Source organism: Centruroides vittatus, unplaced genomic scaffold (genome assembly GCF_030686945.1).
Source record: "Centruroides vittatus isolate TY-2023 unplaced genomic scaffold, ASM3068694v2 contig_882, whole genome shotgun sequence".
In the NCBI taxonomy this organism is placed as follows: Eukaryota; Metazoa; Arthropoda; class Arachnida; order Scorpiones; family Buthidae; genus Centruroides; species Centruroides vittatus.
This window is the reverse complement of record NW_027122574.1, coordinates 1,391,202-1,535,380: the sequence shown is the minus strand read 5'-3', so window position 1 is coordinate 1,535,380 and position 144,179 is coordinate 1,391,202. Positions and strand designations below refer to the sequence as shown.

At 32.2% G+C, this 144,179-nt stretch overlaps 3 protein-coding genes across 5 annotated transcripts in view; 2 read left to right on the top strand and 1 right to left on the bottom strand.

Moving 5' to 3' along the window:
- LOC136983433 (very long chain fatty acid elongase 6-like) overlaps window positions 1-3,745 on the bottom strand; it is a 23,251-nt gene extending 19,506 nt beyond the window's left edge. Inside the window, exon 1 of the mRNA XM_067280170.1 lies at window positions 3,450-3,745. The gene's annotated coding sequence lies outside the window, so the exon portion shown is untranslated. The remainder of the gene's footprint in view (window positions 1-3,449) is intronic.
- A 7,279-nt stretch (window positions 3,746-11,024) lies between these two features.
- nmd (no mitochondrial derivative) lies at window positions 11,025-30,344 on the top strand. The gene is made up of 10 exons (XM_067280129.1): window positions 11,025-11,238; window positions 14,705-14,746; window positions 20,634-20,811; window positions 20,880-20,948; window positions 24,474-24,562; window positions 27,222-27,264; window positions 27,341-27,537; window positions 27,608-27,658; window positions 27,733-27,866; window positions 29,505-30,344. Exons 1-10 carry the CDS (start codon window positions 11,068-11,070, stop codon window positions 29,635-29,637), a joined length of 1,107 nt encoding a protein of 368 aa, XP_067136230.1. The 5' UTR covers window positions 11,025-11,067; the 3' UTR covers window positions 29,638-30,344.
- Window positions 30,345-52,592: 22,248 nt separating this feature from the next.
- LOC136983408 (phosphatidylinositol 3,4,5-trisphosphate 3-phosphatase and dual-specificity protein phosphatase PTEN-like) lies at window positions 52,593-141,509 on the top strand. Of its 3 annotated transcripts, none has more exons than XM_067280127.1 (12): window positions 52,593-53,271; window positions 107,152-107,255; window positions 110,886-110,970; window positions 116,394-116,438; window positions 116,555-116,729; window positions 116,989-117,096; window positions 122,928-123,063; window positions 123,307-123,470; window positions 127,933-128,147; window positions 132,819-132,915; window positions 138,627-138,804; window positions 141,196-141,509. In XM_067280127.1, the coding sequence occupies exons 1-12, from the start codon at window positions 53,261-53,263 to the stop codon at window positions 141,213-141,215; spliced, it is 1,338 nt and encodes a 445-aa protein (XP_067136228.1). In that variant the 5' UTR covers window positions 52,593-53,260; the 3' UTR covers window positions 141,216-141,509. The 3 variants fall into 3 exon arrangements, with proteins under 3 accessions (XP_067136228.1, XP_067136229.1, XP_067136227.1); XM_067280128.1 differs by adding an exon at window positions 93,263-93,329 and having other exon boundaries at window positions 138,627-141,509; XM_067280126.1 differs by having other exon boundaries at window positions 138,627-141,509.
- The last annotated feature ends 2,670 nt before the right edge of the window (window positions 141,510-144,179 follow it).

Genomic DNA, 144,179 nt, shown 5'->3' with positions numbered 1-144,179 from the left:
AAAGGAAATAAAATTAAAATCAAATGGCATTTTAAAAAAGGCAAATTTATTTGAAATATGTTAAATTGTGTAATAAAAGAACTGAATTTCTTTTCCAGACAGTTTTAAAAATCATATAAAAAAATTCATGTACAGAATAGAATTGGGTGTATTATGAAAAATTAAATAAAAAATAAAAGTGCCACAAAATGTCTTTTTAAAGTTCCTCATTACTTTCCTGGCTATTATATACATAATAGACGAAAAGTATAGCAATTGGTCAAAAAATAATTCCCCAGATTTTTACATTTTTGGACTCAGGGTATCTTGAAACACCGATAAATGCAAAAAAAATTTGAGGGGTTTTTTCTGTATGTATGAATGTTTGTGTGTGTGTTTGTGGGGGACACAATTTTGTTTACACTCTTTGAAGCTTAATAACTTCTGTGCTTTTTGTCAAAAATTTCTGAAATTTTGCAGGAAGGTTTGTTTATTAGTGGAATTGATGATATTAAATTTTGGTGATTACAGCTTGAAAAGGTAGGGAGATATAGGAGGTGCATCTCCAGTAGAATCACACTTAATGACTGTTTTACTCATTATTAGCATTTACAATTTTTTATAAAACCCATCCCTACCCTCAAAATTAAGCTTTTTGCCATTTTATAATAGTTAAAAATATAAAATGCTTTTTAATAACATATGATAACAGATGGCACCACCAAATGTTGCAGGGAAAGTTAAGCAACTCATTGCGGTATTTTTTTATTTTTGAAACTAAACAAAGATAATCATCAAAATACACACATACACAAACTTAAATCTTGATGTATGCAGTTAATTGGATCCACGAGTATACCTCACATATCAAAGTTAACAAAATGGAAAATGAATTAATTCATGAGTTAGATTGTTAAGAATTTGTCTGAAATTGTAATTTCTTTACATTTATATTTACTTGAGCTTTCATTTTCCATGTTTGTGTAAAACATGGAAAATGAAGAAATAAAATTTTTAAAAAATATTGAAGAATTATTAATTAAACATTGTAGACAAAATAACATGCTGTTAAAATTAAAAATACTAAACCTATAAATCAGCAAATTTTTATAGTAAATGCAAACATCTGCACAAACATACTGTTGCAGAAAAAAATATTAAAATGAATTACAGAAAACAGCATTAAAGATTGATTATAGCGAGTTTAAACTAATCACTAAAGTAGCCCCATAATAGAGAGTAAAAAGTTTGAAAAATCAACTAAAATTTTTTTCTTCTTTTAACTCTTTCTGCCCTATGGACACTAAGATGGCTTTTTTAGTGAGCCCATTAAAGGTTCAACCAGGCTCACAACAGAGTGGCTAGGTAGCAAGAGATGAAGTCTAATATATTCAGATGGACCACCCTCAAAAAAAATTCCTGAGGTTTTTTGACCCATTTGGATTCAATCTCCCAGAGAGATATGTAGACACCTTAACCACCTGACCATCCAGTCAACTAAAATATTTATCAGGCATGACCTATACAGTTGATGCCTTCTATTTTTTCTTTGTAGTATTCTCTGCAAAAGTTGAAGAATTAAAGCAGAAATGTCTGCAGAACTTATAATAAGTGTAAAAATAGAAATTAAACTAGGACATCGCAATTGAACATAGCAAGGATTACCTGTAAATAATCTTTTTTATGTATGATTTTAAATTCATGCAAAGAAATTTTTTCTAAGAAAAAGCCAGAAAATTTGCATAACTCGAATGTTAGCTTCGAAATTAATTGTAACATATACAAACAACTGTGAGTGATCAGTACGGTTATGTCTAATTAATCAATTGGTTTGGAAACAATGTTCAGACAGATGGCAATGCATCTGCACAATAAGCAGGAATTGCAGTTAAGTCCCACTTCAGGGTAATCTTTTCTTCCAGAATATTTTAAATTAAATTTAATAATTAGAAATAATTTAATTTAACACAAAATCATGACTTAACTGTCATCTTACCTATAGCCAAATTACTTAATTCCTTAATAATTTATTAGTCTTAATGTAGCCCAATAAGAGCCAGCTGTTTGAATAATTAAATGTTTAACAGAGTTCTAAATCTTGGAATAGTGTAAAATATAAACACAAATTATTCATTATCCAAACAGATGCTTCAGGGCTTACAAGTAGAAATCAGTATAACAAGAAATTCTATATAATTGTCATTTAGACAGTTCTATAAAAATTTTTAAAACTATAACACTTTCATATGGGTAACATTAAAATAAAATATTTATAACTTTCTATTAAACTATATTATTTTTAGAATTGCATTACTGTATGAAAATAGAATATAAAAATGATTGTTTAAATTTAAAATAATAATTTTATTGCTAATAACCAAGGAATAAATAGCACATATAATAATCCAAAATAATTTTAGCATTTTAATTCAAAATATAGAAATATTTGATCAATAAATAATGCAAACCACATTGAATCAAAATAAAATTAATGATATTAGGTTAGTCTTTCATTATTTCTTTTATCTAAAAAGTAAATTCCTATTTTAAAAAGTTTATATAAAAATTTTAATAAGAAAATAACTGTTATCAAGAATTAAATGGCTGGAAAACAGGTTATAACCCATTTAGAAATAATTTCATCATAATAGACACAGTCCAGTTCAAAATTGTCTGGTATGTAGTTTAACATTTATAATTTATTCAAATTTTTTTTAAAAAAAACAGGATCAAGTTTATATTTTTCTTAAAATGTATTTATTTATTTACTTTTTTTGGCAACTCAAAGTTAAGAGAGAGTCATTTAATAACACAGTACAAGCTGCATAACATTAAATTAATTTTACATATTAGTTGATAAATCACAGTAATATATATAAAAAAAACTGATCAACATTTAATATATAATTTATGTTTTAATTATTCAGAAATATTTTTCTCTTCTTATTTCAACATATTAAACTAGATAATTGTTTCTGGTAAATTATCTAATAAACAAATAAGCAACAACTACATTAAAACAATTGCCTTAAGTGGATATAAAAATAATAACAAAACGACTTATAATTATAATTAAGTAAAATGCTTTTCTTCCAGTTAAAAAATGTAAACTAATCATCAGAATTCATCCTAATTTTAAAATCTATTAATTTTATCCGATGAAGAGGAGATTAATTGGGTTAGAATAATGCCGGAGACTTTGATGTGAGGATGAAGTGAAGCGTAAGCACCGCACCCAGACCTAACCTGAGAGTCAATCAATGAAATTTCGAATTTAACACGGATTCAAATTTGATCCACGACCGAAGATCACTGATCAGGATCGGTTCGTAAGCAGACCCGACATAACCAAACGGTAGAAAAGAGAGAAAAACGTTCTTGATCCATACAAAAAATGAATCCAGAACGGATCAAGATGAGAAAGTGAATGGGGTGAGTCAGAAAGTATTCTGCAGGTGGAAAATACTTACGTAGGGTCGGAAGCCGGGTGTGCCGATGAGCTGCGGAACGTTCGATCTTCGATCTTTTCGCGAAATCGTATACTCTTGATCGATTAAGAAACTTGTTTACGTCGAAAGTGGATAACAGCCGCTAAATAAATACTCGGAATCACATCAAAAACACCTGTAACCTCAAGTAAAATATCGTCAGAACGATTTCCATCGGTACACGTGCGAACAACCCATTCGTGACGAACCAATCGGAAGTGGAAGCCGGTATTACGTCATCAGAAATCCGCATCTACTTCCAATCCGGCTGCGCAAGCGTCGAGATAGGAAAAGACGTCTGACGAGGATAATAAGAAAAAAATTAATTCTCCATTTTTTTCCCTTAAGAAAAACAATAATTTCATTAAATTAATAATTTCATTAAATTAATAATGACAGTGAAGCGGAAAGAATTATCAGTGAATTTATATATTAAAAGTTAAAAAATTACATATATTTAATTTTTAATCCTAATTAATTTCTTATTTACAATCCACAAGAGATCTAGAATAAAAAATTAACTAATTTTATTCTAATTACGTGAATACTTTTAAATTAATTTTCGATTCAGAATTAAAAATAAATATTTAACTGTTATGTTGTGACTCCACCGGTTGGCCGGATGGTCGTGCGGTTAAGGTGAGAGTCTACCGCTCTGGGCACTCGGGATCGAATCCGGACGGTCGAAAAACTCCATAAATATTTTAGGGGTGGTCGGGCCCTGTCTCTCACTATCAAGCCGCTTCATTATGAGCCTGGCCGAAACTATAATGGGCCTGCTAAAAAGCCCTCTTAGTGGCCACAGTTAAAAAATATCTCCCTGATTTTAAAAACAATTCCACACGGCATTGCTATAGCGACTAGTTTCGACGTGTCAAATATTTGCCGTTCCCTCTAAAACTATGTTTTTGATAGCTAATATATGATGATGACGGTATAATTTTTTCCTATTTAAAAGCGTGACAGTCCATCTGATTGGTTCCTTTGCTTAGTGGCAGATGCCATTGCTTTCAGTAAAATGGAGTTTTTGTCTTTGCCTCTGAGCGTTCGCTGCTACTGCTTGCCACTGCCACTGGAAATATGCAAGTTGAATATAGACTTTCCTCTATAATAAACAGTGTTAATTTGCATTGAATTGAAAAATACGTTTATTACTCGAGGAAAAAGATAACAAAAACATGATATTACTCGATTAGATAAGGTTAATAACACAGCAAGCGAATCTGGTAGATTAGAATATAATGTAGGTATGTCATAAAAGGAAATTATAAATAATACAAAAAATATCCTTTGCGGGATATTGTTTTCGAAATCAATAAGAAGGAAACATCTTACAAGCAAGGAAAGTCGCCTTTCAAAAATTTCCTCTTTACAAATGAAGCTTTATACAGATGGTTTTAAAGAGGAACTAAAAAAAGGAACTATACGCTGTTAACTGCTTACTACAAGTTAAAAATATCGATAATCTATATTAAGTAGGACAATGCTACCTATATCGACCTCTTTCGAAATTTTAATTATTAAGAATTTCTGTTTCTACGCTTTATGAGATGTGCGTAATACGATGATAATATTCCTTATTCACGCTCGTTACTAGCTGAAAATTTATTTATAAAGATCATTGAGATATAGAAATGACATGAATGCTTTCCTTGTGTATATATATTTATATATATGTTTCACGATGCACTTTGTGCTCTAGTAAAAGAATATGAATTGCTTCAAATCAAATTGAATAAACTAAGGAGATCATCACATAGGTGATCTGCCAAAAGATGTCTCCTGAGAGAACTTTATTTTTCGACCTTCCGCGATCTAATCCGGACCGGTCGAAAAATTTCAAGAATTTTTCGGGTGTGATCCGTCCGGATTATATCCGGGCATGGTCTCTCACCATCCAGCCACCCCATTGTGGATCTGGCCGAATTCATAACGGGCTTGCTAAAAACGGCTTTCTTAGCGAAAGAGTTTTTAAAAAAGCATGTGGTAATATATTTTTAGAGTTTACATTCGTTTAACCGCATCATCCACTCGAATATCTCGAAAAAGATCATTTTTAGAAACTAAAATATATTTTAGACTTAGTAATAATTTAAGTGAATGTTTGAAAGCGTTTATGTTTATGTCGTCAGAAAATAATATTTTGAAGAGAATATAAAGCAGTTATGGATGAAATGAGCAAAAATAGTAATTTATTAAGACGTGTGTTAATGTAGTATGTTTTAATTAATCTATATATATAATCGAGACGAGTTGATAATAATAATAATGATGATGATAATAATAATAATAATAATCAGTGCAGAGCCCAAACGGTAAGGAGTTGAAAGTTGAAATTTGGTACACAGTTAGGGTACGTCACGAGGACGCACACTAAAAACGGATTTTTCGAAATTCCTCCCCACGGGGGAGAGGGACAGGATTAAGTCTTAACACTTCCATCAACAATGGAAGTGTTAAGTAACAATGGAATTTTCAACAATGGAATTGTTAACAGAAAGCGACGTGCAAGACGCAGATGCAGTTTTTTTCGTTTTTTCAGGAAATCAAACATATTTTTAGACCCATCTAAAAATTTTCTAATTAGTCCGGAAACAGGGGGACCCAATTCTTGCATTCTGTGAAAACAGGTAAGGTTGACTATAACGTAATAATCTTAATCTTCGCTATCGTTACTTTTGCCTGAGCAACGCCGGGCCTACCTGCTAGTTAATTTTATATTTATATCTTATATGTATTGTATAATGCAATAAGTACTAAAGTTTTAAAATTGTTTTAATGGCTGTGGACCTCAGTGGCGTGCCGTGACATTTGATGATAGGGAAGCTGTGTTTCTGTAAGAAGCCGACTTCCAGGGGCAATCAGTTAATTGCGCGTCAGTAATGGTCTAGGCAGTGGCGTAACGTAGTGAGGGGCGGCCCACCCGGGCGGCACTTTTAGGGGGCGGCAAAATTTCACAATAAATAATAATATCTTGTAAAAATTTTTGTAATAAATGTGATTATTATATTGCAAAACATATATACATGACTTTTTTATTTGTAACATGTACAGTACAATACACAATAATGATGATTGTTCTTGCCGAAAAGTTCTTTAGAATTACTGTATATTTTAGTCTTTTAAATTGAGATACCTAAATAAGGGAGTGGCGAAATTTTCCTCCGTCCTGGGCGGCTGACTCCCACGCAACGCCACTGGGTCTAGGGTCCATTCGTACATGGGTGGTGGCTGTAGAGACAAAGACGACAAGTATCTGACAAAAACCGTTTATTTTAACATAAAATAAACATATACTATGTACAAAATAGTTTGCTTTAGGACAATCAGCCGTTCGGACGTCTTGGGCGTCGATGTGGTTCTTTGATGGTCGATCGAAGCCCCGGGACAGTGGCGTGGCCCCGGGACAGTGACGTTGACAAGTCTGTAAGGCACGGGGAGACTTCGTCCGTTGGAGTCGGGGACACAGTCTAAGTCCGAAGTGGCACGGGTTACAGGTTGGCACAATAGACGAGAAATTGTTTTTTGTTTTTTTTTTGTGCGTTGACACACGGCGTTTTGGTTATTCGGAACGTTAACCGAGTGCCAGGTGTCCTCGATTGTCGGAGATTATATCAATCTCCGTTCTTTCTTTCATCCATTTTGATTGGTCGTTCTCCCTCAATCACGCTTCCCGAGTGGTTGGTCCCTGGTTACTAAACGTAACGAGACTCTTACCTGGAGAGTGAGAAAAGTCAAAATCGAAGATGAATTCGATCTTCCACCGATCATAGGACGACTTCCTTCCGCGATTTATGGTTTCTGCCTGGCAGTTTGATATAAACAATGGGTGTCCGACTACAAACGACTTTTACCTATGTTTTTTTAAACTAATAAATTTTTCTCTAAATTAACCGTTTTTTCGCGTCTTTCGTGACGGGTCAGACCTGTCCGGTACATGACATTTCCATAAAAGTTTTAAACAAATACTGGAAATGACAAAAATAAACAATTTATGTATTTTAGTTCTAAAATACAAATAATACATACATAATACAAATTGATATGATACAATGATAGTGATAGTGTGCGAAAGAAATGGCGTACCAGGGGTGTTGCCAATAAGAAAGGGGATGATAGAGAGGGTGAGAGAAGGATGGGGGAAGGGAATGGAGTGGGGGAGAAAAAAGGGGGGAAAGAAGAGAACAGTAGAACGATACGCACGGACAAATTGGATGAGATCCTGAAAATAAAGAGTGATGCGAGCAGTACAAATAAGCGTGTAGTAGACAGAGAAGAGTACGGTCTGAAAAGTAACAGTTGTACAGTAAAAACAGATGTCCGCCCACTAAAAAACAGGATTGATAAGCTGGGGCAGATTGGAGTAGGACAAAAAAAGGCTAGCCCTTATAATGTAAGCAGTAATAAGTCCGACAACTAGGATGATACAATGATAGAAAAACTTGTTTTTTAATTTTTTATAAACTAATTTTATTCGGCGATTTTTTCCATAAAGTCGTTAATTACTACATCATAAAAGTCGCTGGGTCGTGGACTCTATCAACGTATTTAAAAGAACTTTTTCTATCGAAAGCAACGCTAGCGACGACAATTTTTCCTCCGACCGAGTTTCCTGGCCAATGTATGAATTCGCTCTGTGGTCGAAAAACTGCGCTCAACAGACCCACCGGTAGATGGTACCGTAAAAATTAATGATATTAAATCATATAATTCTTTGTTCGGATCGACATTAATTATAATATGTTTTATGTTTAAGAGTTACTTGTCAATATAGCCCGGACACGAATATAAATATTGCGATTCACTACGTAATTTAGATAAACCAAAAAAATTTACTTAAATTAAAGAATTAAAACACGCTTGGAAAAATTGTTAATAATTTTAATATTATGAAAAACATCTAAAAGTGATAAAAATTCTAAAGATTTATGTCTGAAAATCTGTCAATATAATTATAATTTTCTTTTAATTATACTGTAATTAAATATAACTTTGCAAAAAAACGTACATAAAAATAACATTGAATACTCTTTACTTTTTAAATCTTAAACAATTCACTTAGTCAGGGAGCTCCCTACCAGTGGCTAAGGGATAGAATCGTTGGAAGCGTTACACGTGTGTAGTTTCCACCAGCTAAACCGGCTGAGGTTGGTGCTCTGTAAGGCGCATGCGCCAATGCCCTCTGGCTGCTTTACAACATTCAGTTATTCTCGCCATGAAAGCTGTCTCGGAAGCGCTTCCATTTCGCCACTGACATTCGAATATACTATAGCAATCTTATCGTTTTTTCACACGTAGTATAAAATTTTTTAATAGGATACATAATGCAGTTATAATAAAATATTAATTTTAATTCATTTAAAGTACGTTAAAATATGAAAATTTATATTTTAGAAAATACAAGGGAAGATCATTGGAAGGCGGATGCGGCGCTTCCACCGCTTCCAATGACGGCACGCCACTGGTGGACCTATATTCTAGTTTTACCTAAATTTTAATTATCTGTTCATTTCACTACCTGGACCCGATCCCCTCAGAGCGGTCGGCTAACGCTTTAATGCTTCGGCTATCCGACCGTTCTATTCGAGATCAATATGACCCCAGATGATTATTTATTTTTTTATTTTTTAGAAAAGTTATTTCTGATTGTGTGAGAAGTTGCAACAAAAGCATTCTGTAATTTTGTTTTTCCTAATGTGAAAATTTTTAAATTCTAAAAGTGCTTTTTGTTAGATTTTATTAAATTTATTGTTATATAGGCCTACAACAGTGTTTCTCAAACTTTTTGGTCGGCGACCCCCTTTTTGCACTTAAAAATTTCAAAGGACCCTGAAGAATGAGTGTGTAGAAAAACATCCCGGAGGAAAGGAGTTCAATCCTTAAGACAGTGGTTTCCAACCTTTTTGTACCTGAGCCCCCCTTTAAAAAAAAAAAATTCTTGCGCCCCCTTAATTTTTCTAACAATCTAATTTCATAAATACTCAAAGCGCGCTCGGCTCCAAACGCGAAAGCGAGATGTTCTCGTTCCAGCAAGAGTATGGATGGATGTTTTAGCATTTGTACCCGAAAAATTCGCGGCGAGGATTGTGGATTACGTATACCTATTTTGCTGATTTATTTTTTTGACACCTATTCGACTTTTTTGGTTTGTATTCGAAAATGATATTTTGGAAACAGCTGCATGCCCCCCTTGCAACAGTCTCGGGCCCCCCTAGGGGGGCGCGCCCCACAGGTTGGAAACCACTGCCTTAAGACCTTAGCCCGAGTTATCTCGGGCAAGTTACATAGCGTTACAAACAATCCCGTCCTTTGTTAAAGCAGTCTGCTTTTGTTTGTAGTGTAAATTAGATTTATATCAAAAATAAACGGTTTTGTGAGGACATGTGCCATCCTTGCCTCTTACTCCACCATCCACAAACTTTTCCTGACGCGCAATTAACTTATTGCTCCTAAAAGTCGGCAAGCTTACAGCTTACGATCTTATCTGCAAAGCAATTTGGCAAGGACCAGCCAAAAGGCCGGCCTGCTACAATTTGTTCAAGAAATTCAAGGATGGAGATTTTTCGCTTCAAGATGAATCCCATCCAGGCAGCGATTTCACCATTTATAATGATGTTCTTCTGTAATTGACAAACGGTAATCCACGATAAACCATCAGAGAATCAGTATAACTTGAGTTTTCGAAGATTGAAGAAGTTTGTCTGATAACGCGTTAGCACACAGAGCAAAGATAACTGCTATGTATTGCAGCGCCATCTCTGGCAATTCTTATGTGTTATGTTGTAGCGCGCCTGCGCACCACAAGTCAGTTCTGTACCGCTTCTTGTTCAATAAAGACGTGCTTGTTACTTGTTCATAAGAATCCGTCTCCATCCTTCTTAATCTAATTCCGACCACCATGCATACCAATAACGGTAGAGAAACTAACCAATCTGGGCTGGAAGATTCTGCCTTTTTCGCCTTATGTTAGAGGGTTTGCCTTATTTTTTATTTATTATAGATACGAAGAAAAGATGTAACTCTGTTCTCTCACAGCACTAAACTAAGAAAAGATGAAAAATGTACATACCAATCTTCAGCAAACAAAAAATTTATTAATATCTATTAATACACATCACAAAAGCAGTTGTTACGTTTCAGATCGCACGGAAGAAGAAAACAATGCATGGGATTTTTCCGTTTTTAGTCACGGCAAAAACAGTTTTGCACTTTTCTAGCGCGCATTTTTCGTTGAAGAGTTGAACGAGGTCTAAACGAAGGTTTAGGTTTAGGTTTAGACCTCGTTCAAGATTTTTAACAAAATTGATATTAAAAGTTTAACCGATGTATTTATTTTTTATAATATTTTTATTTCCCGAACGAATTTAAACGACTTTTGTTTTTTGTTTTTTATTCATAAACATTTTTTTTAAAAAATTTTTAAAGCATGTAAATTTTATAATAAATATTTTAAATTATTTTATTGTAATTACGATTAATCAACACATTTTAAGAATTTTTAAATATAAAATATAAAAATCGATAAGGCCGTCGCCATCGATTTTTAATAACCAGATGGAGCCCTTGTGAATCGTCACGTGTCTGAGAGAGTTCCATTATAATGAACAATTTGAAAATGCTGATGAAACATCCTTCTCAACCATCCAGAAATGAAATAATTGGTTTAGTATTTCGAGTTACGTTATTCGGTGCTCTAACGTATTTCGGTATCAAATGGATAGTAAATGCCCTCGACCCCACAAGAAAACAGAAATTAGAGTCGAAGAAAAGGGTAAGTTTCGTTTTCTAACACGTTTATATTCTTATTCATCTCATGTTTTAACTTATTATTCACCTTAATTAAGCATAATTTTAATAAAAATTAACTAGATTTCTATATTTGACCTCGTTACCTTTGCCCTTTCTATTAATCGATTGAATTCGCCATCGTTACCATCTTATTTATTTATTTATTTTTTATGTTCAAGCTTTCTTTAATGATTTCAATTGGATTTAAATAGTGTTGATGGTTAAAGTGTGTGTTGATCTTACCTTGCTTAAATCTAATAAAGTAATATGGATCTACAAAATTGAGCAAATTAAAAATGGAGCTAAAACAAGGAAGTGATACACTCCATTTATCATTCCATTTATATATACAGTATATATATATATATATTAGAGTGTTGCCACCTGTCCAGGTTAATAATTAATTTTGTCTGGAATTTCGTAGCAACTTGTTGACTTTTTTTTCTTGCTTCTCAGCTCTTTAAAGCTAAGTTATTTCACTTCTTAATTTAAGTTGCTTTTACACAAGTCCGTTCTGGTTTTAGAACGGTGTGCACGTTATTCTTCGTATGGTAAAATAACATTATGCATGCGTCGGGCTTCTGTTTGAGCAAATCTGACCAGCTGTCCGGGACAGCAATTTTGAAAAGGTGGCAACACTAATATATATACATAATACAGATTTTTAGTTGACTCAAACAAATTACACCATCTTGGCTTAAAATCAAACAACCAACAAACTTACATTTGACATTTAACTTAAATATTTATATTATATTTAAATGTCAAATGCAACTTTAAGTACAATTGATACTTTAAACTGGTAGAATTATGTAAATTAAATGGCTTTTTCTTGACAGTTTAGTTGTGTTTAACAGAATAAAATGAATGAAAAAAGTATATATGATTTTTTTTTATTAAATGAAAAGCATATAAATACCAAAATAGCAAACACTAGTAACTATGAGCAAAGTATAATGAAGGGGTTGGCAGTCTTTCGGCGGTGTTGTGCCGAATGTCAGTTATAGTGTTATTCTGGAGTGCCGACACGATTCTACCAAGTTTATTATATATGTTATTAAAATTAGTCTAGTTATAACTGATTTCAAAAATGTATAAGTTGAAGTTAAGTTTGAAGTTTGTTGTTTTGTTGAACTTTTTGAAGTTAAGTTGTTAATCAAATTATGTTCTTACGTGTAAAGCACTTGCATAACACAAATGGAGACATGGGGCGTAAACATGTGCACTGTAATAGAAATATACAAACAAGAGATTCATTTTTAATATATCATGGTTTCGCTGAACTATGACGTCCATTTAAATGTGTAATTAATAATTAAAATATAGTTTTTGCTACATTTCTATTCGATCAGAGTGCCGCTGAAAATTGTCCCACGTGCCATAGGTTACCAACCTCTGGTATTATGGATATCAGTTATGATGATAATTCATGTTGAAATGTAAAAATTATTATAAGCAATAAGTATTTAATTATGAGTATTGATAAAATAATTATTTAATATTAAGTATTGTCTCTGAAACTAATCTGTAATGACTACTTAACACTGTCGTATCTTGATTACTAAATGTTTAAAATTCATAAGCTATAATTTTTTTTTTTTTAAATTATCTTTGTTATAAACTTCTTGGTCTAATTGAATCCTGATCAATAAAATTTTTGTTTGTATACACTTATGCTAAAAGAATTAAACAAGAGAGTAATAAACTGAATCCTGAAAATCTCATTTTACACTATCTCCCCACTCATTTTCTATGAAGAAAGCAAGTCGTTTACATATAATGTTAAGAAACAACACAGAATACTCAAACCCAATGAAGAGAGTATTGAAGAGGAAATAAATACCTTATGTATTCCATTTCCTTGTTACACAAAGAAGCATTGGTCAGAGAATTAAAGAGCATTAGGAATCATTACAGCAGGCAGAAATAGTACTACTACAGTGGCATGTGGTGACATTTGATGATAGGGAGCTGTATTTCCATAAAAATTTTAAACAAATACTGGAAATGACAAAAATAAATACTTTATTTATTTTAATTCTAAAATTGATAATTGATATGAAACAAAGATATAAGAACTTGTTTTTATTATTTTGTATAAACTAACTATTCGGCAATTTTTTTCGCAAAGTCATTAATTACTTTATCATAAAAATTGCTTGTCGTTGAATTCATCAAAGTATTTAAAAGCTCTTTTTCTATTGAAAGCAACGCTAGTAATGACAATTTTTTCTCTGACTGAGTGTACCTTGTAAATGTAGGGATTCGCTTCATGGTTGAAAAACTGCACTCAACAGATGCACTCGTAGATGGTACCATATAAATTAATGATATTAAATCGTATAATTCTTTTAGTACATCTTTGTTCAGATTGTCATTAATTATAATATTTTTTATGTCTAAGAGTGACTTGCCAATATAATCTGGACACAAATACAAATATAAATCAAAAAATTCTCCATAAAATTTACTTAAAGAATTAAAACTTGGAAATTTGTTTTTCATAATATTTAAAACTATTAACATCTGAAAGTGATAAAAATTCTAAAGATTTTGTCTGAAAATCTGTCAATATAATTATAATTAAAAGGAAATTAAAATTATATATTGCTTTGTAAAGAAATGTACATAAAAATAATAAAATATTCTTTACTTTTTAAATCTTAAAACGATCCATTTAGTCAAATAGCTCTTTATGAATGGCTAATAGATGGAGTCGTAGGAAGTATAATACAATATTTTGGTGTGTGGCATCCACAAGCAAAACTGCCAGAGGTTGGTGCTCTGTAAACCACATGCATGAATGTCTGTAATCTGGCTACTTTACATGATTCAAATATTTTTGCCATGGAAGCTGTCCCGTATTCGACAATACAATGCTTTCGTTGGGAATATGCATATACGAATTTATATCTGAATATATAATAGCAATCTTATCATTGTTTTTCACGTGTATAGAAATCTGTAATAAAATACATAATGCGGTTATAATAAAATATTAATCTTAAGTAATTCAAAGTATGTTAAAATGTGAAAATAATCGCACAATATCTATTTACATTTTAGAAAATAGAACGAAAGCGGCACTTCCACAGCTTCCACGAACCACACGCCACTGTACAGCTATATAGTCCTAAAAGCTCTTGATAGAAATTATATGGAACAAAACCCAAATTTTAGAACTTGAGACCAAATTACAATTACAAAACAGCAGAATTAGTTTAGATTTTTGGAAGAAGTCAGAAAAATTGTGTTAACTATAGAGAATCAGATTTACTCCAACCTTGAAAATGATTCATTTGTAAGAAAATTCTCTCCTAGTTCTCTCTGGAAATATGAACTATTTGTATTACTTCTCAAGGATAAAGATTAACACATTCAAAAATTTTCTAAAAACTTTTTAAATTTTATTTTTATTTCTTATTCATATTACTTATTAATTTTTATAGGCTGAAAGTATTTTAAGTAAAATAGGAGTGCAGAATGTAAAAGTAAGTACATAAATATATTTGTTTTTTGATTCAAAAATTTTTAATTTTAATTAAATAAAAAGGATTTAGAATTATTAAACTTCACATTAGTGCTGCTCATTCTAGGTGGTCTAACCTTCTGGGAGGCAGTGAGACCAGTCAGAGCCCAACATTTTAATATGCTAGTTATGTTCATGTGAATAATCTGCATATATATAAAACAAGATTTAATGAAAAAATAAGCCATTATTTGGGAAATTTATTGCAATCAGGGATAGGGAATTATGGAGACAAAATAAATTGCCAAAAGAGAAAAAATTGTTTTGAGGAAGAATTAATAAAAAGTAAGGGTTGTCAGAATTCTAACTCATGTGCTTTATAGGAGTATAAAAAACTATGAAGATCTGTATGGTAGTTTATTAGATCCAAGAAGCCTTACAGACATCGTTATATATGTGATATTAAACAATTTTCTGTTTTTTGTTTTTTAATTCATTCATTTTGCTTGACACTAAAAAGTTGAAGCATTAATAAACAATAGTTTACTGTTTTCATTCATCATTATAAAGTACTTCTCTCGGTTATTTTAATTGTCAGTAGATACTAAATTAATGCAAATCATACACAGTATTTGTGTTAACAGAATGTTTAAGTATAAACACGTTATTCATAAACTAAAATTATACCAAAGTCATTCAGCAAAAACCTGGACGACATATTTCACTTCAGACATGGAATTACAAAGTGTTTTGTCCAACTTCATCTGAAATTTTGTGGCTCTGGTTGGTCTTAAATCCAAATCATTATAGGATTAGCAAAAGAAGGGAAAAGCAATGATGCCACAAAATGACTCATGATGATTTTGATTTTTGTATTTGATGTAGAAATTTTCTACTATGAAAAATATATGAAGTATTTTAACAAGAATATTTATAAACAGATAATAGAATAAAAGCAATGATATTGCTTTAATTCTATTATTTGTTTTTATGAATATAGTTTGATATGAATATACTAATTTATAGTATAAGTAATTTAAATTAAATCCGTTGAAATTCTGTGGTGGATCACTTCCATGGAAAAATTTATTTATGGTCTCATGTCATAAAATAATTATTTTTTGACTTATATTATATAGTATGGCAGATAATTTAAATATTTTTACATTAATTATTACAAAAGAAAATATTAAATAATTTATTTTGGAATTATTGTAGAATAAACAGCACTAACTACAATATTGCAATACAAGTTAATAAATGCGTATTGATCTGTAAAGTAATATTTCCAAACATATCACAATATAAGTCAGAAGTAACACACTGCTTTCTAAATCTGTAACTTTGTTGAAATAAGAGTTTTAATAATAATAGTAATGTTCAAAATAACCACTCAGTCGGTTTGACGAAAACACAAATTTTATATTTACAGTAATGTACAAAATAATCCACTTTAGAGTTACAATTAAATATGCACAACACTAATTCCAACAACAACCGACTATTCCCGTACAAATTCGTCGAAAGAACTCCTTACGAACAAACAGACTTGTAATTAACAAAACCTCCGAGTCAGGAACAAGTTCATACACAAACACGTAACTTCCCACGAGAGAGTTAGTTAGCACCTCGATAACGACGATCTCCCTTGATCCGATCCGATCCGATCACCTCCGATACGATCACACCCGATCCGAACTCCCGATACGAGCTCGATCCGAGCTTAAATAGTCGACGGCGTTCGAACCCTGCTCCAATCAAATTTGAATGTTCCCGCAACGGCCGCCAACGGTCACTTCCCGCCGGCCAATCGTCCGATGGTTGACGATTCGAAACTTAACGGTTCTTCCCACGGAAGTTCCTAACGGTCGTTTCCAACGGCCGATCCTAACGACTTTTCCGTTATGACAGTTCGTTATAACAAACAGGTGGGAATCGCGCGTCTTGGCGATTCCATACCTTACACCTCCGCGGCCAAGGATCAAACTGAGCTTAGCCCAAGCCTGTTTGATCCAACAACACTCAGCAATTTTACAAATGTCCGTTCGTGCGGACTGACCCTTACCTCCGGTACAACCGGGCAAACTCGCTATCACCCGCGCACAGAGATGCCTCGCGATAGTGTAGGACCCCTTGGATCCCCGAGACCTATCCGCGCGGGTCCCCCTACGAGGAGGTCGTCCCCGTCGCCTTCGGCGCGTCATCCGGTTTTGTTGGTCACCAGATGTCGCTCGGCCCTTCTCACGGAATTTGGGTTTCTTACCGCGAGCTCGGTTGTGCCCGTTGTCCGTCGTTTTCCGGACCGGCGATATGCCTCCCTCCGGACTTAGCACGTGTGTGGGTAGTTCCGATTGGCCACTGGCCGCGCCCGCCGTGGCCCGAGACCTCCGGGTCTCTTCACCTCTGTGTTTTCTTTGAACCCGAGTGACGGTCGCCAAGATCACGTTCGCCTGTTGCCCAATCAATCCGGCCAAGTCGTCCACGGAATGACACTCCTTCGTAGCATCCAGGGGCTTATCCCGTGTCGCATTCGGTAACCCTAGCAGCGGTTCGCTAGTTTCCCCGATCGCTCGTCTTTGGTCATCGGCGTGTTGCGCCAACTGAGTCGCGCGTTCCCGGCCGATATCTCCCAAGTCGATTATTTCCCCGACGCCACAATTTTGACCCTGAGGCGTCCCAGCTACCCCATTCTTTACTGCTCTGACTCCCGGCCTCCCTTCATCAGCGTCCTCGCCCTCCAGTTTCCTGTTCGCGGCGGGTCGTTCGCTTCGGCTATCCGATTCGCTACCGGAATATCTCCTCGCAATAGGAGTCACGTCCCCTGCTTTATTTTGCTCAGACTGCGCCCTCCGCTCACACTGGGCCGTGCGCTGCCGCCCTTGTGTCTGGTCCAGCGGTCCTATGACCATCCCCCGGTTTTTGTCGTCGGGCGGCTCTCGTTTAACCCCCTCGCTCGCTTCCACGAACATCCCCGCTACCGCACTTAAAATACTCTGCTCCTCAGCTAATTCCCTTTTTCTTGCCTCGGAATCCGCTTTCTCTCTCGCTTCTACCAGCGCTCGGGAGTCCCTTTCCGTTAAGAGGGCGTCTGTCGCTTTCCCTAACTTGTTGGTGATCGCACACGTCACCCGTGCCGATCCTGGCGTTTCTTCGCGTCCTTCCTCCCACAATCCAAGCGGCACTGACGCTACGCCTGCCTCTACCTGGTGACCGAAGGCTCCAACGAGTTGGCTTTTCTCCTTCGTTCCCGTCACCGCTTTAGGGACCCATGACTCCCTTAACCCCGACGCTTCCGTTCCCGAAACGTTCTTAACTGGGGGACCATTTCTGCCGCTTACTGTCTCAGCTTCCTTCAGCGACCTCCCGACTTCGGGTTGGATATTATGCACTGCCTCCTCTCGTCTTGCCGCGACTCCACTAGGCTCCCTAATGTCCCGGTCTACCTGTGAGCTGAGCCTACTTTCTACTCTTAGCATGGGGACTTTGGCCACCCTGACCCCAGCGGTTCCCGTCCTCGATCCGGCTACGTACGTGGGCCTCCCTTCTCCCCGCATTGCCTTGACCCGATCCTTTGCTTCCCCGCTCCCCGGTGGGCAAGAGAGTTTGGACGCTCTCACCTCCACCACCACGCGGTCCGCTGCCTTGGGTCGCATGCGTTCGGCCTCGTCGTCTACCCGCCTATCAGGACACCCTCTTTTCTGCCGGTCAGTTTCCCTTGGCCTATCCCATTCTACCCGCGGCCTGTTTCCCGACGAGCTTGTTCCATCCCCGAAGTCGCGGTTCCCCTCGACTTTAAGTCCTTCGGATCGTGTTTGCTGTTCCTGCCGCTTCGTATCGTCTAATTTTCCGGTGATCCCCAGCCGTAACTTAAGTTGTTCTAACTCTATCTCTTCCCTTCTCACCTCTGCCTCGATTTCCGCTCTTCTCGTCACTGCTGCCTCTGCTTTGGCCCTGAATTTCGCGATCCTCTCCTTGCTCGCCGCCTTGATTTTCGCGATCTCGGCCCGTAACTTACGTGCTTCGAGTTCACGACTCGACCTGTCTGTCCTACGCGCCGTTCCCTGCTCGTCATCCTCCCAGTCCCTAGCATCTAGCTGCCGCGGTTTCGCGCGTCTAGGCATCTCTGTGTGCTAGCGAGAAACAAATAATTTACCTGGGTCTAATTGCTGGTGATGCTCTGTATGTACGTCTGCTTCTCTGTCGTAGCTCAGTTCTTCCGATTCTTTGGAGTATAATCCAGGATAATCCAACGTAATCCAAAGTATCCAAAATATCCTGTCGAGACTGCGCCAGTAATGTTCAAAATAACCACTCAGTCGGTTTGACGAAAACACAAATTTTATATTTACAGTAATGTACAAAATAATCCACTTTAGAGTTACAATTAAATATGCACAACCACTAATTCCAACAACAACCGACTATTCCCGTACAAATTCGTCGAAAGAACTCCTTACGAACAAACAGACTTGTAATTAACAAAACCTCCGAGTCAGGAACAAGTTCATACACCAACACGTAACTTCCCACGAGAGAGTTAGTTAGCACCTCGATAACGACGATCTCCCTTGATCCGATCCGATCCGATCACCTCCGATACGATCACACCCCGATCCGAACTCCCGATACGAGCTCGATCCGAGCTTAAATAGTCGACGGCGTTCGAACCCTGCTCCAATCAAATTTGAATGTTCCCGCAACGGCCGCCAACGGTCACTTCCCGCCGGCCAATCGTCCGATGGTTGACGATTCGAAACTTAACGGTTCTTCCCACGGAAGTTCCTAACGGTCGTTTCCAACGGCCGATCCTAACGACTTTTCCGTTATGACAGTTCGTTATAACAAACAGGTGGGAATCGCGCGTCTTGGCGATTCCATACCTTACAATAATGTTTACTTTTGTACTAAGGTTAGAAACTAGTTTTGTTAGTCAAAATGAACAGTTTTTATACTATCGGCAAAATGTGCAATTTGATTAACTTCTAAATTTTGTTTTTGCTTTAGTTTTTATCATTATTTTGTCATTTTAAAAATATCTGAAGCCAAAATTATGCAAGAAAGTACTTAAATTATCTGCAATTTTTTTTTATATATATGTGTGTATAAATAATAATTTAAAAGAAATTCTAAAATTTGTTTTGTTTAAAACTTCCAAAATGTTTAAATGTATTTTTACATTTTACAAAGTTCAAAATTATGTACTTTGTTAATAAAGACAAAAGTGAATGTATGTGGTTTTTTTTTTTTTCACTTACACACACCCTTTGTCAGAAAAGTTCCAGGACAAAAGCTCATAAAAAAAAAAATAGAAAATTGCAATTACCAAGTAATGATCCTAGCTCCTGGCAAAGTAGTCCCCTCAGTTATCTATACACAATTCCAATGCTTCTGGAGGTCTTGGAAGCAAGCAGAGAAAGCTTCAAATGTGATGCTTGTTAGCTCATTTGTTACAGTCTGTTGGATGTCTGCGATATCTTGACGAAACATTCCTTTCAGTTGCAACCCTTTGTCAGAAAAGTGCAATTTTTCTTCTTTCTGTGAGTGAAAAAGCAACTGACGATTCATCAAGATATCGCAGACATCCAACAGACTGTAACAAATGAGCTAACAAGCATCACATTTGAAGCTTTCTCTGCTTGCTTCCAAGACCTCCAGAAACGTTGGAATTTGTATATAGATAACTGAGGGGACTACTTTGCCAGGAGCTAGGATCATTACTTGGTAATTGCAATTTTCTATTTTTTACAAGATTTGTCCTGTAACTTTTCTGACAAAGGGTGTACAATAATTTAAAACATTTAAGAAATAATTTGAACAAGACCTGATTAACTAATTATTAAAAGAACTATATACAATATTTTATTGTTTTTAATAAGTATTACTTCATTTTCATATCTGCTTGTTTGTAGCTATCAGAATATGAACTGTCCATAGCAGCACAGTTAGTTGATCCGATGGACATAGATATCTCATGGGATGACATTGCTGGTTTAGATACCATCATTCAAGAAATTAAGGAAACAGTTATTTTACCCATTCAGAAGAGAGAATTGTTTGTTGGGTCAAAATTAATACAACCTCCAAAAGGTTTCAAATAAGTTTTTCATTTGTAAAGTAATTATCATAATGCTTAATAATTATGTATTATTTCTAAGGTGTGTTACTTCATGGTCCTCCCGGTTGTGGTAAAACTTTAATAGCAAAAGCTACAGCCAGAGAAGCTGGTAAGTTGTAATTACTTTTGAAGTTCTATATACTAAACTTAAACTCTTAATCAAATCCACTTTACTTTTTAAGGAAACAACTAATCTACTTATATATGGGCAATTATTTATTGTGACATCATCACAATGCTGGGCTGCAATTTTTAATTAATTTAATTTAAAATATATGCTCTTCACATCAAATTGGTAGTGGCTTGCCTCTGTACATCATACTTTTCTGTTAACTATAGAATTCTGTTGGCCATCTAACAGGAGAAAATTTTTGAATTGAAATAATGTGACTTGGTTTGAATCAGAAGTTTGTATATAGTTAATTGGGACCTCCTGACCCTAAGGTTTCCATATCTGGTTTTGTCTTTCATATATCTAACTCTGTTCTCAAGATTAAGGAAAGACTGTCAGAAGACAGTGGGAATTTGTAGGTCTACAATTTTTTCAAATTGCAGCTCAATTTGATAACAAGATGGTATATATATATATATATATATCATTTTGAGTGAAGAAAGTTTGGTTTTTTATATCTTCTACATACTATAAGAATTTTTTCAAAACATTTTAATTAATCAAATATTACTTCCATATTATTATTTCAGGTATAAAATGCTTACTCAGGCAACCAACTATTTCAATCAATTTCAAAGAAGCTGAAGCTGTCCTAAAGCAGGATGAAAACATTCCTTCATGAAAAATTGAAATAGTTTGCTACCTGAAAATTAGAATTTTATAACTGAAATCATTTTTTAATTATTATTTTTGTAAAAAGTTGTATACAAAGTAAGGTCTTTAAAGAATTGCATTGATTTTTCCAGCAATGGTAATATATTTTTGTCAGAAATAAATTATCAGTTATTATAAATTTATTGCAATTTTTTCCAATAAATTGACTGAACTTGTAACTTTCTATATGCAATCAATAAAAATGCCTCTTTTTTAACAACAGCTGGACAAATTTATTTGAATGTTTTTAATAAAAAATGCAGTGGAACCTCGCTTAACGAGTACCTCACGTAATGAGCAAATCAAATTTTTTTTTAAAATGACTTGCTTAATAAGCGAAGTTTTGAGTGACAAGAAGAGGGGAAGTCCCAAGTTGTGTGCATTCTCCATCATGCTATTATCTGTTTTTTTTTTTTTGTTTTTGTTTTTTTTTTTTTTTCTGCAAATTGAATTTGCATTCCAGGTTGGTTCATTCCATGCTAGAAGAAAAGATGATGATGATTCACACGCCTTAACAATGTATATTGTATAATTTTCTTTGAATAAACGTAATATGTAAAATACCGTATTTACTCACGTATAAGACAATCTTGCATATAGGATGATGTGTGACTTTAAAGATTAAAATAAAGAAAATTAGATTTATTAATACAATTCTAATTTTATTTTGTTTAATCAAAAATAATTATTATCAAATGCACATATTAAGGCAAACAACCATGTTTTTTTGATGCTATCACATTTTGTCTACTTGGACTCACCCTCCGAAGCTTCGTTACAATTCTCCTCTTTTTCACTCTTACTCCACAATGCATCATCCTCTGATCCGTTGAGTGAATTTAAAATGCAGTGTTTCCTGAATGACTGCTATCAGCTTTTGAAGAATGCTTTTTCTCGCACCTGATACCCACGTAGCAAAACCAAAAGATTATAATGCACGTGACAGGAAAAAGTTTATTTTTAATGATTCAGAATGTACAAATATTCATTAAAAATACCAATTTAACAAATATGAAATAACTACATTTATAATCATTACTAAGCGACCAACTATTTTCGAATCATCTCTTTAAAAGCGACATTCACCTTGACCTGGATAGCACTCTGCTATAATGGCAGCATGAACTATGCATGGTTCACAAAAATTATTGCAAAAACACAAAGGATCCTTCGCTCACGCGCCTAGGTTTTTGAAGCAGTGAAAGATGAATAAAAACCTCGTCTTATACGCAAGTAAATACGGTATTTGAGTATTCTTTTCGGCATGGGACGCATTATCATATTTTACATTAATTTCTATGAAAAAAATTGTTTTGCATTACGAGTAAGGTTCTGGAATGAATTATGCTCGTTAAGCGAGGTTCCACTGTACCAGGATTAGTATATTTTTAAAAAATTCACAAAAGTTAGAAGAAACACTAAAATTAAGTGTCTTTACATTTTATCCTTTTTTACACCTCTAACAATTCACTAGTCTTACATCAGAGATTTTAAGATGTTTAGCATATTAAGGGAAATGAATCTCAAGATAAGTCTTATTTCAAAATTAATTTTTATGTTCTCAAGATATAAAAAAGGGCAAACTGTGAAGATAGTTTTATTTTAGTGTTTCTTATAATTAATTTCTATTTTGTTTATTTGAATGTTGTTTGACATCTGTCTTGTAGTAAATATGGTAAGTAATATATGTTTATAAAAATTAAAATTATTTTGAGTATGAATTATAATAAGTAATTAGATTCTTTGTTAGGATGGCAAATCTTTTGAATTTGTGCACCAAAGTAGGCATCCTTAAAAAAAATTTGTATTAATACTTTACAATTCAAAAACTATTTAAGGAAAAGAAGTCACTATAAGTTAATTATAGCAAAGTTAAAAAAACAGATTGTGAATAGGATGATTTTAAACTCAAGTGAATATGAAATCGGTATTAAATGTGAAATTAAGGTAAATTGAAAGTATACAATAAGAAATAAATGTATGTTGCATGCCAAATGAATTCTTTCAACATGTCACTTTAGACATGTGATTCTGAAGTTCAATATCCCTGCCCTATATTATTGAATAAAAGTAATAAAATTCAACTTTGTTTTAAAGGAAAATTTTTTTTCAAATTGATACTCTATAAGATTTTACAATTAATATAATTAATTTACTATAGTTTTATATTTGCCAATAACTAATGATGATAGTGCATATGTTGAAACATTTTCTTGAATTTCCTTAAAAATTAGATGATATTTTTGTCATTTACGCATAAAACTGATCAATTTATGTCAAAATTTACTGTTGTTAAAAGTTTTTAAACTCTGCAATAAAGTAAATTTTTTCAAATATATGTTTTACTGGATCTTAACATCAAGCATACTGTAGTTCAGATCTTCCAAGTACTTTAAGGTTCATATTTGAGATTATATACTGTAATTCCTTGATTAAGAATAACAATCATATATATTCTGCTGATTTTTAAAATTAATTTACAATATATTTTAAGCATGAATCACTTTTCTTTGTTTATTATGATAATACTATTTTATTTCTTTTTTGTGGAAAATTGTACAAGTCAGTATAGAATATATAAGATGGCTCAAAAGAACAGTTGAAAGTTTGAGAACTTACGCATACTGTTGTTTGTGATTCAGTTGCTTTCAATGAAGTAATCACAATATTTCTCAATTAACCGACTTTTGAGTTATCCTATATTTTGTTAATTCAAGTTTTTATAATTGAAAATGTTAGAGCTTGTAATGATGAATTGTTTATTTTTTATATTTAATTTAAAATTTATAATTTCTATACTTTTCACAGGTGCTCGATTTATCAATTTAGAAGTATCTGCACTTACTGATAAATGGTATGGTGAATCTCAGAAATTAGCTGCTTCAGTATTCACTTTAGTAAGTAAACTAATATAATAACTATTTGAAAATGGGAAAGGTATGAATATTATTCTATTGTTTTTCAAATTGCAATCAATCAATTTGTATTGCCAAATAAACAATAATTTTTAAATTAAATTATAAATTCATAAATAGTGAGAAGTGTTTTAAACAAAGCTACAAACTTTTTAAAACTTATGTATTTCAGCTTTTTCCTCTCATAATATAGTTGTAAGCTGAATGAAACTATATATTATATTGAATTAATATCATGCTATTTGTCTCTTTTCACTTTTAACTATATGTTATACTTTTTAAGATATAGATAAAGAAGGCAAGACTTCTAAAATTTTCACAGAATTTTTTTAATTATAAAATTGTACAAAAGAAATATAATAAATAGCATTTGACATTATAGATGTGTCAACATCATTTTAAGCATTTATAATACTGCTAAAACACTAGATATATTGGTATATAAATGATTGATGACAATTCACAAATTAGTTCTGGAGATCTAAATTTAAATTTATAGTCATTCATAAAAATATTTCTTCAAGTATATGAACTTCTTGTAAAATTCTATTTATGAGTGATAAACAGATTCAAATAATTTTAATTAAAGACTGCTGTCGTTTTATACTGGTGATGAATTCTTTGAGGAAGTGGCTTAGATAAAATTGGCACAAAATAAATCCATTTGTTGTGGGATAAATAGAGATGTGTTTCATCATTTAAGAATGAATATAAAGTAAGACCCCACTTAATGCGGGGATGCATTCCTAGATGACAAAGCACTAAACAAAAAAATGCGTTAAACAAGGTCATTTTAACATAGCGTAAATAGGGAAAGGAGAACACGCAACCAAAAATAAATAGATTTTACTGTAATTTTTTAAGTCATTTTTATATTAATTTGCATCGTACTACATGTTAAATAACACAAACATATGCAAACAGAAATGTAAAGTTCATTTTTTGTGACAAAGGTCCTGACTTTTCTGAAATTCTTGTTTTTTGCAATAAAGTCATGTGGTTTCATTTGTCACTTTTGTTTTTCCTTAAGCAAATGTTGCATCCAAAATTCCTCATTTTGCTTTTGCACTCCTTTCAAAATCTGGATCATTCACTACAATTTGATCAATGATTTCAATTATCATTACCAAACTTTTACTAAGGAAATCTGTAGAGAAATTCTTTGGGTTCTTCATTTTAAGAATCTCTATTTTCTAGTTTTACATGAATTCCTTGTTTTATTTTAAATGTTCTAAGAACATTTAAAATAAAATAACATGACAAAAAAAACTAATTGAGAAGTATGAAGAAAAATCATTTTTGAATATTAAGTGTAATGTAGTGCACTTGCTAATCTAAACTGATTATTGTCCAGGATTTTTGGATTAGTAAGGTTACATGGTGTAAAAAACATAAAATCAAAAGTGACTAGAGAAAAATACAGGATAAAATATTTTTAAATATGCATTTGTTGTGTGGTGTGTGTGTGTGTTGTGTAGTGTGGTAGTGTGTGGTGTGTATATATGTAATATATATATATATATATGTAGTACAGTGGGTGATCAGTTAATGAACATAATCCATACGAAGACAATGTTTGCTACCTGAATTGTTCATTTTATGGGAATTAGATTAATTTGTTCTGGAGATCCCAAAAATAAATAAAAAATTATATAATTTCTTATCACGTTTGCTTTTAGTTTGACACACAAATAATCTCTCCAGTTTTTCGTGGATGGTACATCATTGTGTTCCAGATGTGATTTTCGTTACTCCATTATCTGCTTGAGTCTTTTTGATTATATCTTTCTTAACTAATAGTATGCTTACTGTAGACCTATTGAAGCCATGCTACTTAGCAACATCAGACATTTGCCCACTCTCTACCTTGGCTACTATCTCTTGCTTAGTTTCTATAGTGAACACAGTTCTTCACATTCCACTCTTTTTAGGCCCCATAATATTATTAGTTTTCTTAAATAAAAAGTACAGAAAAGCACTTACAAAAATTCAGAGAACAGAAATCAACTAGTGTAAAAAAAGTTATGCATACAACTGTGACAGTCTTGTTCCATAAACCATTCATACGTGCCAGTAAAATATAGTTTTACAAATCTTAAACGTTCCACGACAAACACGAGGAAGCAACACAACGTTGCTGTTCAGTGGGTGTTTATTATCTGAACTTGCTGTGTTGTCTGAACTTGCTGTGTTTATTATCTGAACTTGTTGTGTTGCTTCCTCGTGTTTGTCGTGGGTGTTTATTATCTCATAAACACCCACTGAACATGTTTTTGTTGTCCAAACATAAAAATCTTTTGCGAAAGTGTTTGTTGTCCAATTTGTTTGCAGTTCAAACTGTTCATTAACTGATCATCCAATATATAAATTTTCACGAATTTTTTTTAATAAACTGATTTCTTTTTGCTGTTGATTGGAAAACATTTAGAAAAAATGAACAAAATTAGTCTGGATTAACAAGAGTGAATTATGTTTATTATATAATAATTTTTCAATAAATTTAAAAATACATGCTCTATAACATCTGGAAATTTTTTGAAATGATCAATGTAATTTTCTGTTTTTTTTAATAACCTTTTTGGACTTGATGTAATTAAAAATTAAATATATTTTAATTGGATGACAAATATTTTCTTTTTAGGCTGTAAAAATACAACCATGTATCATATTCATTGATGAAATAGGTATGTTGTTTGTTACAATAAATTGTAATCATATGAAATTATAATTCAAATTAACTGTTATATGTTTAAACCCTAGATTCCTTTTTAAGATCTCGCGATCGCAATGATCACGAAGCCACCGCAATGATGAAAGCACAATTCATGAGTCTTTGGGACGGACTCATAACTACTCCCCACTGTCAAGTTGTGATAATGGGAGCAACCAATCGGCCTGAGGACGTAGACAGAGCAATTCTCCGTCGCATGCCTGCCATGTTCCATATCGGTTTACCTGTGCGTTATTTCAGTTTCATTGTTGAATATGAATTTCTGAAATAAAGTTTTGGTTTATAATTTTATATAGAATATGCTTCAAAGAAGAGAAATTTTGCATTTGATATTGGAAAATGAAGTGGTAAATTTTTTTTTTACTGGTTAAGGAAATTATTGTAGTCTATTCTCATATTAATATTTAAAATTTAAATTTAGATATCAGATGATGTAAATACAGAATATCTTGGTAAATTGACCGAAGGCTATTCTGGAAGTGATCTCAGGGAACTTTGCCGAACAGCTGCATTATATAGAATACGAGAGTATCTGAGAGATGAACCAACTGATCGGTAAGATTATTTTAATAATAATTTTTTTCAAGTGATATATGTTAAAAAAAGATTTCATGATTAACTTAGACAAAAACTTATGAGCAATAGGAAGAATAAATTTTTGGCACACCACAAGGTAAAATTGGAAAGTTTCAGAACTGAACACCCAAACAGAATTTTACAGTAAAACTATGATAGCATTTCACATTATGTACTGCTCTATTACAGTATTTCTCACTTTATTAGAATTATTGTAAATTTTTATGTATGTATGTGTGCATGTGTCTGATTATATCATTAACATGAAGTGAGCAAATTAATACAGTACATTCAAGAATTGTACTTTGAGAACAACAGTAAAGCATTGGCTCTAATTCACCATTCTTGTATAGCATTGCATGCAGATTCATCATGAAAGAACTTATGAAAAATGTGTTTTTATGCAAGCAGTATGCATTACAGTATTTTTTTTTTTTTTTTGTGTTTGTTTCTAATCACTAAATAATCATACATGCATATAGTTTCTTTACTTTTCTTAAAGGATAGCCAACTTTTTATTAAAATAAATTTATGCCCCAAGTTAAAAATTGGGTTAACATCATTTTAAATCTCTTACTACTGATTTTTTTTTTAAATTTAATTATAAATTCTCTTATCTATATTATGCTGGCAGTGACTGCATTATAGTGAAAGTGCAACTTCATTTAGATTAGAAAAGTACTACTATATATTACTGTACTACTATGTTGATAGGACAAATGTATTCTTATAGTAAGAGCCTGTGTTGAAAAATAAACAAGATTGATGTTTGGCTTTATTTTATTACAGTTGACACACATAACGTTAACTTAAATGCAGATGAATCTTCATCTGCATTTAAGTTGTTTTTCAAAGTACAGGTTTACTTTTGAATTTTTCTCTCTACACCTAATAGTCTAATCACCTCTTAATCCAGATGGCATAGAATACATTCATGTGAATTTTCTTAACTGTAGTAGTTTACAATTCTTTTATTCTGTGAGAATTTTAGCTCATATTATTTACTTTTAATTCTGTTATTCAGAAAAGATAAATTCCAGTGGTATCAAGAATGAACAGTAGTATATTTAATATATACATAATTTAAGTGATCCAGAATGTGCTGTTATGTGACCTCAATTGATCTATGATTAAACATAGATCAATTGAGATCCTTTTTGGATTAAATGTTTTGAAACAGAGTTTGACAGAAAATTGATGATTGATCTTTATATAAAAAAACCAAACACCTGTTTTCAGATATCTTTTTGCTGATTGTAAGTTTGCCATTATGATTGTCACTTCTGTTGGATTTGGCTATAGGGTAACAAACATGCTTGTTTAGTGGTAGATCAAATGAAGGCAAATTTTTATATTAATGCAGATTGTAGGTATTTATGCTTTTATAACTTAACTAGTAAATATTTTTCACCAAATTAAATAATTATTAAATTTATATTCAAAATTATTTTATTTAGACAATGATATTAAGTCAGTTAAATTTGCATATGTAAATTATCTTTGTATTGAGAAACATAACCAAATTTAAATTTAATGTTCCTATCTATAATAATTTAAGTATAATTATACAGTTTGATTGTATATTTTTTGATAACTAATGCAAAAATTTTATTTCAGTAATGAGGAAGAAGCATATCATGATGCTCTTCGTCCCATTTGCATGGAAGACTTCACCAAGGCATTAAACAAAATGAAAGATTCTAAAATTACTGCTAGGTTAATGAAGCCTTTGCCCGTAGATCTAGATTAAATTAAAAATCTTTTCTGCAATGAAAACCATTGATTAGATTTTTTAATACTAAGATGATGTGTATGTGAGATTCTGTTTGGTTTTCTAGATTATACAGGTGTTGCCACTTTGTATCTGAGAACAATTTTAGATGCTAAAGGCAGGCTGTTGCCAGTTGACAATTAGAAATAATTTATGCACTCGTGTGTTGCATGGTCTTGTAGAAAAAAATCTTCCATCTGTAAAAATGGTGAGGTTTTTATCAAAATTAATTACATACGAATTTTTTAAATTTATTAATTTTAACAAACTTATTGATAATGGAAATTTTTCCATTCCAAACTTGGAAATAAAACAGGAAAGATTAGAAAAGGGAACAATTTTATTATCCACCATGCATTGAGAGAGTGCATTTAAATGTTGTTACTCTCTGTTGGATTACATGTTACATACAGTATATGAGTGCAAGGTGTAACAGTTTCTTTTTTTAGTATAGACTACTACTACAGACAATTTATTAATACAAAAATTTATCTTCAAAAAGATTTATTTGCAGTCATGTTTTCAGGATTAAGGATTGGTTCAATCAGGGAGTGCAGTTTCAGCTGATGTGAGCAAATGTTAGACCTGCTTAAAGTGAAATTTGATTTCTTCCACATTAAGTAAATGTGTTTATTAGTAATAGTAATGCCAACATGCTAAGAAATTTAATAAAATATTAATTTTTATGTTTTGATTTCTATTTATTTTTGAAATTCAGTGTTTATTTTACAAAAATTAATTTATTTTTGTTATAAAATATTGTTATATATAGATATATAAAAATACTTTGTGTGTAAATTAGGGTTTTGTAACTCTGTTACTATTTTTACAAAATAAATATGCATAATTTTATTATTTTTGGGGAATTTTCAGAATTGTAAGTATCAATATTCTGAGTCAGCATCTAGATACAGTTGAACCTGCATCTCAAAATTTATTTTTTCTCCTGCATTTTCAGCCTAAATTCAATATATTTTCCATGTTTAAAATAATTTTCTCCCAAAACATATATTATGAACTGATGTGTCAATTACAAATTCAAAGCTCAACTACATTTTGATAGAATAAATTGTAATTGAGAAACATCTCTTGCAATACAGTGCATAATTGCAATTAATTCACTGTATCTCTTGCTATGAGTTAGGCTTTTATCTTATTGAAAAGCCAGGCATCAGAAACTATTGACAAACTATTTGTTAAAGTATGTCAAAAATTTTTTACTTATACTTAATATACATATGTACTGTACTGTATATTCTATTTTATTAATATAATATCACACCTTCAATCAAACCTATTACTGTTTGGTGTGTAAGAACCTCTATATCTTGAAACTCGTCTACCTTGAATTTTTTTCTCGTTCCTCTGAAATTCAAGATACAGGTTCAACCGTATTTAATTTCTTGTGCTGAATTTCAAATGAACTTTTTCCTTGTAATATTTTATAATTAGTAGATTGTCTTGTGTCAGTATGTGGTATAATTATAGAAATTTAAGGTAGAAAAATCAAGTCTCTAGAATGGTAAAATAACTTTCTTGCAACATAGATTTTCAATATTAACTTTGCGTGGATTGAAATGGTTTGCTCTGCTGATTGATTAAAGAAAGCAGATGGAGACAATCAGTTGTTAGAGAAAGAGATACATTGTTTAAGAATACTACAATTGATTGCATTGTGAGATGTATGTCCATCAATCATGCTTATCAATTGTTTACTTATTTAATCAATCAGCAAATCAGATATTTCAAAGGATTCTAGTTTATAGTGTACAACCACAAAATTTTTATACTTAAGCTATCTTTAATCAGTTAATCAAATCAATTGTCCGGTGCAATTTGTTAGTCTCATTTTCTTGTACACAACTTGGAAGCCAAGTTTCATTCCAGTGAACCTTGCTTGGCTTCCAGTTTGTAGTCTATGCAACTTATATAAGATAACGTATGATAATACCTGTTTGTACTACCCAAAAGTAAGACCTAACTGAGTTTGAACGCACTGCTATTCGAGCATTCCTTTTTCGGGTTTTTGAAATATCTTTCTCATAAAGCAAGGGATTTAATTAATAATACTGTACAAATCTTTTAAACAAAAGTGAAAGAATAAGATATTTTATGTATCACTCCTCACAATATTTTTAGCTTTTACATAGTGATGTAACTGCTCCTAGATTCTAATAGATCTGTATGATGTGAAACTTTATTTAGATCTACAGAAAACTAGATTCCAGTTGTTGTATCCATTTTTTTTAATAAGGTTTTTGAATTGAAATCTTTTGTCTTGAATTAGAAGTGTGTGTTATCTTCAAGTTTATGTAATAGTATTATGTAAACCTTTAAAAAGTTTACACCAGTTGTGAACTAAATGGTACCGTTTTTTCCATATTTATAGTTTCACGAAAATGATATTTATAACTGGTTTCATTGATCGGATATTATAGAGAGATAAATAAATTGTACATATAACATAAGCAAAATTAAAAGATTTCTTTTAATAATTTTAGTGTGTATAAAACATAGTTGCATTTTATATTTTAAACACAGTTTTCTGCTTCACATTATTATTTTTCATATTCTTTGATAGGATGGCCACGTAAAAAACAGCGCCATGCCATTTTGGGGTCAAATTTCCCGATTCCATCGTTTAACATCGCAACTTAACCCGCCATTAGTCTAGACACGGGTCATCAATCGATGTACAAGCATCCAAAAATTGTGTAGAAAGGCTATTACAGCTATTTAAATACCGTGGGATCCACAAACACGGATTTTCGAAACGTTGACAAATACTGTTCTGTAATTAGTTAGCTAAAATTATCTGTGAACTAAATTGAACTAGAATATACGTAAATCAATCAGTCTGTTCTAAGTAGTGCCAATGACGTCAATTGAAAAGCTATTTAAAATTCGCGTAAAAATTTGCAAAATGTGCAGGTTTCCTACGTGGCCAACGCGTTGATTTTTACATTGCAAAAAAAAAAAAAAATTGGGTGTTGTGCGTGTTCAATACATTCTATCGAGGAATATTCCTAGATTTGTTTAGACGGTTCGACGTTCTTTAAACTTGGATTCTTCCCAAAGAAAATAGATTGTTCCTATTCTTGATCGGAATTTGTCCCTTCCGTTGTTGTTTGGTATAACAGGTGAAATGAAACATCCAGGATGCATCCCGCAAGAGTATGATTAGATGAATTCGAATATGATTAATTTATTAAAAATTTGGAAAAATACGCTTCAATTTAGATTCAAATCTTGAACAAGTGAAAATGGTACATTAAGTTTTCGTGAACGAAACTTATACAAACTTTATCAATATTAAAAGAAGTCATTAAACATTCAGAACGGCGGTTAATTTGTTATAAAAATGACATCAAACCACGTTAGAAGTTAAATTAATAAGTTATCTTTATTTAATAGTTGATATCATGTTACTTGATTAGGGGTTTTCATAAATCCAATAATTAATTATAGAATTACAATTTATGTCACTAATACACATGCCAGGTGATTCAAAAACTACGATTTGTTGAGGAAACATTTTTATAAGATGATTTATATTATCCCTATCATATCGCAATTTTAATAAAAATAAATGGACACAACAACGGATCCGAAGGGGTAGCTAATTTAACAGTTGCAAAGACGGTTGTATTTTGGGTGATTCTATAAACCGCATCTGCCATCGTAAATGTTTTTAAAATTACGTTTTAAGTTCGAACAAATAAATTGTTTTGTTGATGGGGACAGCTTCAACTCCTAGCGCTTCCATTAAATCTGCTCATGAATGGACATCACGCTCAAAGTTCAGATTAAAGCAAATGTAAAAATTAAAACTGATCTAGAATACATCATCTCAATATGTACAATATGTTTTTATATTTAATTCGTACTAAAATACACATCAAAAAATTTTACAGTATACATTTAAAAATTATAGAGAAGATATATATATATCTTCTCTATAATTTTTAAATGTTATATATATCGGTGGCGTGCCGTGACATTTGATGATAGGGAAGCTGTGTTTCTATAAGAAGCCGACTTTCAGAGGCAATCAATTAATTGCGCGTCAGGGCCCGTTCGTATTCGTTTGTTCGATAAGCCAGTAAAAACCGTATACTTTAAATGTATTTTTAATAGATTATCCGACGTACTTAATAAATAAAAAAGTTCAATATAATTACCTCCGTTATTAGATTCAATGAAATTCCCTACGCCCTCTAAATGCCAATTCTCGCTTCGAGAAAAAACATATAACATAAATTAATAGATGTTATATCTATTAATCGTAATTATCTCGTTATAATTTTCAATATTTATTTTATATTGTCTACCAATGTTAAATTCTATTCCGCTTTGATTTCCAAATTGCTTCAATTTTACGAAAGAATCGTCATTCGTCATAAATTTTATCGTCAAAATGTCGAAATTTTTTTGTCCACGTATTTATATTTAATTTAGGCATTGGTCTTTCTCTTTTAATAACGTTTTCTTTTTCATTATACGGTCTCGAGCCAAAACTTTTTTAAAATAAATTTTTGAATCACTAGCCACGATATAAGGGCTAAAATTAAAATTATAAAAAAACTTACTTGGTAAAACAAAATGTGTGACGAATATACATACCTAGTACAAAAAATTCTTCAATTGTACGAATATACTTTTAATGAAACTTATAATTAAATATAACTTTGTGAAGAAACGTACATAAAAATAACAAAATATTCTTTACTTTTTAAATCTTAAAACAATCCACTTAGTGAAATAGCTCCCTACGAGTGGCTAACGAATGGAATCGGAGACAGTTCAGGTGAGTGTGTTTGTGCCAAATCCCGAGGGTGCCGATACCGGTCAATGTCGAATGCCTCTTTTGTCGCATCACTAGTACGCGACAGGGTTGTTGTAGATTTTAAACGTTTCTCACCATTGCTGTAAAAATCTAAATATGTTAAACTTAACAGATTGTCCGTCGTTCGTTTTCTAACTAATTCGTTTTAGGATCGAGTGTTGAAATTTCCAAAATTCACAACTTTTCGGTCACTCTCATTGAACTGGAGAAATTTCTGTCTTTATTACATCTAATATTACGAAGAGATCAGACCCCACTGTACTCGGCAAGAAATTGGTTCGGTTAAGCTTCTGTTTAAGTAAACTTTCGGCTCTTTCATCGGGGTTTTATTTATGTTTCTAATTCCATAATCGCTTAATTATTTAACTACTTAAATAGAAATAAGTCGAAACCGGTTACTTTGTACACAAATATCTGTAGTCTTGGGAAAGAAGTGGAAAGAAATTTTTATGACAACCGATACATAAATCGTAAATTTAAGGAAAATAAATTCTAGAGCTTTTTTTGTACCATTGTACGTCTCATTCATTAAATTTGGTTGTAAATGATCCAACCAAAGTAACAGTTAATTTTTTATCACTGTACTAGAATTGTACACGTTTTTTCCTGCATCCCCTTACAGATGGGACGTACTAAATCGTAATATCATCGGTTTAACATCGAAATCCGTAAGTAATATAAGATGGGAGAGCAGAATAAACGCGGAATAAATATATCAAATATTTTAATGGTTTTTTTTAAACTTCTGTCAACTATAAAGAACTATCAAAAACGTGCCAGTAAACTCCTATCGGTTGGGTTAAGTTATAAATCTAGTCTAGGATGGGCAACCTTTTTTATAATGTGGGCCAGAATAAATTTTACGTTTTTTCGCGGGCCGTAGTAGTTAATTGACGCCTTGTTGCGACTCGTAATTTTTTTAGTCTGCAAATATGAAATAAATAAATAAATAAGTTAATTACTACATTTATTTCTCTTATCGTTTTCGAAAATTACAAAGAATTGGAAAAATAACTAATTAAATTGGAAAAATAACTATTAATTAGTTATTTTTCCAATTTAATAATATATTAAAGATCTCGCGGGCCGGATAGAAACTTTTCGCGAGCCGTAGCTGGCCCGCGGGCCAGCTACGGTTGTATGTATCTCTACAATGTATCTCTTTCTCTAACAACTGAGGCGAGGGCGGCCGAACATCTAGTAGGCAGGCGGCTAACAGCGCAGAACCGCTCCGGGATATAAAATTGGACGCGTTGTTGCTTCTACCAGCTAAACCGGGTGAGGTTGGTGCTCTGTAAACCGCATGTGACAATGCCTAATAATCTGGCTGATTGGAAATTGACTCGGTTTCGACACTCCTTCCCGCCACTGAATTATTCGAATATACAATAGCAATCTTATCGTTTTTTTCCCACATGTAGTATAGAAATGTGTAAAAGATACATAATGCAGTTATAATAAAATATTAATTTTAATTAATGCGAAGTACGTTAAAATATGAAAATTTATATTTTATAAAATACAAGGGAAGGTCATTGGAAGGTGGAATCGGCGCTTCCATCGCTTCCAATGACGGCACGCCACTGATGAGCAATTTACAAGTTCCGGCTTGATGCGTACGTGCTCTTTGTAATTTAATCCATGTACGGTGAAAATTTTAAATGAAAAACAAATGCAACGATCACGTTAATTTCTTTTCTTTACATGTGTACTTATTGTAAGTAAAACGTTTATAAGTTTATAATAAATGATTTTTTTTCATAAAATGATTTCATTATTGTTTCGCCACCCCCCTTTAATATCATCTCGACCCCCAGGTTGAGAAACACTGATCTAAGGAAAATCATTTAGCGAGTTGTCAATCAATGTTATTTCTTTAGATCAATTTGCTAGATTATTTTGCAAGCTGGAGCTGTGAGTTTAGCCGACGGGAGAGAAAGAAAGTTACGGCGGTCGAGCGGTCAGACTGACTTGTGGGAATGGACTGACATCACTGAGACAGGTTACCATCTAAAACCGTTTAATAACCATAAAAATGGAGCTTACAAAAATGCTTTTTGTTCGGCGTAACACCAATCCAACGGGCGGATCAGTCCGTGTAACAGTTCAATAGTCCCGTCGATCTTTCAAACTTCCGATGAAGGTGAGGAGGGTGGTGTCGGCCCCGGGGCACTCTGCACGACTTGAGGTGACGCTTTCGGCGGCGGCGATGTACCTGGGCGCCTTTCGTTGAGAGCTGAGGTCGGAGATCAGGTCGAAGCGACGATCCAGATTTCGTTGTAAAACTTTATCCGGAACCCAGTAGCGGAGCAACCTGCACCAAAGACCAAGAACTCCGAATGTCCTTGAAACGACGATTTTATAATCTTTCTCCCCCAAATCGCCTCTCCATTGGTCTCTCATTGTCACCTGGTGCCAATTCGAAACCCGATGGAGGGCGCGGGAGAGGTCATCGTCGCGACAGAACTTGATTCCTCTCTCGTCGCGTGTTTCTCGAATTCGTTCTTTTCCTTTGTTTTAAATAAACAGAAAAAACTTCCATTAAACAATGGAAAGCTCCAATTTCGTCCCCTTTTTAGTCGAACCCCGTTCGGGTCCTCACAGGGCACCCCCCTTTCGTTTAAAATGTCGCCACCGAATGCGGCATTTTAACAATTGGCTTCGCGAACGGGTTCCCGTTGAAATGCCCCAGTAGTCGATCGACACGGAACTGGAAGCTCTCGCGTGTCTATCGAGTTGTAGGAGGTGTCGCGTAACATTGAATAAAAGTTCGGTTTCCTATTGAAACAGCATTTTTTTTTCTAACCGGAACTCCCGATTTTTTTTTTTAATTGTTTTTAAACATTTTTGTTTTTCTCTGTAGATTGAGCGATTTATATAAATCTTAAAATCCGATTCTAAATCTCCTAAAAAGCCAAAAAGAGGCAAATTCCGACTGCATTCGTGTTCCTGTCCAAATCTGCCGTTTAGGACCACGAACAGTGATTCAATAGATGATTTGTCTCATCTGTCACAACAAGAAGCTGAGCGCAAAAGCTGTTACCTGTGCTTCCGGTATGCTTTCGTACCGGCGTACTTGCAAACCATGTTCGGAAGTCACAAACATCTCTCTGCAGCTACGTCTCTAGCTCCCTTTTTTTTTTGTCCGTCTTCTGATTTCGGCGACATTGTCCTGTCATCGACTTTTTTTCGATGCAGAACATCACAATTCCAAATCACCGTCAGAGACAATTGTATTTTTCGTTGTTTCTGTCTAAAGGAGCTTTTGTAGATAACTATGAAGCAATGACGACAATTTCGGTTTTCCTCCTATTATCGTTCATCATCTCCCCTCGTTGTTTTCTGTGCGTCAGAATTTTTTTCTGTGGCAGATGTGATCATCAAGCACATGCATTTTGGGGGAAATTTTTTTTTCTTTAAATTGGATTATATGAACCACTCAATCTTTGACAAATTCATCAGTGTTCCGTTCGTGACAATTTTTTTTTTTTTTTTTGACAATTCTTGGTTTTCCGACAATTTGGAATTTGAAAAACGCGTTTCGTCATTGAACTTTCAGGATCTACAATGAGTATTTTACACAGATGTAAATTCGTTCGCGACAATTCTGTTCACCAGGGCGATTGTTTTTCACATTTTTTTTTTTTTTGTTTTTGGTATGGTGGCCTCTTCCCTACGGAGAGCTCACCATTTACATCGCGTAAATAGGCCGATAGGCGTAGGCGGCGGCAGGCGCTCGCGACCCTGAATTTGTGACGTTGACGCGCCCCCTTCTCCTTCGCTTCTGCGGAGAGGTTCCACCGTTTGCCCGTGCCTATGGGTTCGTGGCAACACCCAAGGATACTCGTCCGCGGGTCCTTGACTCCGCAAAGCGTATCGGTGTGTCGGTTGTGCCACGGTGGTTGGCTGACTACTCTCTATCGCTGCCGCGGGCTCTGCCTGATCTGGCTGTATTGACGTTAGGATAAATTCATCCCAGGGGTCTACTGTTTCGGAAGCTTGTGGTTCCGAAGCCGAAGTCTCGCCTTGAATCGTTTCTGACCTTTGTTCGCTGGTGCATAAAGACGCAAATTCCATTCTCGCGATAGCAGGTTTCAGACGATTTGCGTGAACGTGTAACTTCTTACCCGTTTGGATATGTTGGACAACAAAGTCCACAGGACTAGTCTCCGCTATAATCCTATACGGTCCCTGCCATCTAGGTGCCAGTTTCTTTCTCAACCCAGTAGGGACTACTACTTCCGTCACAAAGACTCGGTCTCCAACTAAAAACTTATGGGGTTTATTTTTGCGCTGCTGGTATTCCTTCCTGTCCAGCGCGGCCTTTTCCGCGTGCTCTTGAGCTAATTGGTGAGCCAAAGCCAACCTCAACCTTAGCTCGCTCGCATAGTTCTCACTAACATCATAGCTTGGTCTGCTAGGTTCAGTGACCACGTCGAACGGATAAACCGGATCTCTCCCATATACTAAATAGAATGGGGTTTCATTCGTGCTGGAATGCACGGCGGTGTTGTATGCGAAAAGCGCAAACGGGACCATCTCGTCCCAGTTGCGTTGGTCTGTATCGGTGTAGTGTGTCAATATATCTACTAACGTTTTATTCAAACGCTCTACCATTCCATTGCATTGGGGGTGGTAGGCGGTAGTAAGCAATCTTTCTATTCGCAAAAGCTCACAAACCTCGCGCATCATTCTCGAGGTGAAATTTGCGCCTCTATCGGTTAGTAGCTGTTTCGGAACCGAATGTCTTAGGATTATGTGCGTAACAAACGCCTTAGCGACTGTCCTGGCTGTGACGTCGGGCAACGGCACTGCCTCGGCCCAACGTGAGAAATGATCCACGAAAACCAGTAGATATCTATTGCCGTTATGGGTAGTGGGAAAGGGACCTTGAATATCAAGAGCCGTCCTCTCGAATACCTTAGTAATACGGGGAAAAATTTGCAAGGGTGCCTGATGCCCGTGCTGCGGTCTCTTTCGCATACTACATTCCTGACATGATTGACAATAGTGAGCTATGTCCTTGTTCATGTCGGTCCAGTAGAATTGAGTGTGCAATTTTTTCTTTAGTTTCTTCGCCCCCAGGTGTCCTGAACTAGGGATGTCGTGGAACATCTTCAAGACATATTCGACCATGTTCCTGGGTATAACCAATCTGTCCCATATTTCATTTCTGTCAGGGTTAGACTTCCTATGATACAACGTCTGTTCCGTATCTAAGTAGAACTCACTACTCTCGGGACTCGGACTCTGTTCTGGTGACTGGGAATGGTCGGTTAATTTCCGTCTAATCTCTATGCAAAAGGGATCTTTTTGCTGTTGTTCTCTGATCTGGGCCTTGCTGAATATTGGGAGTAACTCGTCAATGGAGGAAATCGGCACCCTACTCAATGCATCGGCATTGGTGTGCGCCTTTCCTGGACGATGAACTATTTCAAATTGGTACTCCTGCAGAGCCAGATTCCACCTGCTCAACCTTGAGCTCTCATCCTTCACGTTGATAAGCCATTTTAGAGGCCGGTGATCGGTTATAATTTTAAACTTCCGACCATACAAATATGGCCTAAAATACTTTATGGCCCAGATGACGGCTAGACATTCCTTCTCCGTCGTGCTGTAGTTTCGCTCGGCTTTCTTGAGCAAGCGGCTCGCGTAAGCCACTGGTAGGTCGCCGCTTTCGTCCTCCTGCGACAACACAGCGCCTATTGCTACATTGGATGCGTCTGTTGCTATAATGAAGGGTCGACTAAAGTCAGGCGATCGCAGAAGCGGAGCAGAGGTCAACGCTTTCTTCAATCTCTCAAAAGCTGACTCCTGTTCCTCTTGCCATTGGAATTTCGTTTCTTTCTTCAAAAGCTCGGAGAGAGGCCTTGACATTTTCGCGTATTGGGCTATATGTCTTCGATAGTATCCAGTCAATCCCAAAAATGCCCGGACATCTCGCTCATTTCTCGGACGTGGGAAGTCTCGAACAGATTCTATTTTTCCCGAATCCGGTCGGATTCCCTCTTCTGAGACCTCATGTCCCAAAAATTTTATCTGTCTCTGTAAAAAGTGACATTTCCTAGGCTTAAGTTTTAATCCTGCTACGGCTAATCTTTGGAAAACTAGTTCTAACCTCTCTAGATGAGAGTGGAAGTCGGGGCTAAACACAAGGATGTCATCCATATATACTAAGCATATTTTGTTCTTCAGCCCACTTAATATCAAATCGGCGCACCTTTGGAATGTGGCCGCTGCGTTGCATAAACCCATCGCGAGGCGATTAAAATGGTAATGCCCCGATGGAGTACTGAACCCCGTTTTCTCTTTTGAATCCGGGCTCAGCGGCAGTTGCCAATAGCCACTCAACGTGTCCATAGTAGAATAATATTTGGTCTTGCCCAATAAGCTCAATGATTCCTGAATCAATGGCAAGGGGTATGGATCTACCTTCGTCACTTTATTTAATTGCCTATAATCTACCACGAATCGATAGCTCGAATCAGCCTTCCTGACCAATAAAGCTGGCGATGACCATGGGGAGCTGGAGGGTTCAACTACCCCACTCTCCATCATGTCTTCAATTAATTTGTCCATAACTTCTCGCTGCGCATAGGGAATGCGATATGGAGCCCGATAGAGTGGAGGACTATCGCCCGTATCTATCTTATGCTCGGCAAAATTGCAATAGCCCAAGTCAAAATCATCCCTCGCAAATACCTGTCTGTATTTATACAATAGGTCCAGCAGAGGGGTCAGTTTGTCCTTCCCTATTTCGCTTAAATCGAATAAATTGGCTACTTGGGCTCTAGTTAACTCCTTTCCCTTAGGACGTAATGCATTATTTCGTTCGCCCATTTCCTTTGTTTCTTCCTCCGCCTTAAAAAAGGTGCCTACTTTACTTCCTCTATTTAATTTAATAGGTTGAGTTGCAACATTCATAATTCTAATCGGTATTTTACCGCGGTGTTGTGTTTTCACTAAGATACCTGCTATAAACGTTTCTTCTCGGTCTAAGGTGCAAGGTTCTACTACTCCTACCTGGTTATCGACTTCTCCTCTCACATTTCCTTCCACAATGACTTCCGATCGCGGAGGAATTACGCAATCGTTTAACAACACGACGTCTTTCGGAGCGTCATCTTCCCTTTTGTTTTTTCTAACCGCTGAACTTTGGTTTAGAGTTTCTAAATTGTTTCTCTGTTTGCTTATCCGCACGCGGCTACCTTTTCTTTGTCTTTTATATTTGTTACATTTATTAAACTTGTTCCTAACTTCGCCAACATAGTCTAATCGTGTCACATTTTCCTCGACCCTAACATGTGGCTTCTTCTCTTTCTGTCTATTATCCCTTGTTTCTAATCTTCGCGGATTACTAACTTTGTTGTGAAAACTCGCTAATCCCCAAAAGGTTATCTCATCTCCCGTTGGGAATATTAGCTTCGCATTTTTAATGGATATGGTTATATCATATTTCTCAATTATATCCCTTCCTAAAATTCCCTCATTTGGTTCGGTTATTTTAGGGTCTACCACGTAACAGTCGTGCGAAAACGCTAGGTTACCAATTTTAAATTTTATGTTATATTTTCCCATTGTTTCTATTTCATGCCCTGTTACGCTTATTAACTCTACCGCGCTCGTTTCCGCTTTCTGCACTTTGCTCAAATCAGGAAAGAGAGTTTTAGATACTAATGTAACGGCTGCGCCCGTATCTATCGTTAGTCGCGTTCTTTTACTTTCTATTTCGCAGACCAAGGTACACGGCGGTAATTCCAGCGGAGAATCCTCACTCTTTGATCTCCCGACTCCCGCTAATGGGATTGTATTGCGCGCTTCCTCCTGTAAACGTTCCCAGTCGCGTGGTTGATCTCTAACTTTAACCGTGATAACTCTATCGCCGCGATTCCCTTTTGAACTATCTCGCCTTCCTTCCCTCTGATAATCGGCTTGTTCGCCGCTTCCTTCTGAACTTGGCAAGGCTAGGCATTTGCTGGCGGTCGCCCCAAACGGTGTTCGCGGCGTCGCGTAACTCCCTTCCGGCCAATCCTGATCGTACCGCGCCGGAAAATAAGGCGTTTGTTCCCAATTTTGCCCTTCATTTTGCCCAAACTGCCTATAATGGGCCTGATAAAAAGGAGCACGACCCGTATATTGTAAATACAATGGGTTTGGAAAGGGTGCTATCGGGGTTTGTTTCCTAGACACCGACTGATCGCACTGGTTAAATTCCGGCCATACCTGATATGAATGGACAAAAGGCAAGGGTTTTTCCCGGTCTACTTGTCCCGTTAGTGGAAAAGGGTTCGGTCCGCGGTATTGCCACAACGGCCTTGGATAGAAATTCGCGGGAGAGGGCCTAAATGATCGCCCACCCGGGGGTCTAGAAAAGTTCGGAGGCCGTGGTTGGCGTTGCCCGCTCGAATAATTCTGCGCTTTTCCCCTTCCAAAATTGGGTTTAGTAGCGGATTGGGGTGTTTGCCTAAATTGCGTGTACGCCTCCTTACGCGGATTATTTATTGGTTCTTTTGAAATGCGCTTCTCAAATTTTTTTCCTAAATCTTCGAGTTGCCTCGAAATTTGCTCGATTTTCGCATCCAGCGCGGGTTCTTGGTTTACGTTTTTGTTCTCCCTTTCTAGTGCGTGATCGTCCTGCGTTTCCTCTACGCCCGCAACCAAATTCCTATTTTTCCCCGTTAGCTGTTCGATCGTTTCCTCCCTAATCGCTATCCTTAATGCTTCTGCAAATGTGGGAGGGTCTTGTGCCATAACATTTCTTTTATGCTTCTCGTTTAGTCCGTACAAAAATTGGACGCGAAGCTTTTCATCTAGCTCCCGCTGCAGACATTGTCTTATGGTGGCGCGCTCCTGCTCTGTCGTTCCCGTGTGTTGGATGGTCGTCGCGCTGGCTAGAGTTTGCAACCTAACCGCAAATTCTTGCACCTTTTCTTCCCGTCTCTGGACGCAAGCGTGAAATTTTTGCACGCGAATCGAATACGGTTCTTGGTCAAACCTCTGCACCATTAATCGTCGAAACTCGTCGTACGCGATAACGCTTTTCATCTGCATGTCCCTCCATGCAAAATCTCTGGCTACGCCCGCTAGTTTGCATTTCGCGATACCTAATTTCTGTCTCGCGGTCCATCCCGCTAAGCTGGCTACCTCGTCCAACGTATCAAAAAAGTCGGAGATGCGCCCGCTTTCCCCGGAAAAGGTTGGGATCATCCCACCAAACGCCGCGATTGAGCCTCCGCCTACTTCCCGCGTTTGCGATGGGGCAGATGGAACACCTGTCTCAGTAGCCATGTTCTGACCCACGTTTCTCTCTCACCCCGTAAATTTTGTGTCGGCTTCCTCGGGATTCTGGCGGACGGTACTGCTACCTTTCCCCACCAGCGTGACTTGGGCCGAAAGATCCCACTTTACTGACACCAGTGTAAAGTCTAGCCGACGGGAGAGAAAGAAAGTTACGGCGGTCGAGCGGTCAGACTGACTTGTGGGAATGGACTGACATCACTGAGACAGGTTACCATCTAAAACCGTTTAATAAACATAAAAATGGAGCTTACAAAAATGCTTTTTGTTCGGCGTAACACCAATCCAACGGGCGGATCAGTCCGTGTAACAGTTCAATAGTCCCGTCGATCTTTCAAACTTCCGATGAAGGTGAGGAGGGTGGTGTCGGCCCCGGGGCACTCTGCACGACTTGAGGTGACGCTTTCGGCGGCGGCGATGTACCTGGGCGCCTTTCGTTGAGAGCTGAGGTCGGAGATCAGGTCGAAGCGACGATCCAGATTTCGTTGTAAAACTTTATCCGGAACCCAGTAGCGGAGCAACCTGCACCAAAGACCAAGAACTCCGAATGTCCTTGAAACGACGATTTTATAATCTTTCTCCCCCAAATCGCCTCTCCATTGGTCTCTCATTGTCACCTGGTGCCAATTCGAAACCCGATGGAGGGCGCGGGAGAGGTCATCGTCGCGACAGAACTTGATTCCTCTCTCGTCGCGTGTTTCTCGAATTCGTTCTTTTCCATTGTTTTAAATAAACAGAAAAAACTTCCATTAAACAATGGAAAGCTCCAATTTCGTCCCCTTTTTAGTCGAACCCCGTTCGGGTCCTCACAGAGCTACTAAAAATAGGCTTGACCAGTCTTGTTTAAATTTATCTGATAGCACGCTCCACAAAAGCGAATCAAATATTTTTAAAAATAAATTTATAATAATATTAATAACACAGTAAGACCCCGCTTAACGCGGGGGATGCATTCCTAGACGACAAAGCGCTAATCGAAACAGCGTTAAACAAGGTCATTTTAACATAGTAAATTGGGATAGGAGAACGCGGCCAAAAATAAACAGATTTTACTTTAATTTTAAGTTATAGTACGATGCAAATTAATATAAAAATATGTTAAATAACACACAACATATGCACACAGAAATGTAAAGTTCATTTTTTGTGACGAAGGTCCTGACTTTTCTGAAATTTTTTTTTCTTTTTTGCAATAAAGTCGTGAAATTTCATTTGTCGCTTTTTTCTTTCTTTAAGCAAATGTCGGTAGCAGAAGATCGCATCCAAAACTCGTCATTTTGCTTTTGCACTCCTTTCAAAATCTGGATCATTCGCTACAATTTGATCAACAATTTCGCTCTTAGCCCTGCTGTATCGATGAAGTTGACTTTGGTCAACCTAACGATACAACGATGGCCTGTTCTCGTTGAGATTTCTTGAATACCTTCACCCATAACTTCTTCCACACTTCGTGCATTTATCAGTTAGTTCTTGCCAAGCCAAACCGACATTGCCTATGGCATTTATGATGTTATATTTTTTCCAAAATTGCACCAAACAAACATAGATTTAAAGAAAGTACACCTTTTTCTGATTGGTTCGTGTTCGTAAATATTCGCATTATACACGAATCAATGAAATGTCTCAATAATTTAAATCGGCGTAAATTTTGAGCTTTTTTTTATGCTTCGAGCAGACCGAGTTATATCGAATCAGCGATAAGCGGGATCTTACTGTAATTATTATTATTATTAAATTTATTACAAAATTTAATTTAATACAATATACTTACTGGGTAGTTTTTTCTACAGCTTACAGTGACCGTAAGCGAAAATGTTCAGTTCCCTTTTGCGCATGCGCAATAAGTGGATCGAATGACTAGTGGAGCGTGCTAAAAATTAATAAGGAAATAGATCAAGTACGGTAGTTGTTACGCATGTGCAATAAATGGATTGAACGGAACATAACACTTAAGTAACTCCTAAGCCTAACGTTGGAAATTTCTTGCTGATCGAGTTTAGGCTTGTTATAAGCCTAATTTTTAACTTTTGAATCGAATGGATGGAACGCATAGGTAACAAAAGTGAAGCCATTGCGTATGCGCGTGGAAATCTGACAGACAGACAAAAGTCCTCACATAAGCAGTGGAGAAGCACTACCGTGAAGCGTGATAAAAAAGCTAATAATAGACCACAAACATGGGACATGGATTATAAATGAATTTAAGTAGACAAATGTTTTTTTTTTTATAATCTTTAGTCTTGAGCACCAAAACAACCTTTACCGCGCTTATTACAAGTTCAGTGAAACCCTACAGATCTGGACCAGGGATCAGTGATTTTATTCATTCGGCCATTGGCGGGCCTGTTGAAAATAGGTTTACGTTAACTGATAATGCAAGGGACAAGGATTGCATTATCAGTTAACGCACAATAAAAAAAACTAAGACAAACACAAACGAAGATGTGATATAACTGATATTTTTCTCTTCCAGCCAGCACTATTAGCCACGGGGCACCTGTAAAAAAGTACAGTAACAGTAACTTTAGTTTACATGATGAAAGAGAGCATATGTATATGTTACGGTAAAAGTGATTATTTTTATAATTATACATAATTGCCGATTATTACACATAATCACCAACGATTTCGCTTAATACGATAAATTTCTTTTATATAACTGTATTGCGAATTAATCAAATTTACCAGACATTATGCCAGTATTGGATGGTAAATTTGATAAATAATGTCAAGTGGACTTCAGTTATATGCAGTCTCAGCCAGACCAACATAAGTTCATACTCGTATATCAAGACCACTTTACAAAGTTTGCTCACCTTCGTTCTTTGAAAAATAAAAGTTCAGAGGAGGTGTGTTGTTAGATATTTTCAGTTTTCAGGACCCAGCGTGTTATAAAGTGACAATAGTCGTGAATTCTGTAACCAAATTATAGAAGGAGCTGCTGCAATGCGAACTAAGCTGAAAATCTACAAGGCAAATCGAGGCATAGTCAGTCTCAATAATGGGTTGAATGTGCAAACCAGAACTTGCTAATTTCTTGTTTCGAAAGCAATCAAACCCAGCACTGGACTGGGGATTACGATTTGTGCAATTCGAAGAATAGATCATACCAAGGCATAAGGTGTAGTTCTTATGAAGCCATGTTTAATTTATCCTTAAAAGTTGGGCTGAAGTCCCTAATGATGCTGTAGGAGATGTTCGCACCGAAGAAGAGCTATAAGAAATAATTGAATCATAAAATTAAAGTCAATTAGAAGGACCCAATGAAAATATTTCAGAAAAAAGTATTGAAAACGAGCAATTATTTATCGTGACATCGTCACAATGCCGGACTGCAATTTTAATCATATTATTTTAATTTATTTAATTTAAAATATATGCTTTCCATCACAAATTAGTAGTGTCTTGCCCCTGTTTCCTGTTAGCAATAGAGTCGTAAATTCATTTCGGGAAAATATTTGAATTAAAATAACATGACTTTCCGTGTGCGTCGGAAGTTCGTATTTCGGGGCCTCCTGTCCCTAATCTTTCCATGTTTGATCTCTTCTTTCTTCTATCTAACTCCGTTCTGGAAATTAAGGAAAGACAGTCAGATGGACGACAGTGAGAATTTATTGATTGAATGAGGTTGTTCGTTGGGCTGCAATTTGTAAAAATTGCGGCCCAACGAACAGCTATCACTCAACTAATCTTACGTGACTATTCGTCAACCAAAGTACAGTAGTAAGGAAGTGATCAGTTTTTCTATAATCAAGAACAGAAAGGAAGAAGTTGAGAAGAAACGAGCGAACGCAAAGACAGGTTTAGAAGTTCAAGTGGAGAAAATGAACAAAATATCAGAGCTGAAGTTTGCTGTAACTAAAGTAGGAGATACAGTGAAGCTAATGAATACAGATGTGGATAGGGCAAAAGGCAATCCGCGGAATATATTGGCTGTATTATTAACTACTGAAAGTGATTACTCGTCACTTTCAGTAGTTAATAATCCAACAAATAATAATAAACCTTTGTTTCCAATTGTATACCAAAAACTAGTTTGTTCTATATGACAAACAATTTTTTACATTAGCGAATATACCTAATATCCAGTGCAAGAAAAACATCAATTTCAGGAAGTCGGGTGTTTCACTATTTGTTTGTTTTAGTTATAGCAACGCAACACTTGGGCGATCTGCCTGGGAGGGATGCCATCCGGGAGGTCTTTTTAAGGGAAACTGGCCCCTATTTAGGCGTTACAGACGTGGAGAAAACCCAGAAAACTCCACGTGGCCAGTCCATCTGAGCGATCGAGCAATCTAAAAAAAAAAAAAAAAATACTTCAAAATTCAGCCACTAAGACGAAATTTGACAATGCTGTCCCTTTAATGTCATATTACGTACATTTTCTAACAAATTTCAGATAAAAAGAAGTCAAAAAACATCTTTCACAAAGGTGATCATGTAAAGGAAAGTGTAATTCAATCAAATGCAAAAAGAAAAATGAAAAATTATGTAATTTTAAATGTCATGATAGTTTGCCATGTTTTGAATAACAGTAAGAATTATTAGAGTTCTACATTCCCCCTAACAGATTTGATATTTTTGTAAACAATTCTAATATTACGATGAAACATTTTCTTGGTTTTCTTATATTAATTAAACAAAACATGCATTAAATTTTGTTTAAATCCATAAGTTACTTTAAAATAAAAGGCGAAAAATTTCATAAAATTTATGAAATTATGAAAAAATTCCTTTAAAAGTAATATATTCAGCAATATCTATCAAACTTACTAAATTCATTTGGGAATTATACATAATCGTTGGTAAAAGTGAGAAACTTAGTGAAATTTATTAAACTCACTAAGATGTTTGATGATTATGCATAATCACTGGTTAACAATACATACATAGCAATATTTCTCGCTTCTTACAACATACCCTTAGGTCAGGTTTGTTTGTCCCTTGTTCCGACAATTGCACTGCCTTATATCTAAGTTTAGATGTTTAGATCCGTTGGCCGACCAATCCGGAGCTTTCCCGCTGGTTCGCTTCGGTTGACATACCTGTCCCAACTTGTCCAGGATGACTCACCAACCAATCCTTTCCGGAAAACGTCTCGACGAGTGGAAACTTATCTTGCCACTACTCGATAAGCCTCTTTGACACTGATGATCAAGTCAGCCAGGGAGTTAACAACGTTAAAAAGAAAAACAAACACTGTAAATGCAAGATAACTTCTTTCAGAGAAAAAAAACTAATAAATAAGTTTTACGTGAGTACTGCATTTAATATTAATTTTACTAAAATGTATTTTTTTTTTTTTAACTTTAAAGTTTCATTGCAACTAGCCCTCCATTGCATAGAGCGAAATGGACTAGTACAGTACTTGTTTTTAATAAATTAGACAATTTTTATCGTTATTTCTTATCATTCGTATTTATTAAATTTTTACACCTAAGTATATTTTTTAAATTGTACTAAAATTAAAATTAATATTTATAGTTTATTTAATTATACTTTTCCTGCCGAGCGTGATTGGTTATACAAAATTGTCCTTCTCGATTTTTTCGGATAATTGACGTCTACTGTATAAGCGAGCGAGAGAGAATATGTGGCGAGAAGAGGCAAGACGCGATTAATTAATATCAAACCCTGTCAGATATGTGCGAGAACCAGAAATTCGCTCTTACCAGAGATATTTCTCGGTTCTCGCTTGTGCGTGGTTTTCCTTTGAGAGAATTATATCACTCGCAACCTAAATTCGCGTCTGAATAGTCGCACCTTAAGTACATTGCCGGCCGAATGGAAAAAGCGGTTAACGAATAATTCTACTGCTATGGAGGGCCCAACGTCGAATTTGGGCTGTCAAAAAACCTCGGGAGTTTTTCGAAAGATAGTCTGTCCTCAATATATCGAATCTTATCCCTGACCATCCAGCCGTCCCATTATGGGCCGGGCGAACCTACGATTGACTTGAAAAAAAAAATTCTCTTAGTGTCCATAGGGCAGAAAAGTGTAAAAACATTATTGTGGGCCTACGGTACGAGTTGTGTATTTTCAAATAAAAGTTACAAAACGCACGTCGCAGGTGCCGTTCAACGGCGGTTTACATCCGAATCGGGACAGTCGTCATTTAAAATTTTGAGTAATAGATTCCGTTTGTCCTCAGTCAAACATCTGTTCGTAATTTTTAAGTAGTATCACGGCGGCTTACGACTTTGAAAATACTACATTTTTAAAATTCAATATAATAGTCAACGCTTGCGTTTTGTTTATTAATTTATTTTTATCGAGTGAATATGACACTATTAAAATAAAGAAAGACCATGGAGCAAACGTTCCGCTGGACAGTCCGCACATTACCTTCAGTCTCTCCGCGGGTACTGTATTGCATCCTAACAATTGCTTGTGCCAGACGAATTAGATGTCAGTAAACTCCAGAAATTTCGTACTGATAAGACTTGTTGCTTTTTTTTTCTTTGAACGATTCTTCCTATCATATCACTGTTTTCGTTGTACGCGTTTCCCTCGATCACAGCTTATCTATGGTTTTCTTCTTTCTAGTTTCAATTATTTTCTTCTATCTCACTCTTTTGCGCTCTCTGAATGCTTCATTTATCTCTTCCTTGCTTATTTTTTCCTTATGCCTCCTTTGCATATCTACAACAGAATCTCTGGATTTCATAGATAGTCTTGTCGTAATAAAATCTGATATTCAAAGAAATTTTACTTTCTTCTAAGTTACTTTTAAAGCAAATATCGATTTTTAATAAAATGGAAGTGAATTACACCTTAAAGATTTAATCAAAAATATGTCCACTTAATAATAAAATTTGAAGCATGCTTTCTGGTCTTTAGAAATGTAGAAAACTTGATTAGAGATTGAGGATCTCATTCTTGAGAAAACGTGATACTGAATAAACGGCTGTGACGAAGGTGAAACTTACTGACGAGACGATCTACTAACTCTTATTAAAGTTAATTTATTGATTTACATATTAACACACTATTCAAAATATTGAACTCTTTTTTTTAATCAACAAAAAATAGACGATAGTTAACAGCAGACCAATTTTATATTCATTTAATTAAAAGCTAGCCTAATAACAATGCTGCCATAATAGGTTTGATGCACGCCAGAGATATCGTCATAAATAGAAAAATTCACTTTGTCACGCGTTATTTTGTTATTTAAAAAAAACAAATAAACAAATTAATCAATTAATGAATGTTTTACTTTATATAGCAAGTAATTTTAATTTCACAATCAAAATTCTTTTAGCTCCTACCGAAGGCTGAGTGGATAATGCTATCAAACTGGTAGTTGGTCGCGGGTTAGTGCCTTATTGCACTAATCCAATGTAATCTTTTAGCTGTAAGATAGATTAAATACACCAACAACTGCCGTAAATGATCGGGCTAAATTTTGGATAAATGATTATAGATTAGAAATAAATTTAAATAAAATCATTTATCCAAAATTTAGCCCGAACTTTACGGCAGTAAAAACTGCTGTAAATGCAGTGTATTTGCTTATGATATCGGGTTTCGTTTGATGTATGTTTATGTAAGATAGATTATAAATTACTAGGACAGTTCGTCATTTCAAAAATGAGTCTATGTAAATTTCCACTCAATAGCGATTCTAATTATATACGGTATTTTTAAAACTCTTTTCGCTCTGAGAGCATCGAGAGATCCTCTATAGCAAGCCCATTACGGGTTTTGCCAGGTTCGTAATGAAATGGCCGGCTGGTGACAGATGAAGTCCGACATATCCATACGAACCACCACCGTAATATTCATGGAATTTTTCGACCCATTCGGATTCGTTCCCGGATCCACTAGGCCGGTAGGATGTCAACCGCTCGGCCATCCGGCTTCGTTTGAACGCAGGCCGGATGGACGAGCAAACTGGAAAATAGAATCCTAGCTAATTCCATTTGGAGCCAGTCTCATAATAGGCCCTATTTTTGCTGCGTTTGTATGCTTATACGACTTACAAAAATCAAACTAAGCAATTTAAAAATTAACAAAATTGCAAAATTCTTTTTAATTACATCATACATAAATTAAATGCAATAGAAACATATGCCAGATTAGAAGGGTACGTCAAACTCGGACCTTACTGATGGAAAGCCAATGATATAACATAAAGCCATTTCCACATATTTATTGAATCGAACGTTTGTTGCTCATAAAATTGATACCAACCAAATGTTTAATTTTAATATAAATGAGAAATACTATTAAATTTGCGTTAAAGGATCCATTTTATTCTACTTTATTACTAAAACAAAGCTAATATTATTAGAAATTCGTGTAGAGTGATTATTAATAGTATTTTAAGTGGATCGAGAAATATATAACAATATTTTTTGCTTAATTAATAATAATAATAAAAGAACTATTATTAAAATAAAAGAAAATATTTTGTCTTGATATAGGAGATCTTTATGAAAAATGTAATTTAGTTAACAATTATTACACGGAAAAAATTATAAAATTACTTCAAATTTTATTATTATATTTATATTTAAAATAATAAAAAATTAAAATATCAATTTTTTATATAAAATTCTAGTTAGGCTTAAAATAAAAATACCACGAGACAACTGGCGGATTGATACACTACTAAAAAACAAGAAAATAAAAGAAATGCTAATTTTAAAATAATAATAATCGATGCTAAATTACAAGAAATTTCGATACGATAAAGACGCGAAATTTCTAAGTAATTTTAATAAAAATTTATATTATTATGTTAAAATTTTAATAACAAATTAAGGATTATTTATTAAAGCGAACGGATATCGTAATGGTATGGTGTAAAGTGTCAACTGTCAAAAAATCGCCATATTGGATTTTGTTCAACTTACAGTGAGGATGATATCGCTTGTCTTTACATGAAGGAAACTATATATCATCTGAAGGACGTCTTTTCTGATGGACAAAGACGAGTCCTTCAACCGCAAACAGTATTGCAACGGTAAAAGTTGATGAAAATCTATCTAGAAGTCAGAAAAATTGAGATTTTGCGAAAAGTACTTTCATTGGATAATCCATTCAAAAGTACTCTTTGAGAGAATCTTCACTCATTTTTTTTTCTTTATATATATTTATTTATATATATAAATATATATATATATAAATTAACTAAATATGTAAAGTAAAATATGAAATCCAAAAATGTAAATATCAAAGGAAAGTATATGTTCTTATGAATCAGTCAATTTTTTATTATTATAAATATATATATATATATATTTGTGTATATTAGGTGTATGTTTTATCTAAAGTTTAAAAAGAAAAAAATGTCGAATGCTTGAACAGTTTTTATGCATATCTTCAGTTGTGTGTGAATTTTATGTTGTGATCTACATTTTGTTTGCAACAGACATTAAATATACTGTATTCATGAATTCAAACTCTTCTTGAACAAAATTATTATTATTATATCTACAAGATTCCTTGTAAATGGATATAGGGTAAGTAGCTTGATTTCTTTCTGTCATTAATTTGTATTATAATTTAATATTCACAAAATTTTATTATCAATTTGTTAAATAATATAACCATTTTTTTGTTAATTCATACATGGGGTTCATCTATACAAAGTTACACTTAAGAGATTAATATAAAACATGTAATTTATATAGTTTGTGGCATTAAGCAGTTTTTGATATTTTAATTACACTGTTGTATAAGAGATATTGGTGGATAAATCAGTAATAGTGACAGCAAATGTAATTTGGCTTATAATATACGGAATTGCATTTGTTGTCGTAAATGAAATGCACATTTTCCCGACATTACTATTGCAACTCTGAATAGAAATGATGCAATTGTTTTATTTATGTTCTTGTATACAAGCAAGAGTTATTTTATTGTTAAGAATGTTGGATACAAATAAAAAACAAATCTCTAAAATAAATAAAAATTTATAAATGTAACATTTAAGTTCTTATATCATGAAAGAAGTGAAGCATTATTGGAATAATAATGGTATTATATTCATTCTTTAAAACTTTAAAGACAGTACAATAAACAAATTGCTTAATTTTTCTTGGATGCATGCTTGATTATATGCATGACAATTATCACAAGTTTGAAATTACTATATATTGGAAATTGAAGCTGCTAAATTGTTACTATAATTTTATACTCAGAAAACTATTAAATGCTATTATAAAAATATTATGGATAATATTTTATATAGAATTTATATTTATTGAATTGAAATATAAAAATATTCTATAAAAATTCAGCTCAAAACATTATTTTCACCATAAACATGTTTATGTATGGTTTGTAATTTGCATGAGTATAGTTGTTTTTGGTTTTGCTATTATAAACAGTCATAAATAATGTATATAGTGTTTTCAATAATGATTATGTTTATGGTTAGACTGCACATATTATATGTCTGTTTGTATATTGATTTTACTTAGAATTAAGAATAAATCTATGAAGATTCTTTAGATGAAAATATGTTTTTTTAGTTGAAAAATTATAATTTATTTATATAAAAAAATATCTGAAAATTTACTAATTGTATGCAAGTAATGTATAGTTTAACTAAATTTTATTTTTATTAGTTTTTGTATACATTTAAAATATTCTGAAGATAAGCTTTTTTTGGCTTCTTGAAAGCATTTAATAAATTAAACATTATTGTTAAGACTATTACGAGTCATAACATTGAATTAAATACATAAATTTCATTTATAGAAGAAAAAAATTGGAAAATGTGTGTGACTAATACAAGGAACCTTCTTTCGTACACTGGAATAATAAATTTATTTCTGAGTTAGATATATTAAAAAGTATTATATGCAATGTAAAACAAGGATATAATTATTCAGTTATGAAAAATTATTCATTAGACAATATTAATTTTTAAAAAATATGATTATAAATGTCAACACTTTTTAAATTTTTGGTGTTATAAGTTCAAAATCAGTTTGTTTTAGATACAGAAATAATACTTATTTCCTTTCTCTAATTCTGTTTTGAATATTTATGCCAAATAAAGCTATAGAAACATTGATATTTATGAATTGATGTTTAAATGATTATTTTACTTTCACTTAAACATAATATTGCATGGCTAGTTTTTGAATTATCATTATACATAGCAATTTTATAGAAAAATTCTGAAACAATTAAAATTAGTATATTTATCTGAGGTGAAGTGCACATTTGCATGTTATGCTGTGCCAATTGGATGTTTGTACTAAGAACATCAAAATAATGCCAAGTAGTAAATATATATTCACAAATGTTGAAGAGGAATAAATTTTGTCAGGATAAAAATACAAAATATAACATAGTTAATATATATTTTGTATGATCAGTTGTATGAAAGAATACTTTATGGCTTTTAATTTGAGCATTTAGATCCATCTTTAGTGTCCATTCTCTCCAATCAACTTCAATTATGCTAATTTTATATATAAGTGTATTGGTACATCATATTATCATATATTTATTTTACAAAATAATAAAGGCATTAATCTGCTTAAAATTTCTTTCAAATATCTAATCAATGAATTGAGTTTTAATTATATTCAGACATATAATAGAAAAATAATTGTGACTTAGACAAGAATTTGCTTGCTTAATTACGTAGTCTATCAATATAATTATTTATATTAATAACATTAAAACTAAAAGTTACATGTCTTTAAATGTTATATAGTAATTATGAAATTATTTGATGTTTTTTACACTTTATTAGATCAAAGTTTTAAATAATTATTGTAATTCTAAAATATTAACACTGTGTTGTGATAATGTAAAATTTGTCATTAAATATTAAATTGTTTCTATGAATTAGTAAATAATACAACTATTTATTGTTTGTTATGTCTTAATGAATGAGATCATTGCTTAAAAATTATATAAAATAATTTAAATTAATAAATACAAAATGTAACTCAAGTTTTTAGATATATGTTAAAATGTGTTGTAACAACACGTTTTTAATGCACTGAAAGCTCAGTTATGCTACAAAAGAGATATAAGAATGCTCTGAACTTATATATTTAACTCTAAAATTATAATTATTTTGAATTTGTATTAATAATTAATAATTTTTTTAATAAAGTTAGACAAAATAATTAAGTATTTATTAATGAAATATAAAAAAAATTAGAATTTATTTTTCATTTTATAAATAATAATGTAAAAATTTTTTTTAAGTAATAAATAAATAAATTTTTTTGTTTTAATACTTTTATTGGTTAGTTTTTAACCAAAAATAATTTTTTTTTAATATTAAATTGTAATTCTTTTATTCATTGCTGGTTATAGATTTTTATAAACTGTTTAATTCATTAATGTTGCCAATTTTTAAAAGTTATTGGAGGGAAGAAATGGTTTAGTATCAATGAGGCAAGGTTATGTAAAGTTTTGAATCTTAAACAGTCTTTTTCACATTAAAAAACTGCACAGTTAGGAATAATTTTTATATTTTTAGATATAAAAATTATAATCTATAAAGACACTTTATGACTTGTACAAGACTGTTTTATTGTGAAATTTTGGAATAATTCACTAAATTTGTAGTCTGTAATAGTCTCTCTAATCCCATACTTCAAATACTTGCATATGTTCTCCTCTATATCGATATTCCAACATAATATTATTTAATGCCAAACTATATATAAAATCTGCATTGTATCTGAAATTCCAGATTATGATTGTTTCATATTCAAGGTCAAATTATTGATGAATCAGATATAGTAAATGCTTTTGTGTCAAGTTGTGATTCTGTTATTTTTACTATAATTTTTAAAAATATTTTTGAGAAAATTATATAAGTGTTATTAAATGTTAGGTATAAAATGTTAGGTATACTGTTTTTTTTTATTTTATTGAATGAATTGCATTTATTGATATATTTTTTATTTTAATACAATATATTTATTTGATATTTGGAGAAAATGTTTTGTGAAAGTTTGAATCATATTGATCTTTCCCAAATGTTATTTTTTTAGTTTTAAATTATATATTTATCACAAATATGTATGCTTTTATGATAAAACTTAAATATAGCATGATGACAAAAATAATTATTCTCCCTTAAATTACTAATTTACATTTTTTTATTTTATATTAAACCATAACTAGAAGTTGAGTTATGAAAATATAAATTATTTGATTAAACAGAAACATTTAATTATCCAAAAATATTGTTGAAAGGTTTATTATGGTTGTGATATGCATCTCAGATTGTTTCTTTTTCCGTTTAGACAGATCTATTTATTTTTCTCGTTTTTTCTATTTTTCTTCTATTTAGAAGAAAAATTCTCTTTCTCTTCTAGATCTGCATCTTAGGTTTTTTATTGTGTAATGTGGAACTCCACTGTGCAGGGAGTGCTGTAGTTTAGTGATGGGAAGGACTATTAATGAGTTGCAAATAAATGTTCTACATTCTTTTCCTTTTTGTTCTTGGTATGTTGTCCAACGTAAGTTAATTTTGAAAATAAACACTTTTTTCTGACATTACCATGTTTTTTTTTTGCACCTTATTACAACAAAGTGTTCTGCAATTATTTCTGTAACATTCATATATCTCACAACTTAAAAATTGATTCTGTTTAATCCTATTGAAGAATTTTTTAAATAACATATTTCAGAGTGAGTTATTTGTTAACATATTTGAAGATTTACTCCAATAAATAGAATTGCTATTTGTTCACTTTGCTATGTAATGGTAAATTATATAACAAAGTGCATATTTTACAAATATCTTGTAAAATATGCATCCAATTAAAAAAGTGATCTGAATGAGAGTTTTTTTAAGGGCTTTTTTTCAATTTCGTAAAAATAAGCCACTCCTTGTGAGGATGGAGCAATTTCAAATGAGATCCCCATATTTTATTCTATATTTAGATTCTTAATTAAAGAATAATAATTTTTATTTAAAACATTTTTTTTTTTTTTCAAAAAACATTAACTTCAAACATTTGAGCATTTTTAGTCATATATTCAAAAAGTAACAGTTAAAGAAGTACTTTTTTTATGATCTAATTTATTGCAACTAAGACATTTAAATGTCTTAACGATCAATATCTATCGATAGATAATTACATAATCAATTCTGTAATCGAGATAAAAATTTAAATAATTTTTACCCACAATTTTTTTAGTTGAATGCAAATTTTATGTGGTAATCATCTTTAAAGAAGGAACATTTGTTTTGTTTCTTTAAAAAAAAACATGTTATTTTCATCTGTATCTATAAAATTACTAATGGTTAAAAGATGTCCTAGTAAAAAATACAGTTTTTAATCAAAATGGCAACTCTTAAATAATTTTTATTCTTACATTTAATGAGTTAAACAATTCAAAATAAATAAATAAAAAAAAACTGAATATGTTTTTGTTGTTGCTGTTTTGCTTTATAGAAATACTAATGTATAATGTATGGTTTGTTGTTGTGGAGTGGTTCTTTCTGTCCATTGGAGATTACCTGTATTAATTTAAAATAAATAAATAACTAATAGAAAATTTGAGTATTTATTTTTTGTTATTTACAATAAATTTTCTGTACTGCTTAAAAAATACTTTTAGAAAATTTGACTAAAATTGCTCATAACTTTTGAAATTATGGGTAGGAGGTAGCTTAATTTTTATGAAAATGCTCCTCAAAAATAAATAACTTATTCTGATCACTTTTTTAACTAAATGCATAATTTACAAGATATTTATCAGGGACACTAATAAATGGACTGCCCTGTATATAGTAAATTTGAAATTTATATATAACCTTAAATCTATAAGATTTGAGATTTCCTGTAATATTACAACTTCATTAAAGATTATATATGTATATATATTAATGTGAAAATATTTTCAGTCATTTATTGGATGATTTTAAACTTTTTAATAGTTTGTGATTCAGTTGTCTGTAATTGAAGATCATTCTTCAATATCTCATTTACCATGTCTTATTAAAAAAATTGATTTTTCTTAAATGTCGGGAAGTTATTCTTTTTCATATTCTTTTTGATTTTGTTGTACCAAGTTTTCAAAAATTTCACAAGTTTTACAAAAGAGTAATAATTTTGGCAAATTTTAAAATAAACACTAATTTATTATAGAAATTTTTCACACAAGTTTCATAATTGTAGCAAGATTACAATATATTAAGTTATGTTAGGAATTAATTGGTTGGATTGTTTTTATTGACATGTTAATCATTCATTGAAAAATAGATACATACACCAGAAATAGTAACTCAAAGAAAAAGAAAAGAAAAAGTTTAGTTTTTACTGTTAAGTCAACATTATTTTTAAACAAAGGACGTTTATTTAACAGTAAAAACTCAATTTTTTTTATTCATTTAGCCATTGAAACTGTCAATGTAATGTTCTGCAACTTTTATTGCTTGCAACATACCCAACTTTAACTTTGCTTTGGGCCATCATATCAGAATTTGTAACATTTGCTAAGTAACATGACAATAAAAATGATTATAACAAGCATTGGTTTATTTGTGTTAGAATCAAATTAGGAAATTAAGCAATAATTTTAAATAAAGTTGAAACAATATTCTTTAAAAGCTGGCAGCACATTGGCACACTGATTACATATTGATTGTCTGGATAGCATATCAGAAGTATCTCTGCATAATAGCTTGAGATTTTTGTTTTTTGACTGAAATGTATAAAAGTGTAGATTTGTCTTATGAAAAGTGATTTAGGAATATCAAATATCAAAATGTTTATATTTAAAATTGTAAGTCAAGAACAACCACCTACTATATATATATATATTATATTTATTTATTTATTTTGTTTGTTTGTTTATGTCAACAGAACTGATTCTGATTTATAATACAGTAAAATAAGTTATGTATTACAGTCTTCCATAGTATCAAAGTCAGAAACTTCTTTACTTTCCATGTTAGTTTCTTCAATATCACATTACATTCAAGGTACATCTTTCCATATGCAATTATCCTCAGTCTATTTAAAACTTCGGAAATTCAATATTAAGAGTGTAGACACCAACAATCTTCATTCTGTCCAGAAACCAGCATAGTTCGTCAAAAATGTTTGTTTTTTTTTAGCTCCTTAAGACATGCTTTAAGCCCTGGTCACACTATGCGATTTCTGGCCGCGCAGGCGACTGCAACCACGACAAGCGCAAGTCACGTGTGTCTTCTCGTGGTCACACATTGTTTGCTGACATTACAACTCAGAACACATGACCCTATAATAAACCAATAAAATTACAGTAGCTTGTTTTTGTCTACTTTCATGAGGTTACCGACATTTTACATTCTACTTCAGAGTATTTACAGAATTTTATTCACTTTTCTTATTAAAATGGCAAACAGTTCCTTTTCTGGAATGAATAAAATAAAAAAAAAGGCAATTATTTTGATATAGCTGGCGAGAATACACAAAAAGATAAAATATTCGATAAAACGAACAATTAAAATCCCACAGGCATTTGTGAGCCCGAATAAGCTCAATCAATCTCGATTCTGTAAAAGTATAAATCCTCTAACTATCTGCTGTGAGGATAAACCATTTTCAATGTTGTCACCGTATGATGTGGCACAAAGGCATTTGCTGATTGGATGCATGTTTGCAATCGGCACGAGTAGAACACGTTTTGTTCCTAGTTGTAGTTGCAGTCGCGCCGGTTTTTGAAGGGGAACAGCCATCGTGGTTGCAGTCGCCTGCACAGCTGGAAATTGCATAGTGTGACCAGGGCTTTAGGTATAATGCATATTTGAAAAGGGAGTATTCAAAAAACTGTCATAAATCAAGTTCAAAACACCCAATAATGTGTACATACTTGTCATTGCATTTTAAAGTTATTCTCTTGCAGAATTGGACAAGACACTAAAAGAGTCATGTTCTGGTGAGATGATAACTTTGAAATGAAACATTTTTTGAAAAAGTGCTACACAACTTTTTCTGGGATTTTCATCAAATTACTGATGATGATACTGTAATAGACTAACACGATTGAGCTAAGTTGACCTCTTGAATATTTACTATTATGAATATTGATATGAAGATCGTTGAGAATCCTTTCATACCTCCAGCCATACTTTCTTCCACACTCCATTCATGCAATTATCAGTTAATTCTTGCCTAGCAAAGTCAATATTGTCTATGGCATCCATGATGTTATATTTTTTCCAAAACAAACATAGATTTAAGGAAAGTACAGTGCAATGACAAATTGCCACTTTTTGCTGATTGGTTCGTGTTCAGGAATATACGAATCAATGAAATGCAGTGATAATTTGAATAAGCATAAATTTTGAGCTTTTTTTTTTTTTTTTTTTTTTTTAAAGCTTCTAGCAGATCGCATTATATCGAATCAGTGTTAATCGAGGAAGCATTAAACAAGGTCTTACTGTATTTAAATTAAATTTTGATATATTGGAAAAAATATCTTCCAATATTTTTACTGGATTTAAGGTTTTTTGATATTATTAATTTTTCAAAATATCTTTCTAAAGGTGGTTTCAAATTCACAATTTTCATCTTAATTTTGAATATTGGCAGTTGTTATCATGGGTTCGACATACAAATTGATCTAGAACAGGTCTTGGAATACATTTTTTTTCTAGCCACATGTGCAATTATGAAAGATGATTTGAGACTGCAATTGTGAAAATATATTAAGGATCTAGTGATAGTGTTTATAGAACCACATGCACCTAAGATTTTATTATCCAAGCTGAATTTCAAAACACTGCAAAATGGCAAATATTTTAATAATAATGAGAAGTTATAAATCTGGTACTGGTTAAAATAAAACTGATTGGAAAAGACAAACAGCATAGACCATTTTTGAAAATCTGTGATCTAGAAATTGATTTTTGATTGAAATATAACTACAGTGATTATTTTAGTACTATATTCTTTGAATATTGCAATAAAATTAAACTTCTGTAAATCTTTATATAGATGAACTAAAATTCTTAGATGAATAAGTTATATCTATTTGCACAGATATTCATCTTATTAAGAATTAAGTGTTCAAAATGCTTGAAAATGGCTTCTTGCGACATCAAAAACTTTAATAAATACATTAATACTGTCTTTCGGTGTTGTTATTTTTTACTTGAAACATTACTTCAAGTATTTTTGATAAATCACAGATTGTCTTCTTCAGGCATAGAATAATGGAATCTTAATCGAACCTTACAATTTAAAATATATGTTAATGTGTTCCAAACGGCAATAGACAGTATTAATATTTTTCTTATTAAGTGTTCGTTTTTGGTAAGTATACTACTGGTACTTTTTAGTTTTTGTAAGATCCATTATTATCAAAGGGAGTGAATCATTGTTTTTAGATAATACAAATGAATGAAAAATATAATTCTAATTTTATACTTTACAGATCTGAAATTGTGAATACAGATGTGGTACTGTAATGTGAGCTTAATGTGAATGCAGTTAGTTTCATAGTTTAATTTCATAATTAATAACTTCAATTCAACGAACGTTTTCTGGACGCCTTCCGTGTCCTTCTTCAGGTTAACTGCTGGATTCTATAGAATCCAGCAGTTAACCTGAAGAAGGACACGGAAGGCGTCCAGAAAACGTTCGTTGAATTGAAGTTATTTATTTCACACCGGTCAACAGGCACAAGTGAGTTCGATTTATATTTCTAATTTTATACTTTACAGATCTGAAATTGTGAATACAGATGTGAGCTTAATGTGAATGCAGTTAGTTTCATAGTTTAATTTCATTTAATTAATTAGCTAATCTTTACTATTAAATTGTTTTATTTCTTTTGCAGTGGGAAATGGTATAAAATGTATTGAAAATGCTAGCAATTAGCTTTTTTTTTTTTTTTTTTTTGCAATTTCTAGAATATTCAGAGTTTTTAGTTTAGACATGCAAATAACGAGGAGTTGTTTACTTTCTTAAATTTTAAATCTACACACCATTATTTTTACAGAGCATTTGTTTAAATTAATCACCTTTACAACTAATTCATACATAAACTTTTATCATCATAAAGAAAAAAATTGTCTTGTTAATACAAATTATTTTTATAATGTGCACATTAATTTTTACAACAACTTAAATATAAATTTAGTGTCATCAACTTAAAACATAATTTTGTGATATGACGTTTGAATACAGATGCTACATGTTAAAATAATCTTTTCAGGAGAAATATAATAAAAAAAAAAAAATACTACTTTCATCAACATTTGGCATTTTCATTTGGTGGCTTTGAATTTTGTAGAGTTAGAAACAGATGTACTGTACTGCTGTACATATATAAATAAGATATGTGGTCCAAGAAGTTCAAGGTCGTTTTTGCTGAAGACTGCTTTCTTGTTATCTAGTGAGCTGGGTTGCAGGGTTTCAATAGAAACACTAATACATTGAGTTTACTAACAGCTAATATACATATATATACTGTATAAGTACACTGAGGACACTATTGTTCTGATTTTTGTTTGCAACAAATGCAATATTTTTTAATTATCTGTTATAACATTTTTTAAATTTCATTTTTAACGTTTTATTTTATATGGATTAGAGTAAGTTATAAGATCTTAATAAATATATTGTATAATGAAATATTGATTTTTATGATACAATAGTTTATTTTCAGTTGCCATTTCGTGAAAGTTTACAAAATTAAAACTGGTTAAAAAATATTAATTATATTTATTGTTTAAATGTGGAAAGATTACTTTACATTTACTATTTTAAAAAAATACATTATTAACAAGTTTGCAATGTCTGTTACTTGTGGCACATTTGGATCTTTTACGTTAGCTGTTGTGTTCCACCAGTAGAGCACCATTACAATAAAATGCAATGCTACTTAGCTTGGCTACATTTTTATATTACTTTATCTTTAGCATACAGCTTTACATAGAGCATCTTTACTACTGTTTATTATTTTTGGAGCATTCATATTTGTTTTGTTGATATAAGTGATATATGGAGTTTAGTATACTGAATGCATTTGTTGATAAAAAAATAAAATTTATTGAAGTTTAGATGTTTTGTTGAAAAGAAATTAAGCATAAAAATGAATGAATGTATGTGCATTCTAGTTTTTCTTTCCTGGATTTTTGTGTTAAGCTGATGCTAAGATTTGTATAGTGGAACCTCACTTAACGAGCACCTTGCATAACAAGTGTTTTGCATAATGAGCAAAACAAATTGCAAAAATTTTCCTCGCTTAACAAGCGATGTTTTGCATAACAAGTGACAAGGAGAGGGGAAGTCCAGAATTGTGCGCATGCTCCATCAGTCTGTGTATAGCACTCATTCCGCTAGCATTTTAGTGTTGCTTCTGGTCACATATTTTTCCAAACTTGTGTTCACACATATTACTTATAAACATCAACAACCATAGCCTGTTATATAATAAACACGCCAAACGATATTCCAAATTCTTGGGCTATATAAAGGCTATAATTACGTATTAGAAAATAATTAATTTGACTAGAGGTAGCTAGTTATGCTGCCATCTTATATTAAATTTAATGACCAATTCCAAATTAAATTTTAGAAATGTCTGAATTAAAAATTAACTATTTATAATTATTAAATTTAATACGAGATGGAAGCATAACTGCCTACCTGTAGTGAAATTAATTAATTTTTAATATTTAATTATAGCCTTTACGTAACCCAAGAATTTGGCATATCGTTTGGAGTGTTTATCAAACATATTATCTGTGATTTTTTTTTTCTTTTTTGTCTTCTGCAAATCGAATTCTCATTCCAGGATGGTTTATTTCACGCTAGAAGAAAAGATGATGATTCACACTCCTTAACAATGTATATTGTACAATGAATAAACATTATACATAAAACATTTGAGTATTTTTTTTGGCGTGGAATGCATTATCGTATTTTACATTAATTTCTATGGGAAAAATTGTTTCACTTAACAAGTGTTTCGCATTACGAGAACAATTCTGGAACGAATTATGCTCACTAAGCGAGGTTCCACTGTGTGTGTGTGTGTGTGTGAATATATTATATATATATATATACACACATACAGTCGAATCTGCTTAATTGGGGCACATTGGGACTAATCCATTTTGGCCCAATTAGCTGCCCAATTAAATGAACTAATAATAAATTCTATAATAAAATATGTAATAAAAGGTAAATAAATAGGTAAAAAAATAATAATTAGGTATCTATTTTAATGCTTTATTAAACCAAAATACAGAAAATATTTGTACTATAAATTTGCCAGACTCACAGTAGATAACTGATTCACATAATGCTAGTGTTGCCAAATATTAGTAGTGACTGTACACAAGGGTTGACCATTAGATCCATTCCTGATCGAACAATTTTTCCTTTCTTTTTTTTTAGTTAGAACATGTTCTAACTAAAAAGGGAGAAAGAAAAGTGTTTGTCCAAAAGTTATTTTACGGTCTTCCTTTAAGCACAGCTTACTTTACCTGGAGATGGGCCACTTTGGCGGGAGTGTCCATAGAATCTGCCAGCTCGATGCTGGTCTCAACAATCTGATGGCTGCTGTCTGAATCTAGACATAATTATGTACACAATACCTTCCAAGGGAATTCTAGCTGTCTTCCAGCTCGATTGAGACACCTCGAAAAATTGTCCGGCAAACTTTGTCTCTCTGCTTTTAAGGGGATTGTCTGGTCCAGTCCAGAGCAGGGTGAGTAACTCGCATTCAGGTCCTTCTTAGACGAAATCCCCACGTGATACATCCCGCTATGCTGACCCCCTCTGAAAAAACCAAACTGCCCGAGCAAAAGACAATCATTTTCTCTCTGCCAACTGTTAGGCCTACACAACATTAGTGTTCATAGTGCCTACATATTTTCAGAAGATTACTAAAATATATCAAAAATTGCTAAATTCCTTTTCTGCTACTGTCCCAATTAAGTGATTAAATTATGTATTAATTTATTAGTTTGGTTTCTGTTCTTTGAGATTTGGCCCAATAAAGTGGCTGCCCCGATTAACCAGTGGCCCAATTATACAGAATCGACTGTTTGTGTGTGTGTGTGTGAGGAGACCTCAAAAATCTGAAATTCTCTTCTGGATGGTGGGCTCCTTCTAGTAGAAGCTTCCCATAATAGGTGAGTATTCAAAGAGCTTATCTGCATCAGTTTACCAGATGAAGTTGTGAGAGGCTATGTTTTACAACAGTGAACTTTCTATACTTTTTCAAAACATTTTCCTATCTCTTTCTTTGTGTGAGAGGAACTGTACATTTGGAATTTGTTCTTCTGGGTTAAATGATTAACCAGAGTTCTCATCTGGAAGTTTTGAGAAACTTTGTCAAGACTTGTGAAAGAAACATCCTGGATTATGGCAAATAGGTGAGTGGATTTTCCACCATGACAACATTCCTACTTATACCATGCTGAGTTTAGCAGTTGTTGGCCAAAAACAGTATGACACCTGGCTTTGATGCTGGATTTTGAAAATTTTTATGCTGGGCATGGATTGCCTTTAAATACAATTCTGATTTCAATGTACTGTACGTGACTAGAAATTATTGACTTTTGAAACTGTTAAATATCCTATTTGTTTTCCATTGGTTTTGGCATGAACGATGACTACATTTGCATTAATTATTCCAAGAGCAAGTTAAAAAAAAAAAACATTTTATAGTTTGTGTGAACTATAGGTGATACACAATGGGTGAAAGTTAAAGTTTAATAGTCATTATATATTATCTGTGGACACAAATAAAAGTAATTATTATAATCTAATTTACCATAAATAATAATCTAATATTCTAAAACAGTTTTACGGTCACCAAATATAATTTATAATAATAATCGAGATGGGATTAGGTCATAAATACTAAAAACTACAGAAAACACATACTCAAAGATACAACACTCACAAATGACACATGCATAAAATGTCACATCATGCCAGAAACCATACAACACATCACTTCTGGTTGCAAGTTCTTGCACAGACGTATTATTTACATTGACATAATCAAGTAGCAAATATAATATACCAAGAGCTTGCAAACAAACACAAATTATTAGACATCCACGAACCATACTACAAATACATTCCACGAACAGTATTGGAAAACAACACGCACAAAATGTACTACAACAGAGCCATAATCACAGATAAAACAATTTACTACATCACACTCATTGACAAACACAATAAAATCACATGCATTATAGACATATCCATTCCAAACACTCACAATGTACAAAACACGCATACTGAAAAAAATCAGCAAGTACACAGCACTCACCCAGGAAATAAGGTATCTGTAGAGGATGGATAGGGTGCTTATTGTACCTGTTGTTCTCTCCTCCACAGGTGTCATACCACACACACTACACAAAAGCTGGGCACATAACAATTGAATAGAAACACATTACACTACAGAAGGCCACTATATTGAACACATGTCATATTGTTAGGAAATTCCTAAATACAGAGACACACTCACTTGATTTTTTTGTTTTGTTTTGGTTGCTATACCTTGACTCTGGTCTGGCATAGTACACTGGTGTCAACTGAGTATAACCCCCTAAACCCAACATAATAATAATAAGCACAGAGCCCAAACAGTTAGGAGTTAAAATTTGGTACTCAGTTAGGATGCATCTTGAGAATGTACACTAAAGAGATTTTTTGAAATTTCCCTCTGCAAGGGAGAGGGAAAGGATTAAGGCTTATCCTAAGAAATAGCTTCTACTGTACTATTTTAGATGCGATTTATTTTTAACTGTGCTTTAGTAGGGTACGTCATGAGAATGCACCCTAATAAAAAATTTTTGGAAATTCCCTGCGGGGAAGAGGTAGAGGGTTAAGGATTACCTTGAAGAACGTGGTTTCTACTGTACTATTTTAGATGTGGTTTTTTTGCATTTTTGATTGTGTTTTAGTAGAGTATGCCATGAGAATGCACATTAAGAAGGGAGTTTTGGAAATTCAACTCTCCCAGAGGAAAGGAGGAGAGCATTAGTTTTAGTCAGTATAAAGTGTAAATAATAAAGAAGGAAAGTGGCACATATAGCATGCATTTTGGAAATTAATGAATATTTTGATCGTTTTTACTGTTCACGTAACCCAAAAACAATAAATCCAAAATAAACAAATTTGGACGAATATTTGAATTCATTCCAAATTCGAAATATACGCTCCAAAATTCATTCCAAACAAGTTTTCTTAGATAAAACAAATATCAAGCAATGGGATCGGTTATTGTATATTTAAAAAACAATAATCTTTAAAAAAATTGTAAAATTTCTTAAAAATAAACGAGTTTCTAAAATTAACTCTTTTCTATCCGACTTCGAAAGAGCTAAGAAACTGAGATGGATAATAAAGTAAGAAGTATTTATTAATTTCCACGGTGTCCATCTCAGTTCTTAGCTCTTTCGAAGTCGGATAGAAAAGAGTTAATTTTAGAAACTCGTTTATTTTTAAGAAATTTTACAATTTTTTTTAAAGATTATTGTTTTTTAAGTTTTCTTAGATTTTAGAATTTAAAATTAATCATTTTATTCAAGTAAGGTTATCATTGCACCCAGTGAAAACAGTAAGATCGGCAATAATCTTTATCTTCACTACTGTTACTTTCTGCCCAAGCAACGCCGGACTCATCTGCTAGTTGTATATATATTTCAGGAGGAAAAACAAATTTGTTTCATTGTGAATATGTTAATATAAATAACTAATAACATAGCTAAGTTATATAAAATGAACAAATATTATGATTACCAGTGGCGTGCCGTGACATTTGATGATAGGGAAGCTGTGTTTCTGTAAGAAGCCGACTTTCAGGGGCAATCAATTAATTGTGCGTCAGGGCCCGTTCGTATTCGTTTGTTCGATAAGCCAGTAAAAACCGTATACTTTTTTAAATGTATTTTTAATAGATTATCCGACGTACTTAATAAATAAGAAAGTTCAATATAATTACCTCCGTTATTAGATTCAATAAATTCCCTACGCCCTCTAAATGCCAATTCTCGCTTTGAGAAAAAACAAATAACGTCTATTAATTTAGATATATCTATTAATCGTAATTATCTCGTTATAATTTTCAATATTTATTTTATATTGTCTACCAATGTTAAATTCTATTCCGCTTTGATTTCCAAATTGCTTCAATTTTACGAAAGAATCGTCATTCGTCATAAATTTTATTGTCAAAATGTCGAAATTTTTTGTTGACGTATTTATATTTAATTTAGGCATTGGTCTTTCTCTTTTAATAATGTTTTCTTTTTCATTATACGGTCTTGAGCCAAAACTTTTTTAAAATAAATTTTTGAATCACTAGCCACAATATAAGGGCTAAAATTAAAATTATCAGAAAAACTTACTTGGTAAAACAAAATGCGTGACGAATATACATACCTAGTACAAAAAATTCTTCAATTGTACGAATATACTTTTAATGAAACTTATAATTAAATATAACTTTGTGAAGAAACGTACATAAAAATAACAAAATATTCTTTACTTTTTAAATCTTAAAACAATCCACTTAGTGAAATAGCTCCCTACGAGTGGCTAACGAATGGAATCGGAGACAGTCCAGGTAGGTGTGTCCGTGCCAAATCCCGAAGGTGCCGATACCGGTCAATGTCGAATGCCTCTTTTGTCGCGTCACTAGTATATATCAAAGGACGCGACGGGGTTGTAGTAGATTTTAAACATTTCTCACCATAGCTGTAAAAATGTAAATATGTTAAACTTAACGGATTGTCTGTCGTTCGTTTTCTAACTAATTCGTTTTAGGATCGAGTGTTCATGGAAATTTCCAAAATTTACAACTTTTCGGTCACTCTCCTTGAACTGGAGAAATTTCTGTCTTTATTACATCTAATATTACGAAGAGATCAGACCCCACTGTACTCGGCAAGAGATTGGTTCGGTTAAGCTTCTGTTTAAGTAAAATTTCGGCTCTTTCATTGGGGTTTTATTTATGTTTCTAATTCCCTAATCGCTTAATTATTTAACTACTTCTTAAATAGAAATAAGTCGAAACCGGTTACTTTGTACTTGAATATCTGTAGTCTTGGGAAAGAAGTGGAAAGAAATTTTTATGACAACCGATACATAAATCGTAAATTTAAGGAAAATAAATTCTAGAGCTTTTTTTGTATCTTGTACGTCTCATTCATTAAATTTGGTTGTAAATGATGCAGCCAAAGTAACAGTTAATTTTTTATCACTGTACTAGAATTGTACACGTTTTTTCTGCATCCCCTTACAGATGGGACATACTAAATCGTAATATCAACGGTTTAACATTGAAATCCGTAAGTAATATAAGATGAAAGAGCAGAATAAATGCAGAATAAATATATCAAATATTTTAATGGAATTTTTTAAAACTCCTGTCAACTATACAGAACTATCATAAAAACATACCAGTAAATTCCTATCGGTTGGGTTAAGTTATAAATCTAGTCTAGGATGGGCAACCTTTTTTATAACATGGGCCAGAATAAATTTTACGTTTTTTCGCGGGCCATAGTAGTTAATTGACGCCTTCTTGCGACTCGTAATTTTTTTAGTCTGCAAATATGAAATAAATAAATAAAAAGTTAATTACTACATTTATTTCTCTTATTGTTTTCGAAAATTACAAAGAATTGGAAAAATAAGTATTAATTAGTTACTTTTCCAATTTAATAATCTATTAAAGATCTCGCGGGCCGGATAGAAACTTTTCGCCAGCCGTAGCTGGCCCGCGGGCCAGGGGTTGTCCGCTGTTGATCTAGTCTGCTCATGATTCACATAATCGGGCGAGGGTGGCCGAATATCTAGCAGGCAGCTAACAGCCCAGCAACCGCTTCGGGATATAAAGTCGGACTCTTTACGCGTGTGTCGCTTCTACCAGCTAAACCGGGTGAGGTTGGTGCTCTGTAAACCGCATGTGACAATGCCTATATAATCTGGCTGATTGGAAATTGACTCGGTTTCGACACTCCTTCCCGCCACTGAATTATTCGAATATACAATAGCAATCTTATCGTTTTTTTCCCACATGTAGTATAGAAATGTGTAAAAGATACATAATGCAGTTATAATAAAATATTAATTTTAATTAATGCAAAGTACGTTAAAATATGAAAATTTATATTTTATAAAATACAAGGGAAGGTTATTGGAAGGTGGAATTGGCGCTTCCATCGCTTCCAATGACAGCACGCCACTGATGATTACATTTGTATTTGGTTTGCTATTTTCATCAAATTTTAATACAGTTAAATGCAGTGCTGCAGAGTTGGTAAAAATACACTTGACTCCTGATAATTTTAGTAGGCCAACTCCGATTCCTGACTTTGGCAAAATCAAATACCAAGTCATTTTTTGGGGGACAGAGGCACTCATAGGGGTTTACCTTGCTCTGAACTCATAGGAGCCCCAGACTACCCAACAGCCCCAGACTACCCAAATACTTTTATAGTTAGTGTTTTTAAAAATTTCCATACAATAATATCAGACAAAAAAACTAGCACATATAAACTGGAACTATACTAACAAAATTCACACCTAAATGCTAATTCCAGCAGTAAATGAACAAGAACATTAAAGTTTCTTGTTCATTTACTGCTGGAATTAGCATTTACAGTTTTATTTATTTGTATTAAAAATATTAGTTTTTAACAAATATTTAATAAGAGGAAAAAGGGAAATGATAAAATTCTACATCTACATATTTTTACATTCTACAGCTTTTGCACTTCAATTTCATTTTTCCAGAAAAGTTGTTTCAACTAAAAAGTGTGCGATCTAGCTACTTCAGTCGCTTGTTCAGAAAAGAAAAATATATATATTCTGATCAATTAGTCTGGCTTATTCAGAAAAATAGAGTATTTATTTAGAGCAAGGATGATAAAGGAATGAATCAAAAATATTCAAATTCAATTGGATCAAAATAATTTAACTACTAAACACAAATACTGCAAAGAAAACTATTGATACATATTTAATAAATTCAATTGTTGCATTTTGTATTTAAAAAATAAATGAATTATAACAAAATACAAAAACATTTTAAAAAATTAATAAATATAAAATAAATTTTTTTTCATTTAAATGAAAAAAACTAAATCAAATGCAGAGTCAGTCGACACATTTTTTCCAACTCAAACTCCTCTAGACAGAAATTCCTCCCGACTCCGATTCTGACTCCACGACTCCAACTCCACAGCCCTGGTTAAATGTAGTATTTTAATAAAAGAATCCTTAAACACCTGATACCAAGAAACGTTTATTAAATGAACATTGACATTTCCGACCTGATACGATGGCCTATCGTATTAGGTCGGAAACGTTAAATGTTCATTTAATAAACATTTCTCAGTATCAGGTGTTTAAGGATTCTTTTTTTATATAGAGCTGAGCAGGATATTTGGTTAGTAGTATTTTAATATAAAATTTTTATATTTGAAAACCTAATATTAATATATGTTTTTAATCACTAATTTTAAAGTATTCTGTATAGAGCTATGTAAATAGCTATTTTTTATATTTTATCTGAAAAGGATATCTAATTGATTGTCTTGAAGGTGAATCATCATGTTCTGAAAGCATTAGAATGTCTTTGTTCTAAATTAAACAGGCTTTGTTGGATATATTTTGATTGATAGCAGTATACTATAGAATTATAAGATGTAAAAAATACTCATCATAAATAAGTCTCAGAATTGACTAAATTCGTTCATAACATGCACAGAATAAAGTTTATCCAAACAAAGCATTCTAAGTTCAGGCAATAGATTTATGCAGTCAGAATAAAGTTTTGATGTTCCAGAATAACAAAACAAAATAGTTATTTTATTAGAGTGGTTCCTAGTATAGTCTACTAATAGGCATGCAAACTTCAGAATCACTGAAGACTGAAAAATTTAATATCAAATTTAAGCTATCTGTATGGAATATTTAGGTTAAATTTAATTAACTGATGCTCAATCTTAAGAATTTTTCTCAAGTATAGCATAATAAAAGTGTGTTAAATTAAAAGTATGAACCTTTTATCAAACATTTTTTTTAAAGATAAAGAATAATTTTTGTTGGATGTAATAAAGTGTGCTTAAACATGAAAATAATTAATATATTTTGATTCCCCTTTTCCAATTTAATACAACAAAAATCCTATTTGTCACATAAAGTGGCTTGTTAAAATTAAATATTACATTAAACCAAGAATAACTCATTCTAAACTTGTATGCTACAAACATGCAGCAATTTCATAAACAGTCTATTAAAGACATTAAATTCAAGCTACTAACTAAATTATTAAGTTTAATTTTATATAAAGCTATAGTAGTAATTAGATTTGCAGCTATTATTTGATGATATATCATGTCTTGTCTGTATAACTAAACTATGTAATTATCTTTAATAAATCAATTATGTTATGGTCATCATTTATTCTGTTATATTTGTAATATTGTTTCTGTTGAGAATGTTATCTTTCCATTCTTCTAAATAGTCTTATTCATTGACCATTTAATTAAATGTCATATTTGACTTTGTGATAATTTTTGTTTAATTAGAATTATATTGTAAAAATAATCATTATTAAAATACATAAAATGTGTGACAATAAAAAAAAATTTTTTTTCTTGAAAGCAAATATATAATATGTACAGTACATATATATATTTATACTTTAAAACTTTTCATAATTACTTTATTTTATTGTTTTGTTATCTGTGAATCTCTATTGTTCACTGTCAGAACTTAGGGAAAAAATTACATTTTAATATTTTTCTAAAGAAGAATTCTTAGAAGTAACCAACTAAAAACCAACTTTACTAGTTTAAAAACCTTTTATAAAATAACAATAATTTGCTTGTGCCAACGATAGGTCTGACACCTAGCGGTATTAGCACGAACTACATAATGGCGGTTGCTATGGGTATAAAGTAGTTTGTTAGAATAGAAAGTGTTCACCCTATCTAATATAGGCCATCGTCAGGTTTAATATTATAAATGTTCCAAAATGGAACGTACCGTTTTCGAATATTTTACGTATTTAAAATTCAAAAGAATAATTTAACTTTAAATAAATTGAAAGAAGTGTGTATATTAAATAAATAAATAAACAAATAAAACATAGAAAACAAAGCTAAGTAGAAAGAAATGATTTAAGGGTTTTTAAGTGCCATTCTTTTTTCTATTATATATTTCCAGGCTGTTGGAAGCGCATTAGCATCCATAGCATTTAGGCAACGGTGTTTCATTTTACTTTTATAAATTTCCACCTTTTCCATCTCCAACACAATGGATGGAGAGTGCACCGTTTAAATGACTTTAGCCTCTTCCCATTTTACAATTGCTCCTTCAGTCGGTGCCATAATTGCTAATAGTGTTGTGTCCTTTGTCAAAACTGTATGTATGTTATCGCAGATGTACCGCCAGGTTTCTTCTAGTCACACCCACATAAATCTTTTTCGATTCCTAACTGTTGATTTTCAAATGGAATTTTATATACCCCAGCTTTACCTTCCTTTTTTACGCTATCTTTATCATTCCATAGCAAGCTACAGATATTAGGTGCTCTTTTAAAGATCATTCTCGATTTTTATAAGAAAAAGAGCATTTGATACAACATTGACAAACAACACAACAGCACAATATTATCAATTATAGCACAGACTGAAGGAGCGATTGTAAAATGGGAAGAGGCTAAAGTCATTTAAACGGTGCACTCTCCATCCATTGCGTTGGAGATGGAAAAGGTGGAAATTTATAAAAGTAAAATGAAACACCGTTGCCTAAATGCTATGGATGCTAATGCGCTTCCAACAGCGTGGAAATATATAATAGAAAAAAGAATGGCACTTAAAAACCCTTAAATCATTTCTTTCTACTTAGCTTTGTTTTCTATGTTTTATTTGTTTATTTATTTATTTAATATACACACTTCTTTAAATTTATTTTAAAGTTAAATTATTCTTTTGAATTTTAAATATGTAAAATATTCGAAAACGGTACGTTCCATTTTGGAACATTTATAATATTAAACCTGACGATGGCCTATATTAGATAGAGTGAAAACATTTGTATAAAAGAATTTTAAGCTAAGCAAAATTAGCTGTGGGAAACTGAAGTGAATTGTTTGCTGAGAAAGAGCTGGATAGATATGAAGTTATCAGTTTTGGTATTTCCTCTCCTTCTGTAAGACATCTTTTTCGATCAGCCACATATTCTAAAATGTCACAAAGTGTAATCATAGTGACTTAAACAACTACGAAATCAACTAGGATTAATGTCGGATACAAATGCGAATAAAACGTTTTGACTACAGAGAGAAAAGTTATTAAAAAGACAACACACAGAGTAACTCTCGTACATTGTCAAGCATGCTATACCCTTTGTGGCAGCCATTTTGGTTGACTCATATGCCACCTATATTTACTGGCACAAGCGAATTACATGAAAATTATTTTTTATTGGAGAAATAATCATATCTACTATATAATTATGATTATTTCTCCAATAAAGCATAATTTTCATGTAATTCGCTTGTGCCAGTAAATATAGGTGGCATATGAGTCAACCAAAAATAATCATATCTACTATATAGAAAAGTTCTTGACTGCTTGAATTTAGCTCTGTGTTTGGATTATAAATTTTGCGGAATTTCTGTTATTTATTATAAGTGGTATATGTTTTTGGAATCTGTAGGAAATAAGGATCACAACGGTGCCACTTTGTTACATTTGGATAAAAATCTCAAAAGTTACGACCTTTCGAAATTTTCGGAATTTGGATTCCGAAACACAATCGATTGATCACCTGATTGCTCGACAGGATCTGATGTGCATCACCCCTGTGAGTACGCTTCTCAAATTTTATTACATTCGGACCAGTAATAAGGAAATTTTATCTACTTTCGGCGGAATTACGTCGTCACTTTGTGGGCTTCCGGCTGCAATTTCGGGAAAATTGTTGTACAGTTTTTGTGAGGACCGTAAAAGTTAAATTCGTACTAAGTTTCATCCCATTCGGTTTAGCCAAATTTGAATTATGGCGATTCTATTAAATTTTTCTGCACCTCAAGTTGATGTTCCATGGCGTTGCCATGGAAAAGGTTATTCTAGAATTTAAAATTCTATTTCAAATTATTCTATTTAATATTTATATTTTAAAATTATTCTATCTCAGAATTATTCTATTCAAAATTCTAGATTACAAGCTTATTTATTATTACATTATAGTACTTTTACATCATATATACACTACAACATGACTGAGTCTGGAAATTTGTTAGTCTCAGCTACCCGTTCCGCGGCTCTTGAAGTAATCTCAGAGCTCAAAGGATATATTACAAAAAATTCAACTGCTAAGTTTTCGACCTCTAAACATACAGATTACATTCTGGACTGTATCAACCGTGTTATCAATATATATGAACAAAGCTCTACACTCAAACTGTTACATGAAATCTCAAGTAAAATTGACAAAATGTGCGACAACTCTGTAAAAAATGACAGTATACTAGTTAAGCAGGACGAGGTCCTTGAACGTTTAACTGCTCTTGATGCAAATAAAAATGTCATTACTAATAATACACCTAAACTGTACAGCACGGCTCTCATGTCCGAAAGTTATGTTTCTATTAAACAGAAGAAAGCGCCTACAACGAGTAATGTTCTCTTGATTTACGATGCCAGCGATGACAAAAGCAGCGATAACGTATGTAAACTTGTAAAGGATCGTGTTAATCCTTCAAAGATTAAAATTGGAGTGGATAGAGTTCGTCGAATTGGCAATGGGGGAATCGCTGTAGAACTGGAGAAAAACGAGGACATTGATATTCTTGATACGTATATCAAAGAACATATACCAGAGGTTAACACTAAACTTCCTAAAAAGAAGAGACCTCATCTGATGATTTTTTCCATCCCTAAACATGCTACTAAGGAAGAATTACTTAGCAATTTGTACCATCAAAACGAGTCATTACACTCCTTGTATTCTGAGGAGGTCTTTACTAACGAATTTCGTCTTAAGTTTACCACTTCGAAAAGACAAGGAGATTTTCAAAACTGGGTTGTTGAGGTATCCCCATCAATGCGTAGACTTATATTGCATTTAGGGAAATTAAATATTGGCTGGTCACGCTGCAGGGCTGTAGACTTTTGTCCAGTCCTGCAGTGTTTTAAATGCTGTCGATATGGACACAGCACTAGAGATTGCTTTGAAAACAACATCATCTGTAGTCACTGCGCCGGGAATCATGCATATAAAGACTGTCCCAACTTTGAAGAGTTACCAACATGTATTAACTGTTGGCACAATCGCTTCGAGGACCTTAGGCATAATGCTAGAGATTCAGCATGTAAAGTTTTTCAACGTGTTAAAACAAGTCTGATAAGTCGGACTGATTATGGGACAGAATTATAGACACAGTATAAATGTATTGCAAGTTAATTTACACAGGAGCATTGCCGCCAGCTCTCTTTTAGCCAGTGAAATCCATAAATATGATTTAATCTTGGTTCAAGAACCATACTGTATTCGTGATCAGCCTGCCTCTATTCCTGCCTATTGTTCTATAATTAAAGGTTCTACTGATACTCCGTGGGCTGTGATTATTGCTCCACATAGTAATATTCCTATACTTCATCTGACATCTTTCTGCACTGAATATATGGTGTGCATTGAAATATTTATTGGTGATATTAGATACATTATAATTAATATTTATTGTCCCAAGCCTCAGAATATTAATATCATTCTTTCAGATCTCCAAAACATAGTGGAATCTTACCCATCTTGCAATTTTATTATTGCTGGAGACATTAATTCTCATTCACCAGCTTGGGGTGGAGATATGCTTGACGATAGGGGCAAGGCTTTTGAGGAGTTCCTGGCTCTGAATAACATGCTTCTCATTAATGATCCAGGCTCTCCTCCTACTTTTAATAATGAACGGCATTTTTCTTGGGTCGATGTTACCACATGCTCCAGTTCTTGCTTTACATTTATTACCGATTGGCAAGTATTAGAAAAGCACAACTTTTCTGATCATGCATATATTGTTTTCAAGATCTGTAATAGAGCTTTTTGTCCACCCCTTGCTTGCAGGGCACGGTTTAATCCCTCACGTGCAAAATGGTCTGAAATTTTTGATTATCTTTCATCTAAGATTATTTTTTCGGATTGTGATGTAAGAGAGGAGGCTAGACTTGCTATAGATCAAGTTATTGGGCATATCAACTTAGCATGTAATACTTTTATTCCCAAGACCATTCCCAAGCGTAGACTAGTTCCCTGGTGGAATGAAGAGTTATCTGCACTACGCAGAACTAATACTCATTTACGCCGTAAATACAAACGCTGTCGCAATCCTTCTGTCAGACAAAGGTGTCGTTCTGAATACTTGCAACATCAACGTATTTACAAAGATCGGATTATAAACATCAAATTGCAATCTTGGAAAGACTACTGCTCTCGTGCCTCAGAGAACCCTTGGGGCTATCTAACAAAAATGTGTACTGGTAAATTAAAAAAGAGTACTATTCTTACGACAATTTGCGCTGGAAATTATAACACTACAAACTTAGAAGATACCGTAGAGACCTTACTTGACAAGTTTTGTGTGGATGACACTGAAGATGAAGATTCTGTATGGCATAAACGTTTGCGAGATGCTAGGTCACTTCCATTCTCTTCCTCTAAGATTGATCCCTTTTTTACACATAATGAGATAGACTCAGCCTTCAGAGAGTTAAAAACAGGCAAAGCACCTGGTACTGATGGTTTGACTGTCGATATAGCAAAAATGTTATGGAAAATTATTCCGACACAGCTGTTTCAACTTTATAATATGTGCTTGCGCCACGGTGTCTTTCCAGAGCTATGGAAAATGGCACAAATTGTCCCTATACCTAAATCGTCCTCTTCTCAAGATCTGAGGCCTATATCTCTCTTGCCTATCATGGGAAAAGTTTTGGAAAAGTTAATGACTAATCGCCTCACATGGCATCTAGAATCCTCAAGCAAACTCAACAACTTTCAATACGGTTTCAGACATCAGAAATCTACAACTAATGCTATTGAAACGGTGGTACAAAAAATCCAGAGCCTATTAGAAAATAACACCTATGTTCTTGGACTGAGCTTGGATATAAGTAAGGCTTTCGACTCAGCATGGTGGCCTTTGGTCCTTCATCAGCTTAGGACCTTTGATTGCCCAAGTAACATTTACCAACTCTTTAATGATTATCTTGATAATAGAATTGTAACCTTTACTGTTGGTCACCTTTCTTTTCACCGTAATGTCTTGAGAGGATGCCCCCAAGGCTCAGTTTGCGGGCCTTTACTATGGATTGTACTTTTTGATCGATTTCTTTGTCAGGACTTCGGACAAGACGCTCTGATCGCCTATGCGGATGACGCTTTTGTTCTCTTTGGAGGAAAGTCCCGTGCTGACTTGGAAACTAAAGGGAATCTTGCATTGCAAAGAATACACGATTGGGGGATAATGAATAAACTTTGTTTCAATGCCGAAAAAAGCAAGGCTATTGTGTTTAGCAAACCAAGAAAAAGGAATCTTTATGCACGTGTTCCGACTCTTCGGATGGATGGCAGACATATAAAGGTGGTGAAAGAACTTAAATACCTGGGGATAATTCTAGACCATAAGTTGTCCTGGAGTAATCATATTGATTATATCACCAGACATACTGGATACATCATGCATGCTTTTGCCAAGGTGGCTAGGACGACCTGGGGCCTTAGCTACAAGGCTATGGAAACAATTTATGACAGCATTTTTCTACCTGTTCTAACTTACGGATGCGGTACCTGGGGCTCTGCTGTTGAAAAAGTACACCCAAAAAGAAAGTTGATTTCTGCACAACGTAGAGCTCTGCTGTTGATTACCAAGGCATTTAGAACATCTTCCAACGCAAGCTTGCAAGTACTTGCTCGCAAACCGCCAGTCGACAAATACATAAACTATTTACATAAAATCTGGTCGATTAAATGTGGTAATTTTTCTGCTTCAGTGTCAGACCTCTTCGACGGGGAGTCTTGGGAGGGAAACATTCCATATAAATATGCCATAAGTCCTTATACTAACTTTAGATTTAATGAGGTTTCTTCTACTGACTGTGTCATCACTATTTATACCGATGGTTCGAAGTGTGGCAGTCATGTTGGAGCAAGTTTTGTAATGTACCGCAATGAGACTGAAATCTTTTGCAACTTATTTAGACTCGGTTCACTCTGTAATATTTTTCAAGCGGAACTTTATGCAATTTTGCAAGCAATTAAGTGGTGTGAAAGGGTAGCCAATAATACTAGAATTGCGATTATTACTGATTCACTCTCATCTCTCTCTGCGATTAGGAGAAAGTCTGCTCATCCTTTAGTATTCAATATACAACAACTATTAGTGGATACAGATAATGAATATTACTTTCAATGGACTCATTCTCACTGTAACAACTGGGGCAATGATCGGGCAGATGAACTTGCCAAGATGGCTGCCGAGGATCAGAATATAATTATCAGTTATAACAAGGTCTCCACAAAAGTGCTGAAAGCCGTTCTATGGAATCAAATGATCGAGGATTGGCAAAGAGATTGGAATTTAAATACATCAATAACTAAACAATTCTTTCCTGACATCAAAAAATTTTTGCACAACACCTGGATCGCTGTTACTCACCACTCTGTACAATTTTATACCGGACATGGTCATTTCAATTCTTATCTTACTCGTTTCACATCACACACTAATAACCTCTGTCCCGTTTGTAACGTTATTGATGGTAGTTTACATTATATTTTTGAGTGTCCTATGACTGAATGTGAAAGACACTGTTTACGTGCTCTTCTAATCTACAAAAACCGTTCTTGGCCCTGTGAAATACAAGACCTAACTATGGATAAGGACACTCATGATTTACTTTACAAACTATTTGAAAAATATTTTATAGTCACACCTATCTCCTGAGTCTTACTCATTTGAAAGTTGGAAAGTCCTCTTATTTATCCGCAAATCATCTGATTTAGAAATCGTTCTCACTTATTGATGTATCTAACTAATTTATGTAAACCTACATTGTCGGGCTTTATTGTATTGTACGCTACATATTCTATTCCTACAGATCTGTATTCCTACAGATTTTATTGCAACTTCTTTAAACTGCTATATATTTTAATATTGTAATTGTTAATACCTCTCGTCTATTAATAGCATCGTTACCCCTCTTATTACTGTAAGAAAATCTGTTACGTGATCTAACATTCTAATTTGTACATATTGTATATCCTTGTTCCTTGTATGTAACCCTGATAATGCTTTGCGAAATCAGGGCATATAACTCTGTTATGTTAATTAAATCTAATGAATAATGAATAATAAATATCTACTATATAAAGTTGAAAAAAATGGGCATTTTTCTTTCTTTCTGTCACGGTATGCCACAAGGGACACCCCTAGCTATTATTTTAATTAACAATATAATATATCTACATACATCAAGGAACACAGGGGATGTAAACAACACTTTCGGGAACCATTTTACCGGTGTTAGATGTAAAACGAAAAATTTCCGTTAAACGTTTTCGAACTTGGTAGTTCTTCTTCAGACGGTAAATCTGCGTTTTTTACTGTCTGAAGAAGAACTACCAAGTTTGAAAACGTTAACGGAAATTTTTTGTTTTACGTCTAACACCGGATAAAAGGTTCCCGAAAGTTGTTGTTAACCATATAAATTATAGAAGTCTTGAACACAAATTTGTGTTAATAACAACCACATGGCTTTTTTCCACCTTTATTTAGTTGATACGATACACGTTTCGGGCCTTATGCCCCTCATCAGTCAACTAAAAAAATATAAAATAATGTATACAGCGTTTTTACCGACAAGTTCAAACAGGGGAAAGTTCAGACTAAAACTTATACCAGAGGTTTGTCTACAATTTTGTCTTTAAAGAAATTTTCTGGAATCTGTTTCAACATAAACGAGCCAAAAGTGCTCGAACGACCTTTGAAAATGTACTGTGCATTAACCATCTCTACTAAGAAGTACAAGAGAACAAATAGTAAGAAACTTGTCCCGATTTTATCCATAGTTAATTTAAATTTATTGTTATATTAAATATTTGTACTTTTTAACTCAAAATAGATGTACAAGAATTTTATAACTTTTATTCTTGAGTTTGTAATGTCCAAACTTACCGTGTACAAGTGCCATACTGGGGAAGAACTGGTATGTTATATACGTTTAAATGTTTATATAACTTGTCGGTAAAAACGCTGTATACATTGTTTTATATTTTTTTAGTTGACTGATGAGGGGCATAAGGCCCGAAACGTGTATCGTATCAACTAAATAAAGGTGGAAAAAAGCCATGTGGTTGTTATTAACACGAATTTGTGTTCGAGACTTCTAGGAATAATACAACACGGTTTCACAAAAATCATCAAATCAATATAAATTATTTATATTTTTACAGTATTATAATCAGTATATTATTTTTTTATTTGTAATTTAGTATGCCCCGATGACTGCATCGGGTCTTTTGACTTGTTAATATATAAAGGTGCTTTGTACTTTGAATTTAACTCATTTCAGGCCATTTGAATTCTTAATCATTCAAAGATCAAATCAATTTTTCCCATTAGAACTAATTGAAAGTGAATTCCCAGTCCCTAAACAATATTCATTTCAATAAACTTAAAACAGAAAATACAAATAATTTAAGATAAAAATAACACAATTAAATGCTCTAATAATAAATTAAAACAATACAGTACTTTATAACAGCAGTTCCCAACAGTGACATAGTGAACATAACTGGCGCTCAGGGCACAACACTTTATTGGCGCCCCCCCTCCAGAAACACATATAGTAATATAATATATATAATATACTCGTAATAAGAATATAATACAAATTATAATAGAATGTAGCACTTACCTTAAAATATCTATACTATATAACGAATAGTTACTATTACCTCCGTGCCCCGGGAGCAAGGGGGTCTATCATGCCCTGGGTGCCACTTGCAGAGGGTGCCTGGGGCATGATAGACCTCCTTGCTCCCTCCTCGCTATGCTACTGGTTCCCAACCTTTCTTGACTTGCATACCATATCTCTTGGCAGTTCATTTTGCTAAGTTTTATTTCACCACATGTTTGTCAAACCTAGATCAATTATACAGCACTGTACAATTACGAGTAAAAATAGTTTTGTTTAAATTGAAATGTATTGCAGGAAGGACGCAGATAAATACAATAAAAATATAATTATATTTTTATTTAAAATTAAGCATTGAATGCTGTGTGATGTCACTAAAGACCTAAACACAGAAACTGAATATTTTTATAGTATATTACTAATTTTTTTTTTTTTTTTTGCATATCTCTAAATCACTAAGCGTGTACCCCTCGGGATAAATATACCTCTGATTGGTAATCGCTGCTGTATAATAAAAAGAAAATTGTATTTATTTGGTGCACACTGTTGACTTTGGCATCTTAAATGTTGTCAACAGATCTACCACACACGTACTACTTTTGTGCTTTGCAATAAGTTCCTTTATTATCTTAATCATCAATATTACAACTTCCTGTTAGACTTTATTGCTTCCACACAGTTCTCAGATGCCATGGTTAATAATTAAAAGTTATATGAATTGAACAGAAAGTTTTTGCATATTTTTAGCAGCTGTTTGTAGATGTAATTTAAAATTTTTACTTCATGTTTTGTTTGAATAAAATTAAACAAAATGTGATGTTTTCAGATAAAAAGCATATCAAGCATATTATGCTTTACAAGTTTCAGAAAGGATATAATGCTATAGAAACAGTAAAAAGATTTCTAATGTATATGAAGATGATGCCCCTAAACTTCAAACATGAGAAATGTGGTTTAAAAAATTCTGTTTAGGAATTTTGAACTAAAGGATACAAAATGTACGTGGTGCCCAAAAGCTGTTGAACAAGAAAAATTGCTGGAAGAAATGTTAAAAATTGACCAATAAAACACACTATACACATTAACCAAACATACCACAAATGAAGCAAAAAAAACACTGAAAAGAGATTAACACAAGAGCAAGAGACAACTTGGATGCACAACAGATTGGATTTACCCTTAGTGTTTTTTTTTTTTTTTTCACTAATCATGTAATTTGCAAATTGAAGTATCATTTGAACTCCAAAGCAAGTTTTTGTTGAATTTAGCATTTGAAGTACAAGATACTACTGTACCATATTTCCACACTTATAAGAGCATGTAATTGTATCTGAGTATAAAAGCATCCTTATACGAGGGTGATTCAAAAAGTAATGTAGCAAGAACTCTCACAGGTGCCATATTCCTCCTTGTGTTCAAATTTCCCATTAGGGCAGCAGCAGAAGACCACAGCTTACAGCTTATCACACAGGCGAAGGTGCAAATGTTGCATTAGACTCTTGCAATATCATTTTGAAAATGGCTCCGCTCTGGGAAATGTGGAAGTGCGTAGTGTGATTCTGTTTGAAGGGCAACTCACCAGTAGAAATTCATTGTCAAGTTGTTGAGGTGTACGGTGGTAATGTCATGTCACAAAAACAGGTGTGGGTGTGGTGCACTGAGTTCGATAAATGCAGGACAGATGTGCAAACTGAGCAAACTGAATTGTTACAGTGCTTCAAGTGGAAGGAACTGGAACATCTTCCCTATAGCCCCAACCTGGCACCCTGTGATTTCCATCTCTTCAGACCATTGAAGAAGCATCTGGTTGGTAGATGATTCTAAACTGATATGGAAGTTCAGCAAGCTGTCATGGCGTGGCTGAAGGGACTTGATGCAGATATCTTCTCTGCTGGCATCGATGCCTTGGTATATCGGAATAAATGTTTGGCCAAGCATGGTGACTATGTTGAAAAATAATATGTACCAGTGCCATAATAATCGTATTACTATTTGCCTGTGAAATAAAATTTGTACAGAACTCTTGTTACCTTACTTTTTGAATCACCCTCATAGATGGGCAAAATTGACACTATATTCTGCAAAGTACTTAAAAAAAAACTCACTATTTTTAAAAATACTTCTATAGTATTGGAAGAATTTTTTTTATTTGTTATTGAATAGTTATTGTATTAGTATATTTACATTGACATAGCAGTCTAGTACTAAACATAAGAGCATGTTCTTACATGTGCCTTACATATGGTACCTTATGAATTCTTTTTGTAGTAATTTTAGGTTTTTTAATCCATCTTTAGAGATTGTTTTTTTTTTACACAGCTTATTCAAATGTTTATAATATGTATAAATATAAATAGTCAAACCTAATAGTTATATATTAAAGCCAAATGATTGCTGAATTATGTTGGGTTATATTACCTACTAGAGTAACTTACTAACAGAAATGAAGAGAGTATAAATAATGAGAAGATGCACAGATGGCACAAATACATAAGTGATTTGTACAGAACAGAATATAATGTAGAACTGAAGGTAGAAGAAAGTGATGTGAATAAAGATGAAGGAGGAGCTCCAATTGTGACGGAAGAGGTTATGGGTACATTAGAAGGATTAAGAAATAGAAAATTAGAAGGCATCGATAATATCCCTATAGAATTCGTCAAGAATATGGGCAAAAACGGAATTAAGAAAATTTCTTTGTGATGTGATCTATGATACAGGCATGTAGCCTGACAACTTCCTGTGGAATATTTTAATTCCCATTCCAAAGAAAAATAAAACAATCAAATGTGAAGGTTATAGAAGAGTTAGCCTGATCTGCCATACCTCAAAAATCCTTTTAAGAATGTTAGAGAAATGCCTCTATGGAAAACTGAACCCATTCATAAGGGAAGGACAGTTTGGATTCAGAGGCACTAGAGATGCAATAGGGGTGTTGAGAACCATAGGGGAACGATACATTGAAAAAGGAAAAGGAATGTTGGTGTGTTTTATAGATCTAGAGAAAGCATTTGAAAAAATTGACTGGAAAGATTAATGAACATGTATGGAGATGTGTTCACAGCATGACAGTATCAAAACTGGTTTGCAAAATTTCGTTCTTGCAATTTCAATATTGAAGATGCACCATGTTCTGGAAGGCCAGTTGAAGCTGAAGAAGGCAAAATAAAGGTATTGATTGAAGCAAACTGCTGAATAACAACATGAGAAAGCACTAAGAGATTAAATTTGTCGAATTCAATCATTTATGATCATTTCAAAGCTTGATATATCAGTTCCACGTGTTCTTAAAGAAAGCAATTTGCTCTGTTGAATTGACATCTGTGATCTGCTTCTCAAACATCAAGAAAATGATCCATTTTTGAAGCAAATCATGACTGGCAATGAGAAATGGATTGTTTACAACAATGTCAAACACAAGCGACCATGGAGTAGAAGAGATGAGCTGGCTCAAAACGCTTCAAAAGCTGATATTCGTCAACAAAATATGATACTCTCTGTTGGTGGGATTTTAAGGAAGTTTTTTTTTTTTTTGGAGCTTATACCAGACAATTCCACAATTGAATTGATTCGAAAGTGTACTGCCATCAAACTGGACAAATTGAGTGATACCATCAACAGAAAAGGTATAGTGTTTCACCACGATAATGCAAGATCTCACACAGGTTTGGCAACTCATCAGAAGCTGTTACAGCTTGGATGGGATGTGCTACCACACCCACTATATTTGCCAGATCTTGAATATTATTACTTGTTCCAGTCTTTACAAAACGTTTACTTCAAATGAGGATGTCAAAAATCACTTGGATCAGTTTTTTGTAAGCAAAGATCAGAACTTTTATGAGAGGAATCATGCTACTACCAGAAAGATGGCAAAAGGTATTCGACCAAAATGGTCAATATACAATTCAATTAAATATTTATATATTATAAGAAAAAATTTCTTTTCATGAGAAGAAAAACAAAATTACTTTCCAAACAACCCAATATTATATACACTGTATATAATATTTTAGTAGATAGATAGGTCTGATCTAATCAGGAAAGAAAACTAGACAAAGATTATGCTTTCTGTCTGGACAGTTCAGTTTTATCGGCAAAGGGTGCCACTAGAGTTTATCTGGTGGATCCCTTTGATGCAGAAAGGGAGCAACCAAAATTGACAGCTAGGATTCTCTCTTTTCATTTACCAGTGACCCCGGTGATGGACAGTATAAAATAAAACCATTAAGTATGCCAGACAAATTTTTATAAATGATGTTTTTGTTTATACTGTATTTGGTTTGTAAGAGATGGATATGTGAGAGATTCCTATGGCATCAATGAGCACTAGTGAATTGTAGCTATCTCCTTAAAACTGACAGAGAAATATCCAATCGTGAAGATGCTATTAAAATGAACTTGCTACTTCACAGTCAGTTGGGTGCACCAGTTTTTTAAGACTTGTTAAAATATGTATTGTTTGCATTTCAAATAACACACAAAAGAAATATTTTCAAAAACATTAAGTGTTTCTCTCACTATCTTTTATTAAAACAAGATGTCAAGATTGTGCATATTAAGTAGCAATGATTGTTTGTGCAAGACCACTGAACGATTATGTTTTAACTGTTTTTATGATAAATACCACCAAAAATGTTTTCATATTTTTGTGAAATTGTAATTGTAAGTATTTATTGCCTGTATATTTTTTGTGCCAAAAACTTTAAATTGTAAAAGAATAATTTTTGAATTCCCTGATATTTTACAAAGAATAATAAATTTAAAATTCAATAATTAAAAATGGTATAAAAATTGTGTTGGAAAGTAATTTCTTTCTTTCTTTTTTTCATGAAAAGAAAATTGTTCTTATAATATAGGCCTATAAATATTTAATTGAATTGTATTTTGACCATTTTGGTCGAATACCTTTTGCCATCTTTCTGGTAGTAGCATGATTCCACTCATAAAAGTTCTGATCTTTGCTTACAAAAAACTGATCCAAGTGATTTTTGACATCCTCATTTGAAGTAAACGTTTTGTAAAGACTGGAACAAGTAATAATATTCAAGATCTGGCAAATATAGTGGGTGTGGTAGCACATCCCATCCAAGCTGTAACAGCTTCTGATGAGTTGCCAAACCTGTGTGAGATCTTGCATTATCGTGGTGAAACACTATACCTTTTCTGTTGATGGTATCACTCAATTTGTCCAGTTTGATGGCAGTACACTTTCGAATCAATTCAATTGTGGAATTGTCTGGTATAAGCTCCAAAAAAAAAAAAAACTTCCTTAAAATCCCACCAACAGAGAGTATCATATTTTGTTGACGAATATCAGCTTTTGAAGCGTTTTGAGCCAGCTCATCTCTTCTACTCCATGGTCGCTTGTGTTTGACATTGTTGTAAACAATCCATTTCTCATTGCCAGTCATGATTTGCTTCAAAAATGGATCATTTTCTTGATGTTTGAGAAGCAGATCACAGATGTCAATTCAACAGAGCAAATTGCTTTCTTTAAGAACACGTGGAACTGATATATCAAGCTTTGAAATGATCATAAATGATTGAATTCGACAAATTTAATCTCTTAGTGCTTTCTCATGTTGTTATTCAGCAGTTTGCTTTAATCAATACCTTTATTTTGCCTTCTTCAGCTTCAACTGGCCTTCCAGAACATGGTGCATCTTCAATATTGAAATTGCAAGAACGAAATTTTGCAAACCAGTTTTGATACTGTCATTCTGTGAACACATCTTCATACATGTCACACAATTTTTTCTTGCTTGAACAGTAATATTACTTTTCGGTAATAAAAAAGCAAAATATGTCATAAATGCTGCTTTCAATTGTCCATATTTGACGGGACACCAAAAAAACAATTGCAAAGAATCAAACAAAATTTTTTACAAATAAGCTTTGAAATGTCAACTGTCAAAATATATAATGACAATACGACTTAGAATGAAATTGGAATGTAAAAATACAGCTAATTCCACTGGTGGTAAAAAAAAAATGAAATTACTTTTCAAACAACCCAATATATTTTTTGCTGGAAAGAGTATGGATGGTGTTGAGTTGCTTATTATTATATCTTTTTATCCTTACATATAAAACGTAATATAAATGTATTGATATGTATAATGTAAGAACCTACATTACATTAAACAATACGAAATGTGATTATAATGTTATACATTCGAGTCCACATAAGTCGACACCCCAAAGGGAAGTGGAAATGTGTCGAGTTATCCAATATGACAACTAAAGCAAAATGAAAAAACCACAAAACTACAATTAGGAAAATACAGTAGTGCAATGTACTGTACCTCTCTGCCCATCCATCACTGACACTAAAGTTGGTTTCTACTCCAGCAATTTCCATTGCCTTTTGTTTCAGTATCAGTCCCGAAACAGTAAGATTTGATGGATGAATTTGCTTTAGCCAATGTACCAGAGCATTTTCGACATCTTTGTACGACTTTCTCTGGTGTTTTCGAGACAGCCGCAATGAAGATCTGAGTTTCTTAACTTCCTCTTTTTTTTTCAGGATTTCTACCAATGTTGTTGTTGGAAGGTTTTTTCGTTTTGCAAATTCAGCTAGCAAAGTTTTCTTACATTAAAATTCAGACACAAGTTTGTATTTTTCCTTCAGCGTAAGCGTTGTTAGCTTTCGAACACTCATTTCCAACAGAAATGTGAAACACATGCTACAGATAATGCATGACTTGAGAAAATGCAAAATCGGATTCTGCTGTGATGTTGATATAGATTGTATATTTTCTTTTTGTTTATCCGTTATTATTTTATATATAAAATGTTAATATATACAAATTAATAAAAATGCCTTAATAACTCCCCTCCTGAAAAAAAATGAGTTCACACCGCAAGGTAAACTGTATAGTGTAAACTCATTTTTTCAGGAGGGGTGTCGACTTAGCAGACGTCTAATGAGTGTGGAACAGCAAAAGTATGTTGACTTTTCCAGTGGTGACGAGTTAAATGGTGTCGAGTAAACCAAAGTTTTTTTTAACATTAATGTTTATATAAGTTGGCTGGGACTACAGAAAATTGATTACTTAACCGACAGTGTCTAGTTATGCCTATGATGACTTATGCGGACTTGGACTCAACTATATGTATTTTATAAATATGGAGTGATAAAAAATTTTTTTTGATGACTAAAAACTATACATAACAAATTTAATAACAATGAGATAAATATTTTTTTTACATTTATAATTTAATCTCTTACGAGATTGGAACTCACATATTAACACTCTTCAATGCAATGCCTGGAGATGTGGCTGTGGAGAAGAATAGAGAAAATCAGATGGAGCGCTAAGGTGAGAAATGAAGAAGTCCTAAAAGAGTGGGTAAAAAGGAGCATTCTAGAGACAAAAAGCTAATTGGATAGGATGCATGATTTGAGAGGAATATTTATGGAATGATGTTATGGAAGGAATGGTTGCAGGCAGAAAGAAATGAGAGAGAAGGGGAATTAAAATCATGGATGACTTAAAAGAGGGTAGTTCTAAAGATTGCAGGCTAAAGCAGCATGGATAAGGAGTTGGTGCTCATTAGACCTGCTATAACTAGCAGAAAACTCAAAAGGATGATATTACTACTACTATTAGCATTAGAAAAAAATCTATTACTATTAGAAAAAAATGTAATTGGGAATGCTGGAAATACACATCTTGAGTGAAATGTTTAAACCCAGTATTTGGTAGGATGTTACCAACTTCTCCACAATTTTTTCATAGTTGTTAGCTTGTACATTCCCTAAAAAATTCTTGCTCAGGATTTTGAATGCATCCCACAATATCTTTTCTGCTGGGTTAAGTTTTTCTTCAGAACTAGGATCCTTTAAAAGCTGTCTTACTTTGGGACCAACAAAACTTCTCTCCTTTACTTTTGCATTGTTCAGATGAGAGAACTTTTCTTCAGGTAAGCAAAGCCTTATCCTTCACTGTCCATACCTTTCACAAAGCTTTCATTAAACAGTTTAATATGAAGAAGAGATAAGAGGATTTTAAGTTTTTGCCACCAGAGCTGGATAAGCAATATTATTTTGACCTAGTACATTTTCTATGTGATCAGGCCACTTTTTTACCAAATAGTGACTGGTTCTTGCTACACTGTTCATTTACCTAGAAAACAGCTGAATTTAGTGTATCCTCCTTGAAGACCTGTTGGCATTGCAACAACTTTGAGGTCAGCACATAAAATACAATTAACATAAGTAGAATATATCTTATCCAGCATGAGCTTGGTAATAAAGATTTGTTCAACAGTGGCAACAAAACTCTTCTAAGGCTGAACTTTGATGAGTCAATAAAGGGTCTCCACTATGCAGGATCCTGTGGCAGCTGAAGTTCCTCTGAAAAATTGGTATTTCGTTGCAAAAAATGAGATTGTCCTCCATTGAAAAAATTCTCATTTCCTGATTCCCTTTTTTCTGTAACAGGACATCTTAACTTCTTTCTTCAAAACTTTCCACTGCTGGATATGTGTTTTATAATTTATTCAAACAATAGTAATAGAAAGTTTGTCTAGAAGAGGCATTTTTCTGCAAAAAGTGATATTTAAAAAAAATAATGGGTAATAGAATATTTTGGACTTCAGATTTGCATTCAGCACACTAAAATACATAAAATTTTCATTTTCTTTTATGGGATGATTTTGATAAAAAACAATGTTATTGTTTAGGATGTAAGAAGGCTAAATGGCTATAGATAAGCCGTTAGGCCTCCATCTAATGATAAATTTAATTAATTAGATAGTGGCCTAACTACCTATAGCAAATTACTTTATTTCTAATTGTTAAATTTGCCTTGTTATAGCCTGATAATCTGGCTGTTCATTTGGCATATTTAATTGAATAGGGTTGATGTTTATGTTGCTAGATGTTGCTTTGAATTTAAATTCCAAAAATAATTTTTAATGTTAATACTTATCTTCTGTATTGTAAAATTTAACATTTGCTTGATTTTGTTAATTTTTATGTATTTTCAAACAAATAATTTAAAGTAGCTTTAATTTAGAAAGAAACAGATAATTTTAAGTAAATATACAATTTTGCTGTAGTATTCTAGTGTAGTCTTATATGATTATAGCAGGGGGGAGGGGAACTTTTTTAGCCATTACCCCAAAATATATTTGTGTAAGTTGACGTTACCCCCCCTCATTTTGAAAAGGAGAAAATCGATACAAATTTAAATTAAACACTATTTATTGAATCACTTTACACTGAAAGTGAATCTTGAAAATAATAAATAATAGACAAACCAAATAAAATTATCATTTTGGAACACAATAATTTCATTGAAAACTTTTACTCTTTAGGTTTTGGAGAAACTAATTACCCCCAATAATTATCATTTTTACCTCATTTGGGGTAATTTACCCTGGTTCCTGACTGCTGGATTATAGACTATAAAAAAATTTTTTTTATATAGATAATTTAGAAATTGTATTTTATGATGATTTAGAATTACTTCATATTATTTTAAATGTTGTTTTGGTCTATTCCAAAATATATCATTCAAATGAAGTTCTGGAATATTAAAAATAATATACAGTAGAGCATCGATTATCCGACCCCCGATTAACCGACTTATCGGTTAACCGACCACGTTCTAGTCGGCAAATTCAAATGTTTGCTAGTGATGTGGCGCTACAATATTTGGTTATGTCTTGGCTACTTTAATATTATTTTTGTTAAATTTTTGCATGTTTTAGCTGGCAACACTGGCTTGACCATGAAATGGAGGCTAGTATTTAAACCAGACCTAATACACTAAACCAAAAAGTATGAAAAAATACATTATTAGTAATCTGACTTTTCAGTTATCCAACCAACCCCAGTCCCCAATTAAGTCAGATAATCGATGCTCTACTGCAATCTCTAAATTATGTTTTCATTTCAAATTTATATAATAATGTAAAAAATACAAAAATTTTTTGAGGATGCTGCATAGAAAATCTTGCAAGAAATTACTTGTACATATAGAATTTTTATTCAGAGTATTCAGCATAACTGATAGCAAACAAAGCTATCTTGTAGAAATTGGAGTTTTACTTTGAGCTAGTTACATTATTACAAATTTCTTCTTTCTGAACTCTTCAATCTGCTGTTGGATGAAGATCTATTTGTATTGTTTATTGATTTAGGAACAAAAATAGTTCAGTAAAATCTGACATTTTACTGCACTTAAACTTTGATAATCATTTATTTTAAAATAAGAAATTTTGAAAATATTTATTAATTAGTTATAATGAAGTCTTCCTTATTTGTGTTTATTCAAACTCTTCAGGTATCAATATTAAAATGAATTTTGACAATGGTTGGTTAAAAGTAATATAGCATATTATTGTTTTTTGTGTTAATTAATTCAAAATATTGGCAAATTATATCATAATTATATTGTAAAAGCTTTACTTTAAAAATTAATTTGCATATTAAAGTTTGCTCAAAATTTTTTTTATTGTTAACCTATTTAAAATAATGACAAACATTTTAACAATAGATTTTTTTTCTATTATTTATTAATTATAATTTGCCTTTATTGTGTTAGGAACTTGTCTGGATGAGATCTAAATAAGCTGTAATTAATGACTATCAGATCCCACCAGCACAAAAATGTAAGTTAATTGTTTTCTTTAGTTTATTTAAATCCTTACGAAGTTTATGAAATGCAATTTCACTTTAAGCATTTTGTAAAATTATATTAAAAATATCTTTTAGTAAATTAAAGATGTCCATATATTTTTTAAAACTTTTTATTGTTGTTTAAAGGAGAACACAGTTTTTGACATCCTATAGATTCTCTCTTACTGTGGGTCAAAATTGGAGACAAGACTGCTTACAATTGATAAAAATTGCTTGCTTTCTATGCCAATAGAAATGCATTTTCTGCAGTGTCTTCTCTACGTTATCATAACCAGTGTATTATAATCTACAGATTGAAATGGAGTACCATCACACAGAAAATCAATTAAGGTTAACACTCTAAAATAATAAAAAATACAGTACTTCACCGCAGCAGAATAGATTACAAAAAGATTCAAACACTTTGGAGTACTAGATACTCATCATTACATAGTACTGTGTTCTAGTTTTGAATTAATATTTCTGAAGAGTATCTAATATTCAGAAGTGTTAGTACCTTGTTTTGTAAGCTTTCCTTCTCCATTAATATAGATTTTTTTATAAAAAAATTGATTGCTTTAATAATAAATTAATTTTTAATATGATTTGATTCATAGTTTAGTTCATTCTTTTAAAAATGATAGTTCAAATTGTTAATCTTTAATTTTCAAATTTTTATCTCCATTTTTTTACTTTTCAAAAGTAAGATTTTGTAAAAAAAAACTCATTAAATTACATTATTATTTAAAGTAAAGAATCTTAATTCTATCGTTTTAAAATGATGTCTATGATTAAAATTGCCTGGTAATAAATATGCCTTTTAGTTTATAATTTTGTTTAATTATGTAAGAGTAATCAACTTGTATATCAACAATATGTTTATTAAATGAAGGAATGTTTCTATTATCTTCACTGACCATTATCAAATTTAAATTTAAACAATTTTTTTTTTTACCTATTATATGTATTACTGGTATGTAAGTTGATTATTCTTCCATATTTCAAATGACCAATTTACTGTAGAATTTAAGATATTCTTACTTTCATAAATATAGAGAATTGTGTTTAAAACTACTGTAACTATTTGACATTCACAAATAGAAAACTTATTTTCTTTCAAACCATACATTCATTTTTAACTGAGTCACTCTGTATTTCAAGTTGTTATATTTAATTAAATTAATAATACTAGTTAAAAGATAAATATTTTAAATAATGTGACATTGTGAAATCATGATATGTTTATGATCTATTCAATTTGATACAATGAAAGCTCTGTTATTTAGCATTAGTAGAGAGCAACATTGTTAGTTAATTGAATGACACACTTATAATATAGAAAATATGTGGAATGTTGCAAACAAAAATTATTATATTTAATACACAACAAATACCAACTCTTTAAACTTAGTTTTGGACAAATAATGACTTCAACATCGTGTGACTCCAGCAAAAATTTTTTTACTGTATTGTAAGATATATCAAGAAAGAATTTTTTATTTAGTTATATTTACTTACATTTATTTATTTTCCATTTTGTTTCAGTTATTTTTAATTCTGGGAGTTGTGCTTTGTTAAATCTTGACTGCTGTCTTAACATTTCCCAACTAGAGTTTTATTTGAATAATGAATGGAATTGCATCCTACTAATTAATATTTTAGTCATGTTTATAAACAGAAAATTATTTAAAATTTATTCTTATAAATAGATGTAGAGAGACAAATTATGCAAAAACTTCTTTCTTGTAAACCTGTATAGTATGCAAATCAGAATGTATAAAAGGACATTGTCAAACTGACACATAGACAAATAGTACTTCAAAGTACATGCTAAATTAGGTATAATACTAGATTTGTACACTGTCAGATGTCATTAAAATCTTTATAATGCAAGTATCTTCAATGATACAAAACATTATCAGGCTAACAAAATCTTCTGACAGCAAGTTAACCTCCACTTCTGCTCATCAGTGAATAGCTGTTGAACTGTAAGTGATAGGTTCTAATTAAGAATGTTCTTTCTGATAAGTTCTTTTTCCTAATCAGATTGTGTTTGAGAATTTGAATAGTAATAATTTGTAATTTTTACTAATAATTAATTTTGTTGTTGTTATATATTTTTTATTTTGTAGTCAGAAAGTCATTTTGGATCTTGTTATGTTATTACATTTCAAACACTTATCACTTAGAACTGGATGTAATGCATAAAAAAACACAATAATCACTAAAATCAAGCAAAAAATGCAGAAAATATTTAACATGTATTTACTAGAAGAAGAAAAGTGTTTTGACTTTTTTAAAACATTGTCATGTTTACGTAGAATAAAATATAACTTGGAAGATAAGAATCCAATTCAGAAATAAAGAATGTAGCATCATTTGTTGGAATATAACATGTCATATTCAATGTCATTGCGTGTAGATGGTGTAAAAACACATGTTGGACTAAAAAGAGATTTCTGCACATTGGAGAAGATCTTGGAGACCTCCCTAAAGTTAACTGAAGAGTTTTGGAGAATGATTTATAGACTTCTAGTCTCTCTAGGTCAGTGTTTCTCAACCTGGAGGTCGCAGTGATATTAAAGGGGGTTGTTACCCCCAGCACGTATACATCAACTTGTAAATTGTTCATGTATGTACACGTCATACATGTATGTTTATACCTGTCGCTATAAATGCAGCGACATAAAATAATAGGAATACTGTAGTTGTATTACATTTTTTTATACTATCGGTATTTTCTTAATATATAAAATCAGTGCAATGTGATTATATAATATTTTAAAAAATTTACATTTATAATTGCAGTCAAATTTCAGTTAGTAATAGTAAGGCTTACTGTTGTTATTCCTTTGGGTGAGGGTCGTGAAATATTAATTTTATTTATATTTACTATTTGGGGGGTCGTGGAGCTAAGAAGGTTGAGAATCACTGCTCTAGGTGTTTTAATAAATACCAGTTAGTGCCCTGTTGTAGAAAGCAGACTTTATTAATGGCAACATCGACATCATATTCTGAAAGCATATTCCCTTTTGGATGGAATAGATATGTTCTTTAATGTGAATGTTCAGTGGACATGTAGTGGCTCCTATATAAACCAATTTCTTATCGAATTATGAGTCCACAATTTGAATAGCATAGACTCCTGGAAAGTATTTTTAATCAAACAGATTTTTGATGTTCTGCAATAGGGAGATCAATAGGTTCCTTTTAAAGGCCAATTTGAGATTGTTGACTTTGGTAATTTGTTTGAAAATGGTAGTAAAATGAGGGTTGTAACAAGTTTTCTTATCTCCATTTACAAACAAATTGCCAAAGTCAACAATGTACTTTTAAAAACTGATCAAGTTTTTTTTTTTTTTGTTTATGATGGACTTGTCACATACTGATGCAGTCTATGACATTGATTGTGTTCTTTTGCTGAAACTCCACTCACGTGAAAGAATGTAGAGTCACACTAAAGTGGTAGAATTTTAGTTCTACCACTTTAAACATTAGTTCTCCCTGATAACAAATACCGAAAACAAATTGATTTACTATAATACAAAATTGACTATAAAACATGAAAAGCAAAAATTTTAAACATGTTGGAAATGGCATCATATGTTACATATTATTTGCTGTCAGTGTGGACTGAGCTGAAATGAATACATAATTTGCTTTTTCAACTTTTTTTTATAATCACTTTAAATTTTTTTCATTTCAAAGTGAATAAATAAGAAAAAAGTGCTGTAGGGTCTTGAAAATATGATGTACAGGTGCAAAATCATATGAACTAAAAACATATAATTAACGAATGCAGAGAAAATCTGTGTAGAAAATATTTAACACATAATTGTGAAAAACACAAGAAATGTATAAACACAGAGTTGACTGTATCTGGAGCATTTCTAAAAAATGTACTGTAAAAGCAATTGTTTTGAAATAATAATTGCATATAAAAGAGAATGAAAGATATTATCTTGCATCTTAGCTAATTTAATTTTTAAGATTAAATTAGATTAAGATTAATTTTTAAGAATTAAATAAGGAATGATGTAATAATAAAAATTGTTACTTTACATTCTCTTAGGTTCAACGTAAACAAATTGGAAAAGCATAAATAAATAGGCAAAAGCACTTTTCCTTCATATGTATGAAAAATTAAATGATTTTATTCAGTGTCCCTTTTATGTTTTTAAAGTATAGTACATTTCATTTGATACTGTTCAGAAGATAGGTCAATATTTTCTAAGCAGTCTTTTTGTAACAAAATGAACATATTTTGTTGTTATGAGTTACATAGGAAACTATTGATGCTAAATAATGATTCTTGTGCTACTAGAAACCTGGCATGAATTAATCCATTTTAAGGGAATATTCTGAAATATATTTTCTGTGAGTAAATATTTTTTAATATATCATATTTCCTTGATTAAACCTCAAAATTCAAATAAACTTCAGTCTTTAAATAAATCTCAAGAAATAAAGGTGTTGTTAAAAATAAACCATAATCTCAAATGAATCCAGGTTGAAAAGCATGGAAAACCTGAAGTACCATACTGTATAGAGTGATGTACAGTACATACAAGGTAGTTTAGAGTGACAGATAAGAAAGATTACTAAAATTCTACCTCTCTATATTTTGTAAAGTTGAAAAGCACTTCCTATTTTAAGAAGGTTCACAGGAAAATTTTTGGAAATAAAATTATAGATATTATCAAGTCAATATTTGACAATATTTATAATTTTATCATAATTCAAGTTTTGCTAATTATCCTTTAGCTGATAAACTGGAGGACAATTAGGAAAACTGGATTAAAGATTGTGTGAATTTCAACCAGAAGATGATAGTTAAGATCTTGATTCAGATAATGACATCAAAACAGACACAAATGTAGCTGTAACACACAAATACAGTCAATAAATAGTTTTGAAAATGTAAAGTAATTAAAATATTTTTAGTTTTTTACCTACTTGTCACTTGTTGCAAGGTAATAAATCCTGAGAATATATGGTTTTAAAAATAAATTTCTTCTGGGTTTAATTGAGGAAATACTGTAATTATATTGAGTAAAGTAATAAAGTTATTTGTCAAAGTGTAATTCTCTTGTCAACTCTTCTCATGAATCAAGAATTTTGGCCAAATCATAGAAAACTATTGAAATCAGAAAAGGTACAGAAGTCAGTGATAAAGAAGATAATTTACTATATCAAATTTTTATCCTAGCCTCTGCTACTATATTAGATATCATTCATTAAAGTAAAACATTTTTTTGTAAATGTTGCAATAAAATGGCTAGTTAATAATTTGAAAAATTCATCTTTCTGAATAAAGTATAATCATTCTTTGCTATGTGAACATTATATTTGATTGAAAGTAGAACCAAATTATATTAACTACCTATTTTTCATTGTGCAATTGTTTTTTCACTATGGAGAATTTTTTCCATTAAAAAGCCACCACAAACTATATGTCAGATATGGTTTAGAATAATAGTTTTTAATCCAGATAATGTAAAATTATAATTAACAAGTTCAGTATGTTATACATTAATAAAGCCTCATGTTTAATAGTAGTATTTTTTTTTATCAAGCTGCATTCAAAATGAGCTGAACTAGCCTCTGTTACCATTGCGGTCAGGGACCTGGATTGTTTAATAACAAGGATTTTTTTTTTTTTTATCTGCTTGTACACAGATGATCCCCAATTGGCTTTTCTTTTCTATGTTTCATAAATTCAGTACACTGCCTTATATCATCCGTTCTACAACGTTCCAACTCCCCAGATACAAAAATTCAGCCATTAAAGTATTTATTTGCCAACCTTTCTTAAACCTTTCCACCCAGTCAATTGTGGGTGAAGATCTATGTTAAATTAGTGGTTTTTTTTCAGGGTTGGATACTCTCATATTGCCACTTGCACTCCAACCCATATTACACAGGGTTTTTTGCAATGATAGAGATAATGTCTTGCTTTTTTAAAATTCTGGAGTTTATGCTATTCCCTTACAAAATTCACAACTGTGTTGAAACTGGTATATATTGGGTGACTGACTGAATGCTCTATCTGTCTTGTGGAGCATTATTGAAGATGTTGTGCAATAGGTATACAACAGAGTTAGCTAATAGAGGTTATTACATTAGCTTTAATGTTCCTGAATTAATTTGTTTTCAATGAGAAATAGCTGTATTCACTAATTATGAGTTTGCTGTTTAGAATTAATCATATAAGGACTTAAGATGGTTAATGTTTCAGAAGTATTTTATTACCAATCTTTGTTAGATATGCATTTTTGGTGTAGCTCCTCCTTAGACTGGTTCATCCAAATAGGTCAGACTGTTCAGGGGCTATGTCCAAAGTGCATATCTGAGAAAGATTGGTAATAAAATACTTCTGAAACAGTAAACATCTTATTCATTAGTTCTTGTATGATTAGTTTCAAATACTAAACTCACAATTAGTGAATACAAGCTGTTTATAATCATAAACAAGTAATAGAGGGCAAATTTGATCTGCTTTTGTTACAAACATCACTCCTAAGATATTGTGAGGACCAAAGAACACTATTTATCTGGAAGTCTTTTTTTGTTACATGAATTTTCCATGCAACTTCCCTATGCTGACATACAAGTGAATTTTGCCTTGACATACTAGAATTGTGAATAGTGCTCTTTAAACTTGTGTATTTTGCATAAAAAATAATTTCACTTCATTAATAGCACTGCTGTGTGCTAATTTACAATATAGCAATATTTTGTATATTTATTTAGCAATTTTCATTAGTTTTATTTCGATATGTACCCTGGTGTTAAAAATTTTGTAAGTTTATATATTTCAATTACATTTTATGCTTGTGCAGGAGGAACAATTTTGAAAAAATTTTTACTGTTTGTATTTCATTTATCCAATAGTAGTGTTTTGTTCTATGTGAATGATAATATTCTGAAGAGGATAATTATATACTGTCAAAAGTATTTGTGTAAATAAACCTTTTCTGTAATGCCAATAGATAGTTGTGTTAATTTAATAAGTTTCATATTATGTAGTTAAAAGAATAAGTTTAATTTACTGATTTGAAGATTATAATATTTTTTTAATTTATCAGAAAGTGAATTTTGCCTTCTAATCATTAATTACCATATATTTCCGCAAATAAGACGATAGTTGAATCATAAAAAACGGCCCTCAAAATCCGGGGTCGTCTTATAGGACAGATACAAAAAAAATTAGATTGAAATTTATATAAATTAAAACCATTATAATAAAATGGACAAACCGTAATTATTTACTAGTAGAGAGTAGGGCATGTCCACAAAATGGAATAGCCCATACGACGTTTTTGTGAATAGTCAAGGTCAATACCCGAATCAGAGCGAAGATTTGCAACAATAGCAAGGCAGAAAATAAAATTTGTTCATTCGAAAAATTACGAATAGGACATAATTCCATATACGCTATACAGTATTATTATCCAGATGATGATCACTGATCTAAACTAAATTCATAGGCCACTGGTAGTTTGGGGGTTGTCTTATAGGACAGATATATGCTAAAACTATAAAACTTTGACGAAAATTTATACCTCGTCTTATCTGAAGGTAGCCTTATCTGCAGAAATATACGGTAAATATTTAATCTACTCTTAATAAATTTTAAAATATTTGCAATAAAATTGAGAATTATCATTGACTTTATCAATAATTTTTGTTTCTTAATCTGTATTATAAATTAAAATATACTAATTTGAAGAAAAATGTTTAAATTTAATCAGTTAAAATGTTTTAAATTGATTTTAAGTTATTTTTTTAATAGCTATGAAATTGTAGTGAAAATTTTCACTTTTTTGTTAAGAAATTAATTTTACTGAAAATGTACAAAATTTAATCAGTAATAAAAGTTTAGAAGTTATTTATGACTAGAAATCTTCAGACTGACTGCCTCATAATTGTGAAATTACTGTAAATTATAAGAAAATATTTATAGATTCAGCCATTAGTATTTCTCCAGTGTTACTATTGAAAGTAAATGTGTTCATAAACATAAACAACAGCCAACCCGATATATTAAAGCAATAAACCAACCAAAGCCGAATTTTCAGGCTGGAATCGGCTATATTATATCGCCGATTCCAGCCCGAAAATTTGGCTTTGGTTAGTGTAAATGTGTTCTTTGAAAAAAAAATCGTAATTGGACAAAATTCTTTATGCTGATTTGCAATTCTTGCAACTTTTATTTTTGATCATTCATATCTAAACTAATGTAATTTTTCCCCTCTGATTAACAAGTGGATGATGTCAACTTTTATGTCTCAATAACTATTTATATTTAATGACTTATCAAGAGTATAACTGATAAAATTTGTCACCAGTTTGACATTTTTGCTGTAAATTGATGATCATTTAATATGAGGAATTTCTTTAATTTAAAATATATTGATTTCTTTATATTAATTTAACAACTTTTCTGCATTGTGGAAATTTTTAGGAACAATATTTACATTAAATCAATAAAATTTATTTCCAAGCAATAATAAGAACGATTAAAGTAACAAATTCCAAAGAATAATATATACTACATTAAGTGGTTTTAAAGAGGATATCTTGTACAATTGCAATTAAGAAAGGAGTAATTAGTTGCTCTTTACTTCCAGAGTATTGTAAATTAATAAATTTAAATTAAAAAAATAATGTAATTATTAAAATAAGTACAAGACAGTGGATTTAATTGTTTCTCTTTAGACAAGATCGCTTTGTATTGATAATATAATGTTGGAAGTAAGTTGGTTTTACTTTTAATTTATATAGCATTAAATTATAAAATCAGAATAATAAATTTGATAGTTAAATACTATTATTAAAGATTTTATTGGATTAAAGGTCAATGAAGATAATGACTAAGTAACTTCATGATTCACTTTTGGAAGATTAATCATTAATGAATGTTCTTATCTCTGTAAATTTTAGTTTCTTCCTTAATCTGTTTTAGAAAAATTATTGCAATTAGTCCTGCTTATATGAAAATGTCAATGAATTAGGATTTTTTTTTACTTAGTTATGTTTCATGTTATGGTTCAATGCTGTATCTTTGTATGTATTTGCTAAGCAAATATGATTAAAAGTTTTAAGAGGATCTTATTTTTAGAATTGAGATGATCAAATACATACAGTCACTTGATTAAAATTTTAAAAAATCTTTTGTTGCTTTATGCCATTATTATTAATCAGTGATTTTAAGTGAATTTCTTGTGTTCATAATTTTAAGCTGCAGAAAATATAATATTAATCTGTATTCTACCAGTATAATAAAATTTTAAGAGGCCAAAAAGAATTCTAAGTTTTTTGAAGTTTTATTGTAAATAATTGAGGTGGAGCAGTAGTGAAGCTTCTTCTATTTCACTTATAGAATTGAGTTCATTCTAAAAATTTGATCAGTTGATTCAACTTTGTCATTTTACATATGATGAGACATGGAAATTAAAAATGTAATAAAAATGGTGGCGTCCATGATTTCCTTTTTGAGATACAATAGGATCAATTTGACAATGTTCAAGGTGGTTAGCATGAGTTTGTGCAATTAAAAAAAAAATGTTTTTTTTTTTATATATATCTGCAGCATTGTCACTGCCATAGTAGCAACAAGTGATCATAGGGCCTTCGTAGATGGCATCAATACAATATTATTGACTTACTAGCATTTTCACTTAATTCTTAGTTTGTGTTTGGAAGAAAATGAATTGTGCCTGGGCAGTCCATAAATTTTATCTGCATTTTTCTTGAAATTTTTACTCCCCCTTTCCTTCTTGTCCCAGTTTGTCCCAGTTTCTGTAACTCCCTTCCCTCTTTGGTTGTCCAACAAAACTTAGCCCCACTTAAAATCTTTATCACTATATGAATGATAGATACCATAACTAGAAATGAAACATACAAGAAATTTTGAAATAAATATAATAAAATTCATAAAGTGTATAAAATTTAATGAAATAAATAGACATCCATTCAAGCTCAACCCCTTCCTTCCCTGACTTGTCATAACCCTCTCCCCTTCTAATATGGATGTCATTTATGGACAACCCTATACTTTAAAAACTAACTCTGGGAGGAAAGGGAGCCACCATTAAATCCACTTATCAAATGGTTAATGCTGCAGGTAATTAAAATAATGAACACACTAACCTTATGTTTCTCCCAGCAGGATGGAAAAATTAAGACACAACAAATGTTTTTGGTCTACTCATAAGACCTTGCTGAGAGAAACCTAAGGTTAGTATGTTTGTTATTGCTATCTTGAAATGTAAATTTTAAATGTTAACAAATTTAAATTAAATGCTCATTACCAGTTATATTTACTTGAACTTCTGACTATTGAGCAGTAAAGTCAAAAAACATCAATTATTGAAATATAACACATCATGCATGCTACCTGTGATGAGTTCTGATTGCTATTTTGGATTGTAAAGGTAAGATGCTAATGATTCTGAGATTCGTCTTTATTTTGAACAAGAAAAAAGTTCATTAAGAATCAAGGAATTACAGTATATCACATTCGGTTGAATTATTGAATTTTGTATTATAACATATGGCATCTAAAGATAGATTTTATTTTACCAGTGTATATTATGGCATGTTTTTATAGTTATATTAGTTTATACAAATTTTTTACTTTAAAAGTCATTTAATTGTTACACACAAATGAATTTGTAGTTAATTTTATTGTTGTAATTTAATTTATAAAACAACACGAAGAAATTTTCTGTAGATTTTTTTTTCAAATTGCCACTTATAATAAGTCTTTAATTGATTATTAAAAATTATTTGTAAATAATTTTGGTCTGTGATTAATTTTTAATAATCAAAGCAATTCTTCTAATTTGTAATTGAATAAGGGGGAAAAACAGTTATTAATTTGAAATAAATAAATAGAATAAATTTGGTGTTAAAATGTTGGGGATTTCCTGTAGAATTTTCATTGTAAATTAATCTTATTTGATTCCAAAGTATTTGTTCATATGTGTTATTTTAAATTGGAATTTAAAAATAATTACTTCTTTATTGATTATATCTATTTATTTACAAACAACTATTAAAAAAATATATTAACAAATTAGAAAAAGAAATTAGACAATAAATTATGTGAACAAGATCTATACTAACTGTGACAAACTGATGTTTTTAATATTTTATGAGAAATTTTGCATTTATTTAATAATACGAATTTTGTTTATTTTATGTTAATAAAAAGGCAATGCAAACTTTTTATATGACATCGTATCTACTGGCATACATTTGCTGATTATCCATAATTTCCTGTACATATTTATAATAGTAAATGTTATATAATTATTTCTTCATAATTGTGAGTTATTCTGTCATGATTGAGTAAACACAGTCTGTGTCATGTGCAAATTGCAATGCTTTTAGAAAGGGTGTTTAAGTAAAATAATTGTGTCTGTATATCTAGAAAATTTGTGCCTATAAATTTTTTAAAAAATTAAACGAATTTCCCATACTTTCGTAGTGATGTGGAAAATAGATAACATTACGCAACACATTTATAACTAAAAAGGAAGGAACTTCCAAATATAGCATTCTTATTAATGACTTAACATATAAAAATATTTTATGTAAATTCTAGTAACACGGAGCAGTTTATCAGAAACGAAGTAGGATTTTTATACTTAAAGTATTTTCCCTGATGTCGACATAATAATTTAAATAATATAACTTAAAATCGGCATCGAACCCTCATTTTTAGATAAATACATAATCATTATATTTTAAATGCATTTTTATTTTATAAAGTTGATATTTTTTAAGTAAAGAATTTGAACTGAAGTGTTAAATGGTGGTTGTTTAACAATATCATTGTATAAATATTATATTTTGCTGCAGTTAAAACATGATGTGCACAATTTGATTGGAATTGCTAATCATCTAGTTTTCAAGGAAATGAAAAATTTCCTGGTTTCTTATTAAAATTTTCATTTATTAAATTTCAAAATACACATTTATACACGAAGTTTAATAATTTTTGGTCACAAAATTAAGAAAATTCTCCAGTTTTTAAACTCAGTTCTCTCGAATATCACCTTTATAAAAAATGTATTTATATGCAGTTAAAATATGTATTAAATTACAAAATAAAACTTTTAAAAATACTTCTTAACATTAAGGTAAAAAAAAAAATATTTAATAATAAAATATCATAATTTATGATTTTTATTTTGTAAATTTTAGTGTAGTGTTGTAACTTCAATATCATTGACATAATTAAAAAGTGCAGCTCACTTTTTCAAGTTATGAGCATTATTAAAATAGTCAAGATCATTATGATTACATACATAAATATTGTTTCAGTTTTTTAAGTTAAAATGGTTGAATTATGAAAACAACTTGAAGATTTAAACATTTTTCATTGTTCACTTATCAACAGGTACTGAAACAGAAAAATATAACTAGTGATGCTCAGACATTTAAATTATCATTTTGTTTTACTCATTTAGTAATCAGTTTATAAGCAAGAATAACAAATGATTACCCTGTGCAAACATTTTGATTTAAAATTTCAATTAGATACTAAATCAACTAATTTTATTTAACAATTTTCAAGTTCTTTTTAAAGAAAGTCTTTTATCATCTTCAAAAAAATGAATATTTTATGAGATTGCATATAAAATTATGTCCATTTAATAAAATTAATTCCATCCCATAAAATTCTTTAAGTGAAATTGATTGTATTTTTTATAGTTTTTTATCAGTAAATCTGCAAAAGTCTGTGAAATTAATTTAATGTGAAAATTAAAACAGTTAAACAATTTATCTACTTTCTATCAGAGATATGGTTACAAAAATTTTTGTATTGAACAAAATATGTTAAAATAATGATGTTTTTAATAAAAAAAAATCGTATTTTTTAAATATTTTAGTGATATAACAGTTTGTTATGTGGTGATTAACTGTGTATAGATGGAAAGCAGTAGATAAAGTAATCAGATTATTTTTATTCCTTTTTAAATGAGATTTCTTCCAGATATTTTAAATTAATTAAAATTGTTAAATTCAATAGATGATGGTGGTATTGCTCACTTCTAGAACCAAATTGTATCATTAATTTAATTTTTAAAAATTGCAGAATTATGGACAGCACACCAATAACATAATGAATATAAAATAAGACTCACATCAACTAACCAGAATTTTAGTTCAAACTCTGGCATATTTTGGCAAAGTTTTTTTATAATAGATATATTTAGTGAAATATAGATATATACTTGATTAATGACTTCTAAAAATCTCTAACATACATAAAAACCAATTTAAACAAGGAGTTGTAGAACTGAGAAGAATTTGGTTGTGTGTGTGTATAAGTTTCAAAAAATGGATTGATATGTTTACGAGTATTAAACTGAAATCTAGTTAGGAAGTAAATATTTTTGATGAGAATTTCCTTCAAGAATTCAAGCAAATTAAGCTTAATAATTCATTATTTAACTGTTAATTTAAATTTCTTAAATGTATTTTTGGTGAATGGAAATTAAATAAAATAAAAATTATGCATTCATTTAAATGGTAAATTAAAAATTGTTTTTCAAATACAGGAATTTTTATTTATTTGTATTTATTACATAAATGAAAGTTTAATTATTTTTAGATATGCCAGACAAACTGCCAGATTATTTATTAGATTGTAATAATCCAGCAGTTCATTTGACATATCTAATAGAATCAGGTCAAATAGGATCAGGTTGATGTGTATGTTGTTAATTATTTTTAATGTTCTATATAAATTTATATCAGTAAAAATATATTTTTAAAAGATTTCATTTGTATTTTTAGTGCGACTTCACAGTTTAGAATTATGTCGACGAAGCTGTTGAAAGGCTTAGTCAGTAAAAATAAACGCAGATATCGAGAAGATGGCTTTGATTTAGATTTAACGTGTATCCTTTTCTATGTTTCAAATGTATATTATTTGTTTTAAAAAATTTATAAATTATTTAGTAATAACTAAATATTTATATATATTTAATTAAAAACATGAATAAACAAGTAAAACGGCAAAGCCATATTTGGGACAAGACTATGTCTCGGAGACTCACTACTAAGCGGGATCACTTTGATGCTCAAGGCGGGTCTCGTTCTCATTCTCCAATCTTTTTTGTATCGCTGGTTTTGAGCACGATCGTTCAAAGTTTGCCGGCCACGACCACAGGGTCATCCACGATGTATTTTCGGTAAAATTAACTTATCCAATTTCTAAATTTCACTCTGTTGCATGTCACCCCGGGTTGAATTTTTGTTGATGCCTAATGAAAATTCCCTGTTTTTAAAAAAATAATCTTGGCCATTGTATCACCCAAAATTATTTTTTTTTAAATTTTGCACAAACAAAATATATATATAAATAAATGTATAATGACTAGCGCCATCTACTTTCAAAAACATTCCGATATTGAAACGAGATATCTCGGGTCAACCGGCCAAGGTCAGCACGTGGCAACCAGAGATACGTCGGGAATAACATGGGACAGGTAAATGGGTTTTTTCAAAGATTTGTTTGTCAAAATTCGATTTAGCAACATTTACTTTTCAAACTTCCCAATAAGCAATGCATGCACAAATCTTGCACTACTGTCTGTTTGAAGAGAGTGTTGCCATTTTGTATATTATTTTGACTTGGCTCTTGGTTCCCTGAGTACCTGCAAGTCTAGCTTTTTTTTTATGCGTGCGTGATTTGGACACTTAATACTCTGTGCCAAATTGCAACACCTGACATGTACTCCTTCATACCTCTAAGCTGGTTACCCAGCCAGCAGTACGATTTTATAAACAAGACATAGTCTTGTCAATAAATAAACGTTATTGATCAAATTTTATTCAATAATAGCAATTAAAAAATACAATTTATGATGACACTTGATTATATTATCATCATCTTGGTATGATGGTAATACAGTCAATATAGCTTTTTGATTTAGAAGTTATTCACGTGTATTCATTTGTGTAAATTGTCAACAAGTACATGTAAATATTAGAGAGCATTTAATATTTATGAATTACTGAATACAGTGATTGATTGGTTAACGAACACAATCCATTCCAAGACTTTGTTTGCTATCTGAATTGCTTGTTAACCAATTATTGATTTACCATAGGTTTTTATGGGAATTTGATTAATTCGTTTTCGAGACCCCAAAAAATAAAAAATATATACTTTCTTACTATGTTTATTTATACGTAATAATAAAAAAACATATATATATATATATATATATATATATATATATATATATACATATACACACAGTCTTGCATTTTTATTAGTCATGTTTTTTCTGTTTGCGGGAGTTAAAGAATCTGTCTAATGTCGATTGCCTTTCTCTCTTCAGGATTTTTCAGAAGTAATTAATAGCATTGTAACTGTAGAGATCCCTAAGCTTATTAACCTCAACCTGGTTTGGATGCCATTCTAAGAGCGTCGTTCTGACATCCTCCCACTTCTTCAAAAGATGTTTAAGAGCAGATATCAGCATTAATCCTCTTTTTCAGCAGAAAACACATCTCGCTGAGTTTCTTGGTGTTCTTCTGTCTTCAGATCCATTTCAGGTTCCATTATGAGCTCTTCAATGTTCTTTATTTCTCAGATGTGATTTTTGTTACTCCTTTAGCTGCTTTGAGTCTTCTTGATTATACAGTATCTTTCTTAGATAAGATTGAACTGCAGCCTACTGTAGACCTGTTCGAGCCATATTGCCCAGCAACATCAGACATCTGCCCAATCTCTACCTTTGCTATTATATTGTCACCTTTCAAAAATAAAAATTGACACAAAACTTAATGAGTGTCTGCCTGACAGTCTCACAAATACTATAAAAGAATTGTTTGTCAGAAAAATAAAAGACTGGAATTGTGAGGCAGAGTTTCAAAGTTCAGAGGAATACTATCCGATCAGTGTATACTGGATTGAGCATTAATGTCGACATCTCCCGCGCTCTGAAAAGTTTTGAATTGTTGCCTGAAGACAAGGGAAGACCAATCTATATTCATTATTTTGTCGCTTCTTCTTGTGTTTATCTGTGAAGTGCTTGTTATCCAAACATGTGTTTGTTGTCCGAACGTAAAAATTTTTTGCGAAAGTGTTCGTTATCTGATTTGTTTGTTAACTGAACTGTTCATTAACCAATCACCCACTGTATATGATTTTACATTTGAAATGACATTGCCAAATCATGACTTCCAAACACACAAATTAATTATATTTCATTAATGTATAGTTCTTTTTATTTTAAATACTCTGATTTCCCATGTTCATTAATAATAGAACCAACTAATGCTTTGTGAACATATTCTTAAACTTTGAGTTCCATTTTCAATGTTAAATTTGTAATTCATTTTTTAAGACTATGTACTGCTACTGTTTTAAAAAATTTTCAGAAAAACGATTGATTTTATTAAATAAATATACTGTGCAATGGTGTACAGTACTGCAAAAGTCATTTTATTTAAGCCAAACAAAAGCAGTAACATAACTTATGACAGACACTATATGAGTGAGTTAGTGCAGTGATCTTTTAGCATTGCACATACTCAAACATCCAGTTTGCACAAGCACTGACTCCAGTTTACAGTAGTATGAAATCTCCATTTCCCAGAAGGTTGAAACCTTTCACAAAAGTTGAAATTTTGGTTCATAAATTCCCAATTATGAATGATTGAATTCCAAACCACTGATGTCCATGAATATCAAGAGTGTAGTGTACTTTGGTTTAATGTTGTTTTCAGAGCTTATGCTCCAAAAATCGTGGAGCAGAGTAAGAATTTGGTTGTGTTTATTATCATTCTGTACTTCTTTTAGAAGTCTCTGATGCAGAATGCAAAGAAGGTTCAGACAAATAAAATTTTATTTTAAAACCTTAGTATGCACTTTAATTATTAAAGGTATATGAAATGTATTTAATATGATAAAGTATGCAAACAAAAATACAAGTAATAAGTAATTTAGTTAACAGTGTCAAGTTTTATTAATTACTCTCCAGTACTAGAATATAATAGTTAAACACAAACAAAACAACTAAACAGCATATATTACCTCAAATTAGCACTTTTACAAATGTTTTCATCTGTTTATAACAGACAAATCAAAATCTAATATACTTTTTTCTAAGAAAAGAATGAAAAGTCATACCAAACAATGAAAAAAATGACAACAGTGCTCTCTTGCACACGTGCAGTTTAAGTGAACCATACCTTATAGTTTTTGATCACAGCAGTATATATAAAAAGACTGTCAGAAAAGTGTTATTTTGTCAGCATTTTATATAAAAATATACTTTAAAATTCCAATGTAATTTTTTGAAGAAAGTGTGTTGGAGTGGTTTTTTTATTCTCTGACAAACATTTTTTTAATTTGAAATGTCATTCAGTTTGTTTTAAAATATTACACTGTTCCTGATTAAAGAACTTTCTTTGTGATATTTTTAACTTGTTATGTTGTTAAATTTTTATGAAATAAAATTTAAGGGTTACAAAAGTAGATGACAATCCTGTATTAAGTCCCTTAACTTACAAAGATATCTTCAACAATATAATTGCTATGGGTTTTCCTGCCGAAAAACTGGAAGGTGTATACAGAAATCATATAGATGATGTAGTAAAGTTAGTATTTTCCTTTATTAAAATTTTTAAATTTATTTTATAATTTATTAACATATTGAAATTATTTATTTTGGAAAATTGAAAATTTCTTAATGGAATATTTTTAATTTTACATTTTTTCAGAATTGTAAATAATAACAGAATATAAAAATAAGAAACATTGATACTTTTAGTATTTTTTTCTTTTAAATAAACTTGTTTTCAGACAAAGTTATAGCTGTCAAGGAGTTTTAAATGTAAAAATTTGTGGTTTACATTTTAAATACCATACTTTCCAGCGTATAAGACGACTCCCGACTTTGACAGTTAAAATGTAGAGTTTGGGATATACTCGTCGTATTAGACTACCCCTCTCCCAATGCACACCAAATAAAAGTAAAAAACAAAATCAGATTTGATTTCAATATGGTAATGTTAATTCAAATGCTTATGACATGCAGGTACTTGGGTTAAAAAGTCGTCTTATACACTGGAAAATATGGTAAATAACACAAATTTTCTTTTCTTATTAAATATACCTGGAGGTGATTTTACTTATTTGTATACAAGTGGGATATTAAGTTTTCATTTTATCCCAGTTAAGTAACAGCCTTTGTGCCCAAAAACTGCTTCTGTTTCCGTGCTGGATAGACTTTTGGCTTATAGTAAGATTTAACATAGAAAATTGTTCTGTTCTGAAGAACTTTTTTCATTTTATTCAGATTTCATATGGTGCTTGTTTATTTTGTAATTTTGTAGTGATTTGACACAGCACCATGATTGCCATGCACCCATATAATACAATGACAAATGCTTTGCATGTGATTCAATATACATTACTTATCTTCATTTACAAGAGCAAAAGAACTTTAAAGCATTTGCTTTAATACCGGCATTTTGAAAAATGATTACTTTTTAGGGATTAAAATGGGGCATGGTGTTTTGAGAAAGATTCATTAAGAAGAACAATAATTAAAATATAAATACTAATATAAATAAACAACAACTAACCCGTTATATATAAAGACCAACAACTGCCGAATTATCGGGCTAGCAAATGGCTATAGTAATATTAATAATTTAAGTTAATTTGGTACTAGAGTTAGGCGTTAGGCGCCATCTCTAACTGGTAACGTGTCTGCACGGATAGCAGAAGTTGCGGGTTCGAATCCCGCTTCGGGCCGATTCTTTTCTTCCAGTTAAGCCTAAATTTATTTAAATTATTTAAATACTAATATAATGAAATAAACTTTAATGTATTTTAAAATCACATAGACAAAAATAACAATTTAAAAAATCCAGAATGTTTGAAAATGACTTGAAATGGATAACAAATTAAACATTAGATACACTCCTAAAAAGTGAAATCACAATATCATGAAGAAATATGCATAGCCACATGCAAATTGTAGGACAGGTAGAGGTGACAGAGATATGCAAATGATTAAGTTTGAGTATGCATCAGGTCATGTACCCAATTTTAGGCTCTAAAGACTGAAAATTTTCTATGCTTCTTCAAAAGTTTCTTTGAAGAAGCATAGAAAATATCTCAGAGACAACAGCAAGCTGGAATACCACCAGTTAATGACTAGGGAATGAGACTGTGTCCTGGAGCTGTGTGATGTGTGCAGTTGCCATGTGTGTTGGGCACAGCATGAGTACCATCTAGTGATGTGTGACACAATGGACACAGGAACATCTGCAAATGCACCAAAGAGGGAGTGGATTTCACCAGCATACAACAGAGCACACAGACTGGCAGATTTTCCAAACGATCGGTCAAAACTCATTTGCCACATAGATGACATCTGAAGCTGCCTATCCACTGTAAATGGGTGTGTCTGTGTTCACCCAAACCATTCACAACAGGTTGCATGAAGTTGGGCTGCATGTCTGGCATGATGTCGTCGTCATTGCAACTGGACCACTGAATGGCATCAGGTATTATTTATGGATGAATCCTGCTTCTGTCTGTGGAAGAATAACAGCCTGGATGGGTGTGGTGATATCCCAGGGAACACTACATGCCAGTCCTTTTTTCTGAGTGTCACACTGGGCATCATGGTTTGGGGAATCATCATGTTCAATCAGGAGACAGCCCTGGTATACATTTCCGGTACTCTGACAGTAGACAGGTATATCATATGAATTGTAGGCCTGTAGTTTGGCCAGTAGTGCAGGCTGCATCTGACAGTGTTCTAGCAAGATAATATCCGACCACACATAGCAAAGTGAACTCTCACCAGCCTTGGATGGAGTTCACATTTTTCCCTGGCCAGCAGCCTTGCTGGATCTCTCTCCCATCAAACACCTATGGGACCTCATCCAATGTCTGGTGCACCAGAGACCACCACCACATACCATAGATAACATGTTCACTGCAATGGATGCAGCTTGGCAAGGGCAACCAGGCTCAGGTAACCATTAACCACCTTGTTGGAAGTATGCCTTGCTGTATAGTGGCCTGTATAGCTGTCCATGGGGCCTTATTCATTACTAAATAAACAGATGCCTTATTCATTACTAAATAAACAGATGAAACAGATAATAAGCATATTTTTGTTTGTTCTTTTAATCATTTACATATCTCTACCAGTCCTGCAATATGTATGTGGCTACATTCATTTCTTCATAGTGTTACAATTTCATTTTTTGAGAAGTGTGGTTGAATTCATGAACCTATGAATAATTTTATTTATAGGTTCTGCCAATTCATAGTATATAAAAAAAAAATTTATATTATAAAATGTATTGAATTACAGACCAAATATTAAATTACAGTAGAGAGTCGTAATTCGAATTGCCGGTTATCCGAACGATTTTCAGTCGGACTGTGTCGTGCTGAATCGAACGTTTTTGATACTAGATTTACTTCTAAAGTATAATTTTCATGTTTTTATATTCTTCAATATATTTATTTTGTTTGTACAAAATACAGAAATAATTTTTAACGATACAATAGCCTCGATTATTATTATAAAAGTTTTCGTTAGGCTTAAAATCGACGAAAATTCAACACGAAGCGACACGCAATGGAGAAAAAATTGAACATTGGACAGGTTAATATATTTTTTCGTACATAATCGGTTATCTGAACAAATCACTAATCCAAACAATCCCAGTCCCCAATTGATTCGGATTAACGACTCTCTACTGTATTTTCTTTATGATCTAAATATTAGAAAAAAATACATACACAGAAAAGGGATTAAAATTAACAAATTTACAACAAAAATGAGAGCAGCAGCATAAAACAATCCAGATAACAAAATAAACTTTCCATCTATTGGATTTTAAAATAATTTAAAGAACATTATTACAAGAAAAATACAGAATATTTAAATGTCACAAAATGGATAACAATAAATAGTTTAGTTTGTGAACCCCCCCAAAAAAAAAAAACTATTTATTGTTTAGTTTGTACAAATAATGATGTACTTCTACCAAATCATAGGATTAAAAAAAAACAGTGTGATATAGTAAATTTTTAACTGTTTACTTTATAATCTAATTATTGGAAAAAAATACATAAACAGAAAAATAAAAATTGATCTTACCAGAAGACAGAAACAGAAGATCTTACAGAAACAACACACAAATTATTCCTTAATTTTATACCTCAGTCAATGTTATCAAGTGACATTCTGAACAAAACCAGTAAAGTATAACTACATGAATAACAAATTGAACATCAGTTACTTCAATTTACCAATTGATAAAAAAAATGATTTCTTTAAAACACAGAAGGAAATAATCATGAAATAAACCAGGGATAATAGAGTAAACATATCTTACTTTATTTTATCAATATTTTAAATAGGTTACATTACCATTTACTTTTCTTAAAAATACATATTATTTCATTTAGGGAGGATGTGCAGTTTTGGTATTTTTCTCTCTTTTCAGTCTCTTTAATTTTATTAATTTACAACTTTATAAAATAATAATATCCTTCTTACAATCTTTTAAAATTCCCATTTAACATTAAAAAAATATATACTCTTTTGAAAGTTTATTTATACATATACCTCTTTTGAAAGTTTAGAGATTTGAAAATACGTTTTCAAATTTTTAAACTAATATAAATGATTTCCCTAAACTAATTAGTTTTTAAAACATATGTATTACACGTTTTTTAAATTCAATAAAAAGAGTTAGTTAATTGATTATATCTGTTCGTAAACAATTGCATGAAATTTTTCCTCACGTATATGATGTGCACAACAATTGCATGCATGTGACATTGCAAATGAATTACAACATAAACTAGCACCACAAATTTTAATAGATACTTCAGTTAAGTTGACACCTGTAGTAAGCAGAGAATTTCTGGTTTTGAGAGTATCTGCTAAATCCTGGTACTACTGTACTTTTCATTTGTCAGTGTTGAAAATTATACATCAAATATTGGTACAAGAAAATTAACTTTGTTGTACCAATGTTTGATATAGAGTGTCAAAATACTTTCTAAAAATGGAACTGTGAAAAACCTTATTTGACAAATTTAAAAACACAAAAGAAATTTCATAAATTAATGACATTGAAAATAAGCATGAATGTTTTTCTAAGTGGTATTAATGGGAAGCATGTAATATATTGTGTTAGATAATATTGAGTACAGAATAGCCTGAAATCTGGGACATAATCAAATATACATTAGGTATTTTCTAGGAAAAGGAAATTGAGCTCCACAGCATAGGTTATTCTGTTTCAGCTTGACACAATAACAAAAATGTGCTAATATGCTTCTAACATTCTGTCTAAAGCAGTTTAAATCCTGCAGGTATTGGGGAAGATTTGCATATCCATCATCATAATCAACAAAAATGTCAAGAAATGTTTAAAACATCCATATGTACAGCCAGCAGTCTACCAACTTCTGCAACTGGCTAAAACACTATATAACACACTTGTGAACGTTTTGAAAAGTTAATTTCATGATGACATATTTGCAAAAAATTGTGTTTAATGGTCATGCAGTTGCTTTGAACTTTGACCACAGACAAAACACTTTCTGACTTATGAACGGTTTTGCTCAATAATAAATAGTTTATTGATATTACATTATAATATGTAGGTTCAGCGTGCTCATCAACCCAGACTTTATGGCTGCTTTATATTTTATTAATATAGTTCTTTCAAGTGTCCTTTTCATTATTATTATATATTTATCTGTTTTTTGTTTGTTTGTTTGATACAGAAAACACAAAATTGGACAATGAATGAAATCTATCTGATCTTATTCATTGGACACTAATGGACCCAAAAAATTTTGAATTTTATTTCTTATATTTTGTTACACAATGGAAAAGATTGAAACTATGTTGGATAGATTTCATTATAATTAAGTATAAATATGTTTTCTGAGTTTAAATGTTTCTGAGTAAATATTGTTTATTGTTCAAATTTTAAATCTTGAAATTAAAATATATTTGAATTTTCAGATTATTAGAATTAAAGCATAAAGATCATTATAAAGTTTACAATTTGTAAGTCTCTTTTCAAAGTTTTTATTTAAAATGATTTTTTGAAAATTTAAATTATAAAATAAGTACACATTATGTAATATTTTATGTTATTGCGTATGAAATTTTTTACTTTACAGATGTTCAGAGCGGCATTATGATGTTAACAAATTTCAACAGAGAGTGGCCGAATTTCCCTTTGATGATCACAATCCCCCTCGTTTAGAATTAATAAAATCATTTTGTGAAGATTTAGAGAACTGGCTGTCAAGAAATGAAAACAATATTGCTGCAATTCACTGTAAAGCGGGAAAAGTAAAATATTTAAATTATATTATATTAAAAGTATAAAATATTTATATATACACAAGTATATATGCTACATATAAAAATGGTTTTGCATACCACATTTCTTTTTATTGTTTCTTAAATAATTAGATTTTTTTTTTAAATTTTTTTCTAAAATATGACGTACTAAAATAAACAATTAAAATTTATTTAATAATTATAACTCAAGATTTAAAATATTTATATGTTATCTTATAAAGTATAATTGAAAGCTTTTGTGTTTCAGGGAAGAACGGGAGTGATGATTTGTGCTTACATGTTGCATAAAAGGATATGTGAAACTCCAGAAGAAGCTTTGAATTATTATGGCCAAGCCAGAACTAGAGACCAAAAGGTTTGCTGTAGTTTCATATCACCTATTTGCATAATAATCAAGATAAGACAAAGGAACAAATTTCAATATTGTAGAACAGCAGGAACTTTAAAACAGAACTATCTAAAAGCAAGAGGAAAAAAATTTAAATGAAAACTAGAACATTTTTATATAATGTGTTGCTAACATAATTTTTAGAGTAACTATTTAAAAATATACTTTGCATCAAACTGTTTACAATAATAGCAATGCAAAAATATGATCATATAAAATAACTTAAGTTCCTGCAACATTTAATATTTTCTTAACTGCAAAATATTGGAATGAGTTTATACAATAGGGTAAATATTAATAGGTTATTTTCAGAATTATATAGTAGTAGAAATATCTAGTAGTGCTTAAGAAAATTTGATGTTGTACCTTGTCATTGTAGAAAATTTTTTTAAAAGACAATTCACATTAAAAGACAGTTTTTAGTACAAAAGCTAGGTATAAGTTTCAAAAGATTAATCATCCACTTGTATAAATACTGGTGAAGTATACAATTCACTCACATCAACCTTTGAAAATCCAGTGATAATTTAATTACAAACGTTTTTGACGGTCTTCTTCAGGTTAAAACTATTGAGATTCGTTACAATTTCTTAAATCTTTTAGAACATTTTCAAACTTTTGTATAAAAAACTGTTGTGCGTGCGCGTTGCCATGGAAGCATATGTATTGCTGACATACGTAGCAAGCATGGCGCAAACGAAACAATATAATGTAATTATATTCTATATATTCTCAATAGTTATAACCCGAAGAAGACAGAGTTACACGGTCGAAAATGTTTGTTTTCAATTAAATTATCACTGGATTTTCAAAGGTTGATGTGAGTGAATTGTATAAGTTTGGAAACTTGATCTTGAGATTACAATTAAAAATTTAATAATAAGTGATTAATAATATAAAATAACTTTTGAAAACCTCTACATACATGCCCCTGTACTTGCTCACAGTACCATACTTTTGCAGATTGTTTGGCATTCTGTCTATCTGGGGAGACTACAAAATTCTATATTTCCATATGGTAAAAACTGGCATGTTGGTTTATTCCAAGGAATGATGGCTTGCCCATTTTAATTGACATTATACATTCCTCTCCAGAGAGTGCATGAAACTCAGACAGCAATTTTTATTCTAAAATTCTGAAACTCGGCACTACATCAAATTACAAGTACATGCAGGGTTCCTATGCACCTGGAAAATTAGGGATTTTCATTAGTGTTTGGAAAAAGTCAGGAAATTTGTCAAAAATTGTTAAAAAGTCAGGGAATTTGTCTCCTTAGCTGCCTTGTCGATTTTGTTTGCTGAATATGGCTGACCAAGCATAGCCGTCTGCAGGCGGGAATAAGTAACGCTGCAATCTTTAATAAGAAAATATACCAGAATCCGTTTTGAAATGGCTTTTTTCACCATTCTGAAGCCATATAATTTTACAGTTGTGGATTAATAACAGGATAAACTACTTTTGTGTAATAGTGTTTAATTTTTAATTTTAATAATTCAGCTATTATAAAAAGATGAAATTTTTAATTAGAATAAAAAATAACTAATTAAAAATTTGTTTGCAAACTTTTAAAAGTTGAAATCATAATTTATTAGAATGTTCACATCAAAATAGCTAAAGAGATCGGTAAAAATATGTAATTTAATCATTTCTCACATTTGAAACATTACTACACAACATAAAAAATTATAAATAGTTACTCAACATTTACAGTAAAATGCTGGCACCGACTTGTGGTTGGCATGAGCTTTTTACATTTTTTGTTACAATTTTCCTTGAAAGTACTGTACTGCAAGCGTATTTTTCTCTTTCTCTTCCATTAATTTCTGCAACTTTGACGCATAGTTTAATAATTAGTTTAACAGAAATGATGTTGGGTAACAAATATCACTGATTTTGCAAATTTAGGGCTTAAAAACAGACAACATTGATCATACCTGTAATAGATATACTGTAGTTTTAGATTTGAAAGTCAACAGGTAATCCAATAATTTAGCCAATGTTAACTTGCTTATAATTAAAATTTAAAATGCTGGCAAATTTTGTTTGCTTACAGAAAACATTTTAACATAGACATTTAAATAATAATAATTCAAACATTAAGATAGCTTAAATTTATAATTTGAACCTATAACTTTAAAATAATGTGAATCTATATCCACATTAATAACTCTCCCTATTTGCATTCACTATTTTAAATTTGTACAGTTCTCTCTATACACTCTTCTCAAACTGCAGTTAAATAATAAATCACCTACTCAGACTCAGCTTCTTAATAAATCTACTAGATACATCCAATACACCTTATTGCTGAGAACATATATTTATTCTTATAACAAACGTTTTCGGCCCAATTTATGGGCCATCTTCAGGTTACAGTCATTCGACTCTAATACAAAATCGAACTCGTTCAAAATTAAATCAAATTAGAACATACGTTATAAATTAAACTAATAGAACAAGTATAATCCAATAAATTAAATCAAAATAAACCAAACATGAAAATGAAAATAAAATACGGTACTGGCCGTAAACATTAAGGAACAATTCCTTATGCATTAATCCAGATATCTATTGAGTCACGGTAGACGCACTATTACGTGTGTTACTTCTTACTATGTATTTCCAGGATGACGGTAACCCCGTCGCATCCTTATAATTTAAACATCTGTCAGCCAAACTTGCTCTGTAAATTTCGCATTTCTCAGTTATGGATGAGAGCGTTGGCGAGCATACTTTTGCAAGAATTTTGGCATCCTCCCATTTAACAACCGAACCATCCTGTTATGTGGGTTGCACCCAAAAGCATACGAACACAGAAAAGATTTAGAGATAATGGTGGATCTGATATGTTTTCAGTCATTTTTCAGTTTCCGAGGTAAAGTTTATAAGCAGTTAAGAGGAGTCCCAATGGGCAGCCCGATGTCTGGCCTGCTCTGTGAGTTGGTGGTGCGAAAGATGGAACGCATGACGCTTTTCAACTATAATGAATACATAATCATGTACAAAAGATATGTAGACGATGTTCTAATTATTTGGAAGAATGACGCAATGATACAACGATTCTTAGACCAAGTGAACTCTAACCAACATGGCTTAAAACTTAACCTTGAGCAAATTAGTAACAAGGAGCTACACTTCTTGGACGTTGGCATTGAATTTAAAAATGGAGCTTTAAGCACGAAAGTGTACATAAAGCCCATGCAGGATCCGATGTATATTCCGGCAAATTCTAATGACCCAACGGTTTATAAATTGTCCGCATTCAGGGCCCTAATCAGAAGAGCGTTTTTGTATTGCTCAAATATAATGGACACGATGGATGAGCTGGGTAGAATCAAAAAGGTTGCAAAAGAGTTAGGCTTTGGAACAAATTCTATAGAGCGTTTAATAACGGCGTACGTAAAGCCTAGGAGCAACTCTAAGAAAAAACCGGAGACTGGGGGTAACTTCACAAAGTTTACGTATAATAAATGTTTCTTCCCGATTATGAAGCAAATAGCGAGACACAAAAACGCCAGTATAATATGCAAAAGGGCCCCCACAGTCTATAGGTTGATTAGAAATGACAAGGAAAGAATTGATGATAGAGAACAGGCAGGAGTATATGCAATTCCCTACAAAAATGACCAGTTGGGAATAGATAAGGACTACGTAGGAGTCACTAATAGAAACCTTGGAGTGAGGATAAAGGAACACCGGTACGATGTCGCTAAAAACAAGTGTGCAACAGCATTATCAAAGATGGCCCAAGCGGATGGTTCGGTTGTTAAATGGGAGGATGCCAAAATTCTTGCAAAAGTATGCTCGCCAACGCTCTCATCCATAACTGAGAAATGCGAAATTTACAGAGCAAGTTTGGCTGACAGATGTTTAAATTATAAGGATGCGACGGGGTTACCGTCATCCTGGAAATACATAGTAAGAAGTAACACACGTAATAATGCGTCTACCGTGACTCAATAGATATCTGGATTAATGTATAAGGAATTGTTCCTTAATGTTTACGGCCAGTACCGTATTTTATTTTCATTTTCATGTTTGGTTTATTTTGATTTAATTTATTGGATTATACTTGTTCTATTAGTTTAATTTATAACGTATGTTCTAATTTGATTTAATTTTGAACGAGTTCGATTTTGTATTAGAGTCGAACGACTGTAACCTGAAGATGGCCCATAAATTGGGCCGAAAACGTTTGTTATAAGAATAAATATATGTTCTCAGCAATAAGGTGTATTGGATGTATCTAGTAGATTTATTAAGAAGCTGAGTCTGAGTAGGTGACAAAAAACCTTTAATATGCAGCTTTTTATTAACTTATCGAACATTTTTGGCCATTTGAATGATCTTCAGGGATAAAAATCGAATGATTTTGATTTCTATAAAGGTTTTATAGAAATTAAAATCATTCGATTTTTATTCCTGAGGAAAGTCATTCAAATGGCCAAAAACGTTCAATAAGTTAATAAAAAGCTCTATATTAAAGATTCTTTTTGTCAAGGTTCTCTCTATAGTTTGTTCAAATTGCTAATATTAGACAATTGAATAGAACACAATAACTTGTCATAAATTTGATATAAATATTTGATATAGTATACTGTATTGCAGAATTTTAATGAAAAGTGCAATGTTCTAAGCCAGTGATTCTCAACTTTTTTTTTTTTTTTTGTCATGTCACACTTTTAATAATTAAAATTTGGCGACACACATGGTTACTTTGGTAAGTACTGCAAGACAGTCAGTGACATCATAACAGTGGTTTTTAAACGCAGTTGGTTATTTAGGTAACATTTTCTAAATGCCTCGGTAACTACTGGCAGATACTGGTAACACCCATTACAATTTCCAAATGCACCCCAGGAAGGTACAACTGATTGAACTACTTGTCTGACATCACTTATGTATGAGTATTCACAGTGGCAGCACGCTTCAAAAATCTTGGCACAGTGGTTGAGAATCACTGTTCTAAGCAAAAGAAAACAAGTTATCTTTTGTGACAAAGGACATAAAATATATGAGAGGCTCTTGTACATGGCTACTGCTTTTCTTATGATAGATATGTTTGGACGTATCAGAATGATAGTGTATCAAATATATCTAATTTTTGTTAAGCTTAAAATGAAAAGATGCTAATTTTTATTTTAAGCTTATGCTCTAAATTAGGGGTCTCAAACACAGTAAAGGGCTAGTCAAATAGATGTATATCAAACGGGTTGTATTCAATTTAAGCTTATGCTCTAAATTAGGGGTCTCAAACACAGTAAAGGGCTAGTCAAATAGATGTATATCAAACGGGTTGTATTCAATATTATTTGATAAACCAAAATATACTGTAATTTAAAAAAAACTCTAATAAAGGCCTTTTTTGTTGCCGAGCTTTTATGACTTACATAAACAGTTAGACATTTGAATTTTTTTTTGTTTTAATCCCCACAAGATGTTAGAAATATTGATTTTAAGAAAAGAAATCATTAAGGTGACAGATCAAATGCAGAGCCTTAACAGATCATATCTGGCCTGTGGGATGCCAGTTTGTGAATGTACTACTAATTTCTGTTTAACCCTACAAATCCATAAGAAAAGGTTATAAAATTGCATTTGAGAATTTTATTAAATTACTTTGATAATCGGGTGGTTTAAAAAATTCAAGTGAAAAATGAAAGTCAGAAATGATTTATTTAGATTTTCTATAAATAGAAAAAATAAAGTGTTTGCTTGCAAAATTTTCAAATAAAACATTTGTTATTTTAATTTTCACACACATTTATATAATATATCAATTTAAATATCAAAACAGGGCGTGACCATACCAAGTCAGAGGAGGTACGTCAATTATTATGGTGAACTAGTCAGGAAGAATTTAGAGTACAAACCAATGAATGTTATTCTCAGGTCAGTCCAACTGGACATACCCACCTTTAATGGAGGAACATGTGAGTCTTATTTATTTATATATTATCATAAAGTTTCTATGTCTAATGAAAATTGATGCATTGCCTTTTTTTAGAAAAGTTTTAAATTATCTTGGATTCTGTATGATTATTACAATCATTATACAGTAGTTTTAATTTAGTAGTTTCAAAATCACTGTCATGACTTTTCTATTCATTTCATTTGACAAAACCATGATGAATGTGAAGTCTGGCAGAAAATTTAAAGTTTTATTTATTCTGCAGGTCCGTTTTTTGTCGTGTACCAGTTTCAGTCGAAACTGTATCAATCGCCTGTGATAGAACTAAAGAAAGGTTCCAAATCTCTGAATTTCACAATTCCACAAGTATTATTAGTCATTGGTGATATAAAAGTTGAATTTTATAATAAACCAAAAATGATGAAAAAGGTAACTTTTTAATTTTATATCTTAATAATTTATATTGGGCCACTATAAACTTTCTTAAAAACCTTTCCAAGGAATTTAACTTCCTTGGGAGTTAAATTCCTTGAAAATTCATTTGGGAAAATGAGGGAAGATTCAAAAAATATTTTACAACTTTCAAAACACAGAATTTTAATTAGAAGACTTATAAATTAATGACTTGACTGATTGTATAGCAAAATACATTAAATTTTACCTCAAACAGTCATTTTGTTTGATGTGAGTGGCGGGTACGAAGGGGTTAATGATACAGTAGACCCCTCATGTGAATTAAATTTCTTGTCAAACTCAAAGCAACATGTCTGTTATCATCTCAGTAACTGTAACAATTATTTGAGTTTTGAGCTCAGTAGGATTTGCACACAAAAATGGAATAAACACTAGAACTTTAAACAAAAGTACACTTTTTATAGTCATAAGTTGAAACAAATTTTTGTACCAATAAAACATTAATATACAGACTACTAATACAAAACCAGTGGATGAAATATATCTTTGAAGTGAATAATAAATGATAACAAGTAAAATGGCAAGGTATTTTTGGGAAGAGACTATGTCTCGGAGACTCGGGGCTCAACTACTCATCGTTTTCTAAGGAAAAGAGAAAAATAAGCATACCCCAATGAGGAAAAGTCGACACTGGTACTTGGGGTCCTGGCATAGATTACAGCAGGCTTTGTTGTTGCTTTGGTTACTACAGGTTGTGTTGTCACAGGCCTGTTCTTGGCTACAGTAAGCTGGATCACTTCAATGCTCACGGCAGGTCTTGTTCTCATTCTCTAATCTTCTTTGGTATTGCTGGTTTTGAGCACGATTGTTCAAACTTCGCTGACCATGGCCATGACCACATCCACAAGGCATTTTCGGTGAAATTAATGAATCAAAGGGATCCATCCAAATGAGGTGTCAGCAACACACAAGAAAATCAAAACAATGAGAGCAAGAGAATACACTCGTAACGTGTGTCACATGTTTGTCAAAATTCAATTTTGCAACATTTGCATTTCAAACTTTCCAATGAGCAATGCATGCACAAATCTTGCACTCACACCTGTTTGTAGTAACAGAGTCACCATTTTGTATTTTATTTTGACCCATTTCTTGGTTCCTGAATATATGCAAGTCTGGTTTTTTGTGTGTGCATGATTTGGGCATCAAATACTCTGTGCCAAATTGCATCTCCTGATACACACTCCTTCACACCTCTAAGATGTCCAGTCATTGACAGCATCGTGATTTTATAGACGAGACATTGTCTCATCAAAAATAAACTATTTTTTTTTATAAACAAAGGAGAAAATTTCACTTGGCAATAATATAAACAAACTGAGGATACAGGTGAGTATCTTCAGCATATTGGACAAGGTAGTATAGGACACTCTAATGCATCTTTGGCACTGAACATGCTAATGAAACTTCAGAAGAAAAAATTAGAGATTTCAAATCTGGGGAACAAGATGGCTATGCTATTGGTCCTGCTCAACCAATTCACTGACCTAAGAAATATTTGTTGAGGAAATCCTAGATATTTGCTTCTGAAGTTTCATGAAAGATCTGGTGTTTATTCCATCCTTGTCTACAAATCTCACTGAACTCAAAACTCAAATCACTATCACAATTACTGAGGTGACAGAAGGCTTTCAGTTTGACAATAAATTGAATTCGGGTGAGATGGTTACCATATCACCAACAGCACTCACATCAAATAAAGTGACTGATTGGGATAAAATTTGGTGTGTTTTGCTACTAATTAACATCTCAACTAATCTGTAAGTCTACTGATTAAAATTCTACATACTTTCGAAGTTAAAATTTTTAGAATTGCCTAAATTTCAAATGCTGGTGATATATATGATACAGAATTTTGTGTTTGTTGGCCATGTGATTCAAGGAAGAATGCACAAGAGAAGCATAAGTGATAGCATGTAGGATATCCAATACCGGTATCAATCTTAAAGTATTAATACCAGCCAATGTCAGCATCACGTATCAAAACTGGATATTGATGTCCAGTCTGTTGCATCATCTTCCAGTTGTTTTTACTTCTGAGAAAGTAACTTACTGTACTCATTATAATGAAGCCTGCTTGGATCCCAGAACAGTAATTAATATTTTTTTATTCCAATGAAACTGTTTTATTGGAGTAATTAATATTTTGTTGCTTACTCCAGGAGATTGAATCCCTGCTATTCAGAAGTCAGTACTTCAGTTTATACTCATACAATGTCTTATGTTCGTAAAAGACTATCAGATTCTGCTACATAGCTGAATACTAGTACTCTGAGGTCACAGTCCTGCTAATGGGCTCTTTGAATACTAGTATACGTGGAATGGGGTGGATAAGGAATTGTTGGTGAAGAGGTAAAACAGTGTCTTATATGAGTTTTAACTTAACCAAAAATAGTGTAAAATTCCATTTCGGTGTTTGATTTGGCTGCAAAATCCGGTTTCAGACAGAACTTACCTGCATGTGAAAAATGTAACGATACCAGATTCAATACCCAAAGTAAAGTATTGATACCTGTATTGGTGTTAACAGTATTGGGATGTCCCTAATAGTATGATAGGTGCAGCTTGCATGAAGTCCAAAATATGGAATTTATTGGCAGGAAAAGTGTTGGTCTATGCTGTGATATGATATTCCTCTAATAATACCAAAATTTGTGGTAAGCAGATTCAGAATTTGCTGCATAAATTGTATTAGAAAGTATTAGGTCATCTATATAGTTGAATTTGGCATCCAAAAATTTCCCCGTTCTATATCTTGAAGACTACTTGTCAGGACAAGATTTCATTCATGTGATAGATGCCAAAAATGTGCCACCATAATATGACTGACACAAGGGAATGTATAGTTCATGCACCAGAATGAAAAAACTTAGCATGTCTTACAACAAGGAGATTTTGTTGAAAAATAATAATAGTTACACTGTTTGTATTATCAGTTTATTCTATTATTGGTCTGTTAAAATCTTACCTTTGATTTATGAATATTGAAAACTCACTTTATGAGTCACCCTTAAATGCTTGAAAGGAACAAAAACAAAGAAATCAAAACAAATCACAAAAAATATAAATAAATCAACTACAGGTTGAACCTCTTAAATCTGGAATTCTGTGGTCTGGCACATTTTGGATTTGCCACCACTAGTTTGTTGATCTGTTATGCTCATTTAATTCAAACAAAATGAATTAAAGAAAAGCCAAAGTATCAGAAGCAAGCCATATTGCAACAGTGATTGAAGAAGGTTGTTAATAACTCATTCAAAGACTCATTCCACTGATAAAAATTATTTTTCTGCATCTCATCTGTTTCTGATGCATGCATACCAAATGAGCATAGAAACCCTAATAACCTTACATATCTTGAAGACAGTGTTGATCATGAAGTAATCTGCTAACTTCTGATGTAATCTGAACTACGAAACTACAAGTATCAATAGTTTTGGTTTTAGTCTTTATATTACGTGAAACAATAAAAACCTTGTTTGGAAGCAATAATGGTTGTATTATTTCCTGAAGCTTGGTGCTATCTTTGATAATACTGCAGTGTGTATATGGAATAAGCATATGATTATGTGGATGGTTTCCATAGAGGTCTTAAAGGTCATTTTCTGTATTTGGCAATGGCCAGATTCCAAGCTTGCTGGATTAAGGAAGTCCAACCTGTATCAAATATTGAAAAATGTTAAAGCTAATTGTTCTATAACTTAGTCTGAAATATTAATCTGTATTGGAAGAAAGAAGAAGAAAATATAAAATTAATATTGCATATACATAGTTTCAATACAATAATCCAATAAATAATCAACATGTCATGTTGCAATTTATGCCACAAGAAAGTATAAACATACCATTGAATATTAAATAGAGTTATTTAAAATAGGTGATATTGACTAGTGCCCAAGATAAAAATATATTGGGCTTTACATCACTAAAGAAAGTCTCTGCATATTTCTGAAATGTGCACAGTTAAAGTTTAATGGGCACAAATCTTTATTCCAATTTGTCTATTGTATATTTATATTTTATTATTAATTTTTGTTTTTTTACTACTATATTTGTTTCTATTTTTGACATAAAAAGTACTTAAAGATGAAAAATTATTATAAAAATACTTAAAAATTCATTTTGAAGCATTTCTGTATTTGTTCAATTTGTGCTCAATGGAAGGTTAAACAATCCAACATTATGTAAAAAGCAAAATGATATTAATAAATGATTCAGTCTTTACTCATTAATTTTAAGACATTCTGAAAGTATCATTATGTGATACTCAGTTTGAAACACTGTATTCTTTGAAAATTTTAAAAAAAGCGCTATTAAGCAGTATAAACTTTCCAATGAAAATTACTATTTAATAATAAAAATTACTTGAATTTTAATGTACTAGGTTTATTAAAACAATTTTGTCTGTTTCTTACAGGAAAAAATGTTCCAATTGTGGTTCAACACGTTTTTTATTCCTCTGGAAAATAACAGCCAGGGAAACTATCCTGTGGAGAACTGGTACAGTGAGAAGACATCATCTACTGTAAATAGCTGGAATGAAGAGCGGAGCGAAGGCTACTTAGACCAAAGTAAAAAAGAAGATTTTTCGCTACCGAAGAGGTTACCATTAGAAATAGCCAATGACGGCAGGTGCGTTTTACCTGTTTGGATTTTGGTTCTTTAGTTTAACCATGATCACACGTAACAGTGTCAATTTTCCACACGTAATTTTTTGCAGGCATTTCTTTTTACCAAACTGATTTACTTAGCTTTGTTATACATCTGTGTAAAAATTTTGGGTCAAATAATTTTTCTACTTATCATAGGACCTCAAAACTTCTGTGGAAAATTACCATCTTATGTGTACAATTGTATACAATTTTTCTTTGTCACATGATTGCCTGCATAAGGCAGAAATTTTCTACCCTGTTATCATGAAGGTCTTACATAATTGCCAGAAAAGATAGTCATGATGTTAGCTATGCATGATGTAATGACATGGCAGTTCTGAAACTTGCTACAATTTTGAATGCTGTCTCCATAAGATAGCCTAGAGCAGTTATTCCCAACCAGTAAGGTGCACCTCCCTTGTGAGGCATGAGCAGATGTGCATAATGCTGTTGTGTGTGTGACTGAAGAGTGAGTGTATGTGGATAAAAATGGACACTCCTCCAAACATAATGTGGCAGCCCTCCTCCACAAGCACGTAATGTTTTTCTATCACACTCTAATTTGTTTTCCATTATTGTGCAAAAGGTTTGTTGGGACTGTTGTCATATATTTTACTTAATCTACTAACTAAATAAAAGCAATCTTCTTGATATTTAGAATGGACTGCTATTTGAAGAGAACTATGAGTAATGCAGAATCTGCAGTCCAAAGTGAACCTAGCAATAGTAGCAGGATTACTATTGATGACCCAAGTATAGCCCTGATAAGGGAAAGAAAAAGTGCAGGCAATATGACACAAGTTACGTCAAGTTCAGATTGTCTTGTTTTCATAGCAAATCCAGCATTCAACAGCCTCAGTGTGTCATTTGTTTTCAAGTTCTTGGCAATGACAGCCTTACACTTGCGAAGCCTGAAAGACATCTGGAAATAGTGCATGAAGATTATGTACATAAAGATCATGAGTTGTTTTTTTTTTTTATTTTTATTTTGAAAAGAGATGGAATTGAAACAGCAGAAGACTGTAACGTCAAAAGATACCACAGTATTACAGAAAGAATTGAAAGCTTCTTATGTAGTGGCTATGAAAATCACTAAATGTAAGAAATTGCACTGTTGCCAAAAATTTATTGCTTTTGTCAACTGTAGAAACGTGTTACATTATAAATAAAGAGGCAGCTGCAAAGGCATTACAAACTATTCCATGATCAAACAATAGTTTTAAAGCTTAATGTGGGGAATGACCAATGACCTGTGCAGAGAGAGTTGGAACCAAACATCAATCATTTGTGCAATCCACAACCTCAAATTTCATATTGATGTTTACAGTTTATGAAAATATGCATAACATTTTTTAAATTTACATTATTATAACTTTATTCAGAGCGAATCAACTCCTATTTACACAGATTGTGCAAATGAAATGGGTAATAAAAAGTATATCCGTAATTTTTAATAGTGCAATTGTATTTTTGCTTTATATTTTCAATCAGATATTACCGGTATCATTTAACTTATAATAAAAGAAAATAAATACTGAATACAGAGCAATAAACACTTGTGCACATGCAAGGGGGCACCATTGCATGCGAGCTCCAATGGAGGAGGAATACTGTAGAAAAGGTTGGAAACTGCTGGCCTAGAGTACTACAACCTTCAACAATTTAAATATTTTCACAGCTTTATTTTGTACCTGAAAAATACAAAAACCATTTTCTGGTCCTTCTGAGAAACACCAACCCTCCTGTCATTTATTTCCAGTTGAATTCATTTCACATTGGCCCACACTATCAAGGACATTGTTCTGTAAACAAAAGAATATCTTGCAAAATGTCAACATCATACATTTTTTAGTTTAAATGTACAGAGAAGACACATTACAGGATTTTTCAGAATTGTCAAATCAAGGAAGGACAGTTATGTATGAAAAAAATCAATGGAAAATCACAACCTTATGCTTGCAATTCTATAAAAAAAAATTGCATGTGAATGCAGATTAACCAAAAGTGTGCAGAGACTGTGATTTAATGGATTCAAATGCATTTTCTGTGCCATAATATCTATATTTATAAAAGAATAAACATTGGAAAAATATCACACACAGTCAGAATCAGATTTATCTGAGACATGATCTGTAGTCTTCCAATCATATAAGTGTAATATCACATGCAAGCAAACTGGAAGTGTGCTGGCATGTGATATTACACTTGTATGATTGAGAAGATTTGCCATTATTTCTCTCTCACTTCAAGATTTAATTGAAGATTTAAAGTACCTAAAGCACATTTTGAGTTAAAAGTTTGTCATAATATGCAAATATTTTGATAGTAGTTACATACATATTAAATATTTTCCTAATTGTTTTTGTGTTTATAGTCACTTTAAAGTGATTTCTATTCCAGGCAATAATAATGGTGACATAACCAGTTCCATTATACTGCAAACACATCTGCTTTTTAAAATTTACTTTCTTAATTTTTTAAGGTAGTTTTTTTAATTAAAATTTTTACATTCCATAATTTTTTTTTATCTCAAGTATCCACCTTGGTGCATAGCTAACCAACACAATTAATTTCAAATTATTCTTTGTTTTATAAACAGAGGCTGTCCCTAAATTACATAACACTGATATGGTTAGGTGGATATGCAGATAATTGTTACAATGCACTACAGGGTGTGGGATGTTTACAAAAATGTTATGTACTGCTAAGATTTCAGTCCTTGGTAACAGAATGAATCATTTTTTGTTTCTGAAGAGTTGCATAGCAAACTGTACTGGTTATATCACTACTTAGTATATAATAAAATACATGGTGTACAATACCTCATGCCATGTATTACTCTCTATTAAAAAGGTCGATCAATAAGTAATGCACATTTGCTTATAACTCCTCAGTTTTCAAAGGTTGAATCATGAAAGTTGATGGGTAGCAACCTTGGACCTTTGGCTTCAGAGAACAGTCATTCAAGGTAAGATCTATTGACTTCACTAGATAGCAGCCAACATTGTTTCCATGACATGAATGCATGTTGGTAAAACTTTGGAGGTTGGTCATTACAACGTTGAATTCTGCATCACTCTGAAATACCACACAGATGTGCTTTCAGACAACGAAACAGATAAAAATCTGACATGGGTTGTGGCACCAGTGTCCACACTAGGTGCGTCACTTTCTGCACTCATCTGTTATCATGATGCAGTTTGATGTTCTGGGCTTGTAAGTGTGGTCTTTAGTTCTGAGGTCACATCTCAGCTTCTCCAATGATGCACAATAATGCTCTTTGTTAATGGTGGTCCCACTTTCCAGGAACTCAAGGAAGATGATGCCCTGATGATCCCAAAAAATGTGGCCATCAATTTAAACTGTTAATGCTTGTTTTGAAGCTAATAGAATAAGTGTGCTAAATTCCAAATTTCATGTTGCAGACATTGCAAATGGCAATATTATGGGGATTGTGAATTACTTTTTGACTGACCTTTGTACAATTAAGGGGGTTGATCTTGGACAGGGGTGGTGGTCTTATAGCATGCATGCCCAAACTGACACTTTAGAAGACATCATCTGGCACATAACATATCTTACAATTTTGGTTTTCACCTGGCTTTTTCAATCAGCTTCTTTACATTTATTCTAATTGAAACATATTCATTTCATTTATTTAAATATCATTATTCAAAGTCAAACTTTGGCATGTATAAATATTTTATTTTTACTAATTCTAGTACAGAAGCATCAAATTTACTACACTCAACTCACTTAAAACAAACACCAATAAAGCAAATTATTGCATTAAAGTGAATTTTGCCATTGCCCTGAAAAATGCTGTTGTTACAACAGTAATTTTCTCACAATAAAACAAACAAAAATTTTATCGAATTCATTAAACTGAACCTTCACAATCTTCACGAAATAACCCTATTTTCAATAGTGATTTTATTATTCACGTTGAAAAGTGTAAAAAGGAAAGTGGTACTGTAAAGCTTAGTTCACACTGATCGAATAGCGAAAGCGAATGGAAAAGCGAAAAACAAGTTTTATTCGCTTAGCGAAATTGACCCATACAACCAAAAGCGAAAAGCGATTGTGAATTTTAAGCAGCAAATCATTTACAAGCAAGCGAAAACGTCATCTCGAAAAACAAAATGGCCGCTTCCGATATTCTGTCGTTAACCACGTTTGTTTATTTATTGAGAAAGAAAGATAAGACGAAAAGAAAACAATGCTGGGTGAGAGAAATATTAAAAATCCGTAATTACAACATTTACTTTATTGCGTGAAAAAGGTTTTGTAGCCATTTTGAAAACAATAACCACGTGACAACTAGCGGGAATATGATTGGTGCGAGATTTTTTCGATAGCGAAAAAGCTCGACGGTTCCGAACTTCAAAGCGATTCGCGAAATGGTAAAATTCGCCGGAAACGACGTCATGTCTGACGTGATATTCGCTCTGTTTTTCACTTTCGCCAGCGAATCGCGCTCAGTGTGAACTAAGCTTAATAAATGTTATATTTTGAGTAGAACCTGAAATTGTTAGTTCATTTTATCAAAAATTCATATTAACTATTGTTCCCCTAGTGATTCTTATTAATGCGAGTTGACTGTGTTATTATAGTTTTGCTGATCAATTTTAATACATTTTTCTTTTCAAAGGAATAATTCCGAACAAAACAGAAGGTTGTGTCTAACGTTTCCAAAGGAGGAACTAGATAAGTCACCGAAGTACAAAGGCCAGAAATTAGATTTCAAAGTAAGTTTTCAAAATTATTTTTGTGATTATTGTCGTGTTTTTTCCATGTGAAGGTTTGCTGCAATATGTACTGTACCTATTGTTTATCTCACTTGCAGTAGTTTTGAAGAAATTGTTTTTTGATGTGGACCACATTTGTTATTTTTTATGTTGATTAGAATTTTTTACAAACAACTTAATGCATTCTATAAGGAATATAATATCTATCCATATCAATATCCACATAAATATACAATATCATTGTTGTTATTGTAGTACCCTCTTCCCAGAGGGTTGCAGCTGATGCGTTGTTCTCTCATGCTCCATACCATTGTCGTAAGAATTTTTAGTTCGAAATTTCTGTTTAGGTTTCTATTTGTTAATATGTAAGAAATTGGAGGAAAGCTGACTTTGCATTGTGTATTTCACTTTTAATTTCAAGATTGCATCTGTATTCAGTAATCCGGCTTCTGAGATATTCAAAAATCTTTATTCTTAACAACTCTGGACCCCAAAGTGGTTTGTTGCTTAACTTCAGCATTTGTTTCCCTTGAAATCCTCATTACTTTTCTTTGATGGCACTCAATAAAACTATATCATCACTGTATCTTATGTTATTAATTATGAATTCATTAATTATTATTTCATCTTCATTGCCTCTCTCATCATCCATTTGCTATATAGGTTAAATAGTATTGATGACAGATCATATCCTTGTCTTATTCCTTTCATCACTGGTATTCATTCAAATTCCTCTCTCTATCCTAACTATTGCTCTCTGAATTTCATATATTTGATCAATAATAATTATTAATTGTCTATCTGTTCCTATGTTACCTAATACTTTAAATAGTATCTTGTAGTTGACATTATTGAATGATTTTTTGTAGTTGATAAAGCATAATTCTTTTTAGTACTTTTTTCACCTATCAGTCTTAGTAGTGTTATTGTTTCTCTAGTTTCACTATTAATTTTGAATTGTGTATTGCATATTTTCATGTTTATAATTTCTTCTATCTTCTATGATTGATATTTATCAGCACTTTGAAGATATGACTTATTAAGCTTATTATTTTGTGTTTATCACATAGTATTGTCCCTGCTATATTTGGTATTTATTGAAAATAGAACTTGCCCAGTCAAAAGATATATTTTTCCTTCGTAGAATTTTATTGAGGAGTGTCTTTAAAATGCTTTTGTCTTTTGTTGCCATTGATATAAACAGTTCTTCTTGTATACCATCAATTTGTGGAGATTTCCTATCTCTCATTCTCTAAAATGAATGCTTCGATCTCTGCCTCTAGAAATTCCACGACCTCCCTCTCTTTGAATTCACATTCAGCTCTTTCATCTCTTACATATAGTTATGTTACATAGTTACTACACCTTCTTGTTTGTTTTTTCAAGTGTCATATTTTCCCTTTTTGGGCTGCAATTTGAAAAAATTGTAGACCTATAAATTCCTGCTGTTGTCTGGTTGTCGTTCCTTAATTTTGAGAATGGTGCTAAATAAATTAAATTCAAGACCAGATATGGAAAGATTTCAGGCAGGAGGTCCCGATTAACTATATCTGATGCAAACCAGAAGTCATGTTATTTCAATTCAAAAGTTTTTCCCTGAAAAGAGTTAGATAGATGACTGGCACAACTCTACTGGTAATGGAAAAGTATGATGTACAGGGACAAGACACTACAATTAGGGATTGCAATTGCTGGATCCAGCGCCGTGGATCCGCAAATACTCAATTAACCCTCTAAATAATGGCACAAAAATATACGTTGTCAGCACTGCCGCTTTGCTACGTGCGCTATCGCTCGGCGGTGAAAATGACGTTGCCAATCAGTGCGGCACATGCTATACCCCCTCTCTACGCCACACCGCCTGCCCTCTTGCCTCTGCTGATCTAATTGCCAGTTGACTTACCACTCTTGCTAAATAAAGTGTCTTCACGCTAAATAAAATAAGTAACTCCTCTCCTAGTCCTGAGTCCTGGTGCATAATTCTAATTTACGGTCAGTTGTGACATCAATGAATCACATGACAGAACAATCTGATTATTTGATGACCCTGAAACCAACTAACGTGGGGCTTTAAAATACTGTATTCAAGACAAGACTAATATTTTATAACTTTTACTCTATTTCTATTAAGTAAGAGTTTTTAACTTATAGAATAAAAGTGGTTAGTGGGCTAGGCTAGGCAATTTTATTGTGAAAATTAATGAGACACTGGGACTACCTAGTTAGTTAAATAGTTAATTAAATTAATGAGTATCAGTATCTTAGATATATGATGATATGAATGTATGTGATTCATGATTGTGATGGTAATAACTAACTACTAGACTACTACTAATTACTTACTCACTACTTTACTAACACAAATAATTAAATTAGTTATAAATAACTACAGACTGATATGTAGAGCCTATATAAGAAAACTAGTAAGAATGATAACCACTTAGCCAGTGATTATCTGTCTTTACATTATAATAATATATTAATATAAATTAATTAGTAGAATTACCTTTTCTATAATTTAACTTAAAGGTTACATTATAATTATAATCTAACTAAACATTTAAAGTTAATTAACTCTATCTCAAATGTTAAACCGAACCAAAGTTAAGTTTACTACCTAAATGTGTAAGAAGTTTTACTGATTTATAGTGACCAGTCTAAATAATAGAAGTTTCTTAAGTATTTTAAAAAAATGTTTTATTTCTTTAAAACAAACCATAAATTGCTGGATAGATAGATAGCTAGATAACACTCTATTGCACTAAAAATACGTGTGTGCTGGATCCAGCTAGAATGATGTTGGTCCAGCAAAAATCCAGCTGGATTGCAATCCCTAACTACAATACTAATTTGAGATGGAAAGCATATATTTTAAATTAAATAAATTAAAACTATGATCAAAAATTGCAGTCCAGCATTGTGATGGTGTCACAATAAATAATTGCTCATTTTATAGTATTGATTTTTGTCTGCCTTTTCTTACCAGAAATTACATTGATGTTTTCATATACTTTCCTTAAATCTTTAGATTGAGTATTGTCTTTTAATTTCATTTTAGAGTTCATTTAGCCGATCTTCCTTGTCTTTCCTGGCCAAGTTTTCACCTTTTGCTCTATGTGTTCTATAGTAAGTAGGTAAACTTGGGTTGGCTTTTAGTTTCATAATAATAACTCTGTTTGATACCTGCCACTATTTCGGCAGTACAATTATTCAGTATTATGCTTACTTCTCTTTGGTGTTCTTTTCCACCTGAGTAGATGAATCTATATTGATTTTCTGTTCTTGTCTCTCTCTCATTCATCTTACCTCAGACTTCCAGGATTAAAATATTAAAAATTTTTATTTCATTGATTATATTGGTTAATTTCTCTGTTTAGTGAGGTATTTCACATTCCAAGTGTCAACTGTTCTCCTTCCTTTAAGGACTATTTTGCTAGGGGACTTCTGTTCATCTGCTCCAGGACTTCCAGATTGTTTGTTTTGTTTCTGAATCTTCGTGTGAAACTTCGGTTTTCAAAAGTTTCAGCCTTGCTCTACACCATCTCCCTTGTATTCCACTACACAAGAACAGACCCTCTCATCTATGCTTGTACATATCTTTTCTCTGCTTTGATTTTGGTTCATCAAATCTTGAAAAAAATTGGTTAAACAATGGTTTTCTGTTGCCTTCCATATTGAGAGGACAGGCATTTACTTCCATCCTACTGTTGTGATTATACTGACATGGCTTGATCATCAGAGTCCCCATCTGTATAAATAGGCTGCACCATCAAAAAGGTGAGTTAACAGTTGACTAAGAGATGCTGTATGTTACACATCTCTAGCCCATTACCAGTCTAATCCAAGTTCATTTTCATTTTGTTTATATTGCTTCTAAACATTATTAATTTAATTTTTAATTACTTTAAAAGAATACAAGTATTTGAAAAAAACTATTAATCAAGAGTGTGGCATACTCTTATACTGTTTATTCTGGTCTTTATATTCCTTGAATGCTCATAAGTTGTTTCTTCTTTTGCATCAACCTTTTAATGCTAAAAATCCAATATTGATCACTGCTTTGTATGGATAGTTTATCTTTAAACATGACTCTTATGCAATTCACTTTCTACTTAAAAAATAATCATTCATAAACAGTGCAATTTGTTCCCTCCTATGCCAGTAATTATTTGATCTTTGTGCAAGGTTGGAACAAGCTCTGTAATTAACTCCAAAAAATTCTTTTACAGAATAATCTTAAAATTGAGATGGGTTGATGATGATGATAAGCACAGAGCCCAAATGGTTAGGAGTTGAAAGTTGAAATTTGGTACAGTTAGGGTGTACACTAAGAAGGGATTTTTCGAAATTCCCCCCACGGGAGAGAAGGAAAGGATTAAGACTTACCTTAAAGAACTTTGCTTCTATTATACTATTTTAGATGCAATTTTTTATTTTTAACTGCATTTTAGTCGGGTACCATGTGGGGATGAAAGAAGTGTATTCCTTAACAATGGAAGTGTTAAGAGAAAGCAATGTGCAAGATTTACAGGCACAGATGCAGTTTTTTGCATTTTTGTGGGAAATTGAACATATTTTTAGACCCATCTAAAAATTCTCTAATTAATCTGGAAACAGGGCAATCTAATTCTTGCATTCTGTGAAAATGGGTAAGATTGGCTACGATGTAGTAATCTGAATCTTCGCTATCGTTTTGCCCGAGAAATGCCGGTCTTATCGCCTAGTTTTAAAATAGTTTTTTGTAGAATAATTGAAAATATCAATAAATATTGGCAAAAATAAATAAGTAATAATACAGAAGAAAGAAATAAGTACAGTTCTTTAAATATCACTCCACCCTTTTGGTTTAAATTGAGCCAGAATGTGATACAATGATAAAAATGATAAACTGAACTGATTAAAAAATACTGGTTTTCTCAGGATGTGTTTGGACGACTTATCTACTGTTGACTTGGGACACCTGAGGATTTAGTCCATAAAGAGTTAACTTGTGTATAAAAAACTAGAGAGTATCATAGTTACTATTTTTAAAAACAGTAGCATTTGTCTGAATCAGGCTTAAACCTTTTCATTTGGAGACTTTGGCAATATTTTTATAATTATGCAACCGACCAACTTGCCGTTCCTATATTGTTTTTGCCCAGGAGCTTTAATTCAGTAGTTTTGTAATGTCTGCATGCTATAGTACCCTACAGTGAGTATATATTCTTTGTGCACACTATGCCCACTAGAATCATTCTCACCACAGTCAAGTAGCTGCTAGGACTCGAGGAAATACTTATTTGAAGACAAATAATGCTCTTGAATACAATAAATGAAAAAACTTGTGTTAATTAACTCAAATGGTTGTTTTATACAAACATTCTATCAGGTTGAAAAACAAATCCCATACAGCAGATTTATCAACCTGATTGAATGTTTCTATAAAACCCAATAGATTACTTTTGCATTGTGTAATTATAAAATGTGATTAACAGTAGATGACACAAAGTCCTGTAAAAATTTAATGCTTTTCATTCATTGAATTTTTTAATATGTTTTAGGAAAAGGTGAAATTTTGCTGCAGGAAAACATAGTTTTTAATTCATTAATTTTTTAGCAACCAAATTAAGTTCTTAGTAACTAATTGGGTATCAATTCTCCGATGAACATTTTAGAATCTAAAGACGTGTTTCTAATAGAATGATAAATGATGATTTCTGTTTTGGCAGGTTCAACTGTTCTTCAGCGAAGTTTCGGAACTTTCCAATGATTCTTCGTGTCCGAGCCACGAGAGTCTGACTCCCAGTCTCAGTGCCAGCGACACAGCCAGTAGTCATGGCGAAGTCGGCAGCGACAATGACCCACTGGATGACCTGGACACGGAATCTGAAGAGGACGAGTGGGAAGGTTGTGAGGCCGTAAACGTTTGATCATTACTTAAGTGCGAGTCGAGCTAATTCTGCATAGCAATTAAGATGTGTACATACTTCCGGTCGAATTCCATTATGTTGCGAGTAGTGGAAAAAATTCTGTTGTAAATAATATTTCTGCGTGACCGAAGCTGGGCCCCGCCGTCGGACGGTCCGGCCAAAAGTACAAAATTAGCTTTAGTTGTGCAAAAGTTCATAAGTCCTTATCTGGATATAGTACAATCTTTTGCTAATTATCGATGTTTGTGAAAGTTTAATTAATTGTGTTTATATGCCTTTACTAAATTGAAAGTTTTTTTTTTTTTTGCCATTTTAACCCTTGAACTTTTGTGTCATTCTTTTTTTTATTAGTATGTTTGTCTTCCAAATTTTGTATAGTAAATGGTTTATTTATGTACATAATAATAATAATATTAACAATAACAAACCGAGTATATCTCACATAACCCAACACAATAATAATAATAAGTTAGGAAATTCCTGAATACTGACACTGATACACTTATTTAATTTTAATTTTTTTTTTTGGCTGCTATGCCTTGACTCCGGTCCGGCATAGTACACAGCCACCGGTGTCAACCAAGTATAACTCACTAAACCCAACATAATAATAATAATAATAATTAATCATATTTTCTTTTTCATAATTTTATTCTGTAATTTCCTTTAAGAATGATTAATATATTTTATATTTCTAATTGATATAATAATTCAAGGGTTAAAAACATTAATTTCAGAAGCTTACTAAAACACCAAATTATTATTATAAGACAGATTAGCTTTCCCTAACTTTCAGTCTTTACAAATTACTAACAACCATACAGAGATGAATTTCAATTTTTTGATGCCCGCCATAAAGTATGAAGCTATGAGCGCTATAATTTCTCTTTACTGGTCATACTGGTGCAATAACATCTGTTAGGCGAAGACATTCGAGAGAGACAGATTGCTGCTGTTAATTTTTTCTTTAATCCCAAATGAAAAATTTGGAGTTTTATAATTGATTTTAAACAGACAGTGTTGACAATTTTCTACGTAATTTTTAAACAAGTCGCGGATGAGAAGTTATTATTTTACGTGAAATTAAACCATAATGTAAGGAAATAGTGGTTATTTAAAAAAAGAGTACAAATTTTTCTTAAAATTGAAATGGGGGTTTAATAAAACTGTAAAAAAATTTATCATGTTTCGCTATCCATTTTTGCATGTTGCACCTCAATGAATCTAAACAGTTTGCTTGTAAAAAATGCATGCTAAATTTTTATGAAGTACTGTACAAATTTTTCTGTAAGATATTATTTTCTTAATTTAAACAGAGCACGGGTGCATAGTCACATTCTCTCTATCTCGTCGGCTGGTGCCCGCCTGCCGTGTTCCGACTTGCCAAAATAAAAGCACATATTGTCTTGCGTTTCTCTAAATGATACTTCGTCATTGTATTTACTGTACAAATGCCTCTAAAGCAAAATTATATTAAAAAAAAATTTGTCATTGTACAGCTAAAAGTTTGTATCAATATATTTGATAATTTGATTAATGTGTACATAATCTGTCACTGTGATTAACGATCCTTCACGGCACAATAAACGTCCTGTAATGAAATTTCGACTACCCCACAGGGGCACATTTTCAATAAAAAAAAAAAAGATTTTTAGATAAGTATAACTTTTTTTGATTTGGCATTTATATGCCAGTTTTCTTTATAAAAAAATTCCTAAATATTTTTAAAAAATTATAAAGGCATTTAATGTGTACACTCTTAAATACATAAACAATTTAATGTTAATCTTTCAACTGTCATCATTCTGTATGCTTTCTTATGTACTAACTTTACTTTCCAATTAACAGTAGCATTTATTTTTATCAAACTTTTCAACATTGATATCTTTTGGCAGATTCAAACCCCTGTTTTTGTGAAAAAAATAAGATACAATGAAATTTGACAAAAAAAATCATTTCCAAAACTACTACTGGCATGACAATTATGTAAGATATGTTGAAAAGAATGATGAAATGTATTTTATTCTTCAGAAAGCATATTTTAAAAGCCATGTTTAAGATTAATAATGTAGTAAATTCTGTGCTATTTTTATATTCTGCTTTACACTTCAATGTATTTGAAAATATCTGTCCCGTCTGCGTGTTTTTAATTGTGATGCCTCGTGCCGTCTCTGTTGCGTTCCTGTCTGCGGTAGCCATCTGGCCAGAGATGATGCTGATTGGGGAATGGAAGCGGGTAGGAGTGGAACGGCCTCCACCTGACAGAGAGTGGCAGAGACGGCACCCGGCACCACCGGGAAAGACTATAATATCAACGTAATTCGCCATTAAACTGATACAGCCATCTTCCACATCTTGACTGTTGCAGGAGAGTCGACGTACTTATGACGACCATTCCCGTGACTAGTTGTGTGCGTGCGCAAGAGAGCATCAATTCCTCCTCCGCCCCATCCTATCCTGTACCGTTACTGCTGGACCCGTATGTACATATGTCCTCCCTACAAGTTACTTGTACAGTTAATGAGGCTATTGTTTCGTGAGGATAAGAGTTTTTGTTTTTGTGTAATTACTGAAGTATCATTGTTTAATAGTGTCTTATCTTTCCTACATTTTTTTATGTTTTGTCTACTTGGCCATCCTCATTCATAAGTCCACTAGCACAATAAAAACGTTTTTCTATCATTGTTGTCTTATTGTTTTTTTCTCACAAACTACACAGACATTGCAAATTCACCTATAACTTCTCATAATATTTGATTTGCTAGAATAGTAGCAATGAGTAGGGTGTATTCGGCATGTTTCTTTAGAAAGACGAGCATTATTTAGTAATCTTTATCGTTTACACGTCTAATGTAACAAGATATACATGCACATAATTATAACTATCTAATTTGCAAACTTCTTTTTTGGCTGCTGTTGGTTGCTCCATTCACTTGTCTAATTTTGTGTTGTTCTAGGCATCTTGTCTACTTTGTAAGTCATTTGTCTTCTGTCTTACTGTTCAGTGCATTGTGTTGTTGTTATATTTAAAATCAAAACATTTTAGAATATTCTTATATTATATAAAATCACACTAATTTTGTTTTATATAAAATTGTAATAGAGAATAGTTCTGGGAAGAACACTTCTCTAATCTATTTTTAATTGAATTTTTACAAACAAATAGGAATAATACTTTTTATAATATTAAATGAGAAGAGAGAGAATTTACAAATCATTGCAATGGGAATGAAGATGTCAACCAAAATTGAGATCCAGCTTACTATATATAACTGGTTGTAGTTTTATAGTAAGAATAAATGCACAGTTACTATTTTACATTAGTACCAATCCTGCATAAGCAATATTTTCAACAAAAACTTTGTGTAACAATTACTTGTGATTTATCAGCTATTTATTGTCTTACCATTAATTTCCTGCTCTATAAGCAAATAACATATAACTTTTAATTTTTCATGTTAATACTCTTTAAAAGGTAATGCATGAAAATAACCGTAAAAATTTGTTATATATAAATAGCTAGAAACTACAAAAAGAATATGAAAATTTTTAAATCTGCATTTGTGTGAAATGTTTGCAAAAATGACAAAAAATTATTTTATATTCTCTAATTTAGAAGATTGGAAAATACTGACCTAACTAGTCAATATGATTTTAAACAAGTAAGAGTATTTCAAATTTTCAAGGAGAAAACAAAACTCTAGGTGATGACAGTCTAATGAAATTGATTTGACTCACAACCTAGACACTGGAAAACATTTTTCAAGTCACTTGCTCTGTGTTAAATATATCTTCCGAAAGATGTGGAGAAGTTTGCAAGGACCTGAGATGGTTTGTTTCGTTCAATCCTACAAACTGATGTCTACAGAAGAAAGTCTTATTGAGACACCTCAGTAAGACTTTCTTCTGTAGGCATGAAATTAAAAATGAAGTTTGGCAGCATGGTACAAACTGTGCTGAAGTTCAACAAAATCTAACTCCATTTATGACAACTCAGATTTGCACAAATACGACTTTACATGGTATCTATTAAAATCTCGGATTCGCATAGATAAGACAATACAACAACGGAAGATCACGTCCCTTCAGATTCAGGAGTGTTTGAAGCCATATAGTGCCTAGCAGGCAAATGTATCATTAGTAATAATGTATAATTATTTTTCTTTCAAGTTTTTCAAATGGCTACTAAGTTGTTAAGACAAATTAATAATTAGGTTTACTTGGATTGGGCTAGATTTGAGATTCCAAGGGCAGTGCAAACCAAGCAAGTTTCAGAAACACTGGATTAGGTAAATCATTCAGTGCTTTTTTTTTAATTCTGCCCTGTGGACACTAAGAGGGCCTCTTTTATCAAGCCCATTATGGGTCTGGCCAGGCCCACAATGGGGTGACCGGGTGGTGAGGGCTGAGGCCTGACATATCCAGATATAGTACCACCCACCTTATGAAAGGCAAACCTGCCAACCACCCTCTTCTTGCTTGTCAGGACAGGAGCTTCCTGAGCTTCCAAAGAGTACCAAACTCCAAGTGCGAGGTTTGTCAGGAAACTGCAGAGGGGTTGTCCCCAGGGGTCATCATAGGGCCTCTCCTTTGGAATGTTCTTGCAGACATGGCACTAAGACTTGTCCTCTCAGACAATGTCCAGCTGCAGACCTATGCAGATGATCTGTTGCTAGTAGTTGCAGCATAAGTAGACGCGAAACGGAGATTTGTGGCAACAGAACAACTCGTTTGCTGGGGAGAGCTGCATAAGCTATCCTTCAGCCCTGAGAAATCAGAGGACCTGATGGTGGCCTGGACTCTGGACCCAGGTATATTGGTCAGCACACCAACATTAAAGGAGTTTTGATGCACTGACCAATATACCAAAGGGTGAATGAGTTAAAGTACTGTACCTCGGTGTTGTCATAGACCAGACTATGTTGGTCGCCCCATCTGAGGAGTGTTTGAGAAAGAACAAACCTCACAATAGCGGCACTATCAAGACTAGCTAGACAGGACTATGGTCTTATCAGTGAAGTGATCTGGGCCATCTATAAGATGAGCTTGAAGCATGAGATCTGCTATGCCTGTGGTATTTGGTGGAAGGAATCCACCAACATCAAACAGAACTGCTAATGATTCAAAAGCCTGCCACCCTGCAGGTAATGAAAGCATACAGAACTGTTTACGGAAGCAGCCCTGGCCTTGGCCTGGCTGCTACCATTTCCTCTGGTTGTCAGCCAAGAGGCGCAGGTTTAGATGGGAACCATTGGTTTAGAAGCAAACCATTGTAATCAGGTGTACCCAGTCATCAAACTTAGATGTCAGTTGGACATACTGAGAGTCCACCCTGCATATAGGATAGGACTG

Bases quoted from the DNA above. Each gene is read 5' to 3' on its own strand.
- nmd (XM_067280129.1), top strand. From the start codon at position 11,068: ATGAACAATTTGAAAATGCTGATGAAACATCCTTCTCAACCATCCAGA. The intron at 11,239-14,704 runs GTAAGTTTCGTT...TAATTTTTATAG, and splicing joins AATTAGAGTCGAAGAAAAGG to GCTGAAAGTATTTTAAGTAA. The intron at 14,747-20,633 runs GTAAGTACATAA...GCTTGTTTGTAG, and splicing joins TAGGAGTGCAGAATGTAAAA to CTATCAGAATATGAACTGTC.
- LOC136983408 (XM_067280126.1), top strand. The intron at 117,097-122,927 runs GTTTGCTGTAGT...ATATCAAAACAG, and splicing joins CCAGAACTAGAGACCAAAAG to GGCGTGACCATACCAAGTCA. The intron at 132,916-138,626 runs GTAAGTTTTCAA...CTGTTTTGGCAG, and splicing joins GCCAGAAATTAGATTTCAAA to GTTCAACTGTTCTTCAGCGA.